This window comes from Talpa europaea (assembly GCF_964194135.1).
Source record: "Talpa europaea genome assembly, chromosome: 2".
Taxonomy (NCBI): Eukaryota; Metazoa; Chordata; class Mammalia; order Eulipotyphla; family Talpidae; genus Talpa; species Talpa europaea.
Window position 1 is genome coordinate 96,933,850 of NC_140068.1, and position 143,136 is coordinate 97,076,985.

The following is a 143,136-nucleotide window of genomic DNA, read 5'->3' on the forward strand; positions in this document are numbered from 1 at the left end:
ATGTATGCCTGGGTGTTAAGGAAAGAGTAGCCTTAAGCAGTAACTGGTAATCGCTGGTATCCTTGATGGATTCTTGGAGATAATACCCCAGGATTGACTTCTAATAAAAAGTCTTCAACACTGAAAACCCTAAGGTGATAAACAAGCTCATGTAATCTTGTGATAAATAAAACTTTTCCTTCCTATTTCCAAAGTCTTAGGTTTGTAGGATGACAACTGGAAATTTTTCTGCCAGCAACACTCCACATTTTTTTTGGACTTTGACATTTTTTTTCTGAGCCTATGGAGTAAAACTGCAGTTATATAACATTCTACGTGGCATAACTAAAAAAAAAAAACTGTCTTTGTCTATATGTTGTATGTCTGTATGTCCTTGTGTCTGTCTTGGCCTAGAGAGGTTGAAAAATTGGTATATGTGGTGCCCATAGACGTAAAAAAAAAAAGAGTCTCCAGTTATGAGAAAAACTAAAAGTTATGGTTTGATTGTCAACATTGTGCTACTGAACTAAGCCGGTGCCTTCATAGAGATTGAACATTGTTGTTTCTGTTATTTTTCTGATATTTATGGCAAAGCTTCCCAGAAATCTAAATTCAAGTACAAATTTGGTAACCTGTCATTTGACTGATGCAAGGAAATTTTGTGGAACCTCAGTAGAGCTCCTGAGACACTCCACGAAGCTTCCCCTTTTCCTCCTGGGAAGGCATTAGATGAATTTGTTCTATTTGGCTTTTACCTAATGAAGTAAAACTGGAAGGGAAGCATTGTCACTTGGGAAAATGGTACAACTTTGGTATGTAAAAAATGTTAACAGTAGTATCTGGTATGTATGTAAATTGTCAGTGGTGATTGTCACCTTGTAATATTGTATAATTCAATTGTTTCACATCTATAGAAATTGTTTCTGGAAATATAGGGAGAAAAGGTCTCAACAGATTCCTATTGATGGAACTGTTGAGAGTAAAAAAAAAACTTTCCTACAAAGGACTCAATAGACCTGGAAATACACCTGACATTTACTAAGGTTTCTTTGACATAATACTGGAAATTTTTTTATGCATTCTGTCCTGAATCCGTGTAGTTTTTGTTTTGTTTTGTTTTGTTTTGAGTAACCAGGATCTGCAGAAAGGTTGCAATTTTTTTTCCAGCAAAGCTAACTTGTCACATTTTCTCTCCCCTTGATACCAACACAGCATACAAATAGTGGTAGTAATTTTTGCTACTTATTTCATAGTCTGTTTTTGCATAACTTCCATAGGGATTTTGTCTGTTTTAACAAAAATTGGACGTGAGTTTAATTGTGTGGCTTTGTGTGGAGTTCTTCCAGAAAGTTGAAAAAGAGCTGAACCAAGAAGAGGAGAACCTGTTTCCCTTGTTTGTAGGGTTCCAGAGACCTCCAAAGAAGGTGAGGAAGCTTGCCTCCATTGGCAGGACTGGACAACCCGGCCAACGAAAATGCCCTGGTACCCTCGAGAAGAGGAAAGCCCAGGTGGAGTCTGATGAGACCAACTTTATACCTGAAGCATACATCGACTGGATGCCACCGGTTCGCTCTGATCCTGTATGGAATATTTCAACAAAGCCAGCTAAAAATTGCTGTTAGTTATTTCTGCCCTGTGATTTTATGCAAAAATAGGAAAAATGGTTTAAAAGTAGATTTAATTTGCAAACTTTTGCTATGCTGTTAAAGTTTGGGATCAAGGTTGAGAGAATTCATTTTTGCATAAGTTGAACCATTTTAACTTTTTTTCCTGTGATTTTGACATATCTGCTGTCTTGTTTTAGCTAACGCTCCGATTTTTTTTTTCTTTTGGCTGGTATAATGGACTGTTTTCAGAATGGAAAACTGTCATACTGGACATTCATAGACAATGCTGCTGACTAATTGTTGCTTCTCTTACACGCATTGTAACCCTAAAAAAGACTGTCTCCTAAGACTACACCCTGAGATTGTGCCACCATAGATATGGTGGAATAAAAATTAAAAGGGGGGATTGTAACAGGGTGGTCCCCAGGAAAGGGGGAGGTTCCAGTTTCCCTGCCCCACCCAAGGAAGGGTGGAGCTGAGCAGGAAGAGGAGAAGCTGCAGAAGAGACTGAGGAAGGAAGCAGGATGGAGCCAGGAGACCTGGAGGAGGCGCATGGAGCCTAGAGACACGTAAAGAAACTGTGCTTGTCTTTTGGTCGTGGACTGGGTGACACAGATGTGGATGAGACCCGTGGAGAGGTGACCATGGCAGCTTTTATCTTGATGTTGATTTTGCTCTTTTCCTTCCGGGCTTGTTTGGTTGTTTGTGATCCTTTTCTGTGGGTCCCCACTGGAAGATGCTTTAGACTTGTGGCAGGCCGTGGGGCCTTGCTCTGGGCCAATCCCATATGGATGGACTTTTACCCACGAGGGGACGGGTAACTTTGGGTGCTTCATTTAGAAACTAGACTCTTGGCCTTACCTGTATTGTTTCCTAGTTTTATTAAAGTTCCTTCCCATTAAAGTCTCCTATGTTTTGTGTTGATGCGGCGGATGGCAGAACCCATTTAGAATAGGCAGGGTTGCGGGGTTTTGGGCTGCCCCTCTCCCTGTCCTATAACAGGACTATCAGACAAACCATCACACCCAGCTACTCCAACCCCTAGTAAACAGTCAGCTCCTGCTTAGATTTACTAAATCCATATCAATTTTTTAGACAACTGAAGAAATGTGAATACAGACTAGATATTATTTTCTTTATTTTATTAATAACGATATTGTCCTGTTTTCATAAGATGAATACTCAAGAATTTAGAGGTGAAATGTCATAATGTGTGTATTAACTTAAAAAACCACAATCAGATATTATCTACACAATGATACTAGCTAAAATTTTAAAAATCTGAAAATGCCAAGCAATTGGGGGGAAAAAAGTCTAGCATAAATTGTCTAATTTGAAAGTAACTTGGTGTCAAGTGGCAAAGTTGAAGATACAATTCCTTCCTTAACCAGAAATGCTGCTTTTTCAGAGCCTCCCTAAGCACCGCACTGTGAAGCAATCCTCAGCCTCTGCAGCATGAGTTCAATCCCCGGCCGGCCAGGGAGCAACCCACATGGCGCAGCAAAGCTCTTCTCTCTCGCCTGCTGCTCCCCTCAGCAGTTTATTTCAGTCAGTCTGTCTGTTCTATTCCCCAATCTGTCTCTGATGAATCCTCTCCCCCCTCTGCACCTCTGGCCTGTACCCCCGTTTTTGTATGTATAAATAAATAAATCTTAAAAAAAAAAATGCTAGTTTTTCAGTTTATATCCTAGAGAAATTCCCCTCCATGTCAGAGGCACAGTCAAGAAGTCCCCATTGCATTCTGGTTAGATGTTAAAAATATGTGTCCCTGCGAGCTTGGCATCCATTGTTTCCAGCCTCTTGTTTATTGTGTTCTCACAAGAATCCATCACAGAGAAGTCTTATCTAGAGAAACCTGAAACAAAGTGTTAATGAAGGACCTAGTACACAAGGCTTATGGAACTGGCACACCAATGGCATTTTATTTTATTTTAAAGATTTATTTATTTTATGCATAGAAGAACTGGGGTACAGGCCAGAGGTGCAGGGGGTGAGAGGATTCATCAGAGACAGAGTGGGGAACAGAACAGGCAGACTGATTGAAATACACTGCTGAGGGGAGCAGCAGGCAAGATACGAGAGGTCTGCTGCTCCATGTGGGTAGCTCCCTGGCTGGCTGGGGATCGAACTCGTGCTGCAGAGGCTGCGGATTGCTTCACAGTGCTGTGCTTAACCCCTTGCACCACCAGGGAGGTGCTAACTTACAGTTTAAAGGAAATACAGGGGAAAGAGAAACATGCCAAAGACCACCTCAAAGAAGGGGTCAGACTGGGTGAGATTCCACAGGACACCTGACCCCATCTGGTCCGCTAAATGGAGTCAGAAAAAAAGGAACTATCTGAAGTTAAAAGAGGCTTCATGGGGCCTCCCTGGTGGCACAAGGGGTTAAGACACAGCCAATGATGCTATCCGCAGCCACTGCGGCGCGAGTTCGATCCCCGGCCAGGGAGCAACCCACATGGCGCAGCAGACCTCTCCTGTCTCGCCCGCTGCTCCCCTCAGCAGTGTATTTCATCGGTCTGCCTGTTCTGCTCCCCACTCTGTCTCTGGTGAATCCTCTCACCCCCTGCACCTCTGGCCTGTGCCCCAGTTCTTGTATGCATAAATAAATAAATCTTTAAAAAAAAAAAAAAGAGGCTTCAGGACCTCCCTGGGGGCCTAGGGCTTTAGTCTCAGTGCTATCACTGCTACAGCCTGAGTTTCCTACACCCAGTTCTTCTACGTGCAAATAAATAAATATAAATTTAAAAAATAGGGCCTCCCCTGGTGGCACAGAGGTTGAGCACTGGGCTGTGAAGCTGCCCGCAGCCTCTGCAGCGCCAGTTTTGATCTCCAGCTGCTGGCGAGGGTCCCACATGGTGCGCAGACCTCTCCTGCCACACCCGCTGCTCCCCTCAGCAGTGTATTTCATCACTGCCTGTTCTGTTCCCTGCTCTGGCTCTGGTGAATTCTCTCACCCTCCCGCATTTCTGACTGTACCCAAAGCTTGTATAAATAAATCAATCTTTAAAAAAATAAATAAAAATAAAATAAAAAATAGAGGCTTCATTGATGAACTTAGTAAGTTGATGCTGGGTGTAGTTCTGGATTGGATGTGATTTGGAAAACCAGACATTACTGGGATAAGTGGGACTATCTGAATATGGAATAGATTTTAGCTGATGTTAAGAAATTATTGTTGGAGGCCTCCCCGGTGGTATAGTAGGTTGAACGCAGCACTGTGAAGTGTCTGCAGCCTCTGCAGCATGGGTTCGATTCCTAGCTGTCCAGGGAGATACCCACATGGTGCAGCAGACCTCTTCTGTCTCTCTCACTGCTCCCCTCAGCAGTGTTTTCAGTCTATCTGCTTGTTCTGCTCCCCACTCTGTCTCTGGTGAATCCTCTCACCCTCCCGTGCTTCTGCTCTGTACTCCTGTTCTTGTATAAATAAATCTTAAAAAAAATAAAAGAAAATTGTAAAAAAAAAAGAAAAAGAAAAAGAAATTATTATTGGGCCTCCCTGGTGCACAAGGGGTTAAGGCACAGCCTATGAAACTATCCTCAGCCTCTGTAGCACAAGTTAAATCCCCACCCCTGGAGCTACCCACATGGCGCAGCAGACCTCTCCTGACTCGCCCACTACTCCCTTCAGCAGTGTACTTCAGTCAATCTGCCTGTTTAATTCCCCACTCTGTCTCTGATGAATCCTCTTAATTCCCCCCACACACACTTCTAGCCTGTACCCCAGTTCTTGTATGCATAAATAAATAAATCTTTAAAAAAAACAGTATTTTAAAAAAACACTATCTTAAAAGAAATTATTGTTCATTTTGTTAGATGTGCTGATGCTAATTTGGCTATGTAAGCAGAAGTTCTTTTTTTAATGTATACACAAATATTTGAGATAGGAATATCAAGCATCTAAAATTCTGGATTTCTAAAATATAAAGTAAGCTGATATTTTTAAAATGAGGGTGAAATTAAGTCACTTTTATCCAAAGAAAAACTCAGAGCTTCTCTCTTAAACCACCTAGGATAAAATTCCTAAGGGATGTCTTTCAAGATGAAGGAAACATAATACGGAGATACAAGAGAGAAGAGTATAAATAATGACAAGCGTGCCCCTACACTGACTGTATAAAGCAATGCTAAGGACAGCAACACGGGGGATGTAAAATAGATACAGGGGAAAGCTGGACATATTCAGAGGCCCCTGTTGTTCTGAAAGAAGGTACAGAAGTTAACCAACTTTAGACTGTCAAGTATGCATGGGCAAATACCTAAAATATTTATTAAGAGACTAGAAGTAAGAAGTATAACTTCCAAACCACTAGAGAGGTAATTTAAAAAAAAGAAAGAAAAGAAAAGAAAACATAGTCATTCCGAATGCAAGCAGGAAAGAAGCAGCACAGGAAAGACACAGAATAAAATATAATAGTATAAATCCAAACATGCCATTAGTCACAATAAATGTAATTTTCTCATCTGTCCAGGATTGTTGCTTTGGATAGTTATTAAATATCAAGTTAGATGCTATTTTCTAGGGTACATTTAAAACAAAGAGGCACAGGGGCCTCCCTGGTGGCACAAGGGGTTAAGTCTCAGCACTGTGAAGCTATCCGCAGCCACTGCAGCACCAGTTCCATCAGGGAGATCACCCACATGGCAGCAGCAGACCTCTCCTGTCTCTCCCATCTCTGCTGCTGCTCCCCTCAGCAGTGTATTTCTACACCCCAGCTCTTGCATGCATGCATAAATAAAATAAATCTTTTAAAATAATAAAAAACAAGAAAAGAGGCACAGAAAAGTTGAAAATAAAAAGGCAGCAAATGACACGTCAGACAAAAACCTAACCAAAAGAAAGCATTATTGGAAATGAACTGATCTCTGCATAATTATAGGTTATACAGTTCACAAGGAAAAATTAATAATTATTAATTTCTATGTACAAAAGAATAGAGTCTGTAAATACAGGAAGCAAACACTTGACAGAATTATAAGGAGAATTTTTTAATTCCCAAGGAAAATGGGAATTTTTTTTAAAGATTTATTTATGCATACAAGAACTGGGGTACAGACCAGAGGTACAGGGGGGAGGGAGGTGAGAGAATTCACCAGAGATAGAGTGGGGAACAGAACAGGCAGATCCACTGAAACGCACTGCTGAGGGGAGCAGTAGGCAAGACAGGAGAGGTCTGCTACGCCATGTGGGTAGCTCCCTGGCCGGGGATCGAAGTCGTGCTGCAGAGGCTACGGACAGCTTCACGGTGCTGTGCTCAACCCCTTGTGCCACCAGGGAGGCCCCCAAATAGGATATTTAACAGAAACTTCTACATCAAAAAAAGTTAGTAAGAAATATATTAGCTAGTTATTATTGATAAGCAAACTTGCATGTGATTATTAGAGAATTCACATTCTTGTCAGGTATCCAGGAGACATTTACACAAATGGCAAAAATTGATGTTCTCAGATATAAAATAAATCTTAACATGGTGCAAAGGTTATTATTATACAAAAGTATATATTTAAACCATAATGCAATTGTTAGAAATTAATATTTTAAAAAGCTATGTTTAATGTTCTGTATTTTTTGTAAATTTAAAATGCATACACAACTTCTAGATGAGTCATACATCCAGTAAAAGATATTACAGTAAAGAGACTATGCCTGGATGCAGCTGTAGTGGGAATCACACCAGATTAGGTATTTAATAGTTAACAGTCACTTTTCTAACAGTCACCTGACATTTGCCCAGGTCAAGCTGGTGAATGAAATGGGACGGTTAGGAATCACTAGCCCTGCTTCTTTCAAATTTTTGATGGGAGTATTTTCTACGCTCCCCTAGGGGATACAGTATTGCTTCTGATTCACTATCTTGGCAGGAGATGAAAGTTCCAGAGGCTTCCACTTAGCCCTCATGACCCATGATGATCCCATAGGTCAGAGACAACGGGTGGATACTGCCAGTTGCCAAGTATTTCTATTCCCATTATACTTCCAGGGACCAGGGAAGTAACCACAGATGAGTTCATGGGCAATTGGGCCCACTGTGAGTCAGACTTGAGATTCAACCTTCTTCACCCCTCCGCCACGGTGGCATTTTCAATTGTATCCATTCAGACCCAGAGTCTAATAATCCTTGAAATGTCTGGGTGTTTCCTTTTCCCCAGTGTACAGTCACTCTAGAAAACGGCAGCAGTTTCCCCTGGGGGATGGCTAGAGGAGGATTAAGGTGTTCACTTTGGCAGTGGTGCAAGGTCCTTCCTCAAGGGAACCTGGCCTTTTCAAAGAGCTCTGGGTCTGTCAACTGAGTTCAGTTTGGAAAGTGGCTGAAAGGGCATCATTCCCTACTAGGGTGGCTCAAGTTAGGCTGTTGGCTACCAGGCCTAGAGTTTTCCATGTTATATAGATCAAGCAATATTCTCACAGGCTAATTATTTCATTTCTAGAGAAACCGTGATCATTAAGCTATCAAAGATCTCTGCAGACCAAGGTATTCTTTTTTTTTTAAAGATTTATTTATTTATGCATACAAGAACTGGGGTACAGGCCAGAGGTGTGGTGGGGTGAGAGGATTCACCAGATACAGACTGGGGAACAGAACAGGCAGACTGACTGAAATACACTGCTGAGGGGAGCAGCCAGTGAGACAGGAGAGGTCTGCTGCATCACGTGGGTTGCTCCCTGGCTGGCCAGGGATCCAACTCATGCTGTAATGGCTGAAGACAGCTTCATAGGTTGCATCTTAACCCTTTGCACCACCAGGGAGGCCCGACCAATGTATTCTGATTACCGAAACATCCCTAGTGACCTTTATGGTTGATAGGTCCACCTTCTCCTTGGTAGTTAAGTACTTGAACTTGTCCTGTGCTATAGTGGAATACCACTATCCTCATGATATTAGGACCATCTTAAAGGTGGCATCCTCTATAGTTATACCTGGCCTATCAGAGCACCCACAGAACCTTCCAGATGTAGGTACTCCCCTCACTTATATATGTCTCAATGCCTCAGTAGAGGAAGTGTCTTTTTGGGTTTTCACACAGAATATAGTTAGGAGATGGGTTACACATGATAAACCCAATCCAACATTGCTAACTCCCTATATCCTTGGATCAGCAGGAAAGCTCTGGTGTCTTCATTAAAATTAGATCTCATTAAACTTGAATATTGAGTTGAAGTTTCAGTCAAACAACCAAATAAGCAGTTAGAGCCACCTCTAACTACACAAGCTAACACATTACACTCTGAATTCTAGTAAGCACACTTACATAATACACAGTGTTCTATTTTGCCCTCCTTGATGTACCAACCTCAAAATCCATTCCCACAACATATTCCCCAGGTTGCTGCTAATATATATTAACAAAGTCCTGCAATTTTTTTGGTGCCTAAGCTACTTCCTCCTGAGTCATATTGTACTCCTGCCTCTCTGGAGTATGCTAAGACTTGACACTATTTATGCACCTAGTGGCCACAGGAATGGCTGTGTGAGTGTGCAGGAGGATGAGCATCCTTTTTCAAGGTATCTGCCACAGATGAGGTCCTCACAAGAGTTTCAAGAGAGGAAATCAGTATCCTCAGACAGCAGAAAGGAAACTACCTGCGCTGGTGACAGAGCTCAGAATGACCAGAGTGTTCAAGACCATCAGTTTCATTTGAATGTGTCAATTCATTTGGACATGTCAATTTCAAGGCCAGGGTCCCATCTCTTCTTGATCGATGCTCTAACTTTCACATGAGAAATTTGGCAAGATTGTTAATTTAATAATCATAATTCAGCAACCTACATGATTAAATTTTGGTTTTGATTTTCAGCAATGTCAGCTCTGGAGCTGTAAAAAATAAAAAATGCCTTTAGGTTATTACGGAAGCTCCCTGGTTCTCATTCCATGAGTTGAGCTGAGAATTAACAGGCTTGAACTTGTCATTTTCTCCTTATAAGTGAATGCCCAAGGATGCTTACAAGAATCCTCCCCACAGCTCAGTCCTTGTGATCACTGCACCCACCACAACCAAGGAGGGGAGCAAGGGCTGAGTTTCAGCGGCACTTAGTCATGATCAACCACAAAGGACAGCTTGGTTAACTGTGCTGCCACTGCATGCTAGTTTACTAGCAGCCTTCCTCATCCAGCAGGGTGCTCAAGCTCAAGAGCAGGACAAAATCAACACCGAAACCCCGCCTTATGGGGCCATTCTTAGTACCAATTCTTTTTCACTCTGGGTCCAGTTGCGAGACAGAAACCACATAATGACTAAATAGTGTAATTTAATAAAAAGAATTAATACACAATGATAGGATGGTAACTATAAAGATGTGAAGAAAATTCTAGATAGTATCTTAGAGCTAAGGGAGAGTCCCCAGGGCTGTGATTCAGATTCTATTTTATTAGCCCACTGGATGACAGGGAAGTTTGCTGCCAGAGCTAGTCAACAATGACACAGAAACCACCCCTCAGGGTGCAGGTGATCTGAAGTTGGTCAGCAGGCAAGCAGAGAGAATTGAGGTGCCTGGACCAAGGGTTGTTCCCATCAAAGGGTTGTCTCTGGGGTGAGACAAGCCAAGGCTGGTGGGTGGAGTCAGGCCCTCCGGGACAGGGGCTCTTGTGTCTGCTTTGTGGGAAGGCAGCAGTGAAGTGGTCATGGGCCCACACTGGGGCTCCATGGAAGCTGAGGGGCGGCACTCTCTGGCATGAGACTGGAGCAGGGCACTCTTGGATGGCTCCTATTGCTAATCACACACATACACACACACACACACACACACACACACGAGCAATAAAAACACAGTGCAGCACATTAGAACTAGGAAGAGAAATTGCCTTCCTCCTGCAATGTCTCCACTGTGCCTGCTACATCATATTAACTGTGGAGGAGGATGCACCAATAGTCCCGCCCACTACAGCACAGCAAGCACTAAAGAGTGAATTTGGAGCTGAGTCCATAGTCCAACATGTTTTCCATACAGTGGATCAGATTAATTTTCTGGGAAATGTTCAGATGATCAAGGTCACATTAGCCCATGTTGTGACAGAGCGGGCAAGAGAGGGAAAAAGAACATCCGGGAAAGACCACGATTGCACACTTCTTGCTATACCACATAGATGCGAATATCTATCTGATGGAGATAGAAAAGACTACAAATACCAGATCATAATCCATGTTCAGTAGCGCAAGGGGTTGAGCACAGCACCATGAAGCTATCCGTAGCCACTGAAGCATGAGTTCGGTCCCTGGCCAGGGAGGTGACCCACATGGTGCAGCAGACCTCTCCTGGCTCCCCTGCTGCTCCCCTCAGCAGTGTATTTCAATCAGTCTGCCTGTTCTGCTCCCCACTCTGTCTCTGGTGAATCCTGTCACCCTCCCCTACCACCGGATCTCTGGCCTATACCCCAGTTCTTGTATGCATAAATAAATAAATCTTAAAAAAGAAAAACCCTCAGCAGCAGCCTCCCTGGGGTTTAAGTCTCAGCACTATGAACCTATTGGCAGCCACTGCAGCAAGACCCACATGGCGCAGCAGACATCTCCTGTCTTGCCTGCTGCTCCCCTCAATAGTGTATCTCAGTCAGTCTGTCTGTTCTGTTCCCCACTCTGCCTCTGGTGAATCCTCTCACCTGCCACACATCTGGGACTGCACCCCAGCTCTTGTATGCATGAATAAATAAACTTTAAGAAAAAATTTAAAATCCTCCATCATCAGTGCCCTGAAAAGGAGAGCATGGCACCCTCATATCCAGGATGGAGATACTTGCAGGGACATGCTGGAGAACCTTGAAACCCAGATTCCCCTGAACTCGCTAGATCTAAGAAGGGTTCCATCTCCCCCTTGTTGGGAGACAACAGCTTCCCCCTGTCCATTGATATGTGTAACCACACCTGAGGCAGATCCCTTGTAGTATGCTCCTTGTCCTCCTCAAGATTTGCCCCCAACTTGCCTCAGAGCTTCCAGGCCAAAAACTTGGATCATCAGTTAGTGAAAGTTTTCCTTATGGAATCATATAAGACAAGGATACTCAATATCACCACAACAAATTCAACATTGTGTTAGAAGCCCTAGCCTCAGGCCTCCCCTGGTGGCGCAGCGGTTGAGCGCAGGGCTGCGAAGCTGCCGCAGCCTCTGCAGTGCTGGTTCAATCCCCGGCCACCAGCGAGGGTCCCGCATGGCGCGCAGACCTCTCCTGCCACCCGCTGCTCCCCTCAGCAGTGTACTTTGGTCCTTCTGCCTGTTCTGCTCCTCGCTCTGGCTCTGGTGAATTCTCTCACCCTCCCACGCTTCTGAACATACCCAGTGCTTGTATAAATAAATAAATAAATCTTTAAAAAAAAAAAAAAAAGAAGCCCTAGCCTTTATAATAAGACATGCAACCGTCATTATAAACAGATATGAATCTGTTTAAAAGAATCCAAACAGGGGCCTCCCCGGTGGCGCAGCGGTTGAGCGCTGGGTTGCGAAGCTGCCTGCAGCCTCTGCAGCGCTGGCTCAATCCCCGGCTGCTCCCCGGCCACCGGAGGAGGGTCCTGCATGGCGCGCAGGCCATTTCTTTCTGCTCTGGCTCTGGTGAATTCTCTCACCCTCCTGCGCTTCTGACTGTACCCAGTGCTTGTATAAATAAATACATAAATCTTTTAAAAAAGAAAAAAAGAATCCAAACAAAAATTATTAGAAAGAATAAATAAGTTTAGCATGATCCCTGGATCAATATTAAAAAACAAATTGCATTTTTATGAGACTTTTTTTTTAAAAAAATACTTATAATTATACCCAGAAAACATGATCAAGATTTTTTTTAAAGATTTATTTATTTTTTATTTACACATATAAGAACTGGGGTGTAGGCCAGAGGTACAAGGGGTAAGAGGATTCACCAGAGTGTGAGAGGGGAGCAGAACAGGTGGTTTGACTGAAATACACTGGTATGAATGGAAACATGCAATGGAAAATCACATGCAATGGAAAATTACTCAGACATAAAAATATAGGAAGTATTCTATAAGACATTCTATAATATGCATAAACCTCGAAAATATACTAAGTGGAAGAAACCAGACACAAAAGGTCTCATATTATGTATTTCACCACTTAAATGAAATATTCAGAACATACAAATCTATAGAGACAGGAAGCTGATGGAGGAGCTAGGTAGATAGGGGAACAGGGACTGCATAATGGTACAGGATTTCTGTTTGGAGTCATGTAAAAAGTTCTGGAGCTAGACAGTGGTGGTTACAAAGCATCTGGAGATTCTTAATACCACTATATTACTTTAAAATTGTTAACATGGTAATATGTGCATTTTACAATAAAAATGTTGAGATAGAAATTAGTAAAGACAAATAAGGGTAGGGCTATACAATATTCATAGACTGGAAGATTCAATATTGTCACGATGAAAATTCTTCTCAGGTTTGTCAACAAATGTGATCACAGGCAAACCCCAGAAGGTGTATTGTGGAAATTGTCAAATTGATTCTAAAATGTATAGGGAATTGCAAAGGCCATAAGATAGCAAAAGGTAAAAGAAAAAAGTTAGAGATCCTCAGTAATAGATATCAAGACTTACCATAGGGCGTCCCCGGTGGAGCAGTGGTTGAGCGCTGGGTTGCGAAGCTGCCTGCAGCCTCTGCAGCGCCGGTTCAATCCCCGGCTGCTCCCCGGCCACCAGAGGAGGGTCCCACATGGCGCACAGACCTCTCCTGCCGCCGCTGCTCCCCTCAGCAGTGTACTTCGGTCCTTCTGCCTGCTCTGCTCCCCGCTCTGGCTCTGGTGAATTCTCTCACCCTCCCGCGCATCTGACTGTACCCAGTGCTTGTATAAATAAATAAAAAATAAATCTTTAAAAAAAAAAACACTTAAAAAAAAAAGGACTTAACCATAAAGATATAATAAAATATATACTATAATGTAATATAATATATATTATGAAATATTATATGTAATACAATATATAATAAATGCAAGGATAGACAGACAAATATTGTGCATTTTCTATATCAATTCCCCACATTAAAAAAGAAAATGGAGGCCTCCCTGATGGCTGTAGGGGTTAAGATGCATCAAAATACACACAGAGGGGGGGGCCTCCCCGGTGGCGCAGCGGTTGAGCGCTGGGTTGCGAAGCTGCCCGCGGCCTCTGTGGCGCCGGTTCGATCCCCGGCTGCTCCCCGGCCACCGGAGGAGGGTCCCACATGGCGCACAGACCTCTCCTGCCGCCCGCTGCTCCCCTCAGCAGTGTACTTCGGTCCTTCTGCCTGCTCTGCTCCCCGCTCTGGCCCTGGTGAATTCTCTCACCCTCCCGCGCTTCTGACTGTACCCAGTGCATATATAAACACAAGAAAGAAAGAAAGAAAGAAAGAAAGAAAGAAAGAAAGAACATGCCTCTATATAAAAAAAAAAAAATTTAAAAAAATTATAAAAATACACACAGAGGGACTCCCTGGTGGCGCAGGGGGTTAAGATGCAACCTATGAAGCTATCCGCAGTCACTGCAGCACAAGTTCAATGCCCAGCCAGGGAGCTACCCACATGGCGCAGCAGACCTCTCCTGTCTCGCTGGCTGCTCCCCTCAGCAGTTTATATTTCATGTCTGCCTGTTCTGCTCCCCACTCTGTCTCTGGTGAATCCTTTCACCCTCCACACCTCTGGCCTGTGCTCCAGTTCTTGTATACATAAATAAATAAATCTTTAGAAAAGAAAAGAAAGGAAAATGACTAAAATAGAACAACTGTGATGAGAGTGGTGAATTTAAGAGACTGGAGAAACACGTGTTGGAAGTGATGAGGAGCATTAGGAGGTGAAAACATGAAAAGGTACATGACTGGCCATGTGTATTCCCATCTACTATGAATTTATTTTCTGCATGTAAGAAAATAAAGACAAATTACTGAAATGTTGTTGATTCTGGAAAGCATTACCATGTTCTTTCCAAGAAATACATCCACTTGGAAGCAATCATGCTGGAAGGAACTAAGTTGGAGGAAGAGGAGTGTTATCTGTTGAGTTGTGTCTCCCCAAATTCAGATATCAAATCCCTAATGCTCAGTGTGACTGCATTTGGAGAGTCTTTAATGTGATAATTAATAAATGAAGTAATAGTGTGGAGACCTAAATCAGTGTGACTGTCCTTGTGAGAACAGAGCCACCAGCAGTGTGTGTGCATGCGCATCTACAAGCCAAGGAGAGAGGCCTAGGAGAAACCAAACCTGAGGTAGCTTCCATCTCGGACTTCTGGTCTCCAGAACTGTGAGGAGGAAACACAGGATGTTTATCACACAGTTGTAATATTTGTAATGACAGCCCTAGAAGACTAGTATAAGGGGCCCCTAATAATTGACAAATCTTTTTTTAAAAAGATTTATGCGTACAAGAACTGGGGTACAGGCCAGAGGAGCGAGGGGTGAGAGGATTCACCAGAGGCAGAGTGGGGAGCAGAACAGGCAGATTGACTGAAATACACTGCTGAGAGGAGCAGCGGGCAAGTCAGGAGAGGTCTGCTGCGCCATGTGGGTAGCTCCCTGGATGGTTGGGGATCGAACTCCTGCTGCAGTGGCTGTGGATAGCTTCATAGTGCTGCAACTTAACTCCTTGCACCACCAGGGAGACCCCAAATCTTTTTTTTTTTAAAGATTTATTTTATTGGGCTGGTGGCACAAGGAGTTGTATGTCAGTGCTATGAAGCTATCCACAGCGGCTGCTCCCTTCAGTAGTGTATTTCAGTCAGTCTGCCTGTTCTGCTCCCCACTCTGTCTCTGGTGAATCCTCTCACCCCCACCCCTCTCCCTGCACCTATGGCCTATACCCCAGTTCTTTTTAAGATTTATTTATGCATACAAGAACTAGGGTACAGGCCAGAGGTACAGGGGGTGAGAGGATTCAGCACAGAGTGGGGAGCAGAACAGGCAGACTGACTGAAATACACTGCTGAGGGGAGCAGTGGGCGAGACAGGAGAAGTCTGCTGTGCCATGTGGGTTGCTCCCTGGTCCACTGGGGATCGAACTCGTGCTGCAGAGGCTGCGGATTGCTTCATAATGCGATGCTTAACCCCTTGCGCCACCAGGGAGGCACTGCTTGACAAATCCTAAAGGAAATTTTAGATTATGCAGAGTATGTTGACAGAATGCTGGCCAGTATTTACCAATCATGAGCATGACAATCGTAGGAATATCATGTTCAAAACTGCAGTTTTCAGTACCGTCTAGAGTTATCAGAAGCTGTGCAGCACAAGCAAAGGGAATGTAACTTGTGTCCACTTTGAGTTTCTTGCCATGCTTTGTCAGTATTTCCAGAAAATGACTCACAACTGGCCACTTTTGAAGACTCCATTGCCAAGGAGAGCAGGCCTCCGCGTCAGCTTCTGGGCCAGACATGAAGGAACATCCAGCACTTGCTGTTTCACTCACTCATTTCTGCAGCTCAATCTTGTTCACCTTTATCACCTCGAAACATCAACAGTAACTACAGGTCTCCGACAGCATCCAACCTCCCTTCCTATCTCCCAACCTCACTCAGGAAACAAGGGGCAGTAACTGTTTACAACTTGCCTACTTTATATTTTTATTGTTAATTATTGTTTGCTTTCATTATATGTCTTACCTATCTTATTTTGCTCTTAGTTTACATTACTTACATATGTGCTACAGTTAAAAGGAAAACATAATTTGTGTCCTATAATGTGACTGCACAAATAAACTTACTAATGAGTTAATTAAATGTTAAATAGGTAAATGGTATTTTAAAGTCTTTATACTAAGCGGAAAAACCTGGTTGATTGCTAGCTACGTTTTTTAGACTGTTTCGAGTACTGAGGGAAATTGGTTTGGGTTTTTAGACGTATTGGGAATTCGTTATTATTTTCTGCCATTTAAAATAATGACATACAGACTTCCACTAGCTAAAAATTCACAATTCCACATGTCTTTAGAAGTGGATCAAGTCCTCTGAGGATGCCTGAACTAGGATACAAAGCACAGGAATAATAGTCTTGTAGTTATGGTACTGATGTGTACTTAATGTTGCGTTCCATGTGAAGATACAAATAATCACCCTGAAGTGGGGCTCAGATGAACTCCCTGGGGAAGGTGGCGCCAGCCTGCTTGCTCCATTTACAAGTTAACCTTTTCTCTCTTAAAACTACAGAGTAGGGCCTCCCCGGTGGCTTAGCAGTTGAGCGCTGGGCTGCGAAGCTGCCCGCAGCCTCTGCAGTGCCGGTTCGATCCCTGGCCACCGGCGAGTGTCCCACATGGCGCAGCAGACCCCTCCTGCCTCGCCCGCTGCTCCCCTCTGCAGTGTACTTCATCAGTCTGCCTGTTCTGCTAACCCCTCTGGCTCTGGTGAATTCTCTCACCCTCCCTCATTCTGACTGTACCCAGTGCTTGTATAAATAAATAAATAAATATTTAAAAATAAATAAAACTACAGAGTAATCTGTGTAATGCTGTTGGCCCTCTAGGAATGTTTACAACAATCAGTTGATGGTTTTAACACCAGTGGCTAATCCTTGTCTGAATCAACTCTTTCATTGGAATTTATGAAATTATGTTTCCCTAGTTCTTTTATTTCTTTCATATCGCTTAACTAGAATTCTGTGGAGGTTTTCTTCATTAACTAGGACTATTTGGTTATCCTAAAATAAATTTTTCCTGGAAGAACAAAATAAAGATTTAATGTTTTCCCCTTAGTTACCAATTTTCAAATTAAGTTGTGGTTGTTTTTATTTTTATTTATTTATTTATGCATAGAAGAACTGGGGTGTAAGCCAGAGGTGCAGGGGAGTGAGGTATGGGGAGCAGAACAGGTGGATCGATTGAAATACACTACTAAGGGGAACAGTGGGCCAGACAGGAGAGGTCTGCTGCACCATATGTGGGTCAGCTCCCTGAACTCAGGCTGCAGCAGTGAAAGCGCTGAGACTTAACCCCTAGACCACCGAGGAGGTCCTTAGGTGGTTGTTTTGATTATTGCCTCAAATGGTAACAAATGAGGCTTCTTGACTTACTCTCATTTTAAGTATCCTTATAAACTGATGATTTTCAGTGACTCAATGTGTTCAAATTAATCATTATTCTTTTACTTGCGACTATATGGCCACAACTTTGCTCAGTGAGGATGCCTTCAGAGGGGCTCCTGGGTTCTTTTGATTTGAACTTATGTTCTAAGGCTTTCTTGTTTCTTCCCACAAAAAGATGTTCCAGTCACACATGGAAGCAGCAGTTTCTCCAAGAAGCTAGACTTTGCTCTAGTGGGCAGTGGAAATAAAGATCATAACTTGGGGGACTCCCTTGGTGGCACAGCAGTTGAGCGCTGGGCTGCAAAGCTGCCCGCAGCCTCTGCAGCGCTGGTTTGATCCCCAGCCGCTGGCAAGGGTCCCACATGGTGCGCAGACCTCTCCTGCCACGCCCGCTGCTCCCCTCAGCAGTGTATTTCGTCAGTCTGGCTGTTCTGTTCCCCGCTCTGGCTCTGGTGAATTCTCTCACCCTCCCGCGCTTCTGACTGTACCCAGTGCTTGTATAAATAAATAAATAAATCTTTTTTTTTTTTTTTAAAAAGGATCATAACTTGGATTGTTCATTATTTCTAGTCCGTTTCAATGTCCAGGGCCAGAAAAAATATATTTAAAAACTTAGGAGTTTGTATTGACTTTTCAATTCAGTTTTAACATTGTGTACAGATGTTTTCACTTAATTTCTTTGGCTATATAATTGCATACCTTTCTGTAGGATAAGTAAAGTATCAGGCTTTTCTGCCCTCCAGCCATTAGGATTGATGATGAATCCCTGTGGTCCTGAATGCATGCCTTATGGCAGGCACCCGGAGTGGGGTGTGGGCATACGTAAGTGGGTACACCTGGGCTGAGAGAATAAGGGCGGTGTCATGGTGACGCTAGAAGAGCAAAAAGTGCGGAGCAGCAGTGAAAGAGAGCAAAAGAGAACGCTGGAGAGCCCAGGAAGAGTGAAGATTTGTGGGGGGCTGGAGGCCTACCAGCCTCCCGGCCCCCTGGCACCCCTACCTGCCATGTGCCTGGTAAATCCCAATAAAAGTCTGCAAAAGCCACCGAGGGCCCCAAGACTCCTCCTTACCCCATCTCATAGAGTCATAGAAAACCTGCTCTGTGCCCATCCTGCCGCTACACTTTTTTTTTCTTATATAAAAAATGTTGCCCTGGGCCTCCCTGGTGGTGCAGGTGGTTGAGCGCAGTGCTGTGAAGCTGTCCGCAGCCTCTGCAGCGTGGGTTCAATCCCCGCCAGCCGGTGAGCATCCCACATGGCGCAGACCTCTCCTGTCTCGCCCGCTGCTCCCCTCAGCAGTGTATTTCAGTCCTTCTGCCTGTTCTGTTCCTCACTCTGTTTCTGGTGAATCCTCTCATCCTCCCGCACCTCTGCGGGAGCTCTTGTATAAATAAAAAATAAATCTTAAAAAAAAGTTGCCCTTATATGAGTAATAGAATTACATCTGTTCTTTATCAATTTTTAAGAAAATACTTTATTTTCGAATTTTCGGTAGGACAACTAGAAACAATATGACTTCTCAGAGAAGTTTAAAATTTAAGAACTTACTATTTAAAAGTTTAAAGTTTAAAATTTAATTGGAGGGCCTCCCTAGTGGTGCAAGGGGTTAAGCACTGCACTATGAAGCAATCCGCAGTCTCTGCAGCACAAGTTTGATCACCGGCTGGCCAGGCAGCAGCCCACATGGTGCAGCAGACCTCTCCTGACTTGCCCCGCTGCTCCCCTCAGCAGTGTACTTCTGTGGGTCTGCCTGTTCTTCTCCCGACTCTGTCTCTGGTGAATCTTCTCACCCCCTGTATCTCTGGCCTGTACCCCAGCTCGTGTATGCATAAATAAATAAATCTTTAAAAATAACAATAATAAAATTTAGTTGAAGACTTTTTTTGCTCTGGAGTGTATATTCAATTAAGGACATAAAGTCGTTAGGTGAAATAGTGCCAAGAACCGCTTGGCATTATTTCACCTAAAACTCCACTGAAAAAACTTTTGCTTCCTGCCCCTTTATCCTTTGGTACAGTAAATTAAGAAGTCTTGCACCCAAATGGAAAAATACTTTAGCCTGGGAATATAACCATGGAACATTCTCTTCTTCATTTGAGACTCCTTATCCCATTAAACCAAGAGTCAGAGAGATTCTCTGTATTAACCCAGATACTTGTCAATAATTATACAACAGAAGTTACCTTGTGGGAGCAAATATCTGAAACCCACTGAATATACTGGGGAGCTTATCACACTTTCTTTCTAATAGTATTAATTAATGGAAATCTATATTATAGGAAAAAAGACAAAGTCACCAAGGGTTCACATTAAGAACAATTGAAGATTCACCATGGCTTTTTTTTTTTTTTTTTAGCCCAATTCAAATGTCTATAAATCTTCCTTTCACCAAGTAACTGTTTGGGTTTTTTTTTTTTTTAAGATTTTATTTATGCATATAAGAACTGGTGTACAGGCCAGAGGTGTGGGGGTGGCGAAAGGATTCACCAGAGACAGAGTAGCAGGCAGAACAGGCAGATTGACTGAAATACACTGCTGAGGGGAGCAGTAGATGAGACAGAAGAGGTCTGTTGCTGCCATGTTGGTGATCTCCCTCATGGAACTCATGCTGCAGAGGCTTGGGAGAGCTTCACAATGCTGTACTTAAACCCTTGCACCACCAGGGAGGTCCTAGGGGTGTTTCTTTTAAGAGTCAGGAAGTATATAATTAGCAATATAAGAATTACTGAAATCACAAGAAATTGTGTTATCTGCAATGATCCTTTCATCTTTTATTTTTTTATTATTATTATTTTTTTTTTTTGTTAAAGATTTATTTATTTATTTATACAAGCACTGGGTACAGTCAGAAGCGCGGGAGGGTGAGAGAATTCACCAGAGTCAGAGCGGAGAGCAGAGCAGGCAGAAGGACCGAAGTACACTGCTGAGGGGAGCAGCGGGCGGCAGGAGAGGTCTGCGCGCCATGTGGGACCCTCACCCGGTGGCCGGGGATCAAACCAGCGCTGCAGAGGCTGCAGGCAGCTTTGCAGCCCAGCGCTCAACCGCTGCGCCACCAGGGAGGCCCCCTTTCATCTTTTAAAAACAGAAATCAGATTATTTTTACTCTCTAGATCAAATTGTTCGAAGTCTCAGGGCCTCCCTGGTGGCACAAGGGATTAAGACACAACCTATGAAGCTAACCACAGCCACTGCACTACAAGTTCAATCCCTGGCCAGGGAGCCACCCACATAGCACAGCAGACCTCTCCTGACTCTCCCGCTGCTCCCCTTTGCAGTGTATTTCAGTCAATCGGCCTGTTCTGTTCCCCACTCTGTGGATCCTCTCACTGCCCACACCTCTGGCCTGTGCCCCTGTTCTTGTATGCATAAATAAATAAATCTCTAAAAAAAAAAAATGTTGAAAGTCCCTGTAAGGTCATGTATGATTCAGCTGCTGCCTGTTTCTCTAATCAATTCCTATCATTACTTCCTCCCTACTCCCCTCCCACCAACTCCTGTGCTCACTCTTGTCCAAACACACTGGTCCTATAATTCTTGAAACATGTCAAGTTCATGTCTACCCAGGGCTACAATCCAGAACACCTACATAGGGTTTCTCACAACATTCTTTTTTTTTTTTTTTTTAAAGATTTATTTATTTAATTTATACAAGAACCAGGGTACAGGCCAGATGCACCGGAGGGTGAGAGGATTCACCAGAAACAAAGTGGGGAACACAACAGGCAGACTGACGAAATACACTGCTGAGGGGAGCAGCAGGTGCGACGAGAGTTCTGCCATGCCATCTGGGACCCCTGCCGGCCGGCAGGGATCAAACCTGCGCTGCAGGCTGTGGACAGCTTCACAGCATGGCACTCAACCACCTGTGCCACCAGGGGAGGCCCTCTCATAACATTCTAATTCACGTCCTTTGGAACATACCTCAACATCATAAAGGCCATATATGATAAGCCAACAGCTTGTGAATGATGAAAAGCTGACAGCATTTCCATTAAGATCTGGAACAAGACAAGGATGTCCACTCTCACCACTGCTTTTCAATATAATACTGGAAGTCCTAGCCAGAGCAATAAGACAAGAGAAAGACATACAAGGAATCCAAATAGGAAAAGAAGTCAATCTATCACTATTTGCAGATGATATGATAATATACATAGAGAACCCCAAAAACTCCACAGGAAAACTAATTCAACTATTCAATCAGTTCAGTAAACTGGCAGGGTACAAAATCAACACACAAAAATCAGTAGCCTTCCTATACACAAACAATAAATCTGAAGAAGAAATAAAAAAAAACATCCCTTTTATTATCAAAACAAAAAAAATCAAATACTTGGGAATAAATCTAACAAAAGAGGTAAAGGACCTATACAAAGAAAACTATAAAACACTGTTAAAAGAAATAGAAGAAGACACAAAGAAATGGAAAGACATCCCCTGCTCATGGATTGGAAGAATAAACATTATTAAAATGGCCATCCTACCAAAAGCAATATACAGATTCAATGCTATTCCAATAAAATTTTCAATGTCATTCTTCAAAGAAATAGAGCAATTATTGATGAAATTCATATGGAATCACCAAAAACCCTGAATAGCCAAAGTTCTTCTGAAAAATAAAAAGAAGGGAATGGAGGCATCACACTCCCAGACTTCAAACTATACTACAAAGCCATAATCATCAAAACTTCATGGTATTGGAACAAGAACAGACACACAGACCAATGGAATCGAATAGAAAATCCAGAAATAAACCCACAGATTTATGGTCAACTAATCTTTGACAAAGGAGCAAAGAATATGCATTGGAGCAAAGAAAGTTTGTTCAATAAACGGTGCTGGGAAAACTGGGTCGCTACATGCAAAAGAATGAAGCTTGACCACTACCTAAACACCATACACAAAAAATCAACTCAAAAATGGATTAAAGAACTAGACATAAGACCTGAAACCATAAAATACATAGAAGGAAATATAGGCAAAACACTCCATGATATGCACATCAAAGACATCTTTATAGACACATCACCCAAAGCAGTGATAGTGAAGGCAAAGATCAACAGCTGGGACTACATCAAATTAAAGAGCTTCTGCACAGCAAAAGAGACAATAACAAAAACAAAGAGAAACCCCACCGACTGGGAGAACATTTTTGCCCACAACACTAATGATAAAGGACTGATCACAAAAATCTACAAAGAGCTGATGAGACTCAACAAAAACAAAGAAAATCATCCAGTCAAAAAATGGGCAGAAGAGCTAAAAAGAAACTTCTCTAAAGAGGAAATGCAAGGGCCTCCCCGGTGGCGCAGCGGTTGAGAGCTGGGTTGCGAAGTTGCCCGTGGCCTCTGCAGCGCCGGTTCGATCCCCGGCTGCTCCCCGGCCACCAGAGGAGGGTCCCACATGGCGCGTAGACCTCTCCTGCCGCCCGCTGCTCCCCTCAGCAGTGTACTTCGGTCCTTCTGCCTGCTCTGCTCCCCGCTCTGGCTCTGGTGAATTCTCTCCCCTTCCCGTGCTTCTGACTGTACCCAGTGCTTGTATAAACAAACAAACAAATAAATAAATAAACATGCCTCTATTTAAAAAAAAAAAAAAGAGGAAATGCAAATGGCCAACAGGCATATGAAAAAATGTTCAACATCACTTGTAATCAGGGAAATGATTACACCAGTGAGAATGGCACATATTAAAAAAACTAGCAACAACAAATGTTGGCGAGGTTGTGGAGAAAAAGGAACTCTCCTGCACTGTTGGTGGGAGTGCCAACTGGTCCAACCACTATGGAGAGCTGTGTGTAGATTTCTTGACTTACTAAACATAGAGCTTCCATATGATTCAGCAATTCCACTCGTAGGTATTTACCCAAAGGACACAGAAACATCAATTCCAAAGAGCACCTGCACCCCTATGTTTATAGCAGCACTATTTACAATAGCTAAGCTTTGGAAACAACCCAAATGCCCAAAAATAGATGACTGGATCAAGAAGATGTGGTACATATACACCATGGAATATTACTCAGCATTCAAAAAAGATAAACACATGCAATTTGCAGCAACATGGATGGAGCTGGAAGGGATCATGCTCAGCGAAATAAGCCAGAAAGAAAAAGGAAAATACCGGATGGTCTCACTCATAGCAGGAATCTAGAAAACTTAAATAAGGGACCAGGAAAAAGAATAAGGAAGAAAATATCAAAATAAACAAACAACTATGAACCAGAGACACTCTACTGGGGGTGGGGGGAAGGAGGGCTGGGGGTCAAAATAAGGGGGTTGTAATTGTATGGGGAATATAAAAATAAAATTTAAATTAAAAAAATAAATAAATAAATAAAATAAATAATTCACGTCCTTTGGGATAATGCTCAAATTTCACATCTCAGAAAAGCTTTATTTATTTATTTGTTTGTTTGTTTGTTTATACAAGCACTGGGTATAGTCAGAAGCGCAGGAGGGTGAGAGAATTCACCAGAGCCAGAGCGGGGAGCAGAGCAGGCAGAAGGACCGAAGCACACTGCTGAGGGGAGCAGCGGGCGGCAGGAGAGGTCTGCGCGCCATGTGGGACCCTCGCCAATGACCGGGGATCGAACCGGTGCTGCAGAGGCTGCAGGCTGCTTCGCAGCCCAGCACTCAACCGCTGCGCCACCAGGGGAGGCCCAGAAACGCTTTTCTTATATAAACTATCTAAAATATATACATTTCCCTCATCATGATCTATTCCCTCTTCCAGTTTTAATACCAACACTCTCATCATTCTGAAAGTTATGCTAGTTTTTTATTTGCTGATTTCTTATTGCCTATCTTCCTGGGGTGGGGCAGGGGTGGGGGGACTAAAACTCCGTGATCATCAGGAATTTTGTTTGCATTACTAGCTTTTTCTATCTTGGACCTCTACTACAGTCTCCAACACTCTGTAGATACTAAGTATATCTTAATTTACACTATACTGTCTCTAAATTCTCATAAGATTTTCCTTATCGCCATGTGACTTGCCCCAGGGCATTAATTCTTTTATGAATCTGTTTCCTCATCTACAAAAATGGGAAAGTTATTATGTGTGCTGGCTTTATGGGTGCTTGTGAATGTGAATGAATATTAAGTCTGATTTTATAATTCTCAACTTCCTTTCTCTCTACTCCTTGTCCCTGAACCTTGATTTAATCATAATATGGATCACATCAGGTATTTTATCTAATTCACACTTTTTTTCTAAATGACCAGGAGTGCTTTCATTATACTACTGAATTGCATTTAAGTCTCGTGTTTATAAAACCCAAATATCCTATTAAAATGAAAATTGTGGGGGCTTCCCTGGTGGCACATGCAGCTAAGCACAGCGCTATGAAGCTGTTGGCAGCCACTGCAGCGCAAGTTAGATCCCATCCTGCAGGGGAGATACCCACACGGCACAGAAGACCACTCCTGTCTCGCCTGCTGCTCCCCTCAGCAGTGTATTTCAGGCAGTCTGCCTGTTCTGCTCCCCACTCTGTCTCTGGTGAATCCTCTCACACTCCTGCACATCTGACCTGTACCCTGGTTCTTGTATGCATGAATAAATAAATCTTTAAACAAATAAATAAAATGGGCCTCCTTGGTGGTACAAGGGATTAAGCACCGCACTATGAAGCAATCCACAGCCTCTGCAGCACGAGTTCGATCCCCGGCTGGCCAGGGAGAAACCTACATGGCAAGGCAGACCTCTCCTGACTCGCCCACTGCTCCCCTCAGCAGTGTATTTCAGTCAATCTGCCTGTTCTGTTCCCCACTCTGTCTCTGGTGGATCCTCTTACCCCCCCACATCTCTGGCCTGTACCCCAGCTCTTATATGCATAAATACATAAATCTTTAAATAAATAAATAAAATGAAAGCTGTGGGGGAGAAAAGGATATAAAGTTTTTAGAATGAAATGTTATGTTGCCAAGTTGATACAGTTCAGTTCATTTGTTCTCAAAACAATTTAAAATATTTTACTTTTATTTTTTGATTAGGTGATGGAATTACATGAGTCAAAGTATACATGGAGGAGTCTTAAAATATAGTCTTGTTTCTGCCCTTCAACTTCTTATCCTGCTGTTTTTTTTTAAAGATTTATTTATTTATGCGTATAAGAACTGGGGCGTAGGCCAGAGGTGTTGGGTGTGAGAGGATTCACCAGAGACAGAGTGACCGAAGTACAGGCAGATTGACCGAAGTACACTGCTGAGGAGAGCAGCAGGCGAGACAGGAGAGATCTGCTGCGCCATGTGGGTAGCTCCTTGGCCGGCCGGGGATCGAACTCATGCTGCAGTGATGGCAGACAGCTTCATAGGCTGTGTCTTAACCCCTTGGGCCACCAGAGAGGCCCTTCTTGTCCTGTTTTTATTGATTTCTTATTTATTTTAGCAATGCTTCTTTTTGCAAATATTTTACCTTCCTGATTTCTGCCTGTAGTGGCAAGCACGCACAGGGCAGATTCCCTGCCAATTCAGGCAGATGGGTAAAGAGAGTCCTGGAGCCCTTGGTGGATTTTTTTTAAGGATTTATTTTTATTTATTTATGCATGCAAGAACTAGGAATGGAACACACACTGGCAGTAGCAGGCAGTGGCAGGCAACAGTTTGATAGCACTGAGACTTTAACCCCTGCACCACCAAGGAGGCCCCCTTGGTAGATTTTACAGGCCTTTAATGCTCTCTCAGGGCACCAGGTACCCAGGCACACCAGGCTGGGTGGCTGGCATGCAAGGAGGCAGTCAGGGGCCTGAGGACATTCTCAGTCTCCTGGGGATCCATGACCTTGCCTCACATTGACCCTCCCTTAGCATAGTCTTGTCTGAGTGATATGACCCTTCTACCCCTGGCCTCACAGCTGATGCGCCCGCACTTACACATGCACTCCCTGCTCTTTCTGCCCAAGTGTCCACAATCTCAGGGGTGTGCCCTGCACCCACACCCCTCGGCCCCAGGGCATCCATGCCAAAGGCAGGAGGCCACAAAAAAGACTAACTTCAGTGCCCCGCCCCCCATTGTTTCTCATAGAAAATGGTATGCTCTCCCTATGGTTCTGCGCTTTGCTTTTTTACTCAACAACATAAGCTGCAGATATGTCTCCTTCAATACAAAGAACAGTTGATTACTTTAAGAGTTGAACAAAAAGTTTTATTAACTTGGAACACAACACAAACCAGTATGCATATGTAAGATGAAATTTCTGATGAGAGATTCTTAAAGTATATGCCTACTGGGCCTCCCCGGTGGCGCAGCGGTTGAGCGCTGGGTTGCGAAGCTGCCCGCGGCCTCTGCGGCGCCGGTTCGATCCCCGGCTGCTCCCCGGCCACCGGAGGAGGGTCCCACATGGCGCGCAGACCTCTCCTGCCGCCCGCTGCTCCCCTCAGCAGTGTACTTCGGTCCTTCTGCCTGCTCTGCTCCCCACTCTGGCTCTGGTGAATTCTCTCACCCTCCCGCGCTTCTGACTGTACCCAGTGCATGTGTAAACAGAACAAACAAACAAACAAACAAATAAATAAATAAATAAAAAACCATGCATCTATAAAAAAAAAAAATTTAAAAAAAATTAAAAAAAAAAAGTATATGCCTACTTCAAAATTTCTGTCTTTTAAAAATTTAACTATATGCACACAAATCATAACTTACTTATATAACTATAGACACAAAATACATCTGTGTATTTGATATTTTTATTCAGTCCATAACTATAGATAAACTTCTATATCCATAAATAGCCAATGCCAGCAAAAGACCAAGGGTCTTTTTTTAAAATCTAACCACAATACTATTATCACAATTAAAAAATTTAGAAATAACTCCTTACTATCATCAAATGTCCAGTCAATGGTTGAGTCTCCAGTTGTTTCATAAAGGTCATAAATGCTTTTTTTAAATATTTTTTTAAAAATATGATTCAAATAAGGTTCACATATTATGATCAATTAATCTGTCATTTAAAGTCTTTTAAACTACAGGTTTTCCACCATCTCTTTTTTTTTATTTTTTTATTTTTTTTATTTTTTATTTATTTATTTTTTTTTATAGAGGCATGTTTTTATTTATTTATTTATTATATTTGTTTGTTTGTTTTGTCTATACATGCACTGGGTACAGTCAGAAGCGCGGGAGGGTGAGAGAATTCACCAGAGCCAGAGTGGGGAGCAGAGCAGGCAGAAGGACCGAAGTACACTGCTGAGGGGAGCAGCGGGCGGCAGGAGAGGTCTGCGCACCATGTGGGATCCTCCTCCGCTGGCCGGGGAGCAGCCGGGGATCGAACCGGCGCCGCAGAGGCCGCAGGCAGCTTCGCAACCCAGCGCTCAACCGCTGCGCCACCGGGGAGGCCCCATCTCTTTTTTTTTAGATTTGTTTTTTTATTTATACAATAGCTGGGATACAGGCCAGAGGTACAGGAGGGTGAGAGCATTCACCAGAGGAGACAGAGTGGAGAGCAGAACAGGCAGAAAGCACTGCTGAGGGGAGCAGCAGGCAAGACAGGATAGGTCTGCCACACCATGTGGGAATCTCCCTGGCTGGCTGGGAATTGAACCTGTGCTGCAGAGGCTGCAGACAGCTTCATAGCACTGAGCTCAACCTGCTGCACGACGGGAGAGGCCCCCGCCATCTCTTTTTTACCCTTATAATTGTTTTTGGTGAAGAAAATGAGTCATTTATTCCTTAGAATTTCTTACGGTCTCAATTTTGTTGATTATACCACTGTGATATGGTTTAACACATTTCTCTCCCTCTGCCTTTTCTATAAATTGATAGTTATATTTCAAGACTTGATCACATATAAGCTCAATATTTTAGCAAGACTAATTCATAGGTGGTGATGTTTTCCATAAGAAACACGTAGTGTTTCTGATTGTTTCTTTTTTGTGGTGTTAGCAGTCACTGATGCTCAATGCCTAGAACCATTAGTGGTTCATTTATGATAGTAAGATATACATAAAACTTACCATTTTTACTATTATTAGTTGTACAGCATTCAGTGCATTCATACTGGGGCAAGCATCACCACCATCCATCCATGCACAGAACCTTTTCCATCTTCCCAAACTGAAACTGCACCCATTAAACACTAACTCCACGTTCTTCACTTCCCCAGCCCCTGGCAACCAGGGTTCAACTTTCTGACTCAATAAATTTAAGTCTCGAAGTCCTTCATATAAATGGAATCAAACACTAGTTATCCTTTTATGACTAACTTATTTCTCTTAGGATGTGCTAAGTTTCACCCATGTTGTAGCATGTATCAGAATTTCCTTCTTCTCCAAGGCTAAATAATGTTCCACTGCAAGCATGTGTTCCATTTTGTTTTCCATTCTTCTGTTGGTGGAAATTTGATGCAGAAGTGATAATGTTCCTTAACGAATTTAACCTAAAATATAATGCAAAACTTACATTGTAGCAAAAGAACCCCAGGTAAACTCAAACTGCATATATACTTTCTGTGCTATCAAAAGTTTAAAAGGAAGTACTTCCTCCAAAAATTTGCAGAGATATATTTTCTAAGCTCGAAGTGCAATTCCAGCAGTGGTTTTTGGACCTCAGTGTAAGTTCAAAGGAGATTTTTATATTTCATTTAATTGTACAATTGAGGACTTCAACCTAACCTTCAACTGGGTATGATTAATCTACAAATAATGATGTGACAAAAGGCAAGCATCAAGAGAAGAATATAATAGAATCCTATAAATGCCTTTCAAGTGATGAATACGCTCAATTAAAATCATATGTTCTTTGATTGATATCTGTATTTGGCAGAACTCTCTGTGTGAAGACATTTTCAAAGATGAAATATGTAAAAGCTCATTACAGATCGGCATTAACAGATGGACATTTGCAATTGATTTTGATGATAAGGAACACTAACTTCAGCCCTAATTAAACGGTAGACCTATATCATCAAAAATTGTAGTCAATTATTTTATTTTGAATTGTGTCAAAAACAAAAAAAAAACTGGAAATTTGCTTTCTTTACTTTTTAAGTACTTATATATGCAAACCTTGATTTTGTTCCTAGGCATGCAAGCCTAATGTTTACTATCTGATCCTTTGTAGAGTAAGTGTGCCATCCCCTGGTCTAGAACCCTCTACAAACACATCCAGCCACCCACTTGGATAACTTCTGGTCAAACAAAGCCCTTGCTCCACAACTAAGTTCTAGTCCACTAATAAAATGATTTAGTTGCTCAATGATTTAGTTGCTATGATTGGCCTATGATTTAGTTGCTCAAGCCAAAACACTAGAGGTGTTTGCTTTGCTTTGCTTTGCTTCCCCAAAACCTAATTCGTTAGAATGTCCTGTGTGGATCCTACCTGTAAATGTAGCATTTATTTATTTATTTATTTATTTATTTATTTATTTATTTATTTATTTATATAAGGCCAGATGCGCTGGAGGGTGAGAGGATTCACCAGAGACAGAGGGGAAACAGAACAGGCAGACTGACAAAATACACTGCTGAGAGGAACAGCGGGCAAGGCAGGAGAGGTCTGCCGTGCCATGTGGGACCCTTGCGGACTGGCCGGGAACTAACCAGCTCTGCAGAGGCTGCGGACAGTTGCACAGCGCTGTGCTCAACAGCCTGCGCCACCAGGGGAGGCCCTAAATGAAGCAGCTTTAACCCAAGTATGCCACTTGTTAACAAGGAAGCAGGCCTTCATAAGACACTGAATCTGCTGGCATCTTGCTCTTGGCCTTGCCACTCTCCAGACCACTCAGAAATTTCAGCAGCTTGTAAGTTGCTGGTCTCTGGTGGCACGGCCCAAAAAGATCTGAGACACATCTCACTCCCCCAGAGCTCCAAGTCCACTGGTTTCCCTCATCAAACATGCAAGTCTCTTTCTCACTCTAGACTTCTGCATCTGCTAAACTCCTAACTGGACCCATCTTCCCTGCCCTGCTTTACACATTGGGACTTTGTTTTCTCATGTACAGTAGATCAAAGTATACAGTAAGCATCCTTTTCTGTTATTCTCCACCTTATTATCTGGTTTTATTTCCTTTTTTTTTTTATAAGAGAATGCCTATTTCTTTTTTTAAGATTTATTTATTTATTTATACAAGCACTGGGTACAGTCAGAAGCGCAGGAGGGTGAGAGAATTCACCAGAGCCAGAGCGGGGAGCAGAGCAGGCAGAAGGACCGAAGTACACTGCTGAGGGGAGCAGCGGGCGGCAGGAGAGGTCTGCGCGCCATGTGGGACCCTCACCTGGTGGCCAGGGATCGAACCGGCGCTGTAGAGGCTGCAGGCAGCTTTGCAAATCAGCACTCAACCACTGCGCCACCGGGGAGGCCCTCTGGTTTATTTCCTTTACAGGTAATTTCCTTTACTGGAATATAAGCTTATAGGCAAAGAGTGTTCATCGTGACTAAAACGGTACCCACATACAAAGGATAATAGTGTGTACCTGGCATTTTATTCCTGGAATAAAGGAAACTGCAAGTTTTATAATATGGGGAAATAAGAGCAACTTATTATATGATGTGGGGAAATAAAGCACACCGGAGATGTCTGATCCTGGCATAATGGTTGGACAATTTCTAAAGGAAATGATATTTAAGCTGCTATCTAAAGCAAGTAAGAATTAGGCCCCTAATTTCTCCTACTATTATCTCTCCCACTCTGAGAGGAATAGGACCGAAGCAGACCACTGAGGGACAGAAAGTTATTCTAGATAGAAAGGAGCATGGAAAGTAGAAAAAGCAGAGGCCTAGGGGAGACAGTAGAGTGGAAAGACCATAGTCATTGAAACCAGATCATTTGAGCTTTAAAGAGGAAGCCAGTGACACGGTCAAACTGGAGAGTGAAACAGTACTTTTTTACTTTAGATTGGACTGGCCATAACGACACGAAGTGACATATGGAGGGAAATAAGACAGAAGACACAGAACAAATTAGGAGGTTACAGCATTGAGAATGAAGGAATGTAGCAATTCGATGTATTTAGAAGACAGTATTGGTGGGAGAGGTATGGGAGATGAAACAGATGACCAGCAGCACTCCAGGGTTTAATCTTGGACTTTTAAGTGATTGGTGGAACCATTACCAAATCTGGAAATAATGGAGGAGCAGATGGCTAGAGGTGGGGTGCTGAGCTTGAGTGTCTGTGAAGTACCTATGCATCTGGTTTAAACATCTGTCTCTTAAAGCAACAATCCAGAGCCCAAGCCCCTATGATGCCTTCTGCTCTTTTCATCAGTGCCTGGTACACAGCAGGCACTTATTGTTAAAGGAAAGAAGTGGGTCAGGAAAACTGGAGATGTAAAATTAAGGGACATCAGTATTTAAAAGGCGTAATTCAGAAGAATGTATAAAATCACCTAGGAGTGTACAAAGTTACAAAAGGGCAAAAAGAACCCTAGAGAACTCTAAGTTTATGAGAAAGGTATTAGTGACCATGATAACATCTAACCTGAGCGCTGTATTATCTTATTTCCTTTCTGTTGAAAATATTTTCCCTTTATGTATGTGATCCCTTCCTGAGACCTGACCAATGTTCTCACTCACGGTAAATAGCATTTATTTATTACTGAGTGTAAAGCACTTTTCTACCCACTTTGCATGAATTCTCACAACTCCATGAGCATGCTGAAATGCTAATGAGAACTACAAAGACAGAGAAAGCAAAAGGAAAATTAAACAGAGGAAAATTAAACAGAGCAAAGTCTCTGAGTAAGGGGCTAGCCTTGGACAGTAAGAGGGCCATCTTTTCCACTATAAGAGGGCAAGGACTGAGGCAGAGAATTAGTTTGTTTAAACCAAAATCTTTTATCATGGAGCTCATTTTCTGTATAATAGCTAGTAACTTAAAGATACCCTCTAACATGGTATTTTAATTGGCTTTATAGAATAGCACAGGGCTGGCTATTAAGGAGAGGGAGGGAGCAATTTTGCCTTAAGTTCAGAGGGCAGAGGTAGAAGTTGGGCAGGTTCAACATTTTTTGAACACTTACCAAGTGCCTGAGGTAAGTGAGGTTTAAGGATCTCAAGATGGGTACACGTGTTCTTCTGGGGTGGGCCTCTGTTCCCATGAGCTGGCCAGCACCCATTCCCCACTCTATTGTCCCAGGGTTTGCATTTCCCCTTGAGGACCCCACACCCTCTTTGTCTCACCGTACATAAGACCAAGGTACTCCTGAGTAACACAAGAATGACTGGATCACCATCCCCAAGCAAATATCTTAGGCTCCCTAGGCCCTCTGCTCCTCGAAACCCTGCGACTTACTCAGGTCTTGTCCTTCCAAAGGCTGGTCCTTCATTCCAGGAGTCTGCCCACATCCTTCCATAGGTTCCTGTTTTGATAAGGTTAGTCAGAGCCAGCTTCCGTTGCTTGCAACCAAAGGATCCCGGCCAATGAATACAACCACCTACAGACTGTGTGTCAAAAATGGCAGGTGGGTGGGACCATAAAGGATCCAAAATTGGCAGCCCTTCCACCTTTTCAATGTGTTCCTTACCACAGGAATGGGACTACGCATGGTGCTTTTGAGAGGCTGACAAAATCCAGCTAGAATTCACCTTCTCAGTCATAAAGTCCCACTTTTCAGTCCCTTCTGGGAAACATACCTGGTAATTTTTGATACTTTGGAAAGGATACTTTGGAAAGCTTTGACTTCAATTCCTATGTTCAACATCTCCACTCCAGTTTAGCTGTCCCATAATGGGAGACTTTGCTTGGTTTCCTTTGTGCCACTACAGTAGCTTGTACTATCATGGATTTACACCACATTGTCATTATCTGTTACTAGTAGCTGCAGCTCTGCTACTAGCTGTAAATTTTTGAAGGCAGAATACAAATCAGCATTTAGCATAGTGCTATGCACTAAATATTTGTAGAATAAACCAAGCAAAACCAACCATAATACATAAAAATGAAGTTAGTAATACTACAGGTAAAGATCATGGAAAGCAAGCCCAGATAATTAAAAAAAAAAAGAGAGAACCAGTAGATGCATAACACCAAGACCAAAAAATAAGAGGTAACAGTTCAGACCCTGAATTGAGGATTGAGATTATTTGGTGAAAGGTCAGGGCCTAGCAACTGGCCCACTGATATCCAGGACAGTGTTATGTGCACCGTGTGACACCATCCCATCCTTCTCCTATCAATACAACCCAGTTCTTTGCAGCTCTTTTCTGACATTGTCTCTCCCATACAAATTACTCAATCCAATCCATTGTCAGCTTAGATTCCAGGGCAAAGTTTATTTAAAGAAGTTAAGTAACCTGCAACAATCTCGCTATTCATTATCTACCCTTTCACCTCTCAACAAGGGGCTATCCTCGATCATGTGTGGGTGGCGGTGGGCAGGGAGGGGGGGTGGTCCCACTGCGCATGTGCTGCCTCAGCCCTGAGTCCCTCTGACCACGGCCACGCATTCAGAGCAGTGGCGCTACCCTGAGAGCACTGAGGTCAGTGGCCATCTCCTGAGTTCACTGGATGCTGTCCAGTCACCATGATCAATGTGAGTGATCAGTGGTGGTCAAAGGTAGACAAGAGGCACAGGCTATAGGGGGAATACCCTCTAGTAAGAGGGTCCTAGGAATGACAGGTGGAATGTCCAATTTGTTAAAGTGCTCAACTACAACATAAAAAGTAAAGGTGTTGGGAAGGAAGCTACTGGTGAAGTTATAACGTGAGGGGCTTCAGAAAAATACAACGAAAGTACATAGAAAGAACGCTGCTCACGCCATTTCAGTGGAGAGCGCGTGCAGAGCTTACAGCTTAGTCTCTGAATTATTAGAATGCTAAACTAAACACACCCCTAGATGGAGACCAGCTCCTTTAACTCCTTGCGGAGACTAAATGAAACATCTGCCATTATGTCTTTTTGCTCTAACTCTTCTCTCACCCAATAAACTTCTAATCTGAAATTAGGTTTCTTATACGAACAGGTCTATTATGGGCAAATGATCAATTTACGGACAGCCCGTAAACCACTTTCCTGCTGGGTAATCAGCAAAACCTGGGGTTAGATCAGAAATCTGAGTTTCCAAATCTACCAAGTTGAGCCCCATGGCCCAGAACAAGAGGTTCATCATTTATCTATCCTCTTGGCCTGATCACAATATACAAGACTGGGGTGACATGTAGTGAGGGGTATATACCCATTAGCCACAGTGGCTTGCTTGTCCAGAAGTTAGTGTATGGGCTAAGTCTTCATTTGTAAGTCCAGTGAGCAGTGGCCCAGCCCTGGCCCTTGCATAGGTCCCGGTGGCGAAGGAAGCAGGCATGGACTCGGAACCGACGACCACAATGGGGACAGGCATGTAGGGCTCCAGCATGGGTCTTCATATGCTCTGTCAAGTGGTGCTTCAGCTTGAAGCGCTTGTTGCAGATGCCACAGCCAAATGGCCGAAGGCTGAAGGTCAGCATGATGTGCCGATCTCGCTTTGGCTTCACTGCAAACCGCTTCCCACACAAGCAACCAAAGCGTTTTCCATCTTCAGGGGGTGTCCCCCCTAGTTTCACAGGTCCGTGTACAGCTTGCCCCCCACCCCCAGGTCCTCCACCCCCTGACAGAATTTCATTTCCATGAAGATCCACTGGTTTCCAGGATGGCCCACCTCCCCCAGCGGTGGCCCCTGCTCCTGAGGGCAATAAGAACCCTCGCTCCCCATTTCCTTCTGTATACCCTCCAGGAAACACCTTGGTCTCCTCCTTTACACCTCCAGACTGAGTTTCACCTCCCGATTTGTCCTCCTTAGGCTCAAAGGGTTCCTGCTTAATATAGAAGATTTTGGGGGTCAGTGTAGGAGGAGGCGGCTCAAGGGGTGCATTTTCACCTTCTGGAAGCCTGTGGGGAGTGGTAGACATGGGCAGTGGGTGGGACCCATGAGGGTGGGGAAGACCCCCTGGTACTCTCTGGGGCTGAGGAGTCTGAGAGAGTGTTGCCGACCCCTGGTCCTCATCTTCTTCTTCTTCCTCCTCCTCCTCTTCTTCTTCTACTTTAATCTGTAAAATCTCTCCCAGGTCGCTGCCCTCCCCTACAGCTGGGCTCTCAGTAGAAGCAGAAGACTGCCCTGGGATCTGGAAAGGGGAAGAGCGAATGCACCAGCCTCCTGCAGACGTTGTGGTGGAGAGAAGTGTTGCTCCACGGGTGGAAATTCCACCACCTGCAGTTTCCAGTTCTCTGAGAATCTCTGAGCACTGATCTACCACTTGCCACATCTGGAGGCCACTGGCCACAAGGAGGTGGGCAGGGAGAGCATCCAGTGGCAGGCGGAGGTGCCCTGAATAAATAAGCTCGAGTAACCCCTCAAAGGCATCAGCTTCAATGACGCTGGGCAGAGTGAGACGTGGAGCATCTCCCAGGAGAAGCTTGTCATGGAAGTAAGGAGAGGCAGCTGCCAACACCGCTTTGTGCGCCCTAAGTTCCCGGCCCTGCACCAGGAGGGACACATCACAGAACTTTCCTTCCAGCCTGTGGCGGTTCAGGGACTCCAGAAGCAATGAGCTGTGCTGAGGGAACTCGATCTGGATAGTCCGCGGGGCTGGATAGCCGATAGGGGAGGGGGTTACGGGAGGCAGAGGCGTCGAGGTATCCATGGCCTTCTCCGAAAGAGCGGGATCCCGGGGGACCGAGTGGCGGGGCGGGGCGGGCTCCACGCGGAATGAAGGCTGTGGAGGAAAGAGACGGGGGTGTGTCACGGCAGCCCTGGATTCGGAGAACCGTGTCTCTCAAACAACACCCGCCTCCCCGAACCCCGGAATGTGGAAACTTTTCCGTCAGTGGTGGCCGCGCCGCTCAGTCCCGCGCGCGCCCCCGCCAAGAAAGCGAAACCACCAACCACACGACACACCGGCCGGCGCCGCGTCCAGGTCCAGCGGAGGCGCGGGGCGTCCCGCGGCCACGACCCCGACCGCGCCGCCCGGGACGCTCCTGCCCGCCGCTCGTCGCCCTCGCCAAGCCCGCCAAGCCCGGCCCCTGGGAAGCCGCGGGCGCCGGAGGCCGCAAGCGCCGGCGGGCCGCCCTTCGCCGCCACACCCTCGCCGGGACGCACGCGCTCGGCCCCGGAGCGCCTCTGCCGCGGCCGCGCCGTCCCGGCCGGAAGCCGCCGCCTCCCGCCGGACACCGACGCCGGGAGGGCTCGGCCGCGGCCAATCGGAGGGCGCGGCTCTACAAGCCTCGCGCCGATTGGCTGCGCGGGCGGGGGGCGGCGCCGGCGGGAGGCCGCCCGCCCGGCCCGCGGCGGGTGCTGGCTCGGGAGCTCGCGCTGAGGCTGCGGGGCGCCCCGCGAGCCACCCGGGGTGGCGGGGGCCGCCTGCTCCCCAGCGAGCGCGGAGAGGCCGAGGGTAACCCGCACCTACTGTGTGCGGGGGGCTAGGCTTTGCCCGCATCACCGCGCCCCCCGCCCGCGGGCAGGGGTTGCGCCCCACCCTGCTCCCGGGACCCGAGGCCGGCGAGCGGCAGCGCAGGGGCTGGAGCCCGCGTGAGCCCAGGTGCCGGAGCCCCTTCCCCCTGCGCGGAGCCTCCTCACCGGGCTTAACCAGGCTGCTTGAAGCAGGTGTTGGGATGGCATCGGACAGCGCCGCCGCCCCGGCCTCCGCTCCTGCTGCGCGCGCGGGGCAGCGCGGGGAGAGCGCGGCCGGTGTGGCCGGGGCAGGGCCCCGCCCCGACAGCAGACGCTCCCCGGCGGGCGGGAGATGCTCCGGGAGACGCGGATTCTCCCCGGCAGGCTGACCCCATCACCCCGTGGTCCCAGCCGAGCAAAGTCAGCACAGCAATAAAAGAACAATCTCCGTTTATTAAACATGAGTTTTCTGTTTCACCACACACTCCAGAAAAAAAGGAACTGGGGCTGGGAGTGGAGAAAACGGGACACTGATGGAGGGGCTGAGAAGGCTGGGGGTCGGGTGGGGCGGGAGAACGAGAAAACAAAATAAAACAGGTAGGAAGATATTCTCCCTACCCTTAGGGTTGTGGGTGGGGAGGGAGCCGTCGGGTGGGGAGGGGGGGCCAGGAAGCTCTGTACAGAGGGGTTGCCCCCAGCCCACACACACACACCCCGGATATGTACAGTACAAACCCCAGATAATTTTACAACAGCCAAAGAAGGGAGGAGGAAGGGGATCCCGGGATAGGGCCTGAGGTTGGGGAAGCAAGGAAAGGGCACAGGGATAAAATTTCACATATTTACAACTTTTATATAAGTATAAAGTTGGCCCCGGCTGGGTGTTTGTGTGTAGGGGATGGGACTGAAGGGGAACTGTCCATACAAAAGAAAGAAGGGTGGAGTCTGGGAAGAATCTCAATACCAAACGCAAGAAGGGAGAGGGGGCATGGCTGGGTAGGGGACAGCAGTCAGGGAAGAGGGGGTTCCAAGGAGGGGCTTCTCCCCTCCCATGACCTACCCACCCCAAACCCCATCCATCCTACCTCCCCTATCCCGCCAGAGAGCTATGTACAGAGAAACACCGAAAAAAATTGTGGAGCTGGCGGGAGGGAGGGAGGTGGAGGGAGATTGGGGGTGGGGGTGGGGGGAGGATGAGAGGGAAGCCCAGCCCTGTCCTACCTCCCCCAGGGAACAGAGTCATGGAAGGGGGCCCCCAACACCCCTCCTCCAACACAGGTCCCCCCACCCTGGGGGAGAGAGACATGGCTTTTCCTAGAGTAAATTCCCCCCTCCCCCTGGGAGTAGAGACCAAGAGAGAGGGGAGGGGCAGGAGGGACTGCGTGTGTCAGGAGGGCACAGATCAAGGAGTCTGTCCTCCCCAACACACACACCCTCCTAAACCCTAACCCCTCACCCTAACCTCAATTCCACCCCACCCAACACACTGGGGGAGGGGGGGGCATAAGCCCCCTCACCCCGCTCTGGGACCAGCCAAGAGCAGATCAGGTATGGGAAGAAGGGGAGACAACTCCCATTCCTCCCTTGCCGCCCCCTCCCTGCCCCGGTGGCCCCTCCACCCCATCTGGGTTCTGGGTGGGGAGGGCGTAAATTTAAGAGTGGTAGGAGGAGAAGGAATTTGTGCGTGCTGAGCCCCCCCAGACGCTCCTGAGAAATCAAGGGGTAATAGGGCCCCCTCACCTGGGGTCCCCTCCCCATAACAAGGGGGACAGGGGAGGCCAAAATGGGGCGGTGGAGGGGAATTAAGATTGTCAGCTCTGGTTACTGCTAAAAAATCACCCTGAAGTTGAAAGTTTGGAGGTGCCACACCCCCAGGGTGGGGGCGAGGGTCTGTCCCCCAGTGCTCAGGGGAACGATGAGGCAGAGGATGGGGATAGCACCCCGGAGTGAAGGGGTCTGTGTGGGGTAGGTGGTGTCCTGGGGCAAGGGTCCCTGGGGGTCACAGGGGGCAGCACCCCAACAGGAAGGAAAAGGGGACAACTAACGGTCCCCAATCTCCCGCCTGGAAATGGTGCAGTGGGTGTGGGGGACTGGTGCCCCCCAAGGAGGCTTTCAGGGAGGCAATCCCGCTGTCCCTCGGTGACGTCCAGTCCTGGTGGTTTGGTGCTGTTCCGGGGTGGGGTATATGGGGAGGGAGAAGGTCTGATGCTGGGTGGGCTAGTGGTCCGCGGTGTTTCGGAACTCGCCGTTCTCGGTGATCTGCAGCCGGGGTGGGGGGGGTGGGGCTGGGGGGGCCAGGCCGTTCCAAGGTGGGGCCAGCGTCACACGCGGGTTTGTTGGACCCAAGGGGGGAAGCTGCCTCTCCTGCAAGACACCAAAGAGGAGAGCGCGGACTTATTGAGACGCTTCGCGGGGGCCTGGGTGCCAGCCCCCTAAGTATGGCCTCCCCTCTAGCCAGCCCATTCCATATCCCACATCCCACCTCCTCCTCCCAGACATCCCCCCACCCCATCCTCCTGTTTTTTTTCTCACCTGCAGTAGAAGTTACATCTTCTGGGACGAGAGAGAGAAGAGAACCTCACCCCAGACTCCTATTAGGGCCTTCAACCCAGTCACACCAGGAAACCAGTTCAAAAGAAGCAAATTCCAGCCTCGCCCCCCACCTAACCCTTCATCCCGGGCCCACCTTCAGCCCACCTTCCTCTTTGAACCCCTCCCAGAGCACCCCCAATCCGAGGTAGGAACTTCCTGTTGAGGGAACAAGGGGAGGCAGTACAGCAAAACCTCATTAATCCAAACCCCCATGGATTTGGAATTTTGTCATAATTTGAACAAAAACCGGGCTCGAGTTTTCCTTTATCTGTGAAGAAAGGGTGTACTAAACAAATTAATAGTGAAAATGTGTCTGTAGGAGGGGATATTTAACCTAGGCTAGAAAACAGATTTTTCAAAGCTCGCTATTCTTTCACACATGCTCCCTGAGGGCCTTATTCATCGAGTTCTACTTACTGTATATATTTTGAAGACATGCATTTCATTAAATAGACACTGTCATTCAGTTTTGTCACTTATTCAGAGTGGCCATCTTCTCAAATATAACATTCCAAATTACAGAGGTTTAACTGTACTGGGGGGAAAGGAAGGGGGTTCGGGGAAGTGATGTGGGAAGGGAAAGAACTGTGGGAGGGCTGCCTCTCTAATGCTCAGGGCAGGAATGTCTAGAAGCTTCTGTGGAGACACAGCATGCTCCGATCTCTGTGATCTCTGTGTCCCGGGGAGCAGAAACTGGCTTCATTCCTTCCCACCCCCACATTCCTTTCAGCCCCTCTCCCTGGGCTCCCAGTTAGAGGGTGAGGGGTTCCAGACCCTGCTCCTACCCATGGTCCTATTCTGCCACCTCCTGCCGCTCCTGGGCCAACCTCTGGCTCCTGCCCTCAGCCCTAGCTCCCGTTCCTCTGCTGGAGAAGAAAGCTGCCCACACTACATTTCTAATCGCTCACTTGGCTTTTTAAAATACAGGCAGAAGATTCATTTTTAAAGGAATGGCTGGGCGGCAGAGGGACAAATACCTGAAAGTGGTTTAGAAAAACTGCCCAGATTACTTCCTGGGCCACAGCACATTTGGCCTGGCAACGTAGTGATGTCTGACCGTATCTCTAAAGGATACAAAACATTCCAAGCAGAGGTCCCCAGATCGGCTCTGCCTTCCAAGTCAAAGAGCTCACCTCTCAGTAGGTCACCAGAGCCCCGCCTTCAGCAAAGCCGCCCTCTTAGCGTGCTGAGCATCTCTAACGCTTTCCACACGACAGCGAGAGGAAATTGCGTATGGTAGGGGATCCTGAGTGTGGCATGAGAGCAGGGGAAGGAAACCTCAGATTCCCTTCCCTCTGCTTGTCTGCTGGCGACAGCACACAGGCATGCCCTCTACACCCCCATGGGCCCAAATTTAGAAAGCAGATAAATGAGGGTGCCATTATTCATTTTACAAAAGAATTCGCTGCAGGAGTCCTTTAAATGGTGAGGTCCCCTGGTGCCTTTCCGCATCTGTTTACTGATCACTAACTACTTTGACAGAGAGGCTGGGCAGGCAGAGAGTTAAAATTACAGTGTGAGGAGCCACTGCCCACTGCAGATCAACCCCACAGAAAATAAAGCATCTCAGAAATGATGTCAGTAGCTGACAGGTTCTCATTTACTGGCTTTTTAGGTAGAATTATGTGTCCAGCAAGGTCACAGGGTGACAGGGGCGGGGGGGGGGGAGTGGCATGAGTAACCCCAGGATGTGAGCTCTGACAAGAGGACTAAAGAGGTGATTTAACATGCTGTTCCAGCATCTCTGCCTGGGAATGAACATGGCTACCGAGCACCATGAGCTTATCTAGGAAGATACTTCACTTCCAACACTCACACCATATGGGCCAGTCCACTCCCTAACATTTGACTTCTTGCTCCTTCTCCTTGTTCTACTCACTCTGCCTGCTGTCCTGAATCTTTGTGCCAGGGCCCCTGCAAAGCCTCCTGAAGTTAACTACACACTCCTAATTCCCTTCCCATGAGGCTAAATGGCCCAGACGCCTTCTACCTCAGAGACGTAAGGGAGGAGGAAGAGAGAAACAGGTGAGGGGTGGAAGGAAGGAGGGGTAGAGAACCAAGGTTAGGATAGGAGGAGGAAACTCCAACCTACCTGCTGCAGCACAGCCCCCATAGCCAGGGTCCCCAACCCTTCATCACCTCCACCCCTTTAACAAACCCCACCCCCCCAGTGTCCCAACCCCCAAGGACATTCTGGTGAAATGGGGGGTGACAGACATACACTGGAGAGGTAGAGGAAGAGGACTGAGTCAGGAGGAGGCTGGGGGTGGGTCTTGTACGAACAGGATTGTGAGCTGGGAGTGTGCTGGGCCCCTCTCGGGTACACTGCTCGGTATTGGCAAGGTGTCACTGCAGAGTCTGGAGGCAGCAGGAAGTGCTCTCTTTGGGTAGTGCCTTGGGAGATGCATCTGAGCAGGAGGTGTCAGGAGGTAGGGTCTGTGATGGCTCTCGGGTGTGGAGGGCAGCAGTGAAAGAGGGGAGAGGCTCCAGAGAGTCGAGGGGAGAGGGCTTCACGACCAACCTGCAGTGGTCCGGAGTCACCTCCCCCTGTGTCCTCCGCCCGTGGTCAAAGCGGAACCAGGAGAATTACCTGATGAGGAGCTGCAGGGGGAAAGAGTGGGGTCATGGGGTCAGGAGCCTTGGTGGTGGTGGGGAAGCCTGGCGGTCAGAGCAGAGAAAGGAGGAGCACGGGTGGGAAAGTGAGCAGAATTTTGGGAGAGCGAGGGTGAGAGTGCAGGAAGGGGTCCTACAAGCTGGCTGGTGAGAAGACAGGGAGGCAGGTGTGAGGACCAGAGGGAGAAAAGGGCCAAAAGAAGCTGCGCTTACACAGTGAGGGGAAAGGGAGGTTACAGGGAGAGAGGCCTTCAAGATCTGAAGAGTCAGGAAGAGGAAGCTATGCGGGAGCTGCCGAGGAGTTAGGCAAACTGGGAAGCCAAGGGAACAGCAGTGAGGGGACCTCAAGTACCCAGGGCGTCATCCAGAGCCTTGGGCAACTTGAAGTCATACTGCCCTGTGCTCCACTCTAGCTAAATGCAGCTTCTAGGCCTCCTGGCCACGGCTCAGGGGCAGCTGAACTTCCTGACTTGAACAGAGCAGACAAAGGAGAGGTAGGTCTTCCAGAAATGGGTGAGACCCAGGAACTTTCTGGGCAGAGAGTGAGGTTCTGGTAGAGGTCCTGAGACGTAGAGAGCAGTAGGAAAGAAAGACCGGGGAGGGGGGTTCTGGAGGCACAAGGGGTGGGCTGACACTGCCAGGAGTGACAAAGGCACAGACGATGGCATGAAGATGGGGGTAACTGGGGGGGGGCTGTCAACAGCAGCCAGTGGACAAATGGAGGACAACGGGAGAGACAGATGGTGATGGGGCTAGGGTGGCTGTTGCCGTGAGTGCACGAAGGACAGTGGGATGGATGGGGATGGGACACGGAGAAGATAAATGACATTGTAATTTCCACCTGAGCGTCGAGCAGCCTCTTCTTGGGTTCAGGCAGCGGCTCAGCCATGGCGGGGTGGTCCCGGCGCAGCTCCTCCTCCACCAGCATCAGCCTGAAGGGACGGGCTTCAGTGGGGTTAGTGGCGGGCACGGGCTCCGAGCCTGCCTATGGGACTCCTGATCCCAAGGGACCCCCCTCAGCTCTCTGGAAAAGCCTCGGGCATCCTCCCCTTCCCTCAAAATCCCTCCATGGCCACCCAAGACTCCCTGTTACTCAACTATTTCGAGAGGCTTTCGGATGTCCCTATAAAGGAGGTATTTCTGTACCCCAAAACCTCTACCACCCAGGCATCCCAGCCCTCTAGCCTCCCCCTCACCACGGTGCCCTCGCACAGACCCTGCATGGCTCAAGACCTGGCTTCTCCATCCCCGACTCCACCTCACTGAACCTCAGCCATCTCCAGTGCAGTCCCCGGGGTACCCCTTAGCCCGGAGGGGTCTCTACGATCATTATTATTTCCAGCATCTCCTGGCCTTTGATGAAAATTCTCAAGGTGACTTCAATTAGAGGATATCAAAATTAAAGGATATAAATTAGAGCAGTGGTTTGTAAGAAAAGTTTCAAGTCAAGTCTTTTTCTTCTAATTAATCTTACCTCAAGACACATTTAGAATGGATCAAAATGAAGTTGGTTCTGTTTGGAGTAAGGTATAGGGTCCCAATCAGTTCTCAAGATAATTGACCCCTTTGTGGAGATGCCTCCTTGGAGCCCAGGTCTTGGCAGAATAATTGAAAATGTGCACAGACTAAAATGAGGGTCATTCACTTTCTCACAGGACACCTCTCCAAGGCTGGAGAGGAAGGGGATGGTCACCGGCTACTGTGTTTAGGGATCCCCGCTGAGGTTTGGGGTAAACAGCACAGGCTGGGTCGAGATGGTCAGTGGGAGCACCAGCCTGGGCTGGGTCCAAACCCATAGTGATGGCTGGACAGCAACAGGCACATTTTCCAAGGGCGCAAGAAGTTACTCTATCAGGAGGGAGGTCAGGATTCAGTAAGAGAATATTTAATGCACTAAGCAAGAGGCTGCTCCCCATCTGGTGATGGGCAAGTGGGTGGCATCCATGAGAGTAGGGCAGTGAGCTTTCCCCGTGGTGTCCGGAGTTTGGGGAGAGGAGCTGGAGCTGGAGGGGAGCTCTCTAGTCAACCTCAGGCTCCCCCTTACTACCCCTTCCCGGGCCGCCCCTCACCTGCCAATGATGCTCTTGATCTGTGAATCCTTCTCCACCTGCTGCTGCCTTAGCCTCTTCTCACTCTGCTCTAGTCGGGCCTGATACTGCATCAGAATTTTGCTGGTCTGTTCTTCTTGGGATAATAGCCTCCGCTCATACTCTTCCAGCTTCCGGTTGGACATGTGGAGTCGCTCCTTCAATGAGTGGATCTCCTCCTCATACTCCTTCACCTGCCCGCCGGGCACAAGACCCCGCACTGTGAGGGGCGCCTCACCCCGACCCACCCAGCCTCCATCCCTCCCTGCCAAGCATAGCCAAGTATGACAGACATCCCAGCCATCTTTGCTAGCCCTTTTCCTGCCTGGTGCTCACACACACACTTCAGAAGGCCCTTCCATCGAGCTGAGGTTCCCTCATGGTGGAGCAAGGTCAGACTCCCACACCCTGAGGGACATTCACAAGCCTTCACATGTGCATCTGGACACACAGGTCCCACACGGGGAGCTAGGCAGGTCATGAGCACACCTTAAGCGACTGCACCCAGAAATTTAAGATTAAGATGACTCTGCAGCCCAAACCCAGGTTCCAGAGCACATGGAGTTGGCCCAGGGAGAAAAGGCACTGGCTGGGGAGAAGACTCTGTCCTAGAGATCAGAGTCTAGGCCTTCAAGTGAGGCCCAAGCTGAGCCTCCAGGAATGCCTTTCTGTTGATAGTGACTGTAATTTGGCCTTGAAGGACTTAGAATCATTTTATGTTCCCTGTTGGCTCACAAATCCTGAGCGGTGCTATGCAACACAGTAGCCACGTGCAGCTATCTAGAATTCCTTGACTGCCCTGGCCACATGTGACCAGTGGCCATAGCATTAGTGCAGATCATAGAAAGTTTTCATTGCTGCAGAAAGCTCTACTGCACAGTACTAGTCTAGAGTCTTCCTTAATAAATTCCTCATTGAATCACAGAGCAGGAAATATTATTTGAGACTACCCTTTGATCCTCCAAGGAGGGTACATGCATAATTGACCCATTCTAGATGCGAAGGTGATGCATTAATTCATGACCCCCACATTTCTTTTATCCCAAGCTGGACTCATAACCTTCTCTACATGTAACCTAATCTTATAGCCACCCTCTTCAGGGTCCTGGCAGCAACGGCTTACCCAAGGAACCTTCTATTAAGTTATACGTGTGTGCCCCAGAGGTCTTGCTGTGTTTTGCTCTGGGCCACCACCAGCCAAGAGTCCGGATGTCCTTTCCACACAGAGGGCAATACACATCCTCTTCCACGGGACAGTGACTGGAGAAGCAGGTATCACTAGTAGTCCAACTGCAACCCCTCTGCCCCTGCCTAGCTGATCAGCTCACACTGGTGGCAAAGAACTTTCCCTTTTTGGAGCAATCCCAGAAGCCAGGGCTTACATTTTCCCCGGAGAAGACCTGGAGATAAGCCTAATCTAGACCATGTTTCCTCCCAGATAGGCTGGGATAAGTATAACCCACAAAAGTTGAAATAGGCTTTTCGACAGACTGACTGTATGTGCTCTCCCTTAATAACAGACTGACGTCTTCTGAGGGTTAGGAGTCAGGTCTGTCTCTTCTTTCCACCATAACCACTTGACCCTGGATGTTCCCCTTGGAAATGACTGGAGTGACCGGTGCACAGAGGAAGGGACAGGAGCTTGGGGCTTGGAAGGCAAGGCGTACCCTGTCCAACCGGCTCTCATCCATCGACTTAGAGTACTCCTTGAGCTTGTACTCTTCTCGCTCGATGTGGGCACTTTCGATGTCAGCCGACAGGTGAGGCATGTTGGAGACCCAGGCCACTGTCCGTTCAGAGGCTGGCATTGTGGGGTTCAGCGTGGATGGTGTCTGCGAATGCTGGGATAAGGCAAGATGGAACAAATAGAGAGAGGAAAAGTGGGAAAAGGCAGGGTGCATTTAGAGGGAGGTAACATTGCCAAACGAGATGCTAGTACCAATCCTGCTCTGGCACTGATAACCTTGTGAGTGCTGTGTGAGTGATTTGTTGTGTCTCCCCTCTGGAATATGAGCTCCATGAGAGCAGGGATTTTTGTCTGTTGTACGCTGCCACATCCATAATGCTGAGAACAGCACACAGCACATAGCAGTGCCATCTCCAGTGCATTAAATACTCCACAATTAATGAATGAAAGGAGATAAGAGGGCCTCCCTGGTGGTGCAAGGGGTTAAGCACCGCCCTATGAAGCAATCTGTGGCTTCTGCAGCATGAGTTTGATCCCCGGCCAGCCAGGGAGCTACCCACATGGTGCAGCAGACCTCTCCTGACTCACCCGCTGCTCCCCTCAGCAGTGTTTTTCAGTCAGTCTGCCTGTTCTGCCCCCCACTCTGTCTCTGGTGAATCCTCTCTCACCCTCACCCCCGCATCTCTGGCCTGTACCCCAGCTCTTGTATGTACAAATAAATAAATCTTAAAAAAAAAATGAAAAATGAAAAATAAGAAAGGAAGTAAGAAAATGGTAACTTCAAACCACAGACTATTCTATACCCACCTCCCCAACCCATTCCCTTCTTCCCTCCCTGGTCCTCACCCATCTGGCCTTCCTTTCACCCTCACCTACCTGCTTAGTGATGGAGGGCTTGAGGCCCCCACCCCCTCCGCCACCGCTGCCCCCGCTGCCCCCAATGCTGCCCTCCTTGCTGAGGCTCTGTTGCCGTGGACGGGCAGGGCCATAACTCGGTTCCGGTGACTGCAATAGATTCCCGCTGGATGGCCGGGGTTTCTGGGCCGCGCTGACCGTCAACTGCTGAGACTTGCCCCTCTGCAACGGAGGTGGCTGGCCCCCACCACCCCCACCACTGCCCCCACCACCACTCCCACCTCCGGGCCCTGAGGGGGCAGGCCTCTGGGGACCAATGGTGATCTGGGGAGGGGACAGCATGTGCTGCAGGTTGTCCTGGAGTGAGAGCTGCCGACGGGTGAAGTCAGTGCCAGAGGGTCCAAACTCATCACTATAGCTGTGGCTGTGGAGGATGGAAGCGGCGGGGGGCTTAGGGACCCCTGAGGAGAGGTCTTCACTCTTGCTATAGCCATGGAATGGGGCAAAGGTGTCCCCAGGGGGCTCTCCACCTCGGTGGTGGTGATGGTGGTGATGGTGGTGGTGGGAGGAGGGAGGGGCATGGCCACCGCCCCCTCCGTGGCCCCCTGGGGGGCCTGGCCCATCAGCAGCCATGTGGAAGAGAGGGTTCTGGAAGGAGAGGGGTATACGCAGTTGCTGGGCAGGGACACCGTCCGTGGTGACACCCATCTGGCTGAGGCGCATGCCAGCCGCCGTGATGGACGAACCACTCCCCTGGGACAGGCGCCCAGGGGGCGCAGGCCGCAGCCCCAAGGCCGCTGTCAGGGAGGCCTGGCTTGAGTGCAGCAGGTCCCCAACAGCCGCCAGGTTGGACACACTGCTGCTGTTCAGGCGGCCACCGGGCCCATCACCCTGCAGATCTAGCATGGAGACACTTTTGTTGACACTCAGCATCTTCTGCTCCGGCTCTGTGATGTCCGAGCTGCTCGTGCAGTATGCTGGCGAGGAACGGGCCAAGGGTGGCCGGCTCACATAGAACAGGTCTTTTCCCCCACCAGGGGGTGGTGGGGGTGGCTTTTCCTTGGTTGGGGAAGGGAGGCGAGCCATGTCCATAGAGCTGTCGGAAGGGAAGGGGGCACACAAATGGGAGGTCAAGCTAAGGCTACTGGCAAGTGAGTCCGCTAAGGTCCAGCACAGGCCTTGGGGTGAAAGGTGGGACCCACAGGGAAGGGCTGAGAGCTGGCAGTGGCAGCTCTGCAAAGGGGAGGCAGGTAGGATGGGAGGGGATAAAAGGAGAAAACAAGCCCCCTCCAGGAAGGGAGTGAGGCCCAGAGGAAGGGAGATGGGGCAGCCAAAGAAGGGATGAGGGGCAGGTCTGGGCAGATATGGAGGAGATGAGGGTGCATGGAGGAGAAGAGGAGAGGAGGAAGGTGAAGGCCACTGGAGTGGGAGGTGGGAGCAGACAGGAGAGGAGCTGAGGGCGGGGGGAGGGGAAAGCCCCTCACCTGTTGAGGCCTCGAGCCATGAAGGACTGAAGGTCGATGGAGCTGGAGAAAGATGGAAAGAGGGGCGAGCACAGACAGAGAGAAGGAGAGAGGTGGGCAAAGGCATGGACGAATGGGAGGAGGTGGGAGTGGTGGAATGGGTACAGCGTCATGGAGGCAGAGACACGGGCAGAGGAACAAGCAGGGAGGTCATCAAAACAATGAGCAGCAGTGAGGCACGGCGCCCCCGAAGGTCCAGGGGTTACTTCTCTCATACTGGATGGTGGGAAGGCCCAAGGGGGTCTGGTCAGGGCTGGGGTATTGCTTATTTACCAACCAGTACCGAGATTTGAATGTTTTAATACCACCTGGTTGATCCAGCAGGTACTGGCTGAGCTCAGTTCTGGGAGGGGCACGGGCAGGCAGCGGGGCGAGGCAGAGCTGGCAGGCAGACCCCCGTGGCTTACAAGCCAGAGCTGCAGAAGCCCCTGCACTTGTCCTGTGGCCTCTCAGTTTCTTGTTCACTTTAGCTTTAAAGGATTCTCAGTCTAACCGCTGACTGTTCCTGTCTCCTTACCACTTTCGCTGAGAACCCGCCCCTTTTTCCTTTCTTTCTAGCCCTAGAGAGCTGCACATGGAGCCCAGGGGTGGGAGTCCCATGGCGCTCACCTGTTGAGGTCCCGCATCATGTAGCCCTGCATCTCAGCCGATGGGCCCCGGAGCACCACCGGCTGAGGCCGGGGCCGCTCACTCTGACGGCTCGGTTGCCTTTGGATGTTGGGGTTCCTCAGAGCTGTGCTGATGTCATTGAGGAGCCGGGGCAATGGACCCAGCTTCAGGAGAGCTTCCTGAAAAAGTAAGGCTGTTAGCTAGAGACTAAGTCCCCAGCTTTAAGAGTGCCTCAGTTGTCTGAACTGGGGCAGTAGTGGTGAGACACTACTCGTTCCCTTCTGGGGGCATTTGCTGACCTTGCTGAGCTGGGGCAGCACCTCCCAGAGGAGGGCATGCAATGTGGAGAGTTCTCGGCCCAAGTCAATGTAACCCTCAAAGCTACTGCTGTTGGTCAACGTGTCCAGGTTAGAGATCTCGTACAGGAACTGCTGCATGGAACCCCATTCCAGCTCCAGAAATTCATTCATGAATCCCAGAAAGTCCTCCTTTGAGGTAAACCTGGTCAAGGCATCCAGAAGGCAGAGGTCACATACACAGAAGGCCTCACACCCAACCCTGTCTCAGGGTCTCTGGGGACTCAGGAAACCCTTCCCAGCCACTCCCAGCCTATCCTCCCCCGCCCTGCCTGAGGCTTCCCTCACTTGGAAAAGTTGGCCAGGTTCTGGATGACCTTGGCGATGAGGGTGAGGGTTCGTGAGGTCTGCTCATCTGGGTACTCCTGCATGAGCCCAAAGAGACTGGGCGACATAATGGCTGGGCAGAGGAAGCGCAGGAAGAGCGAGGCACTGATCAGCCTGTCAGCGATGTCCTCCCTACCCCGCTCTGCACAACGCAGCCTCCAAGACGCAAACACCTCCTTCAGCTCCCTCGGGAACACGCTGGGGGGAAGGGGTGGGGAGACAGAGAGAGAGAGAAAGAAAGAGAGAGACCGGGACTGAGCCCCAGAGACCCTCAGCTTCCAGGAAACATGCTGAGGGGGGTGGTAGGAGGTGAAGGTGTGGAAACAGGTGAGAGAGACAGGGAGGGCGGGACTGCAGGAGGAAGACGGGAGGCTGCTAGAAGAAGAGGGCTATGACAGAGGGGCCAGACAGATCAGGGGGAGAGAAATGGAGAGGGAGAGGTGAGGGGAGAGAGACACGCAGGAGAAAGACAGAGGGGTGTGTGAGAGAGGCAAGGAGAGGAGGAGAAGAAAAACAGACACCAGGGAGAGACAGAGATGGGAGAGAGATGGAGGGTCACTTGAGTTACAGGGAGCTCGGACCCCCCAACTCTTCTGGATTCCAGGGAAATGGGGATGGAGGTGCCCAGGCATGATCCCCAGTCCCTGGAATGGCTCAGATGTCACTCCCCCACTCTCTGTTCCACGTCAATGTCCCATTGACACCTTAAACTCTGACTCTGTAAAGTGGAGCTCACCATCGCCCCCACACCACCACGGGCTCCTCCTGACTTCCCTGGTTCTGTCAATGAGGCCGCAGGTCTCCCAAACTCGTGCATCATCCCAGACTCCCTGCAGACACACCCCCTCCTTTACAATCAGTTGACAACTCCAGCTGGTCCTTTTCTCAGAGGTCCTTGCAGCAGCCTCCTCTACTTTTCCTGCCGCCATCCTGATTTCAGAATCTGACTTCCGCGCATGTCCCATTACAGTAGCCCTCCCCACCGCCCCCAAACCTGGGCTTCATTCTCCCTGCTCAAGTCATCCCCTCCCCAACTCTACTTAGGGATTAATCTCTCAATCACAACACTTCTGGGCACCAGCAACATTCCTACCAATAAACTCCTTAACCTGTCCGTGGAGGCCTCGCAGATTCTAACTCCAATTCCTGTCTAGACACCATCTACCACTTTCCATTACGAGCCATGCGCTCCATTAAGCCTGTGCTAACTGCTGTCCCTGGGTTTCAACCTGCGTGTATGTTCCTGTCCCGCAGTCTTCTTCTGAAATGTCTTCATTGCCCACAACATCCATATAGCATGACCCGACTTCAAAGCCCAGGGGCACCTCATCCATGAAGCCTTCCATGACCTCAACCAAAGCTGTCTGCTCTGACCTTATATTGAATTGCGGGGAGAGGGGAAAAGGGAGGCCCATATACTTGCATACTTGGCGCATAACACATACTGCAGCTGTTCTATGGCTTTGTGTGTATGCAACTTGTCCCTATTCATTCCGGTGGAGGCCCTCTGAGGACACTGCTCAGGCCCCATCCCTGTCTGTCTGCTCCATAACACTCTGCCCATAGTTGGTACTCAGTCCTCTTTGAGGATGGACAGATGGATGAACAGATGAACACACGACTCCCCCAACCCAAGCCCCCCAACCCAGCGTTCCCAGTCTCACCAATGGGAGTTGACCACCTTGCACAGGGCCAACTCACAGCACATTCGCAGGTTGGCCTGGTGCTCTGCCAGACTGGACGCTGTGCACTTGATGGGGTCCACCTCACAGTTCTCCTCAGACTCGTACAAAGCACGGATGAACTCCCCTGGGGTGGGAGTACAACAAGGGGTGGTCATACTCTCCGAGGGCAGGGACAGGGGCCGCCTGGGTTGAGGGAATCTCGGAATCGGGTGGTTGGAGGCAGGAGTCAGTACCAAGCTGAGAAGGGGAGGACTTGGGGTCTGGAGTTGCGGGGTCTGGGGTTAGGGTGGACATCTGGTAGGTTTGGGAAGAAGATGACCTGAGGGTGGGCCATACCAATGGCATCTTTGAGGTATTTCTGACCAATCAGTCTCATGTACTCTTCTATGGCTTTAGTGGCGAGCGTGTTCTCGCGGAATATGAGGTGCTCACGTTCCATGAACCGGTCCACCTCCGACATGGCCATGTCTGAAAGGAAGTCCTGGGACCCAGGAAAATCCAAGGGTCAATCTCTGGACAACTCAAGCTCACGAAGGCAGAAGTGTCCTATCCTCACCAACTCTCCCAAGCGAGTGCCCTCCCAGGTGAACTTTTCCTGAGGCTACAGTGCTCACCTTGGCCTTGCCTGTACTCTGCAGGATATGCACCAGGGCACTGGCAACCTCCTCCTTGCCCTTGACATTCAGGGCAGGCTCCAACACCGCACACAGCATCCGATAATGGTTGGTGACATACTCTGCAAACTCCTTATACAGCTCCATGGGCAGGATACTCATCGTCTGGTAACGTGCTTTCAGTCGCACAGCTGGGCAGCCTCCTTTGCCCTTGCCCCCTGAACCACCCCCTGAGCCTCCTCCCCCACCTGAGCCCCCCATCCCCCCAGAGCCCCCACTTCCTGTTGGCAGGGTTACGGGGTACCACTGCTCTGTGAAGTGGCGCCCAGCCAGGGTAGCCACAGGCACAGTCACCAGGCCGACATAGCCCGCCTTGTCCTTCTTGCGCTTTTTGTCTGAGTCACGGTACAGATGCAGCCGCAGGGCACGGACAGCTGGCAGGTTGTTAAACTCGAAGTGTTCACCCCAGAAGACGGTGTCCCCTGAGGCTGACCGGGGCTTGGAGGTGGTCCGCGCATACAGCATGTCATCCAGGCAGAGCTCACAATAGTACCGCTTCTTGGGTGGCAGCTCCCGGGCCTCTATGATCCATAGCTTCAACACGTTGTCCACCCGGCGGCTGTTGTCCTGGCATGGTGGGGTGGGCACAGTGGATAAAGGTGACGGGGCAGAGAGGCAGACACCAAAAGAGGAGAGAGAGTGACAAAGTGAGAGATGCTCTATGAGACAGCAATCATAGGTAGAGGATGTATGTACTGGACTGACTAGTGACTCCCTCCTGCCCCCCACCAAATTCATGTCTGTTCAGAGCCTGTGAATGTGACCGTATTTGGAAATAAAGTCGTTGCAGATGCAATCATATTAAGGTGAGGTCACACGGGAGAAGAGTGGACCCTAAATCCAATCACTGCCCTTTACATGGAGAGGGAGATTTAGGGATCAGACACACAGAAGATGGCTATGTAGAGGTGGAAGTGAAACTAGACAGATGCAGCTACAGGTCAAGAAATGCCACAGATCGCTGGCCGTCACCAGAAGCTATGAAGAGGCAAGGAAAGACAAGAATTCTTCCTAGAGCTTCAGAAGCACCAAAGCCCTGCCAACACACCTTGATTTTGGACTTCTGCTGTCCTGAACTATGAGCAGATACACAGGGCTATCTAAGTGACCCAATTTGTGGTGATTTGTTACAGCAACCCTAGGAAACTAACACAGAAGGGCAGGTCACACCTCAGACATAGATTCAGTACTGGGAAAGATTTTAAATGCTAGAGTAAAACAACAAAAGTATCAAGGAGAGGACTGGGAAGTCCTTCAAAGACAATCAGAATTGAAATAAGAAAGAAAACTGCATAATATGGGATGGATGAGGCTAAATTATTAGTGTGAACAGAGCCTGGAGGACACAGTTGACCACAAGCTCATGTGAGTTTCAGGTGATGATGCAGGGTGCTGAAAGGAGGAGCCTGTCTGGACTCTGCATGGGTTAGTTAGATTGCATCTAGCATCTTGGATTAATTCTTTAGGAAGGACGTTAATAAAGAAGGGTTCCCCAGAGGGGGATCACCAAGACTGCGAGTTTAGTAGAAACTGGACTGCAGAGAATAGCTGACAAAACTGGGAACATTTCTCCTGGGAAGTAGAAGTCTTGGCAGGGAATAGACTCAGAGAATGTCTGAGCCATGAGGACCTTAGGGATCATCTAGTCCCAACTCCATCCCCACCAATTTCACAGAAGAAACCAAGGTTGGTTGAGAGCCATGACTACCTGACAACTGTGTTCTACAGAAACACTGTAAGCAGGGGCTGGGCCACCCCCTGTCAAGACAATCAGTGAAACTTTCCTGCAGCAGGGAAGATTGGCCAGGACTCCCAGCGCCCTATCAACGCTCTCTGATAGCCACGGTAGAGACAGATCATAAGGTAGAAAGGGAAAAGAAACTGGGGACTCAGAGAAATGTGGTCACCTCCTGCTCATTCAGGTCCCCTCCTCACCCAAACCTCCCCTCCTCTAGTTCATTGTCCTCCCTAGGTCCCTACAGTGTTTGCTTCGGCAGCACATATACCTGGTCCCTAGCTTCCCCTTAAACTTTGCCTTGCCCATACTGTGTCCCCTTTATTTCCAATACCTTGTTGGGTTTTACTGCTCGTTGTAGATTCTCGATCCATTTGTCCCTTTCCGCCGCAGAACGACAGGCAAAACATTTTGTTCCTGACGACGTTGTTACCTAGAGAGGGGTGTGGAGTTGAGATGAGGCTCTAGGACCGGAGGAAAGGAGGTGACTCTTAAGGACCGGAGACTCCACCATCACCCCTTCCATGCCAGTCCTCTAGCCTCCTTTCCACAAGGCCCAGAGGCTTCTGATTCCTTTAAATCCCCACCAGTGCCGCTTTCTACAGGTCCTTCTGCCCTTACCCTCCATCACCCCTGCCCACTAGACCTAGTACCTCAAAACAGAATTCTTGGCCCAGGATGGAGCTGTGCACAGGCTTGATAATGGAATCTTCATCCAAGTTGAGCTCCAAGGCCTCAGCCGCACTGCTAGGACTCAGCAAGGACTCGTGAGAGTGCGACTCTTTAAAACTCTGCATCAGCCGGGCCCTGGCAGATAGAAGGTTCAGAAGGGATCAGGGCCCTCCACTCTTCTTACACACCCAGGGCTCTGCATCATCAACCTGGCTCTAGGGTGGAAACTTGGGGGAAGAGTCTCCTGAACACCCCTAACACCCCTCCCAGCAAGAAACAGACACAAAGAAACCCAGGCTACCCTGGAAAAGGACATGAGGGATGTGAGAGACACCAGAACCCTGTAAGAAACACCCTCCTCCCCCACCCCAGTTCACATATGAGGGGTTGTCTGGAGTGGAAACACCTAGAAATATCTCAACCCTGAGATGGACCATGACAGTAAAAAAAAAAAAAACAACACAAGGTGGGCCTGGAATACTTCTAGGTGGGGCTTCTAGGTGGTTCCCCAAACCAGAACCTCAATAAAAGGAGGAGCACAGAGGTAAAAGAACCAAAAGTACAAAGAAGGTGAGGTACTTCCCTGGGCCAGCCTTACAGCTAGTGCCTAAAACACACTTAATGACTGAAAGGAGGAGTGAAGTGAGAGGAAAAGTTTTAGCAGAATCACAAAAGAGTGAGTAAAAATCATAAGAAATAAGAGAAAGCTGTGGGCAGGAAAGACTGAGAATGAAGGCCGGAGACTAAAAATGGGGCCTGGGGAAGACGAGGGATGGGGAGGTAAAGCTGTGGGGGGGAGGATGAGGAGGGACAACCGGCGAGAGGGCCGAGGCCCAGGGCAGAGAGAGGGTGAGGGAATACGGGCCGGGCCGTGCTGGAGAGCCCGGAGCGAGGGGCTGAGGATAATGGAGGACGGGGCACAGGGCAGGAGGAACGAGGTGGTGAGCCAGAGGCATGGAGGTGGCTAGGGGATGAAGAGTAGCGAGCAGTAGGAAAGCGGGAGGGGGAGCTCGGGTGTGGGAGCCTCCATGAAGCTATTTATAGCAGCCCCGTCATTCGGGCTCCGTTGCCGTCAGCGCGACGCTCCCCCGGCCCCCCGCCCCCGCGGCCAGGAATACCAGGCCCTCACCCCCCGCTGGCCCCAAATCCAGCTCCGGCGACAGGGGAGGGGGGCAGGGGAAGGTGTGACTCACCTAGCCCAACCTCCCTACCTGCCCAATCCTGGGGGCGGCCAGACATGGGGGGGGAAAGGAAGGAACGGGAATCGACCAGGGAAGTGATTGGGGGAGGGGGGAACCCTGAGAAGGACCCCAAGAACAGACAACAGATCAGAGATCTTCAAACCCGCCCTGGCCTCGGAGACCCTCTGGCCCTCTCTGAATGTTTCTTCCTCATGCTTCAGTCCATGGATTAACCCTACAGCCTCCCCTCCCCTTTCTGTCAGCCTGACTACCTGTGCCAGCCTCCCCTTTCTCTTTCCTGCTCTATGCTGTGACCTCCTTCATCCAGCAGTACCTGCCGGCCCCTGCCAACCTGCTGCCTTTCAAGCTGCCCCTCTACCTGCATCACACTGTGCCTCTCCCGGCAACCTACCACCCCTTCCCCAAATTCTTTTAAATCTTCCTCCCAGGCTTCATCACTCCTTCTCTAGTCTTCTGTCCAGCTCCTTTAATACTGAGCTGGAGCCCATCCTGATGCCAGCCTGAAGAGTCCCTCCTTGGCTTCACCTTTGTTCCTTTCCTGCCTCTGCTGTCCTCCCCCTGCTTCCTCTTCTCAGTATGGTCCCCAGCCCCACACATCCCTCAACCAACCAGAGGCCTTCAACCTCTGCATTCAGATAATGCCCAAACCTCCCCATCTCACCCCAGAGCCCCCTATATCTCAAGCAACTCACCCTGCCCTCCCCCCACCCCCCAGCCCCTGTACCGGTCATGGTCAGCACTTCGGAAGCGAGGCAGGATCTGGCGAAAGCTACTGGTCCGGTCAAGTTTGGGTTGTGACTTTGTGCGTTTGATGGAGCTTTTTAGCCTCCGGCTCAGGAAGCCTTGCTGGGGGGGGGGGGAGAGGGGTGGGTTGGGGCAAGGTTAATTCTACCTACTCACCCCTCAGGGGTAGAGTCCCTGAAGAAAGGTGAGGTGGGGGAAAGGGAAGTCTCCAGAGGCGAGGAAAGGGGATAGGAGCCCCGCTACCAGTTTGTCTTCCTGTGCTCCCACGGGTGCGAGTGCACACACAAACACACACACCAGCTTGGAGAAGGTGGGAGGGCTGGTCTGAGAAGCAGGGGGGCAGAGCCAAGAAGGGGGAAACCAAAGAGGTGGGGAGACATACACACACTCTCACACACACTCTCACACTCTTTCTCTCTCAATTGCTCCCCCTCCTGCCCCCTTTCTCAGAATCCTGGGACTCCAGCTGGGGCTAGAGGGGAGGGGACCCAGCTGAGCCACATCTGGCAGGCGCCTGCCTTCACTCACTCACCGAGGGCCGGAAGGGCGCAGCGGGGGCGGCCTCCATGCTGTACTGCTTCCCCCCTGGGACGCTCTTCCTCCTCGAGCGACCCAAGTGGTATTCTGGAGGGGAGGAAAGGGCCACAAGGGAAGTTGGGAAGGGGTCGCTGTTAGACCAGGTGTCCACCCTTGGCCCCAGCACAGCTGCCCACCTCCCTCTGCCCCTCAGCTCCAGCCTCACCTACCCCCCGGAAAGCAGCAGGAAGAGCAGCGGCGGCTGAGAGGCTGGCGGTGGGAAGGAGGGGGCAAGGAACCTGAGCCGGAGCCCCCCGAGGGGGACGGGGTAGGTGGCCTTAGGCCCATGACTGAGGCTGGCAGTCAGCAAAGGCGCATGGCTGAGACGGTCAGTGAAACCCCCGTAATAAAGGACGCCAAAGAGCCTAGGAAGTTGGGCCCTCGATGCCCATCCCCCCAGGAAGGAGCTAGGCAAGCTGGGGGAGGGGAGTTGGGTTAAAGGTCATTGCCCGAAGGCCAGCTCTCCTCTCTCCTCAGCTGGGCACATCTTCCACCAGCTTCCCCCCTCCTAGAACCTGTCTGTCTGTCTGGAGGGCCCAGGCTGCCTCCCATGACCCCCTCCCTGGGTTGGAGGGGGAAGTTTGGAAGGACCAGTGAGGAGTGACTAGGAAAGAATCCTGGGGACAGACATTCAAGGAAGGGACAGATGGGGGGAGGGGAGATAAAGGACCCGGCTCCACGTGCACTGCAGTGGCTGGAACTCAGAGGGAGGGGGGGACAAGAGAAGAATGCAGGGGAGTGGGCAGGGAGTGGGGAGGATGGGCAGTGGAGGTTGGGGGAACTCCCAAGTGAGGGCAGGGAGAGGAGGAGGAGGGGAGGTGAATGCGGATGAAGCTGGGACTGCCAAGAGCCTAGAGTGGTGGCAGCTCTGAGGAAGGAAGCTGAGGCTCTGCTGCCAGGGAATTTAGAGGGGCCGAGGGGCTAGAGGAGAATGAAAGTGGGGGGATGCCAAGCTCCGGTTCCAGCTCCAGAATGGCTGCCCAGGCCTGGGCTCCCCCCTCAGCACCACAGTCACCACTGCAGCCAATGGGGGGGCAGGTGCTGCATCAGGGGCGGGGCTACCATCTCCATGGCAACAAGAAGCTACAGGCTGGAGGGGGGGTGGACCGGAAGAGCTGCCTGTTAACCCTCTCAGTTCCTGAACAAGGAACAGCTCCATTTTTTACTGTCTGCTTCCAGAATTGCAAACTGCCAGCAAATTGCCCTACAATCAACCCCCAGCTTCTCTTTACCTCTAAAACCTAGGTATTAAGAGTTCTGCACGCAAAAATGTGGATCCCCTGACATATATGACACAGGATTCCTTGCCAGTCCCTAAGGAACATGATGTGTAGAGCACAGAAACACACAGTGAGCTGTTGGGGGGCGGGGGGGTGCATTTATATGAGAACCACAATACAAAAATAAATTGGGGTCAAGGTGCTTATGAGACATACAGACAACTGTGAGCACAGGGGTGCAATGGATCCACATTCTGAGAACCTGAGAGCCCCAAACCTCATGGGGTACATGCTTAGGCACATGTGAACACTGCAACAGAGGAGTACATACTTGGACCCAGACACCCACATAAGAGCTGTCTTGGGAAATCACACGGGCAGCACACTACAGAAATGGACATTTAACCCTGAAACACACACATGGCCCCCACACAGGGGCAGCCAGGTGAACCTCTAAGACACATACTTGAATAGAACACAATCCCCACCACATCCAAGAATCCCCAGATTCCAAAAGAACAAGCATCTTTCATTCACATGAAAAGTCCAACCACATCCACTTTTCTCAGGACAACCGCTTTCCCCCCAGCCCTTCCCTGATGCCAACACAGGCTCCATGACCATTACCAGCATAAAGAAAATTCGGGAGCAAATGTGCTCATTATTTTTCTGTTACACACTCAACAATGCATCTGAAGGCTCAGAATAGCATTCTCCTACTCTCTGCATTTCTCAGGTATGGCTGCTTCACTCTCATTCCAAGGATCCTGGCTTAGTCACTATCATCACATGCAAGTTCTTCTAATAAAGACAAAGTCTAACTTTAAATCCACCAAAATTTTGCTTTGGAACTAAAAAATTAACAGAAGGAGTACAAATTTGCTAATTGCTTCACTTGCTTCTTGGCAGTAGTATAATCTTACACATATTACCAGGAACTAAGATCCATGAACTCACACATAAGTCACAGGTACACAGAGGCCACATACACAGACGCTTGCAGAGACTGCCGCAAGGGAAAGAAAAGCAGAAACACATAAGAAAAGGGGGCAGAGTGACAGAAACACAGGACATCCTGTTATTAGTGCTGCATGCAGTGACATGCACAGAAAACAGCACACACCCGTGTGTACACACAGAGCAAACCTGATAAGCATACACTGTGATCCTGAGTCTCCTTGTCCCATCCCTGCACGATGTATACACGCATGCACACACATAACAGCCACCTACACAGACCCGTAACACAGGCATTGTGCACACACCCACACATGTACACACCCTGTGTACACACACAACCGCACTCACACACGCACACACACACACACAGAGCAAGGGTTGACTACCGCCTCTCCAACCTCTCTAATCATGCCATCACCCACAGAATCTCCCCCCTCCCCACGAACCCCCCAAATCCCTAACCTTCCCTTTGGGCTTTCTTCCTTGTCACACCCAGCTGGCATTCTCAAGGGGAGCAGGGGAGGGAGGCTGCCAGAGCAGGATGAGGGACAGAGTGGCACAGAAAGCAGAGAAATGGGGGGCAAAACTATGCTGGGGACAGGAACCTCTAATGACAGTCCCTGAAGTGACAGACCTCACGTGAGCCAGTCTCCACGCCTGAGTGGCCTTCCTACAGCGCCTGCAGCCTACACCAACCGGGTGCCCTCTTCCACCTTGCCCCTTTCTTCTCTCAGAGATCTCTTTACCCAAAGGCCCAACTCCACTCTCTCCCCCTCCCCCCCCTGCTCCTAAGCCCCTTCCTCCCCATCTAAGCTCCCTCAGCCTCTCTTTTCTAAATCTGGCTGAACTATTTCCCACATTTGATTCTCCAGCTAGCCTTCCTTTCTCTCTGGCTCTCTTCCCTCCCTCCAAGTCTCTCTCATTCCTCCTCTCCCCCTTTCTCCTTACTTTTCCTCTTTATCCCACTCTTTCCCTTTTCAGCTTCTCTGGCTCCAGTCCCTGACCAAGCAGGGGGTCACAGCTGCTTAGCTCAAAGGTATTCGATGACATGATAGGATTCCAAGGAACACTCTCACACACATTTACTCTCTGCCCCCACTTGCACACCACCCACATCCAGACACACCCTGGACACCCATGCTGGGACTGACACAGATACCCAGGCCAACGATGGAACACACATGCAAAGACACACACCTGCCACCAGGGACACAAAATCCTGCTCGCGCTGCCACACATCCCCACACACAGGACAGGCCGGGAGGTGAGCCCCAGACAGGGACATGCATGCTCAAGGGTCAGAGGTGACATGTCTCAGTAGCGGCACGGACTGGCCCACAGCTGATCCCGAGCCCCCCAGGCAGGACCGGGAAGAGACAGGAGGAGACAGGACAGGCTTGCACGCGGCTGGCTGCACATGTGTGCATGAGGAACTGTGTCCCATGTGCACATGGCACTGACACACAGGGGACCGGAGCACGGACAGGGGCACACACGAGGACACACCGGCTGCCGCCTCCACGGAGGGGCGGCAAGACCACCCCGCGCCGGCCGCCCCCGCGCGCTCGCCCCGCGGCCCGTGCCCGACCCCCACCCTCCGACCTCCGACGCCCCCCTCCGGTTACCATAACTCCCCCCACTCGGAAGATGCAGCGAGAACATGCGGAGGGAGCAGCTGCCGCCGCCGCCGCGGCCTCCCCACCCCCCGCGCCCCCGCACACGCGCGCCCCCGCCCCACGCGCGCCCCACGCGCGCCCCGCCCGCCGGCCCCGCCCTTACCTCGCGCCGCCCCCTGGGGTCGGGGGTGTCCCCGGTGGGGGAGGGGCTCCCCCCGCGCGGGGGAGGGGCGGGTGCGGCGGGAGAGGGGGCGGCGCGGCCCGGCTCGCGCGCCCGGCGCGGTGGGGGTGGGGGCGGCGGCGGGGCCCGGGACGGCCGGGACGGCCGCGCGGTGACGGCCGCGGGAACGGCTCCCTCCGCCGCCGCTCCCGCCGCTGCCGCCGTTGCCCGGGCCCCGCCGCCGTTGCTAGGCGACCGCTGCTGCCGTGGCCGCCTCTGTCACGAGCCCCGTCGCCCGGAGACAGCGAGAGAGACGGGGGAGGGGGGCGAAGGGACCCCCAAAAGCCACCGGGCCTCCTACCATCCCCTCCGGAGCAGGACCCCCACCACCAGAAGCCGCGGCGGCAGCGAGGGGCGGCGGCTCCACCCAGCAGAGGAGGAGCCGGAACGCCAGTGCCCCTCCGAGGTCCGGCGACCTCTCCTGGGCTCCGGCGGCCACGGCCTCGGCACGCGCCTTCGCGGCCCCGGCCCCCAGGCCCCGGGGACCCTCGCGACCCCTGCGCATCCTCCCTGCTCTCTACGCATTCCGTGCGCCCCCTGAGAGCCCCAAACGTCGCCGGCTATCAACTTTCACCTCCTGCACGACACCCTCCCCCATATATACATACATATAGAGAGACCTACATATGTGCGCGCACACACGCTCCTGGACTCAACCCCTAGCGGCCCCAACACAGGCTCCACATACCAGCCCCAAGTGCACACACATGGGTACCCCCACCCAAAACACAGGCGATCCGTGCCGGAGCCCCTGCACCCTGAGTCCTTGGGCTAAGGGGAAAGACGGTGACTATGAGAGCAGATCCAGCCAACCGCAGGACATTGGACAGCCATGCTCCGTGAGTATGTGACCATTCTGGCCTGGACACACAGGCGTGCACATGTGTACACGTGTACACGCAAACGTTTCCAGACACGGACACGACACACACAGATGTGACAGACATCACACACTTTGTACACGCCACACCACCAACTGGTTTTGCCTCACACAGATGTGCTCCCACCACAGCACCCGCCACCCACCCAGGGTCTCAGAGCTGGCCCCCAAGGGCGGGGACGCTTGGGCCTCTCAAGAGGCTGAAAGGAACCACTGGATGTTAGGACCCCTAAGGGGAGAGGGCGCTGATGGAAGGGGTGTCACCAGGGGTCGGGGGGCCTAATGGAAGGTCTGGATCACTGGCCCTGGAGGGGGGATGCAGTGGTAGGGGGCAGTGACAAGGGGGTTTCCGGGGGCTGAGGGCATCTCGCTGCACCTTGGCTGCAGATCTCTGTTCTCTGCCTTCATCTCCCCTCACCGTTCCCATGGAAACCTTTTAAGCGAACTTCTCAGGAAGACAAAAATCTTTTTTTAAATGACTAAAGAGGGGGGTGGAGGGGGGGCAGAAAGAGGGAGGGAGGGGAAGAGACAGATGGAGAGAGGGAGAGAGTTGGAGAGACAAACTGAGCAGATAGCTTTACAGACAGACAGAAAGAGATGGGGGTCTGATGGAGTTCCACCGGGAGCAGAGGGAAAGACAGGAATCAAGAGGAGGAGATAAAAGAAATAGGGGAGGAAAAAGAAAGGGGGTGATACAATCGCAGAAAATAGAAGCAGTCCATGAGAAGGAAAAAGGGGGGACAAGAAAAGAGGGACTTCCACAGTCCAGAAGGTCTGGAAGAAGAATCCAGAGCGCGGGGGTGGGGCAGAGGTCTGGGGGGAGGACAGAAACTGGGTCATTAACGCCAAAATCCCAGACCCATGCCCGGGAGGGGCAGGGACAGGAACACTCGGACAGGAAGCGAAAGATCTAAGGAGACTATTTTTTGCAAGCGCCAGGAAAGCAGTCAAACTTCGCTGCTGGAGAGGAAAAAGGGAGCGCGAGCGAGCAAGGACCCAACTGGGCTTCTCACCCACAGCGCCTCGCCCCGCGGCACACCCCAGAGGAGGGCGCCTTCTCCTCCCCGGCTCCCGCTCCCGGGGTGCGAGACCTGGTGTCCGCCTCCTCCCACCCCCTGACAGCTCCCTCGGCTCCCCGGCTCCCCGCCGCCCCTGCAGCCCGGTCCCCCTTCGGCCCTCTCCCCGCGACTGTCCGGGGCTCGAGAACCTGCTCGGCCGCCGTACCATGCTCGCCGTGGGGCCGCCCCTCCACCGGCACGGAGACCGTGCGTCTCAGCAGTTTGTTGCGGCTGGACTCGCTCCTCCGGTCCCGGATCAGAAGGGGGTGTATCTAGGGGATGCGGGGGTGTGTCAGACCTCACTGGCCCGGGCCGGCCCTCCTCGTCCCCTCCCCCACCGAGGGAGGGGGCGCCTCCCTTTCCGCCGGGCCGCCCGCCGTAGGCCCCGGCCCCTCCACTCCCTGCCCGCGTCGCTGGGCGAGTCGAAGCCTCCTTCCCTCTCTCCCCCCGGCCCCTCTTCCTGGCTCCCTCCAAGCCACCCTCCCCTTTCCCCCTCCCTCGCTTTTGAAACCCCGTCCAGAGCACGCCCCCCCAAGCCCCACTCAGCTCTTCCCCAACCCCTCGGGGCTTGGCTACTCCCTGAATCCACTTTCCCCTTGACCTTCACTTCCTCCATTCTCCCTGCTTTCCTCCCAACCTCCCACCTCCCTCACCCCCTTCCCTCCCTCCGTGCCTGTCACGGGGGTAGCAGAAGCTGCATTTATAATCAGGATCCACAGCTTGTCTCCCTCCCACGGCCCGGCTTGCGGCCAGCCTGGGACCCAACCTCCCCACCTCCCCGAGGGCCTGGTCACCTCCCCCCACCTTTCATCCCCTTCCCGCGCCCCTCCCCCACTCAACCTATCCCTTCCCTGTAGCCCTGACCCCTCTCCAAGCCTCACCCCCAATTACCCCTTTACCTCCTTCCCCATCCCCACCTCTACTGGGGCCCCAACCCCCTCCACCAGTCCCTACCCCAGAGTTCCACTGCCCATCCAATGCAAACTCCCTGTGGCACCGCACACTGCTCAGTTCCCCAACTCCATCCATCTCCCCCCAACTCTTCAGGATCCCTGCGCCCACCTCTGGCTACTACTGATGCCCCTCAGCTTGCTGGCCACGGGTCCCCTGGACCTCTCCTCACCATTGTCCTCCTGTTCCTCACAACAGTGCCCACTCCTGTTGGTTTCCCCCAGTTCATCCTACAGAACCCAAATCCTAGGGCAAGGCTAGTAATCACTAGTGAATCACTCAAAAGCCCCCCAGTGCCTAAAACGTAAGACTCCCAAACCACTTCTCCCTTTAAAGTTACCGTGGCCTCTGCTGGCCACCTCGACTTTACTCTGTGGCTTGGAAGTTCTCTCCACACACTCACTTGTCCCCCAGAAACCCTGGTTCCTGGTGACACTCACTTGGTCGCTAGAAGCCCTGGTTAGTCCCAACTCCAATTCCAGCCCTGCCTCACCACACCCTCCCCAACAGCTTTTGGGGGAACATCATCCCTCATCAGCTACCCTATTACTCTGTAAATGCAGTCTCCAAAGCCACCCCCACTCCCTGAATCACACCTCTGGGCATGCATCCACCCCTCACATTTGAATCCCGTTTCCTCTGATGGAACCTCCTCTGCTGACCCACACTTCTGGCTCTAATCTTTCACATGCCCACCACCACTTTCTTTCTCGGTCCCAGTCTCCTCCCGCCTCCTCCTTTAACCACACCCCTACCGTTACCTCATCCCCAGCCATCTCCTCTCTTACAGTCCTTCCTTATGTCCAACCAATCCTGGGTGAAAAGTCTTCTCAGTTCTCTCTAAACCCAGGCACTGCTCATTCACGCCAAGGCCCACTGACCTCTTATTTCTCCCAGTTACCTCCAGCACCCCCCCTTCCCCTTACCCCCTCCCCAAGTTACCCAAAGAGCCCACTCTCCCTTACTAGTTCTCAGAGTCTGTCAGTTTGCCCTCCCTGCACTCTGGGAAGAAGGCCTGGGAGTGATGAGTCTTGCTCAGTGGGGGAAGAGAGGGGTCCTGAGGATCATTTTGGAGGTGATCCCCCAAAGTGATCCCCATTTTTTCACCCTTCTCCAAGCCCTTTAGTTTTGCTTTCCCATTCTAACCTATCCCACAACATAATCAGGTGAAAGGAGACACTCCCAAATCTTCAGAACCACATTGCCCCCCAAACTCTACATGGCTTCAGAGATCCCCCCAGCAGAGGCGAGCATGCCCCTTTTATCACATCCCAACCGGAGTATCAGTGGCCACCTTCTTCCCATTGCTTACAAGAGTTTCTCTCGTCTCTGCCTTCTCTGTCTCTCACCCCTTCACTGAGGATTCTCTCCATCTATCTTCCTACATTCTCCCACGCGACCCAGAGGTCTTTTCCCCAGCTTCTCTTTTCCCCTGCTCACCTCATCCTCATCCAGCATGAGAAGCTGGTTCCCCGAGATGATGCAGAACCGAGGGTTCCAACCAGGACGATCATATGGGGAATGAACGTATTGGGTTCGGTGCATAGGGGGTCCCCGTACATCTGGGGGACAGAGACACACAGAAACAGTAAGGGAAACTCTATGCAGTTGGGAGGCCTAAAATGACAAAAGAGTCCATAAAAGTGGGAGGAGACTCTACCCGCCTTGAGGAACTCACAGATGAGGCTGAAGCACCTGGTAAAAGGAACAAAGGATAAGCCTCTATATCTGGGGGGGGGGGGGGGGGGGTGATCACATCACAGGGGCTCTGCAGACTTGGGGGAATAAATACAGAGGGGGTGGCTCAGGGAGGGGAATTATAGCATAACAGAAAGTGTACAAGTTTGGGGGCAGAAAAAGATGAAGGTGCTCTCCATCCACTTCAGAAAAATTAAGAGGTGGAGGGTATGGCACCATTGGCAGAAGAAAAACACACAGAGGGAGGGCATCCAAATAACTGCAGAAAACAAGGTCTTGGAAGGTGGCAGCACCCATCTGCAAGAGTAGCAGGGAAGCTACAAGACTGTGAGGAAGAAGGATGGGGCTGGGGCAGGAACATTTGGGTCATGAGATGCTGTGAGCCAAACATCTGGAGTAAAGGAAACGAGGGAGCTTACCTGTTCACAGAACCAGAGACAGGAGAGGGCCTCCCCTCCTGCCTCTTCTCCACCCCCCACCCCCTCCTCCCCTAGCCCAACCCTGCTCATCCTCTAAGGAAAGTTCTAGTTCTTCTGGTGGTAGGGGGAGGATGGATCCTGTCAGCATCTGGCTGTGGAGGAGCCAGGGAGTGAGGAGGTAGGGAATATGCCCTTGTTTGAATGAATAGTGACAGAACTGATTGCTTCCCCCACTCCATGCCCAGAGAGCAAAGATTCTATGCTGCCCCCCTCCCCACCTATTCTCCATGGACAGGATGGACACCAACGCCATAGGTTAGGAACCTCACCAGGCACAGTGGGGAGCCTGACAAGGAAAGAAGGGAGGGAAGAATGAAAGATCCAGGTTCGTGACATAGAGGGGGGGCCTCCAAAGACTCAACCTGGGGGTTGGGACAAAACTTCCAGAAGAGGAAGTAGACTAAGGGTCACCCATGCTCAGAGACATCTCCCAGGGTCTCTCTTCCCCAACCTGGCTATTCTTCTTTTGCCCCCATCCCTGCAAACTGTCCCTCCTTTAATACTGATGTCACACTCCATCACAGGAATGCAGGGGACAAGCCCTTTGGAAGAAAAGTCAAATTGACAACAATGATAAAAATTCGGCTCAACGTATCAGAGTGAGAGAGTGTGTAGAGGAAGACAAACCAAAATCTGTCATCTTTCCAGAATAATTAAACATAGCTATATGCAGGGCAAGTGCCATGTCTTCGAGTTTCATTGCAACTGAATGCCCCACAGAGGCTAAAAAATCTAGTCCCTTTCTGTCTATAAGCAGGTCCTTCAACTTAGCCAACCTGCAGGCTGGAGTCAGAAATGAACACCCAGAATTTAGTTAACTAGACACTCAGCACTTTGAAACTCTCACTATCTCAATGCCATAACCAGTACCCTCTTGATAGGAGATCACCAGTATCTAGGCTCTGAGGCTGCAGACACTGCAGGCAACATGTCCACCACTCGGACTCTGAGCAACCCCAGAGGAGAAATTTATCAATACACATGTTCATTATGGGAGAGGCTGGTTTAAACTGCAGCCACAGGGAGGCAGATTAGACTTGGAGAAGTAGGTACCTTCCTTCTGGGAGCAGGGAAGGACACAGGGAACTTAACTTAGAAGCAACTCTGGACACACACATACACACATATTGTCTAGACTTAAATAAGGACGATTCTAGGAGGCAGATGCAAGAGACAGAGGAACACAGCTGAGAAAGGAGATTTACTAGGATGAGAAATCCCACAGGGATCAGATGAGGACCTGGTAAAGGCCCAGTTTCAGCCATCAACAACTGTGTCTGTGCACCCCAGATGTCCAACACTCCAGGAAGCAGAGGAAACAGAGAAATGGAAGGGGTGATAAGAGTTGGATTATTAAGGGAACATGGGTAGGACAGACTAGTAACAAGATATGGGGAACGTTGTGGAGAATAGAGGGTGGGCCAGGGGACAAATAACAGGGATGGATCTAAGAGAAAAGGAAGCAGAAATGATAAGTTCCTGGACATGGGGCAGAGGAAATGAGGTGGACTTAACAGGGGAATCAGAACAGGGGATCAAGAAGGAGGGGGTGGAAGAGTGGTAGAGATACAGGGGAGCTTCCAGTTAGAAGAGAAGGAGGGAGAGAGAATGGACCCCAGAGAGGGGACGGATATAGGGGAAGGACAGAGGGGGACTCATATAAGGAACGGACACCATATGGGGGGAAAGATATAGGTGATGGACACCAGAGGAGGGAGGGGTAATGGAAATAAGGATTGGAGGTGGGGGAGGGGGTAAAAGTGATGAAGTGAAAGAAGCAGATAAGATCCCAGGCGCGCATATTTCACTGGTCAAGGGCCTTAATGAGGGTTAGAGTCTGGGGCAGGGTTCTAACCTGCCCCTCCATTCCCATCACTCAATCTTACTTGTATTGCCCACCTCCCCCCTACCCCTCAACAAACATAGATATTTTGGCCCTCCCCCTGCCCTGGTCTCTCCTCCCCCAACCCATTCCCTCACTCTCCTCTCTTCCCTCCATCTGGACCCTCCGTCCCCCCCCACTGCCTCCCTCTCTCTCCATCTGGCCCCTTCTTCTCTCCCTCCATCTTCCTCTCTTTTTCAACCCCCTACCACTCTGAGCCCCCCCCCCCCGTATTCTAACCCCCGTCTTCTTGGCTTCTCTTCTCACCCCTATGGTTTCATTCTCCCCCTTGTAGCCCCTTTCCTAAGACACAGTCTTTCTATTTCCTGTATATTTTCCTCATCTCTCTCTCTCAGCTCCCACCTCCAAATTATTTCTGCATCTCTTCCCCCACCCTGTCCTTCTACCTTCCCACCCTCCCTGGCGATCTCTTTCCCTCCCTTCAGCATCTTCCTACCAGCCCACCGTCAAGGACCCTTTCCTGGCCCCCCGACCCCCATCTATCACTATCCTCTGGCCTCTCATCCCTCCTTTCCTATAGCTCCCATCCCTGCCTTCCCGGTCCGCCTCTCTCCCTCCATTTCAGCTGCTCCCTCCCTGGCCCCAGCTCTGCCCCCCACCCCGCCCCCGCCCCTCCCCCTCATGCCCCCCCATCTGGCCCTCCCCCTCCCCTCACCACCGTACCTCTGAAGGGGGCATAGGACATCGCGGGGATGCTCCCCCGATGGATGGAGGCGCGAGACCTGCTCATCAGGCCTGGGGGGAGGGGGCGGGGGGACGGGGGAGAAAGAGAAGAAAGAGGGGGAGAGAGAGGGGGAGAAGGAGGAGGAGGTGGAGGAGGAGGAGGAGGAGGAGAGAGGAGGAGAGAGGAGCTGAGAGGAGCAGAGAGGAGGAGAGAGGAGGAGGAGGAGGAGAATAGGAGCCAACGGCAGCAGCGGCAGCCGGGAGAGAGAGAGAGGGGGGCGGGGGAGCGAGCGAGAGAGGAGAGAGCCGGAGGAGGAGGAGAGAGAGACACTGCAGCCCCCACCCCTACTCGGTGAGCATCACAGAGAAGGAGACCCCTGACTCAAACACAGCCGAGAGAAAGAGCGCAGTTGTGCAGATGCAGCCCACCGGCCCAGAGACTGAGACCCCAGACCCACAGAGGAAGACACGTCCCCCTCCCCCGGAGGAGGGGGGGTAATCTCAGGCACAAACCCAAAATTTAGAGGAAAAAACGCCCCAGTGTCAGAAATACCCCAAGTCCTCCCCAGAGGTCAAAGGTGAAAATCTGAGCTTCCAGGCTCAAGAAGGTTCTCCATCACCACAGAAATCTGAGACACAAGATTCAGGTGGTGATTCCAGGGACCAAGACTTGAGACCTAGACCCAAAGAAAAAGATGAGACCCAGACTCAGAAAGAACCCAGATTTGGAATTCGGTCTTCGAGAACTCAAACGCAGAGAGGAATCTTAGAGACCCCAGATTTAGATCTCAGAGAAAAGAAATTGCAGATCCAGAGACAGAGAAACTCCATACTTGGGGGGAGGGAGAGAAAGAAGACTGAGCCCAAGGATGGAAAATTCAGAGGACCCCCCCACAAAACTCAAGAGGTTGACAGACCTCGGAGAGGGACCCAGAACCCCTCCCCAAAGTAAAAAGGAAAGTCAGTCCTGAGAAAGATTCCAATGTAAATACTGAGAGACCCCACAGAGATCTATCTCAGAGACAAACTCCCAAACCAAAGACAGAGGTCTCCCAGGAGTCCCCAGCCCCAGACAGGTAGGTATGAGAGAACTCACATCAGCCTGTAAAAGCCCAGTCACACCCACCCAGCAGACCAGGGACCCCAGACCTTGGAGGAAGGGGGAATACTGGGTAGGGGGTGCACAAGAGCCTTCTTCGCTGCTGCCTTGTCCCACCTCTATCTCCTCTCATTGGCCCCTCTCTCCATTTTTTGGGTCAGAGGATGTGCTTGGGCCCTAGGGAAGTAATGTAGGGCAGGTCCTGGCTCCTAGGGGGATGGGTTAAGGGAAGGAGACCCAAGACTGAGGGGTAGTAGACCTGTCCTGGAGAATGAAACAGGAAGGGATAAATGACAAACTGCCATCACTACTTCCCGGATTTCTCGCCATATCCCCAACCACAAGCCCTCATTTCTCCTTTCCCCGGATTCACCGGTCTGTTTCCAGCTCAGGAGCTTAAAGAAATCTGAGGCGCCCTCAGACCCATTTTCATCACCCTCTATGCCATTGACAGGGCGCATCTTCCATGACCAGCCATCATCTTGCCATGGCCGTGCTTGCCCAGTCACCTCCCCCTACCCAGGGACAACTGGCTTCTCAGCTATCTTGGTTCATTCCCAAATCCAGCAAACATGGGTGCTAACCAAAATGGCAGGGGGCGCTCTCTTCACTCCCTGAGGTTTAATCTCCTCTGACCCTCCCACTCTTTAGGGCCTCGAGAACAGAACCTGTCAACAGGCACATTTTGGGGCTTAAGGATGATGCCCAACTCCACAACCTGACGCATCGACTCGGCGGGGTCTCCAGCCCCCCTTCCCTAGCGCCAGCTCTCGCTCGTCACGTGGCGTGCGGGACAGGCCGGCGATTGGCTGCTTCGCGTCGCTCATTGAGCTACAGCCGCCCGGGGAGGACCCGGCCCCCTCACGTGACAGTGGAAAGCCGCAGCGCCTCTCAAGTCTGCAATGGGCCGTTTCCGGTTTACACGGCAGTGGGCGTGCCATTTCCAGGCACGTCTGCAGAGCCGTTTGTTGATTGGTCCAACTCCCCCCTCGCTCCTCCTCACCAGGAGGCGGGGCAAGCGGAGCCACGTGAGGGCCACGATTGGCTGGCTCTGGGGTGGTCGGGTTTCGGCCGTCACGTGGTGCGCGCTGGTTTCTTATCACGTGGTTGCCGCCCAGGTAAGAAGAGGCCGTTCTGCCTGGGTGTGGGTTTCTTTCTCCGCCTCACTTGTGGCGCTTGGTATTCAGCCCTCCTCTACCTGCGCAGGCTGCATGACAGGGGGACGGGCTCCCGTAGTCCTGCTCAGCGGAGGGGTGAGTGACCGGCCCCGCCCCTTCCGGTCCTCAAAGGCCCGACCGCTACCCGTACCCCAATTCTCAGAGGTTGGGCCCCCGAAGAGCGAGTGAAAATCATGCCTTTGCCTTAAATTTTCAAGTTTCTCTCAGAGCTTCAAGGACCTTTTCCTTGAGGATGCCGAAGAGGGAGGGCAGAACCTGAGTGTCCAAGCGAAGCCTTCCCGGGGTGCAAGTTTCCTGGGGTGTTTGTGGGAAACACCGATTTCACCTCTTGCTCTCAGGCCGCTCTGTTCTTGTCGCTTCTTTGGATGCCGGCGCTGCTGCCTGTGACCTCCCGCCTTCTATTGCTACCCCGAGCCCTGCTGTCCATGGCCTCAGGAAGCCCTCCGCCCCAGCCCTCACCGGCCTCGGGCTCCGGCTATGTTCCTGGCTCGGTGTCTGCAGCCTTTGTCACCTGCCCCAATGAGAAGGTCGCTAAGGAGATTGCCAGGTGGGGACCTCGGTGTGGCGCGAGGATGAGCGTGGAGAGTTGGGGGCGGAGCTGTTGCTTCCTGCCAGCCTGAGTCTGGGCCTCCAGTGCAAAAATCCGGGTCATGGAGCGCTCTGAATGGGCTGTCTCTTCACCTCCAGGGCTGTGGTGGAGAAGCGGCTGGCAGCCTGTGTCAACCTCATTCCTCAGATAACATCCATGTGAGTCATAGGAGTTGGGGGGTTCACCTCACACTAGGGGCTGACTGGCAGCCTTTTTCCTTGGGGAAACACACTCTCCTAACCTTTACAGCTATGAGTGGAAAGGAAAGATTGAGGAAGACAGTGAGGTGCTGATGGTGAGAAACATTCCCCAACCCCAGAAAACCTCAGTTCCCTGACCCTTGTCCCTCGTCCCTCATCGGTGATCCTAAAATCAACCCCACCTAGTAGTTAGCCATGTTTCTTTGTCCCTTAGATGATTAAGACCCAGAGTTCCTTGGTTCCCGCGTTGACAGATTTTGTTCGGTAAGAACTTGTAGATGGGTGAGGGTACCTATTGTGGAGGTGGGACTTGCTGGGCAGTCTGAGGGCGTGGCCTTCTTTGGGTCAATCTTTGGGTGCTCCCCCCATCCTTTCCACAGTTCTGTGCACCCTTACGAGGTGGCCGAGGTGATCGCATTGCCCGTGGAGCAGGGGAACTCCCCGTACCTGCATTGGGTGCGCCAGGTTACAGAGTCAGTTTCTGACTCCAACACAGTCCTGCCATGATGAGCCCTGCGTCTGCCGTGTCCATGCCCCCCGACTTCCAGGTGATGGCCCCTAATAAATGTTATCTTTGGTTCTCTCTCCTTTTGCCTTTTTCATTGCACGTCTGTGAATTGGTGGGGAAGATGAGACTGCTTCCAGTCCCTGTGTCTTCATCTTTCAGAATGAACTCAGAGCTACTAAATTTATTTATGTATCTTTATTTCAATCATAGAGTCTGGGATCCTTTATCATTCCCCCCCCCCTCAGTCTCTGTCCCCAGGGGTTAAATAATCTTAAAAAATATTTAAAAAGCTGTAACAAAATAACATCAAAAGAAATGGGAAAAGGGATGGGGGAGGGGTCAGGAATCATGAAGGGAGTAGAGAAGAGAGTCTCTTCCCCAACTCCCCATCTGGATTCCAGCCTGGACAGTAGGGAGAATTACTCCCTATCTCGCCAGGTACATCCCAGCTGTAGGTGAGGTCAGAGGTCAGGGTATTGAAAGTGCCGGTGTGTGTGAATGGAGAGATGGGCAGGGGCAGGCTCTTCAGAAGATGCCCCCACCTCCCCACTCAACCAGGTACTGCACAGAGCCATCAGGCCGTACTCTCCGAGCAAGGACCCGGACGGGGTCCCCTCGGGACAGGTAGCCAACCCCACCTCGGACTCCCCCAGTTCCAGGAGACAAACTACGGCATAGGGGGGAAGGGGGTGCTGAACGTCTAGGAAGACTTGGGGAGGGGGCTGGGACTGAGGAAGATGAGGCAGTCATCGAGTGAGGGGCACTTTTAGGGATGTCTGTGGGGAAACCAATGTGAAGTTCCAGGGGTGACCTAGGGAGAGAAGACAACTGTGAGTCCAGATGCAAAAAAGGACTGACAGGCAATGGAGGCCACGTGTGGATCAGAGGAAGCAAGAAATGGTTTAAGAACAGAGGCAAGGGGGGCATTACAGGTAAAAGGGCAGAATCTCACCTATCTGGGGGTTCACCATCCCCAGAGGTCCCTGCGGTGCTGGCAGAGGGGTGGAAGGAAGCAAACATCCGGATGGGACTGCTGAGGTTGAAGAAGGGAAAGTCAGGACCTGAAGCAGGAAACAAGACCCTCTCCTCCTGAGAAGGGCAGAGCTCAAATGCTACCTCTAAGGAACAGCCATCCCCGGAATACTGGGGACCAGACATTGGTTCTAGAAGTTTCTAGAATAAGAATTGTGTAGCCAAAGGGTGAGAATTCTGAGTGATAAAGTCCAGAGGCTGGAAACAATTGCAGGTTCCAAGGGAGCCTATCTGGTTGGAGGGTGGAGGAGTACTGACCTGGGCAGGCAGCGGGCATCTGTGGGCCGGAAGTTGTAGCCGCTGCTGCCCTGGTAACTCTGGTTAGGGCTGGAGGGTGGTGGAGACACTGAGGCCTAGAAAGAGGAGCAAAAGACTGAGAGAGAATTCTTGACTCCTTCCCCCACCACCTTTTGCCCCATGGGGATCCCCCTGCTCCTGTACCTGCAGTGCCCTCTGCAGACGAGCCCGCTCCCTCTGGTCCTGGGGCTCGGGCTGATTGCGCACTGCTGAGGGTGGCCCCAGCTCCTCCATTTTCCCCTTCTGTCTCCTCCTCAGGGGCTCTGATTCCGGCCTCCGGCGCTTCCCCAGGGGACGTGAGACCCCTCCCCCAGGGCCCTGCCCTGAAGGGAAGCTGTAAGAGGCCTCCTTATCCCCCCAGCCCCCTCCCTGATGCCCCCAAAGACCTCCCCATCTCCATTAAGTTTACCCCAGATTATTGCCCTGAGAATTTCCCCATCCCTCCTGGACCAGTGACCTGGTGGGGACTCCGTCTCCAGTAGGGGACTCCACAGGGGGCGGTATCCGAGCATGAAGACCAAACAAGCATTTCCTCTTCTTGATCTCCCTCCCCGAAATGAAACTGGAATGAGAGAAGTGACACAGGATCAGTGCTGCGGAGAGACCCCCTCTCATGCCATCACTCAAACTTGCAGAGATTATCTTCCCTGGGGTTCCAGCCCTTCCCAGGCTTCACACCCACGTCTCCATCTCTTTGGGGGCCTCCGTTCAACTCACCGGTCTTTGTGGCCATTGAGAGCAGAGAGGAGCTTGGAAGAACGTTCTCCCTTGGGAGTGTCTGAGAGCTGGGGGAAGGGAGGAAGGACAATGCAATCTAGGAAGCAGCGAGGCCTCCCATCTCCTTTGCTTCACATCTTCCTATTCCACACTAACCCCCAAAGCTCCACTACCCCTTACCTCCCCAAGAAGCAAACTGTCCCAATTCTCAGCGGTGAAGGGGAGTATCTCACGGTCAAAATCAAAGTATTTTTTCTTGCAGCAAACACTGAGGTGATAGAGGACAAGATGGGCCACATCCACCCTGTGGAAACATAGAGTTGTCAGTCTGGGAAGCATTACAAAAGCCAGGAGAGTCCCTGGGTGAGAGGCTGGGGTGCGTCGGGTACGGAGTGTTGGGAGAGGAGATACACTGGGGTCATGCCTGACCCAGCTCACCAGCGCAGCTGCAGCCTCCTGACCTTCTCAGGGCCTCCCCGACACACACAGCATTCAAACTCATAGAACCTGGACATGGGCAAGAGAAAGAGAACACACCTCATGCACGAAAACCACCCCACACCGTGGAGGACTCAAACAAGAATGGGGCGACAGGTGAGGACGGCTTCAGAGACTGGCAAGAGAGTGGGTCAGAGACAGATGGGCGAAAGGGAACTGAGAGTGTGCAGCAGAGCAAACTGGCCCCCTGGGCTCCCAGAGAGGCTCCCCTGGACTCACCTGTCCCCGTAAAGGAGGGGCTTGCTCAGACACTGGGTGCAGGCTTCATGGAACCACTGCAGGCAGCTCTGACACTGCAGCATTTTCAGGTTCCACCTGAGTGTAAACACAGGACTAGTGGCCTCGGGACACTCCTCCCCTTAACTGCCCATACCCAGCTCCTTACCTCCTCCCATCCCTGCAGCACTCCCCTCACCCTGTTCTTCCTCCTGCATTCCCTGGGAAAACCCCTGCCACATCACTCATTCCTTACCCCCAGCCCTTCACTACTCACTCCCCAGGGCCACCACAGTAACAGTAGCTCTGCTGCCGGTTGCTCAGATGTCCAGCATCCCAGTCCAGCCCCTTTAGTCCATAGGGCAGAGAGAGCTTCATGCTCAGCATGGCCCGGGCATAGGGGCCCTTCTTCAGCGCACCCCCCCTCTGCAGAGAGAACAAGCAGGAGCCTTAGAGGGGAGCAGAGAAGGGTTTGGAAGAGGCTATAGGGGAGAGCTTCCCACAGGAGGGCGCCTGTACCTTGGTGGCGATGGCAAAGACACACTGGCGGCAGACCCAGGATGTGCCCTCTCCCTCTCCGGGGGCTGGGGCCCTTGGAACGTGGCAGTCCTGGTGATAAGCTGAATAATGATAATATAGGTAGACCGCTTACACGCTGCACACCCCCATGCGCACTAGGTGTTGGGATAGAAGAGTTGTATCCACCGCACAGTTCTTGACCATGGCCTTGCTGGGGTGGGTGTATGACTTTCTTACACATGCAAGAACTGAGACTCTCAGAGGTTTTGGAATTGGCCCCTGGTTAGAAAGGATGTACCTGAACCACCTTCTGCCTGCAATACACACACGTCCCCATCCCATGGTTGCCTTTCCCTGTGCTGGAAGCGGTGAAGTTACTGGCCAGAGCAGCAGCAGGGGGGACTCGGGCCAGAACAGATGGCATAAGGACTAGTGCTGAGGGGAAGGGCCAGAGGCAGCCTGGATCATTTAGGCGTCCTGCCCCTCTCACCGTGGCGACACTTCTCACAGCTGACCAGCCGGTTCCCAGGGACCACAGTCTCAGAGCGGCAGACACAACAGAGGAGTTCCTCCCCGGGGAGGGCGGCTGTGAAGGAACACAGGGTCATGGGGCCTGTTCTTAAGCTCTTTTCTCTCCCCCAAGTCAGACTTCTGTTTTCCATGGGATGCATACTCAGGCCTCTAGGGTCCTTCTTACCAGGGCTGATATCTTTCCATAGAACCAGAAACTGGGAATCATCCTCAAACTGGACCAGACACACCTCCCGCGCACTGTCCACCTAGAATGGGAGAGCAGAGAGGATGAAATGGGAACCAGAACAAAGGGGATGGGAGAAAGGTGACAGGTCAGAGGTCAAAGGTCTTACCTTCTTGATAGTCCCCAAATATAGCAGCCCATCCGTCCATCTGGCCAGCACATCTTGACCTTCCCAAAGTCGAGGCCTGGTGCCTGAGGTGGGAGTAGGGGAAGCTGGGTCCCAAAATGAAGGGGCACCAGAGCGGCTCAGCCGGGGGGGCTGTGCCATTGCATCCTGGGGGGGGCCTAGACAGAAATGGGGTGAAAGAATAACGTTATGAATGCTGAGAAACTATCCCAAAAGAATAACGTTATGAATGCTGAGAAACTATCCCAATTTTCTTTGCCTATTTTTCTGCCAAGGACTCAAGCAGCTGCACCCCCAGTTCTCCAAATCCCTGAGACACCTGGAAAGGAAACCACTCAGAACCCCTTAAAGAGGTTCTGAACTCCAGCTCTTCCAACTCTGCAGACTTGCTCTCCTCTTCTGTACATCCCCCAACCCCCCAATCTAGTTCTCAAGGTTCCAGAGCTCTCCTGGGATATTATATCCTGGCCTTGAGGTTTTAGCAAAAATGATGATTGCAGAAGCACAGGTTAACACTCAGTTTCTACTGTCACCTTCTGCTGTTTAGAGGTGTCATAATTGGCGTGTTCTGTTACCCAGATATGTGTTTTGGGAGCTTTTCTAGAAATGTTTTCTAGAGTAGAAACGGCTGCCTCCCCAGGCCCGCGTGTCCCATTCAGAACAATCATCCTGGCACCAGGTTACGTCAGGTCACCCTCAAATTCGGGGTTCACTGCCTTGGGGTTAGATAACTTCCCTGAGTGCCCCGGGAGGGGGGCGTGTCCCAGTCCCAGTCTTTACTCCCCAAGACCGCGGCGAGTCCGAGAGGGACTTGAGTCGGCCCAACCCGGCCCGATGTCAGCACCGCGAGGCTCTCCCGCCCGCGCCCTGCGCGCCGACCCCCGGCTCCCTGCCCCCCCACGGGCGCCTCCCGCCGCCTCCTTACCAGTGACAGCTGGGGCCGCCGGGAGCTGGGCAGAGGCAGACGTGGGAGACCGAGGCGAACCCCCCGCGCGGGGAGAGCACGTCTGGGCGTCGGGGGGCGTGCAGGCAGAGGCTGGGGAGGTCCCCAGGCCCAGCCCCTCCGTCCCGGCGGCTCTGGGGCGTATGACGCAGCAGCCAAAGCAGCGGCAGCGGCAGGAGGAGGCGGCTGGGGGAAGGAGGGGAGGGGAGGGGAGGGACAAACCGGCTCGGGGGGAGGGTGGTGGGAGGGGAGGACTTGGGGGGAAGGAGGAGCCGGGTGGGGGGGCGGGCACCACCTCACCCCACCTCCCTCACCTCCGACAGGCCTGGAGGGCGCCGAGCTAAAGGCAGCCTCCCTGCGGCTGGGGCGGGCGGACGGTCAGACCCCGCGAGAGAGGGAATCCCCGCAGCCCCCGCCTGGGTAGGGAGACCCGCCCTCGGGGCAGGAGGGAATCCCCACCCCGCCGGCCCGCCTCTGGACTGGCCCCCAGCCCCATGCCACATCCGTTAACTGCCCCCCCCGGTCACTCCAAGTCCCGCCCCCCGCCCCGGCTCACGACCCCGCCCTTCATTCACCCTCCTTTTGCCCCCGCCACACCCTCCTCCCTCGATGCCCCGCCCCCGCCTTTGCCCCCGGCCCCGCCCTCCCCCGACGAGTTGCCCCGGCCCAGCGCCGCACTTCTGCGCACGCGTGACCCCTCCCGCCCGCGGCACCTGGGAGGAACGGGCCCCTCCTCCGCGGGAGCCGGCGGGCGTGCGTCCCGCCTGGCGCCTCGGGGCGGGCGCGCGGGCTGGAGGGCCGTCAGCGGGGCCGTGACGCCGCCCGGCCGGCCAATGGGCAGCGGGGGCATCAGCCTCGGCAGTTCGAAAGGGAAGGCAGGGAAAGGGCGGGAGGAAACTGCCAGCGGTGAATGGGCGGGTGTGCTGGCCTCGGCTCTGGGCTCGCGTTCCCGCACTCCCCGCACCCACTCCAGGGGGTATCTGCCCGGGGCCGGGGCAGCCTTAAGTCCCTCGCCCCGCAGAAACAAAGTGCTTAGCAGGGTGGACAGATCCACAGTTCCCACCTTTACACAGATAAGAAAAAAACCTGCTTCCTTTGGCAGCTGCTAAATCAATCTTTATTTAGGAAAAAAAAAACCAATAAAACTGTTCTTCATCTGATAAGCCCGGGTAAATACAGCGCCCCCCCTCCCAAGGAAGCATCCCTCAGCACCTCCCCCCCACACCCATATTCAGAGGATCTGGACCATCTTCATTTTCTGTTGGCCTGCGCGGTACCAATAACACACTGGTTCACCTGCGGGCAGGGGATTAGACAGGGTAAAGTTCTCAGAATAACCAAACAAGCTTCCCCAAAATCGCCTCCCCGCCTAACCCCCAATAATAGGGCTGCCCCTCAGCGTATACTGAAATAAAGGCTCTGGTGTTAGGTTAAAGAGGTCTGTTATGGCACAGTAGCTCTGGCAGAAATGAAAAAGCACAAGAAAGGACGGAAGCCCCACACAGGAGCATGGACTAGAGACGCCAGAGCCCTCCCACCGCTTAACTACGTAATAAGCCAATAAAATATTAACAATCATTTAGGGAATGATGCTTCTTGAAAAAAATGAATGATCCCAAGTCTAGGGCAGGAAATGTACAAGATCAATATGGAATAAAGAATACAGGGGTCCTATCTAAAGGACATCGAGTCAACTTGAAGGAGCTCACTGGCAACAGGAAAACTTTGAGCTGGGAAGAATTAACAATGGAAAGGATTATATGTCAAAAACCTAAGTATCTGTAAAGTGATATCCCCCAGATAAACATTTAACAGGTCAAGTTTGGAAGCTGCCAGGACATCAACTTATAATAGTGAAAAATTGATAAAGAATCCAGCATTAATCTGCCTTTCCGACAGGGACTGAAATTCAGATGAACTAAACAGATTTCAAAGGGAAGTTCTTTAAAGAAGAAATCAATGACTAATAAATGTAGAATGACCAAGAAAATTAGAAAACCACCAATTTGAAATTCCCTAATGAAGTGAAAGATCCAGGTATGATCATTAATAAAATCATTAGATAGTAAAGTCAATAGGGAGTTTTTAAATGGATAGATCAGGCTGACAACATCCAAACCAAATGATCAATTTTTATATTAAAAATGGGAACAACTAGATAGTAGGTGCTTACTGAAAGTATACTGCATCACCTAAGTTTTCTTAAAGAGCTGAATCTAATTCAAGTCTAATCAAGCTTCTAAATCAAACTACCAGATGACAAAAGATGCGGGGAGAGAAATCAACTAGTTAAAATCCAGACTGTGGTATGTTATTAAGAACAAATGAGGGGGCCTCCCCGGTGGCGCAGCGGTTGAGCGCTGGGTTGCGAAGCTGCCCAGCGTCTGCAGCACCGGTTCGATCCCCGGCTGCTCCCCAGCCACCAGAGGAGGGTCCTACATAGCGCACAGACCTCTCCTGCTGCCCGCTGCTCCCCTCAGCAGTGTACTTCGGTCCTTCTGCCTGCTCTGCTCCCCGCTCTGGCTCTGGTGAATTCTCTCACCCTCCCGAGCTTCTGACTGTACCCAGTGCTTGCATTAAATAAATAAATAAATAAATCTTAAAAAAAAAAAAAAAAAAGAACAAATGAGGCAATTTCTTCAACAAAAGCATTAAAGGGGGTGGGGTTATAATAGATTAAAGCAAACTTAAGAGACATCTTAATCAAGTAAGGTGGGTGGCTCTTGCTTCACTCTTGATGGGAACAAAACTGATATACAAGATATTTTTAAGACAATCAGGTGAAATTTAAGGTAAACTGGGTACGAGCATATTAAAGAACTCATGTCGTTAGATGCTAATGCTGTTGATATAACGAAAACTTGCAGGAGAGCAGGAAAATGCTGATCAAAGGCGAAGAATACGGCAAGGTGCTAAGATAGCTGACTACTTCCATGGCAGCAACCAGGTCTGATTGGAGGGTTACCTTAGGAGAGACCCTGTATAAAGCCAAATCCATGGTAGGGTTTTCCCCTCAGGAAAAGGAGTAACCAGAGAAAAAATTACCCTCCAGAGAAGACAGGAAAGAAATTTTCTGATTTAATTCCAATGGAAGGAGGAGCTTAAGTCTCCTGGAGAAATCACCATAGTCACAACTGACCCTTGTGAGGTTTAGAGCCCAAATTGACAATATGAAATGGTCTGAAAAACCTCTAAGTCTCCTTTGGTCCATAATCCCATTTCAAGAAATCTCTCCCTAGTCGGTTAGATATTACTAAACAAATACAAAATCACTTATATACAAAGTTAGACGACATGGCCTTGTTTGTAATAGAAAGAAGGTGGAAGCCATCCAAGTGTCCAGTAGAGGGAACTGGTGGATAAACTTTGCTGCATTCACAGAATGGAGTCCTGGAAGGACGTAAAAATAACAATGATTTCTACCTCCTGGTGGGAAGTAATCTTGGGGCTGTATTGTTAAGCAAAACAAAACACAGAAAAATACATGAGGGAAATAAGCATGCATATTGCTTGTATTTGTAAAAAAGAACAATGGAAAGAATAAGTAAAAAGATAAGTGATAGAAATGACTTCCTCTACTAGGGCAGGTGGGGAGGATGAAGTGGACAGAGGTAGTAAGAAAACTTCATTGTGCTGGGTATAGCTTTTTTTTTTTTAACCTTAAACTACTTATTTTCTAAAACAATTAAAAAGTCGCAAAAGTGAAGAGTTGAAAAATGGATCTAAGTGGGTAGTGCCCAAGATGCCTGGCAAATATCAATCCTTTCTGGATGAATGTGCCCCCTGACCTAGAAGACAGAGGGGGCCAGGGTGGAGAAGCCAACCACTCAGGGGTCCTGAAAGGGCCTGGGCTTGGTGGTAAACACACCTTGGAGGCAAAACGTAGGGAGTTGAGGGACTCAGAGAAGTTCTCTTCTAGGGGGGAAATGTTCACAAACATGAGCCTGTGGAGAGAGAAGATGGGGTCAAACCCCAGCATCAGTGACCGGGCAGAGTCAGGACCAGGTCTCTAATATTTCCCCTTTCCCACCACGGAACCCAACATCATAGTCCCCCCACCAGAGCCCTCCCACCCACATCTTAGCGCTGCCGCCCAGAGAATTCTGCAGCAGGTAGGTGAGCTTGCTGTTCCGGTAAGGCACGTGGGACTCCTAGAGGGTTGAAAAGGACAGGTGATCAGACAGGACAGGGCTCAGTGTGGCCAGCCCCAGGTCACACCTGCCCTTCACCCGATTCCCACCTTGTTGCTCAAGGCCATGATGACCAGCCCCAGTGTGGACAGGCTGCTGTTAATGGCCTGTGTTTCCCGAAGGCGTTCTCGTTCCCCAGGGCCGAGGGCTAAGCCAGGATCGAGCCGCTCGCTCCCAGCCAGGTCCACAAGACTGAGGGGGGCCATACACTGCAGGCCTCGTCCACTGTGCTCCCCAGAGATCTGCAGCTGGAACACGCTGTGGCTTCGTGATGACCGCTCGTTCTTGGCTGTGCTGGCCACAGCCCGGTTCTGGTGGGCCAGATGAAGCAGGGCCTCCACCTGGGGGTGGGGAGCAACAAGGGATAAAGGCCAGAAGGTCAGTACAGAGTGACGTCAGTTACAGCAATGAACAAAAGTCAGCCCTCTTAGAGCTTGCTTTCTGGCTAGTGAAGAGACAACATAAGGAAAATGTGCTGTATGTCTGAGAGTACTAAAGAGTAAGATAAAATGGAAAAATAAGGCATGCGTGAGGATGGGTGAGGTTTGCAATTTTAGACAGAATGGCCAGGGCAGCCTCATTGCTTTAAGATCTTACAGGGCAAGTGAGGGACAAGCCATTCCAGGAGAAGAACATTCCAGCAGAGGAGACAGTAAGCATAAAGGCCCTGATCGGTGTGCCCAGTGAAAAGAGGAACAGCCTGGAGGCCAGAGACCTCCCCCTTCAGCAGATGCATCACTCTCTTCACTCCCGGCTCCTACCAAGGCAGTCCTTGTAGCCCATCAGACAAAACCTGAATGTGGCAACTTAGCCTATCCTTCCTTCAGCCTTCAACTCTCTCCCGCTCCCATCTACTCCCATCTGGTGTCAGTGTTCACCCCTCCCCATTTTCCAGTCCCAGTGCCCATCAGTGCTTACCTCTTTCTCACAGGAGACAGGAACGTATCGGGCATTAGTGACAGTCAGCTCCTCGCTCCCTGGTCCTGCCCGGCGAATCTCGCACTCACCCCCCTGGCCCTTTCGGGTTCCAGTGGCCAGCAGGTCTCGGACAGTCTCGTTGTAGATCTCCACATAGCTTGCCACAAAGCTGTATGTCCAGCCCTGGCCGCTCAGTTCATGGGCCACAGAGAAGAGGTGCCGCAGGGCCCGAGGGATCAGCCCTTCCCCTTGGGGGTCTGCCCCAGGCCCACCCTCCATTGTGAAGGTCTTGCCGCTGCCTGTCTGGCCATAGGCAAAGATGCATACTGGGTAACCATCCAGGGCTGACTGGACAAGCATGGCAATCTCCTCAAACACTTCATCCTGTCCACTTCCTGGTGGGAATACCCGGTCAAAGGAGAAGTCATGGCGGGTGGGGGGGGCTGGAGCCCCACTCAGGGTCCCACGCCGGTCATCAGACCGGGAGAGGCTGAGGCGGGTTGGAGGATCAGAGGGTCCACCAGGGCCAGAGGGAAACAAGAGGAAGCCAGGGAGGGGGGTGGGCTCCCCCGGAAGGACAGGGCGCACCCGGCAGAATACACGGATGTTGCCTTTGAGCTCCTGGAGCTGGTTGTGTAGGCGCCGGCGCTCCATCTCTAGCCCATGGAGACGGTCTCCCCGCTCAGTCAGTAAGGCAGCCTGGGCTGCAGTCTCCTGCCGCAGAGATGCCACCTCTGCTTGGCTGCTGGAGAGAGCAGCTTCTGATGCCTGCAGCCTCCTCTGAAGGACAGAACAGACACAGAGGTTGTGATACAACCAAGAATGAGAACAAGTCATGATGGGGTGGTAGGGGGAGGTTGTCTGCCCCCAAGGAATCATGGTAATAGGATAGGGACTACTTGGAATATCCAGAAGGGGCACAAAGAAGATGATGTTTGGGCCGATACTGAAAAATCCAGAGCAAACCAAGGGCATGAGGAAATACAGAAATAGTATTCCACGAGCAAAGCACATGTGCAAAATGCCCTTAAGCGAGAATTGAAGTGACTTGAGAAACTAATTCAATCTAGTTGGTGCAGGGCAAGAGTCAAATGGACACTCGAAGGAAAGAATGCCATGGGATTGTTGATAGAGAAGAGAAAGACATAGGGAGGGATACAGAAGGGATCCAGGAGGAAACTACGAAAACGGAGTCAAGGGTAAGAAGTGGGGCAAAAAGCAAGACAGAGCGGGGAGTCTCCTGGGGTACAGACGGTTAGAAGACAGAGGTGCTAGAGGGAGGCGGTCAGGGCTAAGCCCAAAGAGACTGCAGGACAACTTGGAAAGGAGAATCTTCCATTTACCTCCTGCTCCTCCAGCCGGGCAGTCAGTCTCCTCCGCTCCTCCTGCAATCCCAACTGTTCATTCTGGAGCTCTTGCACCAAGTGCTCCTGCGTGCCCAGACGTTCTTCCAGCTCCAGGACCCGGGCATTCAAGTTCCGCAGCTCCTGTTGGCCCTGTTCAGCCTGGGCCCGCACCTTGGTCAGCTCTTCTTCCAGTGTCCTGCGCTCAGTCCCCAGTGTAGTGGCCTGTTGCTGGGCCACCCTGAGCTGATCCCGCAGCTTTTGGTTCTCCTGGTCCAAAGTCTGAGTTCTCTCACGACAGCATTTCAGCTCTGCATTTAAGTCACATAACTGGCCCTTTAAGTCCCAGGCTGGACGCTTGCTGGGTCTCTTTCCTCCCGGCACGGAAGGAGCAGCAGCTGCTAAGGTGGGCACAGAAGGATGAGGGTCAGGGAAGTCATGGCTGTGGCTATCTCCTCCCTCCTAGCCGTGGGGGCCTCCACACCTAATGCTACATCTCCTTCCCCTCGAAAGAGGAAGAGAACAAATGGACTTTTCTGGATAGTCACCAACTCCTCTTCCCTATCCCAGTCTCTCACCCAATGGTTATGTCTGTCACTTACTGCCTGGCTTCTGAGCAGGAACAGCAGGGCCTGGCTTCTGATTCTTCAACACTAGACAATTGGGAAGTTGACATAAGGAATGATAGCACCCGTGTCCTTCCACCTCCATCATTCTCCCTGTACACACACCCAAATCCCTGCTCAGCTCAGCTCCTTAGTGCTGTTACCTGTAGCAACAGCTGTGGAACATCGAGGTCCTGTCTTCTTGGGAAGTTTTGGAGCTGCTGGAAGATGGGAGAGAGGAAAAAGTAGAAGGATCACTCTCGGTGTGGCTGCATTCTTGCAGGGCTGTAGTAGGGGAGTTGCTTTTTTTGATTAGAAATAAGAGAACTCCCTTCTTCACCCAAATCAGCTAGCTCAGAGATGCCCTTCTTGGGGCCTGAAATTACTCAGCATGCCAGGAAACAAGTTGGAACAAGATAGCAAAAAGAGTAGAGGAGCAGAACTATGTGTAAAGTACACTACCATTTGTATTAAAAATACTGGAACACATGTCCAGATTTGTCTGAATATCCGCAGTATCCCTGGAAGGACAAGTGCTCCCACAGAGGGGAAGTAATTAGTTGGTGAAAGTCACCAGGAAAGAGACCTTTCACTGTATAACAAATTTGTACCTTAAGAATTTTGAGCCTAGTGAAACTTATTACCTAGTCAAAATAAGGTAAAATTGAAGGAAATGAGTACTGGATGTCCATGTCCTTGCTCTCTGTCCACCCCCCAGAGCCCACCTGTGGTCTGGCCTTGTGTCTGTGGCACTGTGGTGAGGATAGATGCTCTGGGGCAAGATGTGGCAGTTCTAGTTGCTGTGCCCAGTCCCAGTCCTCGTGTCCTTTTCTGAGAAAAGACAAGGATAAGGTCATAGTTACCTTCCCTGATTAGTTCTCGCTCTACACACACACACACACACACACACACACACACACACACACACAGAGCACTTTCCAAACCAGCTCACCTTCTCAGGCTCCAAGGCATCCTCCATCTGGTTAGGCCCCCTCTTAAGCCTGTGTCCTGAGAGAGGCAACCGGGAAGGCGCCTTGATCAGGGGTTTCTTCAGTTCTATGTTCCCCTTTACTTCCAGCAAGGGTGATCTCGGCTGAAAAAAGAGAAACCGTTAAGACAACTTGATGTCCGAACATCTCAAGAACTCCCCTTCTAGATATCTCCAGACTAAATGTCAACATGACTACCAACAAGTGTGAACTGCATACCTCTAAGGCCACAAACCAGAGCTCACAGATCACATGGTAATGAAAAGCCCAGAGAAGTGGGATGTAATGCACTATATTAGGGTTCTACTAAATTCCCTAAAGTACTACTTTTAGGGTAGCACTTAAATAAGCAAAGAGAAATGGACAGTCCTCTTAAAAGGCAAAAATTCAAATATGCACTGATCATGGCTGGGAAACCAATGGGTCCTTTTCGCTAGAGCTGAAGATCTTAAATATGGGAGAGTGCAGACAGACAGATAAGGTTAAAGACCAGGTGAGGGGCTTTTGTGTTTATGCCCTATTTCTCCTTGAGAAATTTCAACTATTCTTCCTTCTTGTTTGTGTCCTGAAATGCCCTGTTGGCATTATTAGTACAAAACTAAAAGGCAGTTGTTACAAATATTGAATTCCCATGGTGATGACATGGTTCTTGGGGCGTCAAAGATGGCTTCTTAGAAGCTGTTTTCTTTTCTGATGTGTTCCCTACTGATTTCACCACAGGTCCATCTTTCCAGAATATATCTATATGTCTTCCATTGTGACTTTGAATGGCAAATTTCTACATTTAAAATCTGATTTATTGCAGGTGGAAGTCAAATATTTGCCCTTTTGGCCGCTGGCATTGCCATCTTGGCAGGCTGATGAAGTTCCCATAGCAAGTACAGAATTCTTCCCAAAGTTCCGGAGGATGCCTCAGCTTCCAGTGCTACACAGCCTCAACTTCTAGGCCTCAGGAGCTGTTACCATACACCGGAGTAGCACTTTCTCACCCTGAGATACGCTGCCAACCTATATCAACCTATATCTATGTCCTCTGTGTAATAGCCTCACTCCTGAGCAAAATAAGCCAGAAGTGAAAATGTAGAAGCATTTTAAATCTGTATCCATTTACTTAATTCTCAGAGCAGCCCACTGAGGCGGTGCTATTATTAGCCTCATTTTGTCATGAGGGAAGGAAGGAACTAAGAGGTAAAATAGCTTATTTGAGGTCAGAAGTAAGTAAAAGGCAGAGAGCCAGGGCTAGACTAGATAGTCTGTTTCTGGAGGCCATGTTTTCAATCATAGACCTCCCTGCTTGGTAGGGCTTTGGTGCTAGGCTATGCCTCAATGCTGCATACACGGAGAGTTGGGTACAATTTCTGATCAAGCATGTGAAAATATACAAAAGAACCTACTACAAAGAATAATGAGCTGGAAGTAGGCTGCCAAGCAGGGGGAAGAATAGGAAATAGCATGACCTTGAAAACCTCCAAGCTACAGGTATGAGGTAGGGGTGTGGGAAAGAGAGAGCCTCTCCTTAAGCAGCCCAATTCAGTGCCTAGGGATGATGCCCAGCCCCTATTTTAGATGACCAATCAGTCTGGTTTGCCCAGGTTGAGGAATTTCTTGGGACACAGGACTTTCAGTGCTAAAACAAGGTCAATCCTACACAAACTGGGACATCTGGTGACCTTATTCCTATCCCACCATCAGGAAAGCACCATGTATATAGCTCAACTTCTGACTGCAGTAACTTAATTCCAAGGTCAATCTCTCTCTGACCTTCAGGAGAATAATATAGCCAGATGTGTAGTGAAAGTGAGCTGTGAACAATGTTTAGAATAAATGGAAGTCGATCAGGGCTATCACAGACAGAAAGACTGCATCATCCCTTCATTCACCCATGCAACAAGGTTTGTGGCACAAAGATTTGTTGAACATTTACTCTGTACCAGACATTCTAGGTGCTGGGGCAAGAGTAATAAACATAAAGTCTCTGGCTTCCCAAAGTTTGCTTTCTAGGGTTGTCTTTCCAAGCAGGGATACTGTAAAATAATTAATCTCTACACACAATTATCTTAGTTCTCAAATCTCAATTCTCCCAAGAATGTATATAACTCTTACCCTCTGGGTGCCAAAGAGAGAAGTTCATTCACTGGATGGATAAGAAGGATGCCTTAGGGCATTAGAGCTTAATTCCCACACAACTCATGAGAGCTGTTTAGGAGTCTGAGGGCTTAATAGAAACCGATTTAAGAGGTCAGGCAGTGAAGATGAAGAGTGGTTGGATTATGTGAAACCAAGACCAGATCTTCAGGGAGCTGGTATGGGGCAGTAGGTAGAGGGCATGCTAACTCCAAGATCCCTGCCATGGTTTTGTTTTCTTTTGCTTTTTAACTAAAGTTTCATTTAACAAGCATTGAAGATTCACATGCAGTTGTAAGAAATAATACAGAGAGTTCTGAGATTACCCAAAGGGTCTTTTTTTTTTTTTAAGAGATGCTAAATTCAGCTTTGGGAAAGTAAGTTGAGCTATCTGTGAAACAATGAGGTACAGTCAAGGATGTTCACAGAATGTCACTAGAGAGAAAATGGAAACAACTTAATACCCTGGTTTTAAAATTTTTAGTTTATTTTCTTTCCTGACGTTAGGTCATGAGCATCATAAGGACACGTCTGTTCTGTTCACAACTCCATATCCAGAGTGCCCAGTACAATGGCTTCTACTCAGTGTCTGCCACTACAGGATACATTTTTAAAGGAATGAAATTAAAAGTCCATCACAAAGGAAATACTTAAATCAACTGTGATATATCCAAATCACTGATTTCTAAACAAATGAGAAGGAAAAAAGAAAAGTGGTGGCATTTTTTTTTCTTCCACCTGCAGAAACGTGTACAAAGAATATCTACTATAATTTAACCAAATGTAGCGTGAAAGGCAAGTTTTTCATTATTCCAAGGTCAGACACCAATTCTTTATTTTTTTAAAGATTTATTTTATTTATACAAGACCTGGGGTACAGGCCAGAGGCACGGGAAGGTGAGAGAATTCACCAGAGATAGAGCAGGGAGCAGAACAGGCAGACAGACCGAAGATACTGCTGAGGGTAGCAGTAGGCGAGAAAGGAGAGGTCTGCTGTGCCATGTGGGTATCTTCCTGGCTGGCCGGAAATCGAACTTGTGCTGCAGAGGCTGCAGACAGCTTCACAGCACTGCGCTCAACCTACTGCACCACTGGGGAGGCCCAGACACCAATTTTTTAAATAAACTATGCTCTTTGTTCTATCTGCACTACCAGAGTGGATCTACTAATGACCCATCTCCCCAGAATTTGTGTGAGTTCAGAAAATGTGTTCAAAGTTTGGTTTATTCAAAACAACTCCAAAGAGTACTTATTTTTCTCCCATCTATAAAGCTATACATGGTGACTTACAACTTTCCACAATGAGAAGCATAAGCACTTAACCTTCTATACAACAGATATTCACCAACCCCTCCCTGTCCCCAGCCCACTTCAGAAGATCAGAGATGGATGTCCTCCTAAAGCAACACCACTCCCCCCTGTACCCCACCTATGCACCAGATCCCAACTTCTCTACTCAGGAACAATGCTCCAGCAATTCTTCCTTCTCTCCTCTATATTATCAAATTTTCTATCCTCTACTGGATCACTTCTATCAGTATCCAACCTCGAGTCTCTTGATTCAGCTTTCCCTGCCAGCTACTACTGTTTTTCTTTGATGACCTTTGCAGTAAAATGTTCTTCAAAAATGTTCTTCATATAGTATTTACTGTGTGCTATTTCTCGCCTAACCCTATCCCCATCAGGTTTCCATCCCATCACTCCATCAAAACTGCTCTCAAGGTCACAAGTAACCACCTGTTGCTAACTCAAATCTTCATCTTGTTTCTTTTTTTTTTTTTAAAGATTTATTTATTTATTTATTTATTTACTTATTTATTCATACAAGCACTGGGTACAGTCAGAAGCGCAGGAGGGTGAGAGAATTCACCAGAGCCAGAGCGGGGAGCAGAGCAGGCAGATCAACGAAATACACTGCTGAGAGGAGCAGCAGGTGCAGCAGGAGAGGTCTGCGCGCCATGTGGGACCCTCGCTGGGGGCTGGGGATCGAACCGGCGCTGCAGAGGCTGCATGCAGCTTCGCAGCCCAGCGCTCAACCGCTGTGCCACCAGGGGAGGCCCTTCATCTTGTTTCTTTTTTTTCTTTTTTTTTTTTTATTTTATTTTTTTTTTTTATAGAGGCATGCTTTTATTTATTTATTTATTATATTTGTTTGTTTGTTTTGTTTATACATGCACTGGGTACAGTCAGAAGCGCGGGAGGGTGAGAGAATTCACCAGAGCCAGAGTGGGGAGCAGAGCAGGCAGAAGGACTGAAGTACACTGCTGAGGGGAGCAGCGGGTGGCAGGAGAGGTCTGCGCACCATGTGGGATCCTCCGCCGGTGGCCGGGGAGCAGCCGGGGATCGAACCGGCGCCGCAAAGGCCGCGGGCAGCTTCGCAACCCAGCGCTCAACCGCTGCGCCACCGGGGAGGCCCATCATCTTGTTTCTTGATCCAACAGCAGCATTTGATACTCATCACTCCCTCTTCCTTAATACACTTTTTTCATTTAACTTCCAGGAGACCATCCTCTTGGTTTTCCTACCTCCTCATCTCTCTAAATGGTGGCATTCCTATTCACTATCTACATTCCAGTCCACTCCCATGGACTTCACATGCTAACAAGTCCTGAATGTTTATCTCAGGCCCACATCTCGCTCCCGAACTTGTATGGAACCACCAGAAGTCTCTATTTGAAAGTCTAATAAACACGTCAAATTTAACTCACCCAAACTGACCTCCTGATATGCAATTGCCTTCAAATTTGCTCTTCTTAGGGTTTTCTCCATGTCAGTTACCATTGTTCAGTTGCTGAAGCCACAACACCCAGTTTTCAGTCCTCTACACCTTATCAGCTGATTTTATCTTCAAAAAGTATCCAGAATCAGATCCTTTGTTACAACTTCCACTGCTACTATGCTGATTCAAGTCACCATCCTCTCTCACATAGACCATCATATTCCACTAATTCTCAACTGGGGGTGATTTTATTCCTCAGGGGACAGCTGACAATATCAGGAAGCATTTTGTTATGCTTATGGGGGGATTGCCACAGGCATCTAGTAGGCAGAGGCCAGGAAAACTGAAACTTCTAAATACCAGATAATGCACAGGCCAGCCCCTGCTCAATAGTGCAAAAGTCCAGAAAATCTGCCACATTCCTAACTATTCTCTTTATTTTTATTCTTGGCCCTTACAGTATAATCTCAATGCAGCAGTTTGAATAATCCCCTAAAATATAAAACAAGTCTTATTTCTCTGCTTAAAATCATCCAGTGATCCCTAGCTCTTTCAGGCTAAAAGTCGAAGTGCTCACAATGGCCCCTACAAGCAGTGGGATCAACAATCCCAGATTCTCCATGATCTGATGTCCCTTCCCACAACTTTCCCCCTTGCTCGCTCCATCTCAGCTTTTCTGTACAACTCTTAGGAAAATTGTTTTAGAGAAGAAACTAAGTCAACCTGTCCCATGTTCCTGCAAAACCTGGGAAAGGAGAGAAAATGAGCAGTCCTTCAGTCTAGATTACCCCCTATCGTCTCTCCTCCTCCTACACCCCGAGCAATGAGGAGACAAAAGATATTTCGGGCAGGGATTTGGCCTCAGATACCATTTTCCCAGTGGTACAGCTCATCTCAGAGCTCTCCCTTCTCAATCACAAACTGCAATCGTGAGTAGGAACGGAGAGGCTGGGACGTGTCAGCCTGGGAATTCAAATGGGAACTCCCAGAAACAGGAAAGTGAGGAAGGGGGTGGGGACTCTCGAGTCCCAGAATTGGATCAACTGACTTGCCCTCCGATCTCCGGCTGCTCCCCACCTTCTCCATTCTCGCTCCTTCACCCCTTTCCACCTTCGCCCTCCAGGCAGGCAGGACCAAGACCGGCCGGGCGCAGGGGACTCGTCAGCACGGGGGTGACCCCTGGTGCCCGCGGCCGGACACGCGCGCCGTCCCTACCCACCTGCGGATCCATGTCCAGCTCCGACCTACACACGTCAGGGGGGTGCAGTGCAAGAGGCCGGGGCAGCGGGATTCCCAGGACCGGCGTTCTTTCGCCCGCTGGCGACGCAAATCGCGCGCGCTCCGGGCCCCGGCCGCCGCCCGCGCCGCGCCACACCCGCCACTTTTGAATTTCAACTGCCACCACCTACTCACCCGCTCCGCCAGCCGGGGCCAATCGTCGCCGTCGCCACCGCCGAGGGCCAATCGCAGCGCCCTCCGCCTCCCGAGGCCACACCCCGCCTGCCGGGAGGCTCGGCGTTCCCGCTTCCCCCGCGCCCACAGGGAGGCAGGCTAGTTACTTACACTTCCGGCTCCACGTTTCCCCCTCGGCCCCGCCCCTCCTCTGGCCGCGGCCGCGCTGGACTTCCGCTCGCCTCGCCGCTGTCAAAAAATGACGGGAACGCGCCGCAGCCACGTCACTGGCTGGGGGGCGGGGAAGTTGGAGGAAGGAATCGCGCGTGCGCCAGCGAGAACCCGTGCAGGGCGAGAAGAGGGCAAGCGCCCCTAGCGACCGCAGTGGGGAGCGCACTCGGGGGGCCCGGAGGCACCCCTGGGAGCGACTCCGGCGCGGCGTCTCCCCGCCCGGCGCGGCCGGTCCCGGAAGCGGGAGCTGGAGCCCCCAGGCGGCCGGAGCGTGCCTGCCTCTGGGCGTGCCCGTCACTCCGGCTGCTCTCTCCACACCGGGGGCCCTTGGGCGCAACTTGGCGTCCGTGGAATCCTGGCGCTGGGCTTTGCGGAATAGGGGGAGAGAATCTTTTAGTCCTTTCATCCACTTTTTTACGTACCTGAAGCTGTTACTGGGGAACTGGCTTAGGATGTTTGAGCGCGGAAGGTTTACTGCTTTGGTTAATGGAGTGTTTCATGCTTTTCAGATCATATGCGCGTGCATTTCCTCGCTTAATCACTAAATTCGGGAGTCCCTGGTGGCGCAAGGGGTTAAGCACCGCGCTATGAAGCTGTCCGCAGCCCAGAGAAACCCACGTGGCGCGGCAGACCGGTCCTGTCTCGCCCACTGCTCCCCTCAGCAGTGTATTTCCTCAGTCTGCCTGTTCTGCTCCCCGCTCTGGCTCTGGTGAATCCTCTCACCCTCCTGCACATCTGGCCTGTACCACAGCTCTTGTGTACATAAATAAATAAATCTCTAAAAAAAAAAAAATCACTAAATTCACTGAACTCTTACTCTGTCAAGGGCTTTGCCGATTTTATCTGCGACGCTAGATAAGAGATGGGATTTGAATGTTAAGTAACAAGTGCAAGGTCACACTGCTGGTTTGGAAGTGGATCTAGATTCCATCATCTTCAAAATCCAAACCATCTCCATTATTGCACCACCCCTAACAATCCTGGTAACAAGAACGATTTCTTACCTGTGAATAATTTGAGAGTTTTATTCTACCATATTTATTCTTCTGAGTTTCCAACCAATCCTGAGGGTGGACAGGACAGAGGTTTGTTTTTTTTTTTTTAATTTGTTAAAGTTTTATTTATTTATGCATACAAGACCAGAGTACAGACCAGATGCGAGAGGCGGGGGTGGGGGGTGGGGTGGGGTTGAGAGGAATCACCAGAGACAGAGCTGGGAACAGAACAGGCAGACTGAATGTAATACACTGCTGAGGGGAGCAGCGGGTTTGTCAGGAGAGGTCTGCCAGGCCATGTGGGTTGCTCCCTGGGCGGCCGGGGATCGAACTCACGCGGCATCAAACTTACGGCCCAGAGGCCATGGGTTGCTCCTTAGTGCGGTGCTTAGCCCCTTGTGCCACCAGGGAGGCTCAGGACAGAGATTTTATTTGCCATTCAAAGGCAGGACCCTAAGGGATCTGTCTTGGTGCATAATTGCAGCTTGACAGAACAGAACTCAAGCCACCAATCTGTCAGTGCTTTGACTTGGATTCAAGCCTGCTTGAACAGATTGTGGGGAGACACAGTATCTGAAAACCCTGTTATCTCCAAACTATTTTTTTTTTTTTAATCTTAGGAGACCTACAAAAAAGTAGGAGCTTGAAAAAAAGAGTGACAAGAGGAGTAAAGGTAGAAACTAGAGAAGACTAACATTTAATGTATGCGTAAAGAGGGAAAGCTGACAAGGGAAACCTGAGAAGATATGTGTAACAGAAGACATTTACAAAGTTAGAAAATAAATATTAGACTAGGAGAAATATAAACCCATTAAATTAAAGGGAAAGGGGTGTTCATTTCAATTGATGCAGAAAAACAGCTGAAAATAGTCAACATACATTGATAGGATTTTTTAAAGATTTATTTTATTTATGCATACAAGAGCTGGGGTATAGGCCAGAGGTATGGGGGTGGGGGGGTGAGAGGATTCACCAGAGACAGAGTGGTGAACAGATCAGGCAGATTGACTAAAATACACTGCTGAGGGGAGCAGCCGGTGAGACAGCAGAAGTCTGCTGTGCCATGTGGGTTAGCTCCCTGCTCAGGGATCCCAACTAGTCCTGCGGTGGCTGCGCATAGCTTCATAGTGCTGAGATTTAACCCCTTGCACCACCAGGGAGGCCCCCATTGATAGTTGTTCTTTTTTTTTTTTTTAAAGACCCATGACCTGTTAAAGGACATCTTTAAAAGTTCTGTAAAGCACATCTCAATAATGGTGAAATGTTGAAAGCATTCCAGTTAAGACTGAGGAACAGGCAAGGCTGTGTACTCTCAGTAATCCTAGTCAATACAATAATGGAATTTTAGCTAGTCATTGAACAATAAATACATAAAGATTGAAAAGAAGCAAGAATGTCAGTATTCAAAGATGAAATTATTGTACAAGTAGCAACCCCCAAAAAAAGTCAGGATGGAATTGATGAGTATAAGGAGTTTGTCTATATAAAATTAATATAGAAAAAATCAATATACAAATGTATTATAGTTTTATCATCTGCAAACATTAGTAATAATGCCTAGCTTTTTAAAATGTACCATTTAGTTACATGAATATATACATATAAAAGTCTATTATAAATCTCATTTGTGCACTTTATGATAAACCTCAATAAAATTTAAATAAAAAATACCATTGGCAATTGCAACACAAGTCCTCTGGAATAAATTTAACAATAGATCTGCAATCTTTTTGGAGAAAATGAGAAAACCTTATTGATAGACATTAAAAAATTCTAAATTAATGAAAATATATTATGTACTAATAGAAAAAGATTTTATATTGTAAAGACATCAATTCTCTCCAAAGTCTTAGTATTAGGATAAAGGGATGATGCAGTCCTTGATGCCTGGCCCTTGATGATACATGTCCGTGTCACGGGCAGGTTGAGTGGGACAGTCCTTGTGGTCCCTTTGTCTTCCCCAGAGACCCCCCCCCTCCTGCAAGCAAGGAAAAGTTCTTATCTTGGGAATCACATTTCTGAATCCCACATCCCCTCTTCCTCCTTCTCTCCCTAGCTTCTCTGGTAGATTGCTTTTCTCCTGCCTACCCCACCCCTTTGCAGGTCAATCTTAGCTTATAGTGCTGTTTTTAAAAAACAATTTTATAGCCAAGTCCCAGAAAGCATATAATATAGAAAAAATATGCACAATACATACATATACATGTGTGAATATAATTGTATGTGGCTGCAGGAACAAATAAATTCCCCCAAATAGAGAAAGTAATTTGAGTCTGAAGAATGAAACAGGCACATCCATTAATTATACATCAAGATTATTAAGGGCAACTTACCTCTGTGGGTCCTCAGCACTGGGCAGGTGAACAGGACTTTAGGTTGAGGCAGGAGCCATGCCACCTACCCTGACAGGGGTCTTATACTTTCTTATAACCTAACACACATAAGAGTGTGAAAACTCTTTATAAGAATAACAACCCCAGATATCCCCAGGGGATATGTCACATGTGCCTTAGTTCTACTAAGATTGAACTGAATAGAGATCATGAGTACAGGTTAATACATATGCAAGAAACGAGGGGTAAATTGTCTTCCCCGGAGGGCAATTACCAGTCATGGGCTTAAGATGGTGTTGTTACAACACTTTGGTTATCCTGCAGTGCACCCCTGCCATCTTCTGCCTGTATGACTTTTTTTTTTTTTTTTTTTTTTAACAGTTCAGAGGTTTTTCTTTTTCTTTCACACCTATCCTTTCATGAAGTCATAGGGGCTGGGGCCCAACAACTCAGGTTCCTTCCCAAGTACCTTTCTCTTTGGCTTCCCTTTTTTTTTTTGAAGATTTATTTATTTATGCATACAAGAACCAGGGTGTAGGCCAGAGGTGTGGGGGGTGGGGGGGGAAAATGAGAGAATTCCCCAGAGACAGAGCAGGGAGCAGAACAGGAGGATCCACTGAAACACACTGCTGAGGGGAGCAGTGGGCAAGACAGGAGAGGTCTGCTGAGCCATGTCAGCAGCCAGCTCCCTGGGTGGGGATCAAACTCATGCCACAGTGGCTGGTGGTAGCTTCATAGTGCTGACATTTAACCCCTTGCACCACCAGGGAGGCCCTGGCTTCCTTTTTTCTAATCATTTTCTTTCACATGTTTCAGGGAGCTGCCTGGGCTGTTAAGTGCTTAATATGTTCAATAGGAATATTTATTCTCTTGGCAAGAATTTTGCCCTTGTTGTTTACAACAACTGCATGCTGGTAACATTGTAGACTCTTCCCATTTTGCTATTTGGCACTCCTTTTTGAACAGTGCCAGTCACCTGGATGTCTATAACATCATGGTTCTCAGGAATTCAAATGTATGTGGCCACAGGAACAACTCCATGTTTTCTAAACAGCCTAGAAAACAGCAGGTGCCTTTCCTCTTTTGTGGAGGTCATTTTGGCTATTTACTAGAAGATGGTGATTGGGGCTGAAAGGCTGCCTGTACAATGTTACTGCCAGTGCTCCATGCTTCTCTAGAGCTTGCTAGCAGGGAGCAAATAATTTGTAGGTTTAGGCCACAATAGTAAATACCAGAAAGAAAATAATAAAAATTATGATAGAAAATGCTAATAATGGGTCTGGGGCCTAATTCCCCCACTCTAAATAGATGAAGGGTCTCACAGTCAGGGCCATGCTACAGCTCTGGATGAAAGAAAGAACTACAAATCCAATAGTTGGATCAGTTGTGTATTTCAGCATAGGTCTGGGCCCTTTGAAGGAAGATACACCTGTGACAGTGATGAGGTAACAGAAGGAGAATGAAACTAAGGACAATAAGACAAGTGTTTAGTGGAAACCAGAATAGGTAAGTCTTCTCCATGCAATAAGATAGTTACAGTCTCTATGCCCCAAACCCCAAAATCAGTGTTATTAATTTTGGTGTTTCCCAGGGAGTGAATACCATACCTTATTCCCTTCTGCATGTCAGTTTTTAGTGACGTGGTGATGTGGGGGTTGTATGTTTGCATCTGTAACACATGGTTGTAAAACACACCTATGCCTCTTTCTCTACATCCCAGAGAAGTAAAATACCCAACCAGTGGAGAGAAAGTTCCAGGCTAGGCCTCGGTGTAAATGTGTGACACTTAAGGATAAAGTATGTGGCAATATAGGATAAATGGTTTTCAGGCTTTTCTGCCCTCCTGCTATTAGGATTACCCTGGCTGATGGGGCAACTGCATTTGTAACATTGTTGTAAGTTATGTTGTGTATTTCTGTGGGCCATAGCAGCAGTGTGGAGATATTCACCAGGAGAAGCAGAGGCAGGAGAGAGAACAAGAGAAAGAACACCAGAGAAGCCCAGAGTTAAGACTTGCTGGGGTGCTTGGAGGCCTACCGGCCTCCTGGCCCCCTGGCACCACTGCCTACCATGTACCTGGTTGCTATAGTACAGGCAAACGCTCAATAAAAGATTGAGAAAGCCACCAAGGGCTCTAGGACTCTCCTTTACCCCATCTGCACAAATCATAGAAACTTGCTCTGTGCTCATCCTGCCCCTACAATTGGTGTAGTTGGCAGGATGGATCTGATGCAGATGGGTGTGGCGCTCTCCAAAGACTCAGGAGGTACTGAGTAGCATACTGAACCTGTTAAAACGCTGAAGGCATCATGGTAGCACAGGAGGTGGACAAGGTCCAGGAGTGGTGGGATGAGACCTCAAGTGGAGGAGAAGATGGCTAGAGAGGATCAGCCCACGATCCGAGGCAGCAGAACTGGTGCTACAGGCAATCTCAACCCTAGCCTCTCATCTGAAATTAAGAGCTCAAGTCCATTTATTGAAAATTGAACCCTAACTGCCTGTGGTTAGGCCCGGAAGAACTCTGGAGTTTGTCATATGCTGATATGAGGCAGTAATTGGGGCCAAACTTGGCGTAGGGGCAGGATGGTACAGAGCAGATTTTCTATGATTTGGCAGACCAGGTGTAAATGTGGCCCCAGCAGAGTCCTAGAGCCCTCGGTGGCTTTCTCAGGCTTTTATTGAGCTTTTACACGTAGTGCAGCAACCAGGTACACAGCAGGCAGGGGTGCCAGGGCAAGTCCCTGTCAAGTCTTTATTCTGGGCTCTCTGGCATTCTTTCTCCTGCCTCTGTTTCCTTGGCCAATATCTCAATACTGCTGTCATGGCCTACAGAAGTAAACAACATACCTTATAACAATGAAACAAAATACAGGTGCCACATCAGGCAGGGCAATCCTAATTGGGGGGGGGGGGCAGAAAAGCCTGAAAATCATTTACTCTACACTTGGGCATTCTGAAGGCTTTATTCAATTGTTGTGTCTACCCCCAGAGAGAACAGTCAATGCTGTTTTCTTCAAAATGTCTCTTTTTTTTTTTTTCAAGATTTATTTATTTATGCATACAAGAGCTGGGGTGTAGGCCAGAGGTAGGGGGGAGGATGAGAGGATTTACCAGAGACAGAGTGGGGAGCAGAACAGGTGGATTGACTGAAATACACTGCTGAGGGGAGCAGAGGGCGATACAGGAGAGGTCTGTTGTGCCATGTGGGTCACCTCCCTGGCAGGGGATCAAATTCTAATATGTCAGCTGTCCTGACCTTAGTCCTGACTGACCAGACAACCCCCAAGAATATTACTGATGGTCCTGGTCCCTGGATCTTGTTGGCTTTCACTGCCTATCCTCATTGAGCTAGGAGCTCTTGCAGGTTAATGGTAGCCTCAGTAAAGACAAATCATCCCAGGTTCACATTGTATCATCTATATAAAAAAATATTGTCGGGCCTCCCTGGTGGCGCAGCGGGTTGAGTGCAGCACTCTGAGGCTGTCCATAGTCTCTGAAGCACAGGTTCGATTCCCAACCAGCCAGAGAGATTCCCACATGGCACGGCAGACCTCTCCTGTCATGCCCACTGCTCCCCTAAGCAGTGCTTTCATTCTTTCTGTCTGCCTGTTCTGCTCCCCACTCTGTCTCTGGTGAATCCTCTCACCCTCCCACGCCTCTGGCCTGTAGCCCAGCTATTGTACAAATAAAAAATAAATCTAAAAAAAAAAAAGAAATAGTCACCAGGGGAGATCCAACCACCTTTCCAGAACTCTAGCCACTAGACTGTGGCAAATAGTGAGACTATGTAAATGCTCTTGTGGGAGCATAAGAAAAGTCTCCTTCCTCCCTTCTAGGAAAAGGCCAGTTGATGTTAAGCTGAGACATCCAAAGGGATGCTAAAGAAAGCATTAGATAAGAACAAGACATTATGCTATAACCCTAGAGCTGCTAAAATTTTATTTAGATCAGCTATATTGCAAACCACGACATGTAGTGTGTGGTGTCACTTTATTTAGTTCTTTTTTCTTTTTGAGGCATGTTTTATTTTATTATTTATTTCTTTATTTTGTTAGTTTTTGTTTATACATGCACTGGGTACAGTCAGAAGCGCAGGAGGGTGAGAGAATTCACCAGAGCCAGAGCCGGGAGCAGAGCAGGCAGAAGGACCAAAGTACACTGCTGAGGGGAGCAGCAGGCGGCAGGAGGGGTCTGCGCGCCATGTGGGACCCTCCTCTAGTGGCTGGGGAGCAGCCGGGGATCGAACCGGCACCGCAGAGGCCGCGGGCAGCTTCACAACCCAGCGCTCAACTGCTGCGCCACCGGGGAGGCCCACTTTATTTAGTTCTTAATAACGGAGTCATTCTCCACAGTCCTTCAGGTTTTCTTACTGGCCATACTGGACTATTGTATGGGCTATGTGCAGTGTTGCAGGAAAGAATCAGAGGATAGGCCAGAGGCATGGGGGTGAAAGAATTCACCAGAGACAGAATAGAAAACAGAAAAGAGGGATTTATTGAAATATGTTGCTGCGAGGTGGTGTCAGAGGGGCCATATGCGTAGAGAGAGGGAGGTCCAAAGGCTCTGTTAAACCCCAGGCATGAGTGATTTGGTTAGAGTGACTAATCTTGGGTGTGTCCTGATTCATGATACAGATCATTAGTTTAACAGATCAGTTCCCATGGCAGTTCCTTCCATTCCCTTTATCTATTCAAGCCTCCCAAACTTGCCTGCTGGGCAAGGATTGGGGGCTCAGTTTTTTTTTTTTTAATTTAGTAATGAAACTGTTATAGGGCAGCCCCGATACAAAATGGGGTGCCTGACTATGGGTCCTCACCCGCACACTTAAAAGGACTTATCAATACTCTACTGCAGACACACACGAAAGGCTAATAAAAGGTTTATTTACAAGGGAAGGGCAAGTGACGAAATGTACAACTCAGGGAGAAAAGTGGGAGACAAAGTTTTAAATGCGTCCTACCCGATCCGCCGATCTGGAATCCCAAATGGTACTCTGAGAGCTGGCCGCAAGCCAGGAGCCGTGAAGCCAGGAGGCGAGCGAGAGAGCGAGCCCCCCAAGGCCCACGTGTTTGGTTTTTATACCCAACCTGGCTGCTTAACTCCACCCACAGGTCCCAGCCACCTTCCCTTTGGTGGTGACGGGATTTGTCTTTCCCAATGTCTTTTTTTAAATTTTTTATAGAGGCATGTTTATTTATTTATTTATTTGTTTGTTTGTTTTGTTTATACTGCACTGGGTACAGTCAGAAGCGCGGGAGGGTGAGAGAATTCACCAGAGCCAGAGCGGGGAGCAGAGCAGGCAGAAGGACCGAAGTACACTGCTGAGGGGAGCAGCAGGCGGCAGGAGAGGTCTGCGCGCCATGTGGGACCCTCCTCTGGTGGCCGGGGAGCAGCCGGGGATCGAACCGGCGCTGCAGAGGCTGCGGGCAGCTTGCAACCCAGCGCTCAACCGCTGCGCCACTGGGGAGGCCCTCTTTCCCAATGTCTTGATGGCTTTGGTCTGGAGTCGGGGTGGAGTCCACAAAGCCTGCATGGAATTAGCTCAGGACATCCTTTTCCCCTAACAATACCATGGCATGTAGGGTATATTACTAATTCCCTTTCTAAATCCACAATAGTGGCAAGTGCCTTCATCTCAAGTTGCATTCGACAAAGTTATAAGGTAAGCCCCGCTCTAAAATGGCTTGCCTGACTGTGGGTTCTCACCAGAGTTCTTAAAGGAACTTATACTGCAGGCACACACAAGAGGTTAACAAAATGTTTATTTACAAGGGAAGGGGAATGAGGAAATGTACAACTCAAGGAGAAAAGAGGGAGATAAATTCTTAAATGCATCCTACCCGTTCTGCCAACTTGGAATCCCAAATGACGCACCAAGACCAAATCTGCCTAGCCAACAGCAAGAGCCAAGTGTCCCAGGCCCCACTAACATGGCTGTTTTTTATTTACAAACAGAGAAAATGGCTGCTTAACTCCGCCTTAGGTCCTTGCAACTTCCATTTGGGGATCCTGGGATTTGTAGTTCCCAGTGTCTTGATGGAGTGGGGGTGGCATCCACAAAGCTTGTATGGAATTCACTCAGGACATCCTTTCCCCCTAACAATAACACAACTAAGGCATTGTAGGGTAAATGGTTTTTGAGGCTTTTCTGCTCTCCCACCATTAGAATTGCCCCTGCCTGATGGGGCACCTATAGTTGTTACATTATTGCAAACTATCTTATTTACTTCTGTGGGCCATGGGAGGAGTATTGATATAGTCACCAAGAGAAACAGAAGCAGGAGAGAGGACAGAAAGAAGCCAGAGAAGCCCAGAGTGAAGACTTGCTGAGGGATTGGAGGCCTACCAGCCTCCTGGCCCCCCCGGCACCCCTGCCTGCCGTGCACCTGTTTGCCGCAGTACATGTAAAGCTCAATAAAAGCCTGAGAAACCCACTGAAGACTCCAGGACTCCTCCTTTACCAGTTCTGCTGGGATCCTAGATATCCTGCTCTGTGCCTATCCTGCGCCCACAGGCATACACTGCCATAGACACCAGTCTGCTACCTATTGACTTTCACAGTTTTGGGGAGGGGACCCTGTGATTTACTTTGGAGAGGAAGGCCTCAGCTCTTCACAGAGTGTTCCTGTTATAGGGCAGGGTGAGGGGTAGGTACCCGGAGACCCCCAAACCTGTCTGCTCTAAATAGATTCTGCCATCCACCGCATCAAGACAAAACATACTCTGGTATGCAAGATCTTCAATAGGAAAGAACTTTAACACAATTAGTGTGCAACAGAGAGAAGAAAAAGAAATTGTAGTGGCAGGATTGGCACAGAGTGGGATATCTATGATCTGAGCAGACTGGGTAAAGGAGAAGTCCCAGAGCCCTCAGTGGGTTTTCTCAGGCTTTTATTGAGCTTTACATGTATGTATTGCAGCAACCAAGTACATGGCAGGCAGGGATGCCAAGGGGCCAGGAGGCCAGCAAGCCTCCTAGCTCCTGGCAAGTCTTCACTCCGGGCTTCTCTCTCTCTCTTCTGGCCTTCTTTCTCCCCTTCTTGCTTCTGCCTCCCTTCTGCTTCTGCTTCTCCTTCTCCTGATGAGTGTATCAATACTACTCCCATGGCCCACAGAAGAAAACAACACAGTAATGTAACAACTGCAGGTGCCCCTCAGGCAGGGCAATCCTAATGTGGGACAGCAGAAAAGCCTGAAAACCATTTACCCTTCAGTGTGCAATAGCGAGAAGAAAAAGAAATACAGTTTAGGGCCTCCCCGGTGGCGCAGCGGTTGAGCACTGAAGCTGCTCGCAGCCTCTGCAGCACCGGTTCCATCCCCGGCTGCTTCCCGGCCACGGGAGGAGGGTCCCACATGGCGCAGACCTCTCCTGCCGCCCGCTGCTCCCCTCAGCAGTGTACTTCGGTCCTTCTGCCTGCTCTGCTCCCCGCTCTGGCTCTGGTGAGTTCTCTCACCCTCCCGCGCTTCTGACTGTACCCAGTGCTTGTATAAATAAATAAATCTTTAAAAATAAATAAATAAAAAGAAATAGTTTAAAATAATTTTCTATTAAACACCCAGTTACCCATGCCCTGTGAGTAAAGACCAGCCAAACAGGGTTGGCCCAAAGCAGGACCACTGAGGCCTAAAAGCCTGCCACAGGTCTAAGGCACCTTCTGGTAGGAAACCACAGCAAAGGGACAGAGGGACCCAAGTTTGGGACTAAAGGAGCAAAATCAAAAACGCAAGTAGAAGATACAACAGGAGATGCTCCCCGGAGCTGCCAAGAGGACGTAGTGCAGCACCAGACAAGCGACACTCAAACAGCAGCTTCAGTGACCAAACAACCTAACAAATGGCCACACTCACACAGCTCAATGAGCCACCAGCTTCGCATCTTTGCCTTACTTGCCAGACTGTAACAGCAACAAAATTGGAAACAGTTTCATTCCCTCCACTACTTGCAAAGCCTCCAAACTTTTCTTCTCTGAGGTTGGCTGCTGGAAGCCTCTCCATGTCCTTCAGAGGCCTACAACAGCCTTCTGGAAGATCAGCCTGCTGGGGGCAGAAATCACTGACCTCGGAATAGCGGAAGATCAGAAAACGCTGAATCCTGAACACTGAGTGTTCGACACTCAAGCTCAGACGCCAGTCCTGAACACTGAACCCTCCAACACTGAATGCTGGGGGCTGCTTCTGCAGCCCTTATATTTCTTTTCAGAGTCTCCACCCCAAAGGTGATATTTCTATCCTGGCCAGCAACCCCCTCCAGGGGGCGCCACCTACAACAGTTTTTGGCTTTAGCCACTGGTTACAGGGGTAAAAAGATCTGGCCAATTTGCTTAACAAAATCACCAGCCCCTAGCCTCCTGTTAGTTACGTTAGATAGAAGTTTTGCAACCATGTGCAAGATAAACTGATAGGGTTTGAGTCACTTTGTTTTGAAATGTGCACAGCGTTTTTTTTGTTTTGTTTTGTTTTGTTTTAAGAAATACTGGATGGGAGAAGCAAGGGACTGCAGTTGTGCTAAATTCCTGTTCTACCTCAGCATAATGACTAGGCAATTCGAAGTGTGGTGGGGGCAGAGGGGAGATGTTATATATTCTGAACCATGTGACTGCATTACAAAATAAAATTAAAAAAATAGGGAGTTCTGATAAGATGTCAGAATAGTAAAGATGCAGATCTCACCTCCTTTCCATGAAAACCACCAACATATAGACAAAAACAACAGCCCATGAGAAAGATTGGATGAATAGAACATCAGCATGCTCACAAGGGAAATCAACAGAAAACCTCAGAGAGGATAGGTGTAGGGTAAGGTAAAAGCATCAGGCTTTTCTGCCCTCCCGCCATTAGGATAGATGAGGGAACCCTGCGGTCCTGAATGCATGCCTGATGGCGGGCACCTGAAGTGGGTACACCTGGGCTGAGAGACTGCCAGAGAACGCCAGAGAGCCCAGACAGAGTGAAGGCTTGCTGGGGGCTGGAAGGCCTGCCAGCCTCCCGGCCCCCCAGCATCCCTGCCTGCCGTGTGCCTGGTAAATCCCAATAAAAGCCTGAAAAGCCACGGAGGGCTCCAGGACTCTGACTCCTCCCTTAACCCCCATCTGCTGGGATCATAGAAAACCTGCCATGTCCTCTCCTGCCCCTACAGTAGGAAAAGGTTAATATAATTTCCTTGGACCACACCAGGGCACCAGGACCTAAGAGAGGGAGAGGTGGCTGCCATGCAGAGCCTTTCTTTGGTTACTGACAGGCTCATGGCCATATTAAGGACCCTAGTACCTGGGGACTGCACTAGAGAGAGGAGCCCACACAACCAGGTGAGGAAAACGTAGGGCTTTCCTAGAGAACAGGGTACTGGGCAGCAGCAATCTGCAGCTGAGTGCTAGGGTAGCTCATAGATGCTGGCAAACACTGACTCCATACAGCTAGACATCAACCAAGGAAGACAGAGCGGCAGGGCAAAGCAGCCACACCCCTGCCATTAGGGGTGCCTGAAGCCATCAGACAGTTCTTACAAGTACCAGTACTATGCTTATCCAAGGTAGTGACTGTCCACTTAAGCTAACTATAGTGGGGGTAGGCAGCTGGAGTTCCAGCCTTAGAGGAATTTTTCAGGGTGGAAGTGGCAACCTCACAGAGAAGTCCCTCTCTAAAACAGCCTTCCGTATTATGCAAAACACCTATCCCACCCACATCTGGAGCCAATAGCTGGGGTTACATTCACCTTAAGTGCTTGTTGCTTCAAGAGTTTAAAGCACCCAAGTCCTGTTAGCAGAAGCTTGTGCCTCCAGGGAAATCTCTTTCCCTGGAAATCTCCAGGGAAGTTGCTGTGAACAGACCCTAATTACAGTTCTCTCTCCATTGTCCTCTTTCCCAGGGCCATACCTCTCCCTACCCCCAGAGATGAAAGAGGTCTGCAAGGGAGGTGATCTTTTATGGACAGTGTCCATAGACCTTGAGAAACACCTGCCTCTTTTCCACCTGTGACCACTATTGGAAATGTGACCGGTTGACAGTCCAGACCCATAGCTCCCAGGTAGCTCTGCTCCTGTTAATACCTCTGAAAAAAAGTATGGTTGCAGAACTTGCAGATCACAGCTGCATCACAGCTGAGGGTTCGGTGTTAGCCTGAGGCTGCTGGGAATGAGCTGACTAAGGAACTGGCCTAGAGGAAAGGGTGGTCACAGATCTCTTCAGCTAGGGTACCCGCAGCACCTAGGGAGGTTCTTTACCTCTTGATATTCTCTACCAGCAACCTCTTTGCATACTACACTGGCTCTTACTCTGACAGCAGTCATGCTCCAAATATCCAAACTGGTGCAGAGGCATCAATTTATAAAAACAATGGGGTCTCCCCGGTGGCGCAGCGGTTGAGCGCTGGGTTGCGAAGCTGCCCACAGCCTCTGCAGCACCAGTTCGATCCCCGGCCACCGGCAAGGGTCCCACATGGCGAGACAGACCTCTCCTGCCATGCCCGCTGCTCCCCTCAGCAGTGTATTTCGTCAGTCTGCCTGTTCTGCTCTCCACTCTAACTCTGGTGAATTCTCTCACCCTCCCACGCTTCTGACTGTACCCAGTGCTTGTATAAATAAATAAATAAATCTTTAAAAAAAAAATCTATAAAGCAATGGATATCCCTGTATCTGGGCAAACATCCTAGGATTGTATCCTATAACCTGTATTTATAATATAAGCTCAGCACAGCATGTTGAGGAAAGAAAACAGTTTAACTCAACCCATAGAAAGCAGTGCATAGTTTCAAGCAAAACGAAGAGACAGGGTAATATATGCCAAATGATGGTACAAAACAAAGCCCCAAAGAAAAAATCTAAATGTCACAGAACTAGTTAATTTCCCTGAAGAAGAGTTCAAAGTAACAGTCTTGATACTTATTTAAATCAGAAGACTAATCAATGAACAAATGAGAAACACAACAAGGATAGAGAAACTATGAGAAAGGTTCAAGCAAATAATAGACTAAATAACACAACAAGTGAAAAAAAATACAAGAGGTTCTCAACAGTACATAAGAAGAAGAAGCAGGGGCCTCCCTTGTGGTGCATAGAGAGAGGAAGCAGGGTCCTCCCTTGTGGCGCAAGGGGTTAAGACACAACCTGTGAAGCTGTCCCCAGCCACTGCAGCAAGAGTTCGATTCCCTGGCCTGCCAGGGAGCAACCCACATGGCGCAGCAGACCTCTCCCAACTCGCCCACTGCTCCCCTCAGCAGTGTACTTCAGTCAATCTGTCTGCTCTGTTCCCCACTCTGTCTCTGGTGAATCCTTTCACCCCCTCTCCACACCTCTGGCCTGTACTCTAGCTCTCATATGCATAAATAAATAAATCTTAAAAAAAAAAAAGGAAGCAGCAGCAATAAGTAGAATTAGTGAGCTGGAATACAGGGTAATGGAAAACATGCAAATAGAGTGGCAAAAAAATAATAATTAAAAATATGAAAATAGCGTAAGAGATTTATGGGATAACATCAAGAGGAACAACATCTGCATCACAGAGGTCCAAGAAGGAGAAGAAAGGGAAAGAGTTAGAAATGTATTTGAAGAAAATATGGGCCTCCCTGGTGGCACAAGGGTTAAGTCTCAGTGCTATCATCATGATGGCCTGAGTTCAATCCCAGCCAGGGAGCTAACCCACATGGCACAGCAGACCTCTCCTGTCTTGCCCGCTGCTCCCCTCAGCATTTTATTTCTGTTCTGCTCCCACTGTCTCTGGTGAATCCTCTCACCCCCTGCAACTCTGGCCTACACCCCAGTTCTTGTATGCATAAATAAATATAAATAAATCTTAAAAAAAATCTATTTGAAAATATTAGCCAAGAATTTCCCTAACTTCAGTGTTGTGAGCCAGCCACAGCAGTCTGGGTGTCAGGGGTTCCTGAAGGATGGGAAGGCGTCGACGGCGTGTAACAGGGTGGTCCCCAGGAAAGGGGGAGGTTCCCTGCCCCACCCAAGAGAGGGTGGAGCTGAGCAGGAAGAGGAGAAGCTGAAGAGGAGACTGAGGAAGGAGCAGGATGGAGCCAGAAGGAGACCTGGAGGAGGCGCGTGGAGCCTAGAGACACGTGAAGAAACTGCGCTTGTCTTTTGGTCGTGGACTAGGTGACACAGATGTGGGTGAGACCCGCGGGGAGGTGACAATGGCAGCTTTTATCTTGATGTTGATTTTGCTCTTTTCCTTCCGGGCTTGTCCGGTTGTTTGTGACCCTTTTCTGTGGGTCCCCACTGGAAGATGCTTTAGTCTTGTAGCAGGCTTTGGGGCCTTGCTCTGGGCCAATCCCATTTGGATGGACTTTTACCCACGAGGGGACGGGTAACTCTGGATGCTTCATTTAGAAACTAGACTCTTTGCCTTACCTGTATTGTTTCCTAGTTTTATTAAAGTTCCTTCCCATTAAAGTCTCCTATGTTTTGTGTTGATGCGGCGGATGGCAGAACCCATGTAGAATAGGCAGGTTTGCGGGTTTTGGGCTGCCCCTCTCCCTGTCCTATAACAGGCGCAATTGTAGAGAAAAGGGAAAGGGAAGGGGAAGGGGGAGACACAGACACTTGATCAGGGTGCTGACATCATCCTGCTGAGGGTCTCAGCAGCCCTTTATTTATACTAAGCAAATCGTGAGTACACAAGCATAAGATAGGAAGATAACAATCATCACATGTCCTTTTTCAGGAGCCGCCAAGGGTCTGTTTGCCTTCCAGCAGAGGTGTAACATTTATTATTTTTTGTCTTAAAGAAGGCACAGTTGCTAAACAAATGTTTTCAAAATAGTTATTTACTTTAAACAATCCAACAGTTATTGTATTACTAGCAAAAAGCCTATGTGTCTACAACTAACATTTCTAAGTTTGCCATGGTGAACGATTGATTAACTATGGGCTGAGGGAAACAAAGGGCAGGAAGTTACCTGGGGGAAGGGAGACAAAGATTATTTCTAACTAACCTATGAAGTTTAGACCAACATATAACTAATTGATTGAAGTAAAAAACAGAAGGCTTTTATTTAGAAATTATTATCTATATTGTTTTAGCTCGACCAGTCATAAAATTGCTGTTGACTTATTCTTGAATGCATATTCTAACAGCTACCATACCAACTGTCACCTCCAGGGGAATCAGCCCTAAACAAACAGGAAGAATTTAGCAGGAGTCAGCTATGGCGCCTCCTGGCTCATTAGGAATTTTCTTACGCTTGGAGCATGGATCTGCCACCCAACTGCTATCTTTAAAGTAATGGAATTTCCTTCTCCAATTAGCCCTTGCCTCAAAAGACCACATCTCCATATTAAAGACTTGGCCAAGGGATGTTTATAGCCTTTTGTTCCCAGAAGTTTTTTCACTTGTTAATGTAAGGCCAAATGTTGACTGCCTTTTGGCAGAAAAGAACTAATTTTATAAAAAATGTAATAATTGTATTATGCAGTGCCATTTGCATCAAATTGGTTATTCAGTAATTGATCAATATTTGCAGTTTTACTTTTAAATGCATATTTTTAGCAATGGTAGAAACTAGCCATAAACAAATGAGGAGAATCTTGGAGTCAGCTAATGAGATTCCTGATTTTTCAGAAATCTGCCCCAAGCCGGGACTTTTGTCAGACGACATGAGTGGCATGGCTCCCAATACTTCAGGAAAGAAATGTAATATTATAATTAAAGTAGTAAAAACTAAAAATAAGGAGAGAATACTAAAAAAGTCTACAGAAAATTGAATCATATAGAAAGGAAACCTTTTAAGATTGTGGATTTCTTGGAAGAAATCTTGTAGGACAGAAGGGAATGGCACAGTATAGTTAAAGTGCTTAAAGGAAAGGATTTTTAACTGGAATACTTTGCTATATTATCACTCAGAATTGAAGGAGGGATGAAGAGGTTTGTTCTCGGTGTTATAGAGCAACCCCGATATTAAACGGGTTCCTGGCTGTGGGTCCTCACCCGCGCGCTTTAAAGGGACTTATGAATACTCTACTACAGACACACGCAAAAGGGTTAATAAAAGGTTTATTTACAAGAGAAAAAGAAATAAGGAAAATATACAACTCAGGGAGAAAATAGGGAAATAAAGTCTTTAATGCGTCCTACCCGATCCGATGACCTGGAAACCCAAAGTCACTCTCAGAGCTGGCTGGACGGACCAGACGCTGCGAGCTGGCGGAGAGCCAAAAATGGGGGATTCCCCAAAGCCCACGTGTCTGCCTTTTGTATCCACCTGGCTGCTTAACCCCACCCTCAGGTCCCAGCCACCTTCCCTTTGGTGGTGATGGGATTTGGAGTTCCCAGTGTCTTTGGCTTTGACCTGGGGTGGGGGTGGAGTCCACAAAGCCTATGTGGAATTTGCTTTGGAATTTGCTTTGGGACATCCTTTTCCCCCTAACATGGGTACAGTCAGAAGCACAGGAGGGTGAGAGAATTTCACCAGAGTCAGAGTGGGGAACAGAACAGGCAGACTGATGAAAGACACTGCTGAGGGGAGCATTGGGCGTGGCAGGAGAGGTCTGTGCACCATGTGGGACCCTCGCCAGTGATGGGGGATCAAACTGGCGCTGCAGAGGCTGTGGGCAGCTTCGCAGCCCAGCGCTCAACCGCTACCCCACCAGCGGAGGCCCAGGGGATAAAGAGTTTTATAGCGAAATACAAATTAAAGGAATTCATCACTATTACATTGGCCTTGGAAGAAATACTAAAGAAATTCCTATAAAATAAAAATAAAAACAAACAGAAAAATACCAAAAATATAGTGTGTGTGTGTGTGTGTGTGTGTGTGTGTGTGTGTGGTGGGGGAGCTAGACAGTAAAAATGTGAGCCATTAGAATAAGCTTGAGATCAAGCCACCCAATAGGTTATAAGTATATAACTTTGCATGTTAAACCTAATGATAACCTCAAAACAAAAATCCATGGAAGCAGTACATAAGAAATTTGAAAGGAAATTCAAACATAACACAAAAGGAATGTGTCAAAGCTCAAGAGAAGAGAATAAGAGAAAAACAACAGAACATCAAAACACCCCAAAAAGCAAACAATAAAATGGTAATAAATATTTATATTTCAATATTTATCTTAAATGCCAATGGACTGGACTAACCAATTAAAAGTTATAATGGATGAATGGATCAAAAAGAAATCCAAATTTTTGCTCCATATTGGAAACTCATTTGAACTCTAAAGACAAATGCTGATTCAAAGTAAAAGATGTGGGCCTCCCTGGTGGCACAAGGGGTTAAGATGCAACCTATGCAGCTATCCACAGCCAGTGCAGGAGGAGTTCTATCCCCATGGCCTGGCAGACCTCTTCTGCCTCGCCCACTGCTCCCCTCAGCAGTGTATTTCAGTCGGTCTGTCTGTTCTGTTCCCTACTCTGTCTGGTGGGTCCTCTCACTACCCCCACACACACCTCTGGCCTGTACCCCAGTTCTTGTATACATAAATAAATCTTTTAAAAAAAATACAGCAATTATCAATAGAACTAAAGAGTGACATTGAGGGCCTCCATGGTGGTGAGACACAGGGCAAGCTAGGGTTATTAGGCAGTTTCAGGGACAGTGCAGGAGGGACCCCTGAAGAATTTAGGGAGGCTTCAGAGATATAACCAATTCCATTGAGAAAAACAAATACCCCAGAACCACGGACAATATTAATGCTGTTAACGATGGTCCTGGTTTTCTTCAGGTGATAAAGGGAGGTGGAGACTAGCGAAATGGAGAGTGGTTTAATTTATGGACAACTTAGGAGGGCAGCTGTTTAACTTCAATGTAGAGATGCTCACCAGGAGGACTAGGCCATAAAGATAAAGTGTAGAGATGCTCACCCAGAGGTCTAGGCCATAAAGATAGAGTGACAAGCATGACAAATGGGGAAAGGGAAAGCTGTTAGATAAGGAATGTGAAATCTCTCACTTAGTAAGTGTGAGACCCTCTGGGAATTAGCCAATCAGGGAGAGAAAAAGTAAAACTTAAACATAATGAGGGAGAAAAAGTATATATTGCCAACATAATATCCCGTACCGGCTCATCTTGGCCCCTCCCAGGTACCTTATACCTGGGAGTCTTTCTCCTTTGTCTCTTTTCTTCCTAAATAAACTTTTCTTTCAAAGACAAGATTTGTCTCTCTCTGCTTACTTACTTCAACAAGTCTGTGAATTCCTTTCTACGGTTTCACGAGACAAGAACTCGTGGTAAAACGGCAGCAGTTGTTACACACGCCGGCATCAGTGGCGCAAGGGGTTAAGATGCAACCTATGAAGCTACCGGCAGCCACTGCAGCACGAGTTAGATTCCTGGCCAGGGAGATACTCACATGGCGCAGCAGACCTCTCCTGACTCACCTACTGCTCCCCTCAGCAGTGTATTTCAGTTGATCTGCCTGTTCTGTTCCCTACTCTGTCTCTGGTGAATCCTCTCACACCCCACACCTCTGGCCTGTACCCCAGTTCTTGTATGCATAAATAAATACATCTTTAAAAAAACAAAAAGTGACATTGATAACACAATATAAGTAGGGGATATTAACACCACATATATATAATCATGGATAGTGAACCATGAGAGAGAGAGAATAAATAAGGAGACGCTAGCCCTACATGATGAACTAGACCAGATGGACTTAATAGATATTTACAGAATATTCTACACCAAAACAACAGAATTACATTTTCCTCAAGTGCACATTGCACATTCTCAAGAATAACCATATGTTGGTACACAAAATAATTGTCAATAAACTTATGAAGACTGAAATCACACCAAGTATTTTTTCTGACAATGTTATAAAATTAGAAATCAACCACAAAAAGAAAAGTGGCAAAATCTCAAACATGTCTAAACAAGCTGCTTCTTAATAACCATTGTGTCAACAAGGAAATTAAAGCAGAAATAAAAAAATACTCAGACAAACAAAAATGAAGGCAATAATTATCAGAATCTACGGGATGCAGCAAATGCAGTACTAAGAAGGAAGTTAATAAAAATACAGGCTTATGTCAAGAAACAAGAAAAGTCTCAAATTCATAGAAGGAAGGAAATAATAAAAATTAGAGCAGGAAAAAAATGAAGTAGAAATCAAAAAGACAATAAAAGAGATCAATGAAACCAAGAGCTGGTTCTTCAAAAAAGATAAACAAAATCAACAAACTTTTAGCTAGGCTCACAAAAAAAAAAAAAAAGAGAAAACTAATAAATAGAATCAAAATGAAAGAGGAGAAATTATAAAAGATACCGTAGAGGGCCTCCCCGGTGGCGCAGCGGTTGAGCGCTGGGTTGCGAAGCTGCCCGCGGCCTCTGCGGCGCCGGTTTGATCCCCGGCTGCTCCCCGGCCACCGGAGGAGGGTCCCACATGGCGCGCAGACTTCTCCTGCCGCCCGCTGCTCCCCTCAGCAGTGTACTTCGGTCCTTCTGCCTGCTCTGCTCCCTGCTCTGGTGAATTCTCTCACCCTCCCGCGCTTCTGACTGTACCCAGTGCTTGTATAAACAAACAAACAAATAAATAAATCTTTAAAAAAAAAAAAAGATACCGTAGAAACATAAAGGGACTACTTATAAGACATTATATGAACAACTATATGTCAATAAATTTGAAAATCTAGAAGACATGGATGATTTTTGGAACAATACAGCCTATCAAGACTGAATCACAAAGAAATAGAAAATTTAAGTAGGCTGATCATAGGTTTGGATATTGAAACATAATAAAAAAATCTAACGCACAAAACACAAAAGTCCAGGACCAGATGACTTCACTAGTGGATTCTACCATACTTTTGTTATAGAGCAACCCTGATATTAAAACGGGTTCCTGGCTGTGGGTCCTCACCCGCGCGCTTTAAAGGGACTTATGAATACTCTACTACAGACACACACAAAAGGTTAATAAAAGCTTTATTTACAAGAGAAAAGGAAATAAGGAAAATATACAATTCAGGGAAAAGAATAGGGAAATAAAGTCTTTAATGCGTCCTACCCGATCCGACGACCTGGAAACCCAAAGTCACTCTCAGAGCTGGCCGGACGGACCGGACGCTGCGAGCTGGCGGAGAGCCAAAATTGGGGGATCCCCAAAGCCCACGTGTCTGCCTTTTGTATCCACCTGGCTGCTTAACCCCACCCTCAGGTCCCAGCCACCTTCCCTTTGGTGTTGATGGGATTTGGAGTTCCCAGTGTCTTTGACTTTGACCTAGGGTGGGGGTGGAGTCCACAAAGCCCATATGGAATTAGCTTTGGGACATCCTTTTTCCCCTAACACTTTCAAAGAACATATGCCTATTCTCCTTAAATGCTTCCTAAAAGGTGAAAAAGGGCATACTTTCTCTTCTTTTAAGATTTATTTATTTATGCATACCAGAATCAGGGTACAGGCCAGAGGTGGTGGGGTGGGGGGTTTGAGAAGATTCACCAGAGACAGAGTAGGGAGCAGAACAGATTGACTGAAATACGCTACTGAAGACCTCTCCTGACTCACCCACTGTTTCCCCTCAGCAGTGTATTTCAGTCAATCTGCCTCTTCCCTTCCCCAGTCTGTCTCTGGTGAATCCTCTCACCCCCACATCTCTGTCCTGTACCCCAGCTCTTATATGCATAAATAAATAAATCTTAAAAAAAAAAATACACTGCTGGGCCTCCCCTGGTGGCGCAGCAGTTGGGTGCTGAGCTGTGAGGCCGCCTGCAGCCTCTGCAGCACCGGTTCAATCCCGGGCCGCAGGCGAGGGTCCCACATGGCTTGACAGATCTCTCCTGCCACGCCCACTGCTCCCCTAAGCGGTGTGTTTCCTAGGTCTGCCTGTTCTGTTTCCCACTCTGGCTCTGGTGGGTTCTCTCACCCTCCCGCGCTTCTGACTATACCCAGTGCTTGTATAAATAAATAAATAAATAAATAAATAAATAAATAAATAAATAAATAAATAAATAAATAAATCTTTTAAAAAAAAAAATACTGCAGCAGGCAAGACAGGAGAATTCTGTTGTGCCATCAGCTCCCTGGCTGGGGATCAAACTTGTGCTGCAGTGACTGCAGATAGCGTCATAGTGCTATGTCTTAACTCCTTGCACCACCGGGGAGGCCAAGAGGTGTACTTTCAACCATATTCTACTGCCCCAATACCAAAAAAGACTGGGGGGCGGGGGCGGGGGCAGGGGCGGGTAGAGAAAGAGATCTGACGAACATATATGAAACAATTCTCAATAAACTAAATTCAATTCAGTAAAAGGATCATATACCATGACCATTTGGGATTTTTTCTAGGATCAAAAATGATTCAACAAACACAAATAAAGTGATTTAATATACTGTGTTAACAAAAGGAAGGACAAAAATCATATGATAACATCAATGTATGCAGAGAAAGCATTTGATAAGATTCAGCACCAATTTATGATAAAAACTCTTAAAAAGGGGATAGAAGGAACATACTTCAACATAATAAAGGCCATATACCACAAACCCACAAATAACACTATACTCAGTGGTGAAAAGATGAAAGTTTTTCCTTTAAGATCAGGAACAAGACAAGGTTGCTCACTTTTATTTAATTAAGTATTAGAGGTCTTAGCCAGAGAAATTAGATGACAAGAAATTAAAGGAATCTAGATTGGAAAAGAAGTGAAGCTATCATTATATGCAGATGATATGTTAATATATATAGAAAACTCTAAAGACTCCCTAAAAAACAATTAGAAACAATAAATGAATACAGTAAAAAGACAGGTTAAAAAAAAAAAACAAGAGATAGGGCCTCCCCGGTGGCGCAGCGGTTGAGCGCTGGATTACGAGGCTGCCTGCAGCCTCTGCGGCATCGGTTCGATCCCTGCTGCTCCCCGGCCACCAGAGGAGGGTCCCGCATGGCACGTCCCGCATGGCGCACGTCCTGCCCGCCCGCTACTCCCCTCAGCAGTGTACTTTGGTCCTTCTGCCTGCTCTGCTCCCCGCTCTGGCTCTGGTGAATTCTCTCACCCTCCTGCGCTTCTGACTGTACCCAGTGCTTGTATAAATAAATAAATAAAATCTTTAAAAATAAAACAAAACAAGAGATAGGCTTCCCTGGTGGTACAGGGGTTAAAGTCTCAGTGCTATCAAACTATCGCCAAGCACTGTGACAGGAGTTCAATCCCCAGCCAGGGAGCTAACCCACATGGTGCAGCAGACCTCTTCTGTCTCGCCTGCTGCTCCCCTCAGCAGTGTATTTCAGTAGATCCGCCTGTTCTGTTCCCCACTCTGTCTCTGGTGAATCCTCTCACCCTACTCCAACACCCCACACCTCTGGCCTATACCCCAGCTCTTGTACATATAAATAAATAAAAATAAATCTTTAAAAAAAATAAAAAAGCAAGAGACAAAAATCTGTTGCATTCCTATATGCAAATAATGAGCAAGAAGAAAAAGAAATTAAGAGAATAATCCATTTAAAAAATAATCAAATACAAGGCCTCCCTGGTGGTCTGGGAGTTAAGTCTCCATCACATTAAGTTTCACATCATCAGTACAGCCTGAGTTGATCCCCAGCTAGGAAGCTAACCCACATATGGTGCAGCAGACCGCTCCTGCCTCACCTGTTGCTCCCCTTAGCATTGTATTTCAGTAAATCCACCTGTTCTACTCCCCACTCTGTCTCTGGTGTGTTCTCTCACCCCCTGCACCTTTGGCCTGCACCCCAGTTCTTCTATACAAAAAAAAAAATCCAATACATAGGAACAAATATTAAATGAAATGAAAGACATATACAGTGAAAAGTACAAGATAATTTTAAAAGATATAGAATAAGGCACAAAGATGGAAAGATAATCCATATTCATAGATGGGGAGAATTAATATGGTCATCTTACTACAAGCAATATACAAATTCAATACCATCCCTATCAAAATTCCAATGATTAAATTTTAAAGGAAATATTATTAGAAATACCAAAATTAATATGGAATCACAAAAGGCCCTGAATAACTAAAGCAATCATAAGAAAAAAAGAAGAAAAAGAGGCATCATGTTACCAAATTTCAACCTAAATTACAAACCAATAGTATGGTATTGGAATTAAAATAGACACATAGGGCCTCCCTGCTGGTGCAAGGGATTAAGATGCAGCCTATGAAGCCACAGCCACTGAAGCAAGAGTTCAATCCCTGGCCAGGGAGGAGACCCACATGGCACAGCAGACTTCTCCTGTCTTGCCCGCTGCTCCCCTCAGCAGTGTATATCAGTCAGTCTGCTTATTCTGTTCCCCACTCTGTCTCTGGTGAATCCTCTCACTACCCACCCCCCCCACACACACACACACTTCTGGCCTGTACGGCAGTTATGCATAAATAAATACTTAAAAAAAATTAAGCACATAGATCAATGAAATGGAATCAAGAGGCCAAAAATTAATGCACACACATATCAACACTTAATCTGTGACAAAGGAGCCATAACCATACATACAATGGAGAAAGGAAAATCTCTTCAACAAATGATATTAAGAAAACTGCAGGGCCTCCCCTGGTGGCACAGCGGTTGAGCGCGGGGCTGTGAAGCTGCCCGCAGCCTCTGCGGCACCAGTTCGATCCCCGGCCTCTGGGCGAGGGTCCCACATGGCACGCAGACCTCTACTGCTGTGCCCGCTGCTCCCCTCAGCAGTGTACTTCGTCAGTCTGCCTGTTCTGTTCTCCGTTCTGGCTCTGGTGAATTCTCTCACCCTCCCATGCTTCTGACTACCCAGTGCTTGTATAAATAAATAAATAAATCTTTAAAAAAAAAAAAAAGAAGAAAAAAAAAGAAAACTGCAAAAGATTGAAACTGGGTCAAGCTTTAACTCCATACACAAAAATAAATTCAAAATGGATTAAAGACCTGTATGTAAGATGCCAAACCACAAAATATATGGACAAAAACTAGGTAATACATTCTATATCAGCATTAGAGATATCTTTGGGGGCTCAAACCCAACAGCAAGGGAAATGAAACCAAAAATAAACCACTGGGGCTATGCCGAATTTAAAAACTTCTGCGTAGTGATAGAATATCAGCAGAAAGAAAAGACAGTCTACTGGATGGGAAAAGAAATTTGCACATTGTACATCCAATAAGGGATTAATATTCAATGTATACAAAGCACTCATCAACTCAGCAGCAACAAAACAACCTAATTAAAAAGTGGACTGAAGACCTAAATAGACACTTCTCCAAAGAGCACACACAGATGGCCAACAAGAACATTAAAAAAAAGTTTCAGATCAGCACTTCTCATCAGGGAAATGCAAATCAAAACCACATGAGATATCATCACACACTTGTGAGGAAAACTTACCAGAAGGATGTGGAGAAAAAGGAACTCTTCTACACTGTCAGTGAGACTGTGCAACCATTTTTGGAAAATATTATCAAACTTCCTCAAAAAAATAAATATAGGGGCTTCTCTGGTGGTACAGGGGTTAAATTTCAGTGCTACCTACCAGCTGAGTTTGAACCCTGACAGGGGAGCTACCCACATGGCACAGCAGACCTCTCCTGTCTCTCTGGCTGTTCCCCTCAGCAGTGTATTTCACTAGATCCGCATGTTCGACTCCCCACTTTGTCTCTGGTGAATACTCTCACCCCCACACCTCTCACCTATACCCCAGTTCTTGCATGCATAAATGAAAACAAATCTTTAAAAAAATAAATAAGGGCCTCCCCTGGTGGCACAGCGCTTGAGTGCTGAGCTGCGAAGCTGACCGCAGCCTCTGCAGCGCCGGTACAATCCCTGGCCGCTGGCGAGGGTCCCACATGGCGCGCAGACCTCTCCTGCCGTGCCCGCTGCTCCCCTCTGCAGTGTACTTCGTCATTCTGCCTGTTCTGTTCCCCACTCTGGCTCTGGTGAATTCTGTCACCCTCCCGTGTTTCTGACTGTACCCAGTGCTTGTATAAATAAATAATCTTTAAAAATAAATAAATAAAAGATGAAAATTTGCACTTGCAGCAAAATTGAAGGAATTCAAGGGGATTATTTGAGGCAAAAATATATGAGAAGAATGGGGGCCTGCCTGGTGGCGCAAGGGGTTAAGTCTCAGTGCTCTGAAGCTATCACAGCTCCTGCAAAACTTTCATCGTGTTTTCAAATACATGTAACATGGTTATATCTAGGCATGAAAAGATTAGTTTTAGAAGGTTTCCCTGAAACTGAAGAGTAAATCTCCTCTTTCAAATGAGGTCAGTTGGATGTTTTTGACAAAGGTTAGATTCTGGACATTGGAAAATTCTTGTTTTCATTTTTCGACCCAAAGACTAACAGATTTTTAGCGTATGTAGTAATGATGTCCCCAGGGACTTTCCAATTCTTATCTCAGCAAGATAAGAGTGTTCCTGACATTAACGGCAAACAGATGGCTGGAGTTCCTGTTGCCAGGTCATCCTTCCTCTCCCTGTTCTCCCTAACTATCCAAATACAATGAATGGCACAGATTTGGAGTAGGAGTGGAAGCTAGGTTGGAGCTGAGAATGGCCATGTCATATTGGTCTTGAGGGCACTTTCAAAGGCCAGGGATCATCTATGTTTCATCTCAAACTGCTAGAGGAATGTTATTTCTACCCATGTACACATATCACAAAATTCCGCTACTACAAACAGCAGCAAATGAAAGTCCTGCGAGTTCCTCATACTGGAAATGTTCATATCCCGACTTGGACATAGCTGCTCATCTAAACCACTGGTTGTTGAGTGGGCTAGAAATTTGGGTTTGAAGAAAGAAATGTGTTTTTTTAATATTTCACTTTCATTTCTTTAATGGGAAAAAGAAAGCATTGAATAAATGGGTGTGTATGCCAGACACCCCACCCCGCCCCAGATCCCCGTGTTGAGTCACAAAGGCTCCCCTCAGCATGTGCCAGTGCCACACCCTCCATGTGGGGAGATGGGCTTCCCAGGAAACTGCACCCCTTGCCTAAGGTCCTTTAACCACTCAAAAAAAAACCAATGTCAAGGATCCATGGTAGATACACCCTCCAAGGCAGTGCACAAGGTGCTACACAGAAAACTATGTTTTTTTGTCTTTTGGGTTTTTAGGGGGTTTTTGATCACTGCTTCTCAGAAAAAAAAAATTGGTCAGAAAAAAAAAAATGTGTTCCTACACCTAATAACATCTTACTTCATTTTTATGCAAGACTTAAATTCAATGTCAGAAGCACTTTTTGTGGGTCAACTGGTACAGGGTAGACTGGCTCGGGGGACATGCGTTGCAGCACTGGGGACAGTGAGCAGGACAAACATGGTCCCGGAGCTTTTTGGAAGTTCTGGTTCACTGAGGCATGGGGATAGATAAGCAGAGAGGGGATGACAAAACCCAAAAGAGATCACAGTGTGATGCCCTTGCACAGCATGGCCAGTGGTACCCATCACTGAGCCACCACAGGGCACAGAATGTCAGAAGCAGGTTCATCAAATGAATGGAATTAAAAAGGGCAGGAGCACAGGATAGTGTGGAATAATGAAGCTGGAGAGGGCGGCAGGTGTTTAAAAGTGTCCTTCATCCTGTGTGTCCCTGGCTGCTCCACAGTCTGCACCATAGGCCAGGTGGCCCCCCGGGGGGTCACTCTGTCACCTCCTCTGAGGGCTTTCACCACCTCAGATCACAATGCCACAGACCATTCCTCTCTTCTCATCAGTTGATGTGGTTAACTTCAGGTGCTCCCACTTCAGTCTAGTCATGCTGGTCAAGGAGTGCACGGCCCTTGTAGACACACCCTTCCTCTCACTCCACCCTGCCCACGGCCATGTGTAAAAGGCAGGGGAGCTGCATTGCCAAAAATGGCTACATTCTAGGAAAGCACTGATTGCGTCCTAATGGGCTCAGAGAATTTGTAATTGAAAAATGGGTACTTTATGTGCACATTTTCATATTCCGAATAATTTAACGTACCAGAAAACTAATCATTCTTTTTCCTTTCCTGAGCAATCTGAGTAAAAACTTGCATTTGTGGTGCTCATCAATGAAACTCTGTGACAACTGCTGAGAGAATCACCAGAAACCAAGATTCACGCAGAACAATGCCTCCTGGTGATGATGTGCCAGCATTAAGGGAAATGCAAAGGCAGGAGATCTATTTTGATGTCCTGCAATATGGGTCAAAAAGATCAATACAGGTTGGAAAGAGCCGCAACATTGTCAATGATGACAGTGTCTGTTGCCTCTTAGTGGGAGGGGTAAAATTTTCCAGGAACAGCACATTTGACAATAAAGAACATGAAAGGACCTCAACAGGAAGAGGTTATGCCCAGAAACTACCAAAGTCTTCATACATACAGATTGGACAGTTTAAAGACTTTGTATGTGTATCTTTTAACCCACTGATCTGATTTTTCATCAGTGTATCACTCTACATCACATGGGCCTATGTCTTTTGTAAAAGATATTTAAATCAATTTGTTTACAGGTTTTCTTCAGTGCTGGACACCCCAGATGATTCCCTACCTTAATGTGCCCAAACAGAATTCCTTTTTTAAAAGAAGATTGTTTATGCATACAAGAGCTGGGGTGCAGGCCAGAGGTGCGGGAAGGGTGGGAGGATTCACCAGAGACAGAGTAGGGAGCAGAACAGGCAGATTGACTAAAAACACTGCTGAGGGGAGCAATGGGTGAGACAGGAGAGGTCTGTGACACCATGAGGGTCAGCTCCCTGGCTGGGGATTGAACTCGTGGTGCAGTGGCTACAGATTGCTTCACAGTGCTGAGACTAAACCCCTGTGCCACTAGGGAGGCCCCAAACAGAATTCTTGATCTTCTCCCCCACACCTGCTCTTCATTGGATGCTCTTCTCCCAGAGACACGCCTGACCAGAAACCTAACTACCTTTTCTTCCTCCAACTACCCTTTCTCCACCACCCTCACCAGCCTCATATCTCAACTACCTCCAAGTGCTGCATATTGTACCTGCTAAGTGTCCTCCGTCTCTGACTCCTCTCCCTTTTCCTGGACAACTACAGCTGCATCCCAACGGCTTCTCCTATCCTCTCCTAATTCCTGCTGAGTCTTTCTCCATTTTGCAGCAATGTGAGTTTTCAAAAATGCAAATAGCATTACACCATTGTCTGAATTAAGCAGCACTGTTTTTCTTTTTCTTGAAGATTTATTTATTTATCCATACAAGATCTGGGTTACAGGCCAGAGGTACGGGAAGTGAGAGGATTCACCAGACACAGAGTGGGGAGCAGAACAGGTAGATTGACTGAAATACACTGCTGAGGGGAGTAGTGGGTGAGACAGGAGAGGTCTGCTGTGCCATGTAGGTAGCTCCCTGGCCCGGGACTGAACTAGTGCCTCAGTGGCTGCAGATAGCTCCATAGGTCGTGTCCTAATCCTTTGTGCCACCAGGGAGGCCCAAGAAGCACTCTTTTTCATTGCTCAAAAATTCAAACGTCTTAAAAGTGACATGTAAGAGAAAGTTAAAGCCAGAGCTGTGTTTTATATTTGAAGTCGAGGGGTGGTGGTGGGGAACTTTTACAATTTACTCCGTTTCAAAAATATAACACCATAGGGCCTCCCTGGTGTCACAAGGGGTTAAGATGCAACTGATGAAGCTATCCACAGCCTCTGCAGCATGAATTTGATCCCCAGCCAGCCAAGGAGCTACCCACATGGCGCAGCAGACCTCTCCTGACTCGCCCGCTGCTCCCCTCAGCAGTGTACTTCAGTCAATCTGCCTGTTCTGCTCCCCACTCTGTCTCTGGTGAATCCTCTCACCCCCCACACACACCTCTGGCCTGTACCCCAGCTCTTGTATGCATAAATAAATAAATCTTTAAAAATATATATATAACACCATAATCACAGGTTGATATTTCTGTTTTTGAATATAATGCACTTTTGGGGAAGGCTTAATAAGCTTACAGATGCCCATTTATCTCAACTGATACAAATTTTGAATCATCATTAACTTTCACAGATACCTTGGTAATTTATCTAAACCATGTGTCTCAAGCATTTGAAACAACTAAATCATAATAAAAGATCTTTGCAAAGGCATTAAGCCCTCAGGGAATTCTTATTTTCTTCCCTTGGCCTGCCAGGATCTTGAGAGCAGTAAATATAAATTAAAAAGCATTCAATTTGAGAACTGTACTCAGCTTTATGAAGTTTTCTAAATCAGTTAGCAAGCACTTTGTTAATTAAAAATTGACTTTGATTCTTCCAAGAAAAATTCACACATCTGATATACATTTTCCTTATAAAAAAGACCTTATATATGTATATATTTTTCTTTTTTTCTTTCTCTGCAGCTAAACAGTCCAGTGTGCTAGTTCTGCTAACCTGGACAGATTTTTCCAGCACAATCCACCTTCACACTAAAATCTGGCTACAGAAGCTTTAATTCCTCCAAAGTGCCACATTTTTACATTGAGGGCTTTACAGTTAAAATTTTTTTAAAGATTTATTCATTTATGCATACAAGAGCTGTATTCATTTATGCATACAGAGGTATGGGGTGGGGGAGGTGAGAAGATCCACCAGAGACAGAGTGGGGAACAGAACAGGCAGACTGACTGAAATACACTACTGCGGGGGGCAGTGGGCGAGACAGGAGAGGTCTGCTGCACTATGTGGGTAGCTCCCTGGCCAGCTGGGGATCAAACTCGTGCTGCAGAAGCTGCGGACAGCTTCATAGGTTGCCTCTTAACCCCTTGCACCACCAGGGAGGCCCCCTTTACAGTTAAAATTTAAAACAATTTCTCCCTCTCTATCTCTTTCAAAATGATGAAATAAGTAGAAAACTACATAGCATAACCATAATGAACCTCACAGAACCACTACCTCCTTATCCAACAGTATCATTCACCCAGTTTTTTAAATAACTAAGACATTATAGACTCAATTGGTGCCTTTGCATACCTCTTCGTGGTGCCCTCCCCCCCACTTCCAGAGTTAACGTCTGCCCTCACCCCCACAGTGCTGTCATCCTATTCCTATATTTTTATATACGCTTGAAATTATATAGCATCCTGTGCTCAACGGAATGTCTTTATTAGTCAACACACTGCGGTTCAGTTTCACACACACTTGTCTGCTGCCTTTACTGCAAGTAATTTTGAGACTTTTGGGGCCACACTCAGTTTTTCGGTTCTACATGAAGTGAAAACAAAGAATTGAAGACAATCTTGCTGTAGAAGTTTCAGTGTATATATTCAAATTTTGTATTCTGTGGAAATTTAAAAATTTCCACAGAGAGGAAACATAAGGTCACTTTTTTTTTAAAAAAAAGATTTATTTATTTATTTATACAAGCACTAGGTACAGTCAGAAGCACGGGAGGGTGAGAGAATTCACCAGAGCCAGAGCGGGTAACAGAACAGGCAGATTGACGAAGTACACTGCTGAGGGGAGCAGTGGGCGAGACAGGAGAGGTCTGTGGCGCCATGTGGGACCCTTGCCAGCGGCCGGGGATTGAACTGGCGCTGCAGAGGCCGCAGGCAGCTTTGCAGCCCAGCACTCAACTGATGCGCCACCAGGGAGGCCCTCACATTTCTTTTTTAAGATAGCCTAGTGGATAGGCATTAATAAATAAATCAGACATGCATTGGGCCTTTTTCTTGAACTTGTTTGGGGCTGAAAGAATGTATGGTGCAAGAAGTTAAGTGTCAGCACTATGAAGCAATCTGCAGCTACTGAAGCATGAGTTAGATCCTGGCCAAGGAGGTGACCCACATGGCGCAGCAGACCTCTCCTGTTTCCCCCACTGCTCCCCTCAGCAGTGTATTTCAGTAGATCCGCCTGTTCTACTCCCTTTGTCTCTGGTGAATCCTCTCACCTCCCACACCTCTGGCCTACCCCCCAGCTCTTGTATGCATACATAAATAAATGAAAATTTAAAAAAAATTTAACATATTTCAATAGATAATACAGTTATATGGTTTGTGCTTTAAAGGATACAAATGCGCATGTGTGAAAAGCCTGCTGGCCACTTCACCCCTCACCACACACTTTCTGTCTCTAAAGGGAACTATGGTTTTAACCTCTTCCAAACTATTTTTTTAAAGATTTATTTATTTATGAATACAAGAACTGGGGTGTATGCCAGAGGTGCGGGGGCAGGGTGAGAGTACTCACCAGCAACAGAGTGGGGAGCAGAACAGGCAGATCCACTGAAATATACTGCTGAGGGGAGCAGCGGGTGAGACAGGAGAGGTCTGCTGTGCCATGTGGTTTGATCCCTGGCTGCGGGATCAAGCCCCTGACACAGTGACTGGTAATAGCTTGATAACGCTGTGTTTTTAACTCCTGCACCACCAGGGAGGCCCTTCCAAACTATTTTAAATGTGAAAATACTCTAGGTGTCCTGCAGCAACTTGCTTGCTTTTTCCTACCAACCTTATATTTTTGAGATACATAGTTTGAACCAGATGGTTCATTTCATCTGTTTATAATAGGATTGTCCAATAAAATTTTCACAAAGATGAAAATGTTCTATATCTACACTGTCCAATGTGGCACCCACTAGCCACATTTGGCCACTAAAATGTGGCTAACATCTGCCTTTTCTGCCCCCCATTCTCTCTGGTGAAACCTCTCAACTTCTGTACCTCTGGCTTACACCCCAGTTCTTGTATGCATAAATAAAGAAATCTTTTTTAAAAATATGGCTAATGTGACTGAGGAGCTAAATTTAAAATTTCATATTTAAAACAGAATTAATTTTAAAGTAAATTTAAATAACCACATTTGGCTTTCGGCAACAGTATCAGTGTGGCTCTGCAAGATTCAATTTTATAAACATTATCACAAATAACATATCCATTACTTTGCAGATATTACAGTCATTTTTAATTTATACTATGTGAAACAATGCTACAATAAACACATTTCTGTATGCTTCTTGTGCAAATGTGGGAGAGTTTCAAAGTGAACTTCTATTATAAACTCTATCAGATATTTCCAAATGGTCTCCACAGTGGGTTTTCTAGCTTACACCCCCACTCAAGGTGAGGGTGTTCCTATTGCCCCAGAGCCTTACCGACATTTGATATTATCAGACTTACCTTGGCCAACTTGGTGTGTTATGTTATCTCATTGATATTTTAATTTGTTTTTTCTGTTTTCTCTTTGAGGAATTGTCTTTCATACTGTTTTCCTTTTTCTCTGGAGTTAACTGTCTTTTCCTGTTGATTTGTAATTCACTGTAACTTGGGTGTAATTCATTCTTGATTATGTGACTTTTTCTATTAGTTTAAATTTTGGAATAGCTGTATACTTACATACATTTTAAGGGGTACACAAAAAAAGCCAAAACCAAACAAACAAAAGCACACAAAGATAACTGGGGTTTTTCGAAAAGTTAAACTTAAAATTACCATATGAATGAAAAATAACCTCTCCTTGACCAAACTCTAGCCAGGTTGCTCTAAGCCCTTTCTCAACTCTGCTTCAACATTGACCCATAAAGACTTAAATGAACAGTAACATCATTTCAAATAACCCAAGACCACATCCCTAGTGTTAAAACTTGCCCTCTCTTGAAGTGCCTGCTAAGAAACTAAATGTCATGGAAGGAATTTACAGTTCCTTCAAGACTACATCTGAAGATAGGGCCCCTGTCTGCCAGCCTCTGTGGGAGGGTGGGAGTCTAACCTGGAAAACACCCAGTTAATCAACCCAAATGGATTTCATATGGACCAGTCCCCGTTCCTTTCTTTTGTTGTGTTTGTTGTTGGGTTTTGTGGGGACTTTTGGGTAATTTTTCATTTCCCTGACTATACTGGGCTCCCGCTCACCCTTCTACCTATTCCTTCATCCTCTTTTTAAAATGCCAGTTATCTCTGTATAAATCAAAGTGGACTTCTGTTCACGCAGGACTTTTTTTCTCTCTTGCAATAGTATATCACCAACTAAATTCTGTCCTTACCACTTTAATTACTGTCCAACTTTTGTTGCTCTTTGCTATAACCTGGAGTTTTTACTACTAGTGTATACCCAAGAGAAATGAAAATGTATGTCCACACATACATTTTGTACAAGAAACTTGTACAAGTATGTTTACATTAGCATCTTTCATAATAGCAAAAAAAAAAAAAAAACACCAATAAAAACAAAAAATAGGTGTCTCCCTAGCGGCATAGGGATTAAGTCTCAGAGGTATCACACTATCACCACTACAGCCTGAGTTCCATCCAGGCCAGGAAACTAACATGGTGCAGCAGACCTCTCCTGTTTCCCCGCTGCTCCCCTCAGCAGTGTATTGCAGTCAATCTGCCTGTTCTGCGCCCCACTGTCTCTGGTGACTCCTCTCACCCCTTCCTCCCCCCACACCTCTGGTCTACATCTCAGTTTTTGTATGCATAAATAAATAAAAATAAATCTTTAAAAATAAATAAATAATAAAAATAGCCAAAAGGTAAAAGCAGTCCAAATATATATCAACTGATAAATAAATAGTGATCTATACATAGAATACTATATGGCAAAATAAAAAGATAGCAGTGATACATGCTACAGTTTTGACAAAGGTGGCAAAAATCATGCTAAGAGTAAGAAGCCAGACACAAAGGGTGACACATTGTATGATTCCTTTTATATAGCATATACAAAATAGAGAAATTCATACTGATAGAGAGCAAATTAGAGGTTACTGGGGGATGGGGTCAGTGGGACTGTGGAGTGATTAATGGCTATAGAGTGTTTATATGATATGATGAAAAAAACTTTGAAATTCAAAAGATAGTGATTGCACAACATTGTGAATACACGATATACCACTAAACCGCACACTTTAAAATGCTTAGTTGTATGTTACATAATCTTACCTCCAAAAAGGGGGATTTTATACAAAATCTCCCTTGTAATCCTATTGCCTGGCTCTACTACCCCTTTTCAGTGGTGACCACTGTTTTGCTGTTAGTTTTTTTTTTTAACTCCATTTACAATGACTATTAATGGAGAGAAGCTTTTAATTTAACAAAGACAAATTTCATAAATATTTTCCTTTATGATTTCTACTTTAAAGTATTTTATTTTGAAAATTCTATCTTATCCCAATAACCTAAACATATTGTCCCATACATTTTTCTAAAAGTTTAAACATTTTGCTTTTCATATTTAGATCTTTAATCCAATTGAACCACCTTTTAGTATATGGAATAAAATAAAAATCTAGTTTTGGGCCTCCCTGGTGCAAGGGGTTAAGTCTCAGCACTATCAGCAGCCACTGCAGCACAAGTCCGATCCCTGATCAGGGAGCTGACCCACATGGCGCAGCAGATCTCTCCTTCCTCACCTGCTGCTCCCCTCAGCAGTATGTTTCAGTAGATCTGTCTGTTCTGCTTCCCACTGTCTCTGGTGAATCCTGTCACCCCCATACCTCTAGTCTAAACCCCTATTTGTCTATGCCAAATAAATAAATAAATAAATAATTTTAAAAAGGCTTCATATCCATAAACATAATATGTCTTTTATTTATGCTTTTAGCATCTTTCAATAAAATGCTGTAGTATTTCTCAGAAATTCCTTAAATATTTTTATTTGATTTATTTCTAGTGAAAATTTTCATTGTAGGGCCTCCCTGGTGGCTCAGGCAGTTGAGCGCAGCACTGTGAAGCTATCCGCAGCCTCTGCAGTATGGGTTTGATCCCGGCCGGCTGGGGAAATACCCACATGGTGCAGTAGACCTCTCATGTCTCACCCACTGCTCCCTCAGCAGTGTATTTCTTCAGTCTGCCTGTTCTGTTCCCCTCTCTCTCTGATGAATCCTCTCACCCTCCTGCACATCTGGTCCGTACCCCAGTTCTTGTATGCATGAATAAACAAATCTTTAAAAAATAAATAAAAATTTAATTGTATTATAAAAGATTTTATAAAATTACATATATTTTTGCTAATTGCTACTGGTATAAAGGAAACCAATTATTTTGTTATTAATCTTGCAACCTGTAACATTTCTAAGTTTCCTCTCTGTATTAATAATGTGTTGTGTTTTCTATATAGGCAATCAAATCCTTATAAATAATACATTCTTTTTTTTTCCCTTTTATGGTCAGGTTAGCAATACACACATACACACACACTGCTTGGTTTGATTTTCAAAACTTTTGTTTCAGATTTTTCCAAAGATGTCAGTGAGATTCACCAATAATTTTCCTTTCTTGTACTGCCCATGTCTAATATTGTTATTAAGGTTATATGAAGACTCATAAAATAGTTTGAAAGTGTACTTTCTTTTTTTCTCGTCTCTGGAAAGGTGTAGTTGTTTTTAACATTGGTTATAACTTTTTATCCAGGTAATAACTGACTCAAAGTTTTTCTACTCTCAAAAACAATTTGTGCCTTTGGCCCTTGTAGGGTAAATGATTATCAGGTTTTCTCCCCTCAGGCTATTAGGATTGCATGCCTGATGGTGTATACCCACATTTTTTTACATTGTTATATTCAGTTGTGTTCAATTCTGTGGGCCACGGCTACAGTATTTACATTTGCCAAGAGAAGAGTGACAGCAAGAAGAAGAGCAGAGAAGCAGAGGCAGGAGAGAACGCCAGTGAGCCTAGTCAAGAGCGAAGATTCACCCAAGGCTGGGAGTCCAGCCGGCCTCCTGGCTCCCCAGCACCCTTGCCTGCCGTGTACCTGGTTGCCACACTACATGTAAGAGCTCAATAAAAGCCTGAAAAAGCCACCCAGGGCTCCAGGACTCTCCTTTACCCCTCTGCTCGGATCATAGAGAACCAGCTCTGTGCCTTCCTGGCACTGCAGCCCTCCAGTCTTCTACTGGGCAAACTTCTACTCATCCTTCAGGTATCATCATGAACTCCACATTCTTAAAAAGCTCTTTGCTGACTCACATTAGATTAGCTGTCCTAAGCTACGGGATATGTCCCATATCTCATATATTATTTCCTCTATCATAACTCACATCAAATTTCAGTTTTACCAAATGTTAACATTCTCATCTGGACCACACACTACATGGAGAGAGACCTAACTTTTGTCACCACTCTACCAGTGTTTAATACATTGATGGTACAATGTCAGCCATGATAAATATTTGTTGGCTGTTTGATTAAGTGAATGAATGACTGAAACAATCTCAAAATAGGACACGAATCAAGTTATCCTGGGCAAGCTTGAGCTCTCTATGAAAGCTTCTGCTTCGGAACAAGGAAGAGGATAAGAAGCAAGAAAGACCACAGCCCCAGTTGTGCAAGCAGAAGCTTGTGGAAGAAAATGATTGCGCCATCCTAGTCTTTGTACAGAAGCCTCGTATGAAAAGACAGTGACACGACAGTACTGTGTCAGCATCAGGAAGCCTGTGCTCACAGGTGATCTGCTGGAACCCTAGTGATGTGACTAGTGGTGTCCCTGAGCTCTGAGAGATTCTGGGACCATCATTCTGCCACCTGAGAGTCAACTCCAGGTGCTAAGTAGGGGCCTGGAGAAGACAACAGGAATTCCTGGAGATTCTCTTATGGAAAGGGGCCTAGACAGGGCTAGATTTCCCTTTATACAGTTGGCAGAGATCCCAAAAAAAGATAAGTTTAAATGGGGGGGGGGAATAGGATTAAAAACATTTTTTACTGCGTGACCAAACTGTATCCAAACCTAAGAAATTAGGTTATACCTTCAAAATTCCCAAACCTACTCAAGCCAGAGAAAGCGCGGTATTTTCTACAGGCCAGGAGAGAAACCTCCCTCATTATGTCCTGACTCCTCTGACTCAGGTTTAGTGATTGTCATGTATAGTCTGCATCTGAACCTTAGTACCAGGAGGTGCCTTGGACAGGAACAAGAAATTCACTTACCCACCAGAAAGACATCTGTAGGGTCAGGATAGGGCACAGAGCCGGTTCTTTATGATTCGAGCAGACCAAGTAAAGGAGAGTCCTGGAGCCCTCGGTAGGTTTCTCAGGCTTTTATTGAGCTTTACATGTAGAGTGGCAAGCAGGTACAGGCAGGCAGGGGTGCTGGGGGGCCAGGAGGCGGGTAGGCCTCCAAGACCTCAGCAAGTCTTCACTCTGGGAATCTCTGGCTTTCTTTCTCCCCTTCTCTCTCCTGCCTCTGCTTCTCTTGGTGACTATCTCAGTACTCTTCCCATGGCCCACAGAAGTAAATAAGACAGTATGCAACAATGTAACAACTGAAGGTGCCCCATCAGGCAGGGCAATCCTAACTGTGGGAGGGCAGAAAAGCCTGAAAATCATTTATCCTACAATCTACCCCCCTCAGGATTTTCTGCCATACAATCTATATAAAAGTATATACAAGTTTCCTTTAACAAATACAAAGACTGCAGCCATGGCCCACAAAAGAAAATAGCATACAACTGAATAATAAAAAATACAATAGAACACAGATAATTCCAGGCAGGGCACCAACCTAGTGGCAAAAGACAATTATCGAGGGCCTCCCCTGTGGCGCAGCGGTTGAGTGCTGGGTTGCGAAGATGCCTGCGGCCTCTGCGGCGCCGGTTCGATCCCCGGCTGCTCCCCGGCCACCAGAGGAGGGTCCCACATGGCGCGCAGACCTCTCCTGCCGCCCGCTGCTCCCCTCAGCAGTGTACTTTGGTCCTTCTGCCTGCTCTGCTCCCCGCTCTGGCTCTGGTGAATTCTCTCACCCTCCCGCGCTTCTGACTGTACCCAGTGCATGTATAAACAAAACAAACAAACAAATAAAATAAATAAAACATGCCTCTATAAAATAAAAAAATTAAAAAAAGACAATTATTGACACCGGCAGATGATCCACCATTTCTGCTGCCTAAGGCACTGCTCATGTGAGGCGGGAACCACTCAGGCATCTGCTGTCACATGCCAGGAGCCATCAGGCTTCCTGGCCTTCTCTGGCTGTGGTCTAGGCCACAAGCCATATACCGCATCCACCCCCAGGACGCACTCACTCTTGGATTGGCGATTCTGTACTCTTTGGGGGTAATCGCCCAACCCTCAGGGTTTCTGTCTGCAGTTGCTGCAACACTCGGCTTTCATAGCCACCAATGAGACACAGAGACCCCTGCACTCAGGCCAACCCATTGCACAAGCACATGGGTCGGGGATCCGTGGATACAAGCTCCACATGAGGCCTCTCTTGGGTCCCCTCTTTGGCTGTGGGCTCCACCACAAGCCATGTTCCCCATCCGCCCCCCAAGAACGGGTTCCTCAACAACTCACCCTCACTCAACAGTGAGCAGGGCGTCACCCACAGGTGATTTTAAGAGACTCACTGGCCTTCTTTAGCATACTTAGGCTGCTTAACAGCCACTCAGGGCTTCCCAATCTCAACACCAGCTTTTGCCTTTCTAAGTTGGCTTTTCCTCTGCCTGGCTGCTGGGCAGTACACAGGCTGCTTTTGGCCACCAAGGCCTACTGGCCACCCCCAGATTCCCATCTCCTGGCCAACAATATCATACTCCCCCAGGGTCCCCAAAACAGAACATTACCCTGCCAAAGTTCCTCCGCCTTCTGGCGGGATTGTCAGTCCAAGTCCATCAGTCTTTTCCTGCATCAGCACTGGGCGAGCTCTGAATCGTGGTCCTTGCTTCCCTGGCGATTCTGCTGCCTCAGGGGTCATGGGCTGGTCCTCGCCGACCATCTCCTCCACTTGAGGTTTCGTCCTGCAGCTCCTGTACTTTGTCCACCTCCTGTGCTCCTGCAGCATCTTCAGCTCTTTCCACAGCTCCTGGACTCTGGTCACCACCTGTGCTGCCATGGCACATCCAGCGTTGTCACAGGCAAACAGTCTGCTGCGCCTCAGTCCCTCCTGAGATCTTCGGAGGGCTCCATACCCGGCTATTATCTTGAATTATCTTGCCGCCTTACACCAATTGTAGTGGCAGGATGGGCCACTGAGCAGGGTATCTATTTGATCAAAGCAGACAGGGTGGTTAAAGGAGAGTCCTGGAGCCCTCGGTGGCTTTCTCAGGCTTTTATTGAGCTTTACATGTAGTGTGGCAGACAAGTACACGGCAAGCAGGGGTGCGGGGGTGCCAGGAGGCCAGAAAGCCTCCAAGCTCCAGGCAAGTCTTCACTCTAGGCTTCTCTGGCCTTCTTTCTCCCCTTCTCTCTCCTGACTCTCTCCTGCCTCTGCCTCTCTTGGTGACTATCTCAATACTCCTCCAGTGGCCCACAGAAGTAAACAACACAGCTTACAACAATGTAACAACTGAGGATGCCCCATCAGGCAGGGCAATCCTAATGGTGGGATGGCAGAAAAGCCTGAAAACCATTTACCCTACAACGTCCCACTTACCTATCTGGTGTGACTCTCTAGCATCAGTAAGCTCCTTGAGCTTCAGCAGCTCTGAATACACTGGCAAACGGACCTTTAGACTTGCAATGAGCACCTTCCAGCTCTGATCCTACATGGTTCTTTGCTCACTCATTCAACAAACCTTACTTGAACACCGTGGTAAGACACCATGGTTGGGTCAGTCCCTGGTCTCTACATAGACAACCAATTCCAAGTGACCTAGAAACCTTGATCTATAGAGTAGACCTGCAGGTTGATGGCTTAAGCCTGCTAGTGTTAAATTTCCTTTCCAATGTTTCAAAGGCGAGTAGGGTGATAGAGAGAGGAGGTGTTTGAGAGGACTTGTTTTACATGTGCATGTTGATTAAGTCATGGAGTGTGGTCACCATCACTATGACATCTCTCACTGCATAGAACTCACAGCGACCAGGACAAACCTGCATCTGAGGGGGAAGAAGGGGGGGAGGCGGTTAAGACCCTGGGATCCTAGTCCCCACTCTTCTCTGAGTTTTATGACTTCATAACCAAACCAAGGCCATGTTAGTTATTCACTGCCATGCCAGGACCTTCCTTTTTTGGGGTACCATATGGGCATTTAACTGCATTGTCCTTTGATTCAACTGACAATTATGAAAAAGACTTTCAGCCCGACACTCACACAAGGTTTGATAGGCAGGATATCATAATAGGTGAAAGTGGAGTTGTAAATGAAATATCACAAGTGTGTGTAATAAAATAGCAGATTATAAAAAAAATGCAGAGGGAATTCTGGTAATGAATTTTTATAACCCTTAATTAATGAAATTTTTAGCAATACGATTCCTTTTATGCAAATTTCAAAATAAAGTAAAATTAAGCAATGTGTTTTTTGGAGAATCATGCACAGATGGAAAAATTACAAACCAAAACAAGGATATTATTCACATAAGATCAAGGATGTGGTTACCCCTGAGGTTTGGGGGGGTGCTATAGAGAGCACACTAAAGGTTTCTAGGTTGTTGATAATGTACTATATTTTAACCTGAGTGGTATGTTTTTTAATGACAAAATCATAAGGCAAAGAGAATAAAGAAAAGCCAATAGCAGCAAAATGTTGGAAATTGGAAAGCTGAAAAGCAAATGGTAACATTCAGTGGATCAGAGAATGCTGGGGAAAACAGAGAAACAAGTAAATTCACATCACAGAAGCTGCACAAGAATTAGTGACACTTGTCACCTATGCACATGAGCAGGGGACTTAAAACAAAACTTTTGGCTGAAAGTCTACCTCAGAGAGTTAAACCCCAGACATCTCTCAGAGGAGAGGTGGGTACCCACCCATACCAGAAGGGGCCTCGCAACCTCCTACAAGGCCCAGCCAGTGCCCATCCAGATTGACAGAGTCTCCATGACCTTCTGAGGACCCCATCAGCACTTGCTTCAACCTACAGAGGCCTTGTTATCTCCCCCCTGAAATAGCAAAAGTCTGAGAATTTATACCCTGGAGGGTACCAATTAGAGAGTCCCTGGACTGGGGGACACCAGAATACAAGAGTGGCATCCGGTTCTCCCACGTTCATTCAGTGAAAGTTTAAAGTTTCCCATTAAGAGTTGAGATTCTTAGTCTTTCCTCCCACATAGCTCACAGAACCCTGGCAGCCAGACTAAAACCTTCTAGAGAAGAGACTGTAAAGGGAATACTAGGATAAAAGAAAAGACCTAAAAATAGTGACAGGAGTTCCCAAGTAACAGCCCAGGTAGGTGACCATAGGAGACGTCACAACCTGCATCATATCCCCTGGGCAGGGCCACTTCAGCGTACTCTTGCTACTTCCACCTGCTTGTATCTGAGTCTCTTTGCTGAGGTCTCTCTCCAAAGCCAGGGAAGGCTACTCTACCCAGGCACAGGCTGGCCAGAAGTGCTAGGGACACACTACCCTCCTCCCCAGGAGCAGCCCTCAACCAATGACTGTTGAGATTTGATATATAATACTCCAGCTCCCTTGCCCTTGCATGCAACAACCAAGGTGTGTATGTTATACCAATTCTCCAGAGCTCCTCTGAATGATTAAGCATTGGTCACTCTCAGTCATAGCTAGCATATGGCTGCCTGCCCTTCTTTGTCTCACTTCCGGAACTGTTGTGTTTCCACTGAATATTTTCCATTGAATAACTGTCTCTATGCTTTTGGGTGGGGAGGGGGGTTCCCAAACTAAGACAATCACATTACAGTTTAAAAGCCCCATGAAAATTGAACAGAACTTCTAATAAGCCTTTTAGTGTCCCTTTAAAAAATATAAGCAGATAGTCAAGGATCACCATAAATTTAATGAAAAATTCTAACTTAAAATACAGAGATCGGAATAAACAAAAATAAAAGAACTTGAAGAAAACTGACTAAAAGGAGATATTAGTAATATCGTCAAGAGAAAAGAAAACAAGACCTCCCTGGTAGCCTAGAGGTTAAGTCTCAGTGCTATCACTGCTACAGGCTTGAGTTCAATCCCTGGCCAGGGAACTAACCCACATGGTGCAGCAGACCTCTCCTGTCTCACCTGCTGCTCCCCTCAGCAGTGTATTTCAGTAGATCCTTCTGTTCTGCTCCCCACTCTGTCTCTGGTGAATCCTCTCATCCCCCAGTACCTCTGGCTTACACCCAGTTCTATGCAAAATAAATAAATAATTTTTTTAAAGAAAAGAATACACTAGTATTAATATCTTCAAGACAATTAAGAAAATACATTCCTGAAATAAGACCAGAATACTATAAAAATAACTTTTACAGAACAAAACAGAACTCTTAAAAAATTTTATAATTAATGCAAGAATGAAAAACATGCTAGGAAATTTGGAAACTAAAGTTGATAAAATCTCCTAAAAAGTAAAGCAAAAAGAAAATGACAATGAAAAATGAGAGATAAAAAGGAATGAAAAATTTAGAGAATTACTCCAAGAGGTCTAATATCTGATTATGAGATTTGTATTAAAAGAAAATGGAGAAAGTTGGAAGGATCAAAGAAATAATTGAAGAAAATTTTCCATAACTGAGACATGAGTTACTAGAGTAAATGAAAATATGCCAGATCCAGAGTTATATCATTATCAGATTTCGCCACTGAAGATAAAAGACCCTAAAAACTTCTTGAGAGCATAAAACAATTTTTATACAAAGGGTTAGAAGCCGGAGTGCTATCCACCCGAGGCAGGAACCAGGTGGAGCAATGCTTTCAATCCTCTGGGAGAAATGTTTTTGCAATCTAGTATTAAATGCCAAACAAAAATATCAATTAAATATAAGTATGGGGGAGCCTCCCCAGTGGCACAGCGGGTTCAGCACAGTGCTGTGAAGTGTCTGCAGCCTCTGCAGCGCGCATTCCATTCCCGGCAGGCCAGTGAGATACCCACATGGGAAGGCAGACCTTTCCTGTCTCGCCCACTGCTTCCCCCAAGCAGTGCTTTCGGTCCGTGTGCCTGTTCTGCTCCTCGCTCTGTCTCTGGTGAATCCTCTCACCCTTCTGTACCTCTGGCCTGTACCCCAGCTCTCGTATAAATAAATAAAATCTTAAAAAATAATAAGAATAGGATAAATATACATTTAGACAAGCAAGATCTCACAGCATTTACTTCCTACACACATTTTCTCAGGAAACATTTATAGGATGTACTCCATTACATCAAGGAGATAAACAAAACAGAGACTTGATATATCTGAAACAGGAGATCCAACACAAAAGAGGAGGGAGAGAATTCCCAGGAAGACAATAAAGGGAGACCCCAAAGACCACACTTGTTTGGCAGGCCTGGAAGGCAGCCAGTCCCCACTGGATCTGGTCAGAGGCTTCAAGAGTAAATTTCATGCAGATGATACAATAGATTGCTTAACGTGTTTGAACAAACTGAGAAGAGATACATACTGGGGGCTGAATGCATGGCGAAATATACAAACAATACACAACAGGCAGTTTTTTGGTCAAGGGAAAATGAGAGGTTATGCAGTGAGTACTGCCTGAGCAAATAATCCATCTGACTAATGGAATATCTAGTCCAATGAACATCCATTGGACTGATGAGGGATGAGAAATGGGCATCACTTGGGGATGTTGTTTTCCATAACTAACCCTGTAGAACTATTTGAATCTTTAAACTATGTACATGAATAACTTTGATAAATAATAATAATAATAATAGTATGAAAATAATACCAAAATAAACAACTAAGTAAAACAAAGGCTGGGATATCTAAATAGGAATAGAGGTGAAAATAGGATTCAGTGGCGTGTTGTTTTTTCTAAAAAAACCTCATCAAATACATGGCTTTTTTTTTTTTTTTTCATTTTCTTCATTGAAGTTTTTAAACTGAAGTACAACATGCATGCCCAGAGTGCTCACCTATCATAATTTTATATGATGAACATAGTCTTGTAAACACCATCTAGATAAAAAAAAATAGAACATTACAGAATATTAGCTCGGGCCTCCCTGGTGGCGCAGGCGGTTGAGCACCGCACTGTGAAGCTGTCCTCAGCCTTAGCCTCTGCAGTGCAGGTTCGATCCTGGCCTGCTGGCGAGAATCCCACATGGCGAAGCAGACCTCACCTGTCTCGCCCACTGCTCCCCTCAGCAGTGTATTTCATCAGTCTGCCTGTTCTGTTCCCCACTCTGTTTCTGGTGAGTCCTCTCACCCTCCCACACATCTGGCCTGTACCCCGGTTCTTGTATAAATAAATAAATCTTTAAAAAAAATTACCTCATCAGATGGCCACATATACGCATACTCCAATCAGTACCCACAAGGGTAATCCCTCCCTGATGCTAACATCATAGAATACTGTTGACTATTTTGTATTTAATGAATCATACAGCATGTTGTCTTTTTGTGTGTGACTTCATTGTGTCAATGAGACTTATCCATATTATGTGTAGCTGTAGTTCATCCATCCTTGTTGCTATAACATTCCTTTGGAGTTTGTCCCAATTTATCTTTTCTACTTTGATAGTATGTGTGTAGTTTCTAGCCTAGAGCTACCATGGCTAGTGCAGCTATGAAGATTTGAGTAAATATTCCAGGTAGACATTATACGTATTTCTACAGGATAGATAGACTTAAAAGTGGTATTTTGTGGTCATTGATAGTGCCAGTTTTCCAAAGTGGTTGGACCAATTTAGATTCCCACCAATAGAGTGTAAGAGCATTCTAGTTGCTCTACATCCTTGCCAACTCTTACTATTGTTAGTCTTTTTTATTTTAGTCATTCTGGGGATATGTAGTGGGATTGCACTGTGGTTTCCATAAGCTTTCCCTGATGACTAATGAAGTTGAGTACTATTTTATGGGCTTACTGGCCATTTGAATATCATCTTTCATCAAGTATCTCTTCAAGTTTTTTCTTCCTTTTTCTATTGTGTTTTATCCTTTTCCTTTTGATTTGTGGAAATTCTTTTTCTTTTTAAAAAAGATGTATTTATTTATGCATACAAGAACTGGGGTACAGGCCAGAGGAGTGAGGAGTGAGAGGATTCACCAGTGACAAAGTAGGGAACAGAACAGGCGGATCTACTGAAATACACTGCTGAGGGGAGCAGTGGGTGAGACAGGAGAGGTCTGCTGCACCATGTGGGTAGCTCTCTGGCCGGCCGGGGATCAGGGATCTAACTCATGTTGCAGAGGCTGCAGATAGCTTCACAGTGCTGTGCTTTACCCCTTATTCCACAAGGGAGGCCCTGTAGAAATTCTTTACTAATTTTCATGTTGGCCTTTTGTTATCTATATGGATTATAAATATTTTCTTTCACTTTAAGGGTTACCTGTTTTATTTTTGAACTATGTTACACAAATGAAAACAACACCCAAACTATATGTTCTCTACACATCAAATATAAAACCATGTATAAGTTAAAAATAAAAGGATACCAAAAAATGTGCAAACATTAATCAAAATAAAGCAGGGGGCTGATATTAATACTGACAATTAGGCTTCATGATAAGGAATATTACCAATTATAAAGAGGGTCATAATGATAAAGAAATCAATTTTTGAAGAATAAAGCAATCCTAAATGTTCATGCATTAAACCTAGCTTCAAAATATATATATCAGGGCTTCCCTGGTGGTCCGGGGGTTAAGACACACACTATGAAGCTATCCACAGGCACTGCAGCATGAATTTGATCCCCTGCCAGGGGGATGGCACAGCAGACCTCTCCTGACTTGGACTTGCCCACTGCTCCCCTCAGCAGTGTATTACAGTCAATCCGCCTATTCTGTTTTCCACTCTGTCTCTGGTGAATCCTCTCATCCCCCAAACCTCTGGCCTGTACCCCAGTTCTTGTATGCATAAATAAATAAATCTTTAAAAAAATACAAAATACATATAGCAAAACTTATAGAACTAAAAGGAAAAAAATAAACACACAATTACAGCTGGAAACGTCAACACTCCCATCTCAGTAATCAATAAAAAAATGAGACAGGCGATCTGAGAAGATATGAAGACCTCAATACACTATCAACTAATTTGACCTAATGGATATTTATAGAACATTCTACCCAACCACAGAAGAACAACCTTCTTCCCAGGGGTACATGGAGCATTCATCTGGTTAGATCATATTCTGGGTTATAAAATAAATTAAAAATAATTGAAACCATAAAAAGCATGTTCTCTGAACCACAACTGAATTAAATTGGAAATCAATAACAGAAAGATATCTGCAAAATCTCCCAAATACTTGTAAATTAAACACACTTTTAAATAACCCATGGGTCTAAGAGGAAGTCACAAGGGAAATTAAAAACATTTTCAGTTGAATAAAAATGAAAACACGGCAGCTTGTCTGCCCGCCTGTGACTATGTAGGTGTTTCTTTTCACAAACTTTGCAAAGTAGCAGCAGCAGCAGCAGCAGCAGCTCTTTCTGCCTGCTTGTGTCTGTGCAAACGCCTTCTTCCCTTTTCCTACTAAACCTGTCCTTTAAAAATGTAAAAAAAAGAAAACACAGCACCTCAAAAATTGTGGTATACAAAGTGGTACTTAAACAGAAATCTAAACAGTAAACTAGCAAACAAGTTTCAAATCTGTAATAAAATCTTCCACTTTAAGAAAAGAGAAAAGAGAAGAGCAAATTAAACCCAAAACAAACAAGGAAGGAAATAAGAGAGATTAGAGCAGAAATCAATAAAATTGACAATACAAAAACAATAGTGAAAAATCAATGACACCAAATGAGGGTTCTTTGAAAAGATCATTAAAATCAATAAATTACCAGACAGACACATCAAGAAAAACATATTAAAAAAAAAAACTAGGGTCTCCCTGGTGGTGCAAGGGGTTAAGCACAGCACTGTGAAGATATCCGCAGCCTCTGCAGCACGAGTTAGATCCCTGGCCAGCCAGGGAGCTACCCACATGGTGCAGCAGACCTCTTCTCACTCGCCCGCTGCTCCCCTCAGCAGGGTATTTCAGTCAATTTGCCTGTTCTATTCCCTACTCTGTCTCTGGTGAATCTTCTGACCCCCTACACCTTTGGCCTATACCCCAGTTCTTGTATGCATAAATACATAAATCTTTAAAAAATAATCTATAAGGGCAGAAATCAGATCAGCACTTACAGAAGCTTCACGTTGGGAGAGAGGATGGACTCCAAAGGAGCAGGGCAGGACTTTTGAGGGGGGATGAAAGGACTGGGTTACACATGTGATTGTATCCATTTGCCATAACACATAAAACTGTACACATAAAACTGTACACCCCAAAAGAGTGAATATTATATTTCAAGTAACTTGATGTTAAAGATAATACAGGAAGAGTGCGTTTTAGGCAGGAGTATTTCATGAGACTTTTGTTTTAAATGTGTGTTTGTTCCGTATTGCAGGGTAGCATGTGGTTTTTATGTCCTAAGTTGTGGTTAAAAAAGCAAGCAAGCAAGCAAGTCATGACCCTAGAATGTGCCAAGGTCTTTCTGATCTGGAAACTGTGTACTAGACACACCCTTTGCCTGAAATGCTGGGCTAATTCATACCTCTACTTCAAGTCCGCCTTATAGCCCTGTCCAGGCCACTCTAACAAGTAATGAAGTGTCTCCCCACTCTCTACAGTTTTCTCTCTCTTTCCTTCATATTACTTATTACTGTAATTTCTTTCTTCTGAAGCGCTATATCAAATCTGTTGATTTACAGATTATAATCAGATAATAGCTTTAACCTCTTCCCCACCCCCCATGCCCCCAATCTCCCACTGGCCCTTGGAATCTGTTCTGGAACAGTTCTCCTGACCTATATCCAGAAGACCACAGAGTGTATCTCTTAATCTCTGGTCTAAAAGGTCCTCAAGACTTCATTTTTAATTGTTTCTCGGGGGCCTCCCTGGTGGTGCAAGGGTTAAAAACACAGTGCTATCAAGCCATCCCTGGCCACTGCAGCAAGAGTTCAATAGCCAGATGGCCAGAGAGCTACCCACATGACTCAGCAGACCTCTCCTGTCTCGCTATCTGCTCCCCTCAGCAGTGTATTTCAGTGTGCCTGCCTGTTCTGTTCCCCACTCTGTCTCTGGTGAATCCTCTCACCCTCTGTACCTCTGGCTTACACCCCAGTTCTTGTATGCATAAATAAATAAATCTTTATATAAATAAATAAATAAATAGTTTCTTGGTCAGCTAAGACTGGCTGGACATGGAAAGATTTGGTAGGAAGTCAGCAGTCTGATGGGCTTCTCCAAGCATTTCTTTCCTGCTTCGCTCAGTGTCCCATCCTTGTCATCAGTGACAGAAGAAGGCAGGTGAGGAAGTAGAAATGTTTTAGATGCCAGTCACAGTCCAGAAATGGTTTTGGTTTCCTCGGCTGTAGCAGATGTTCAGATTGATTTTTACTCTTGTGGGATGTTTGTGGGGTTTTATAGCCCTCAGTTACTGTCTTTCACCTGCACTTTGCATCCCAAACCTTGAATTTGTCTAGGTGTTGAGTTGCCTGCAGTTCTCCACCACTTCCTTTGATCCAGACCTTACTATGTGCCTTGGCAGCTGTTCCATCAAAAAGTGGAGTCTGGAGTCCTTCTGGGCCCTCCACACCAGCCAATCGTGCCCAGTCCTTGCAGCCAGCCTAGTTAGTCTGCCCGCAACGACCCCCACTGCAGTGATGGACGCCATCTTGAAGATGCGGATGGTAAAGCTCCACGGGGAATGTGCTCTCTACTGTGCCTGGTGGGCCGAGGCTGGAAGAAGCAGGCTGAGGACTGCGGCAAGCTGCTGGAGGACAAGCAGCAGGCCCTCCAGAAGAAGTTAAAAGGAGCTGAGGATGAGGTGGAAAAGTATTCTGAGCCCGTGAAGGATGCGCAGGAGAAACTGGAATAGGCCAAGAAGGCCACCAAGGCGCAGGCAGATGTGGCTTCCCTGAACCATGGCATGCAGCTGGTAGAGGAAGACCTGAGCTAGGCACAAGAGTGCCTCACGACTGCTCTGTAAAACCTGGAGGAGGCTGAGAAAGCTGCCGATGAGAATGAGAGAAAATGAAGGTCTTGAAAACCAAGCCATGAAGGATGAGGAAAATAGGGAATTGCAGAGATGCCACTGAAGGAGGCCAAGCATGGTGCTGAGCATTCAGACCACAAATGTGAAGAAGCTGGTGACCTTGGAAGGGGAGCTGGAGCTCAGAGGAGAGCAGAGGTGGCTGAGAGCTGAGCCAGGCAGCTTCAGGAGGAACTTCAACCATGGGCCAGGCCTTCAAGTTCCTGATGACCTCAGAGAAGGAGTAGTCCCCAAAACAGATAAATATAAAGAGATCAAACTGCTGGAGGAGAAACTAAAGGAGCCTGAGACCCAAGCAGAGTTTGCTAAAAGATCTGTGGCAAAGCTGGAGAAAACTGTCCACAGCCTGGAATAGACTGTGGCCAGTGCCGGGGAGGAGAGTGTGGAGATTCACCAGACCTTGGATCAGACCTGCTGGAACTCAACACCTCTGAGAGCCCCTGGCCAGGCTAGAGTGCCATCCCAATGTAATAAAACTGATATTGGCGTATCAGGGAGGGGGATGAAAAGGAGGTGGAATTTGTTTCCATACTTGCTGAATCTGGATTGACCCGGTGACATAATTTGGTCAATAGAGAAAGGTAGACACAGCCTTGTGCCCGTTCTAAGCCTCACCCTTAGGAAGCCTTGCCATATACCTCTGCTCTCAAACCTGGAACCCTGCCAGCAAACAGGCTCATACTAGTCTTCTGGATGACAACATCTGTGGCCCAGACACCTCTTGTCACCTCGGCAACACCCAGTTGACCTCCAGAAGCTGAGCTGTCTAACTCACCAGCAGCTGATCAAAAACATGTAAGTGAGCTTCGCAGAGATAAAAAGAGTTGCATACTTGAGCTCAGCCCCTGCTGCTCACACAGAATCAGGAACTAATTGAATGGTTGTTTTAAGACACTGAGCTTTGGGATAATTTGATACATAGCAATTAGCTCACTGATACAGTCTGTTAAGAAGTTATTTGTGCCAGTTGGATTCTTTTCATAATTTGCATGGCTTTAATTTTTTGTATGTCCTTATGATTATTTTTTAAAAAAGTAAATAATAGGACAAGTATTATTGTTTGTTTTCATCTCTCAAGCTGACTCTCTTTTTCTTGGCATAGGCTCTTTGACTCCAAGCGGTCTGGCTCCTGAGCTAATGCTAGTAAACACCATCCATTCTGTTCCCTGTCATACTGACAATATTTCCTGGACTGTATGTAAGCCAGTTTGAAAAGACGGACTTAAAATAAGGTGTCTAGCGAAAGCCAACCATGTTGATGCTGGACATGCTGTAACAAACAGACGAGGAATAAGATGGAATGTCAGCTATAATTTGTATTTCAAATAGCAGCAGCTGGTATTTGAAGCTCTCCTTATAACTAAGACTCTTACTCTACCAAAGAGTTGAGTCACATATAACTAATGCAAAACATTTTCATTATTCGTATTCAGATAAATAAAATGCAAGTGTTCTTTAATTAAAAAAATAAAATAAAATAAGGTGTCTATATATTGCCTTTCCAAAAATTATTTCTAAATAAT

At 47.9% G+C, this 143,136-nt stretch overlaps 5 protein-coding genes and 1 pseudogene across 12 annotated transcripts; 2 read left to right on the forward strand and 4 right to left on the reverse strand.

Moving 5' to 3' along the window:
• Window positions 1–34,730: 34,730 nt before the first annotated feature.
• Window positions 34,731–36,128, reverse strand: ZBTB9 (zinc finger and BTB domain containing 9; the record flags this gene model as incomplete). The annotated part of the gene is made up of 1 exon (XM_084229014.1): window positions 34,731–36,128. Exon 1 carries the CDS (start codon window positions 36,117–36,119, stop codon window positions 34,731–34,733), a length of 1,389 nt encoding a protein of 462 aa, XP_084085140.1. The 5' UTR covers window positions 36,120–36,128.
• A 2,954-nt stretch (window positions 36,129–39,082) lies between these two features.
• SYNGAP1 (synaptic Ras GTPase activating protein 1) lies at window positions 39,083–68,517 on the reverse strand (the record flags this gene model as incomplete). Of its 5 annotated transcripts, none has more annotated exons than XM_084228444.1 (19): window positions 39,083–39,229; window positions 42,912–43,002; window positions 44,140–44,345; window positions 45,825–45,998; window positions 46,721–47,795; window positions 48,184–48,225; window positions 48,832–49,010; window positions 49,131–49,332; window positions 49,476–49,712; window positions 51,179–51,323; window positions 51,536–51,680; window positions 51,814–52,440; window positions 53,943–54,041; window positions 54,262–54,415; window positions 56,207–56,328; window positions 56,759–56,850; window positions 62,923–63,028; window positions 65,148–65,269; window positions 68,451–68,517. In XM_084228444.1, the coding sequence occupies 19 exons, from the start codon at window positions 68,515–68,517 to the stop codon at window positions 39,083–39,085; spliced, it is 4,032 nt and encodes a 1,343-aa protein (XP_084084570.1). The 5 variants fall into 5 exon arrangements, with proteins under 5 accessions (XP_084084570.1, XP_084084569.1, XP_084084571.1 ...); XM_084228443.1 differs by having other exon boundaries at window positions 44,140–44,351; XM_084228445.1 differs by lacking the exon at window positions 48,184–48,225 and having other exon boundaries at window positions 39,187–39,228.
• Window positions 68,518–70,760: 2,243 nt separating this feature from the next.
• On the forward strand, window positions 70,761–72,097 carry CUTA (cutA divalent cation tolerance homolog; the record flags this gene model as incomplete). Its single annotated transcript, XM_084229015.1, is given in 7 exon segments — window positions 70,761–70,802; window positions 71,066–71,274; window positions 71,415–71,474; window positions 71,566–71,644; window positions 71,710–71,727; window positions 71,731–71,780; window positions 71,897–72,097. Coding segments are annotated over 7 exon segments (585 nt in total). The 3' UTR covers window positions 72,024–72,097.
• Window positions 72,098–72,549: 452 nt separating this feature from the next.
• Window positions 72,550–76,337, reverse strand: PHF1 (PHD finger protein 1; the record flags this gene model as incomplete). Of its 3 annotated transcripts, none has more annotated exons than XM_084228631.1 (14): window positions 72,550–72,835; window positions 72,977–73,057; window positions 73,315–73,409; window positions 73,498–73,687; window positions 73,811–73,915; window positions 74,071–74,138; window positions 74,251–74,374; window positions 74,509–74,577; window positions 74,788–74,883; window positions 75,062–75,210; window positions 75,304–75,404; window positions 75,794–75,889; window positions 76,001–76,082; window positions 76,170–76,337. In XM_084228631.1, 14 exons carry the CDS (start codon window positions 76,326–76,328, stop codon window positions 72,550–72,552), a joined length of 1,701 nt encoding a protein of 566 aa, XP_084084757.1. The 3 variants fall into 3 exon arrangements, with proteins under 3 accessions (XP_084084757.1, XP_084084755.1, XP_084084756.1); XM_084228629.1 differs by having other exon boundaries at window positions 72,977–73,054; window positions 76,170–76,328; XM_084228630.1 differs by lacking the exon at window positions 73,315–73,409 and having other exon boundaries at window positions 72,701–72,835; window positions 73,498–73,676; window positions 76,170–76,328.
• Window positions 76,338–78,381: 2,044 nt separating this feature from the next.
• On the reverse strand, window positions 78,382–84,352 carry KIFC1 (kinesin family member C1; the record flags this gene model as incomplete). Its single annotated transcript, XM_084256740.1, has 7 exons — window positions 84,184–84,352; window positions 83,582–83,982; window positions 82,239–83,018; window positions 81,371–81,661; window positions 81,208–81,281; window positions 80,999–81,074; window positions 78,382–78,426 (listed from the first exon to the last, which is right to left on the reverse strand). The coding sequence occupies exons 1-7, from the start codon at window positions 84,293–84,295 to the stop codon at window positions 78,382–78,384; spliced, it is 1,779 nt and encodes a 592-aa protein (XP_084112866.1). The 5' UTR covers window positions 84,296–84,352.
• A 56,872-nt stretch (window positions 84,353–141,224) lies between these two features.
• Window positions 141,225–142,163, forward strand: LOC311187905 (annotated as a pseudogene). The gene has a single exon. The product of its transcript is annotated as an uncharacterized misc_RNA (transcript).
• The last annotated feature ends 973 nt before the right edge of the window (window positions 142,164–143,136 follow it).